Consider the following 144179-nt stretch of genomic DNA (forward strand, 5'->3'; position numbering starts at 1 on the left):
AAGATAGGTTCCACTCTCATCAAAAGCAGATACCAGGCATAGGAGGGAAAAAGAAAAACAGATCGAATGCTTTCCGTATGGGTGAATCAACAGGGAGTTTATTAAAATAGGGTACTCACAAACAAACACTTGTACACGTGCATATATGATAACAGCTCCGCACAGCTGAGAGGATGCAGCGTCCGGCAGGATTGGCTCTGCCCCCTATACGCGTTACATCGTCACCAATTCGGGACTGACTTCCACAGTAGAGGTGGATATCGCATACAGACATGTAGGCTATAAGGCCGAGCTGGCCCGCGGCAGTACCTCCTAATTGGTGGATAGACCGATCTTCCTGCCCCACCAAGAGTTTGTTGCACTGCGAGAACATTATTTAATTGCATGATTTAATTTGTATTTATCACTATTGCGCTGATAGTTTTACACTGTGTTACACAGTAGAGGATCGTCTTGTTATATTTCTAAGTATTGAAAGTTTGCTGAACAACATTGTGAAAGTCTGCCAATCTAATCAAAAACTATCCTTAAAATATGATTAATGAAGTGGTTTCACCGCAGCTGAAGTCATCTCTGTTGGAATGTCCTGTTCCCTGCATTCTTATCTTGTCTATAGAGCACTATGTTGGCTGTTTGCATACTCAGAATGGACTTGGAAAGTGTTTCTAGTATAAAAGGCACACTGAGAAAGATTAACAATCGCCTCATTTGCTGAGATTTGCATGAAATATAGTTACTGCTCTCCGCACACTGCCTTGAAATGTTGCTGTTCTGTTTTTACTGTGAATCACATCAGTTCTTTATCTCAAAAACAAAGCAGTCATGTGGAGGTTACACATAATTATATGAATGATCAATCACTCATTGTTAAATAAGTAACACGAATATAATGGACGTCATTTAGGGAGCAGCCTCACTTAGCGAGATATATTGAGCTTGCAATACAGTGAAATCGCTCAACCATGGAATACCATCTCTAGCGTGCAGAATGCTTGTTTCTTGGTATAGAATGACTAAAAGAGTTCCTAAAGGCAAATTATGCTTGTATGATTTTTACTGTAGAAAAATTTAATCTTTAATATCCATAAACAGTAATATTTCTAGAGAGCAGTATTACCATGTAGACTAGGATTATCAAAGGGATCATATATTATGTGTTATTAAATGTAGACCTTTTCTACTATTATTCCGGGAATAAAGAAGAAATTATTATTAAAAATAATTGTGTTATGTGTGTGGGGTATGAAATCATAGGTATCTACCATTCCTGTGTAGTTCTTAGTTTTGACTATGAGAAAAACCAATATGGCATATATGATGCAGCCTGTCAATAGCATTATCAAATTTATTTTTTTTTGAGCCCCCTCTAATGTAATTTTACTGTTGATCCTGATAGCTGATCTGTAATTGTTTCTATTTCCTTTAAAGCACTGCCCTCGCGAGGGCCACTGGAATTTTGGGTCCTCCCTCACATGCAAAGCCAGGCAACAAGATTTTTTCAGCAATTACTCATACTTCAAGAACCAGTCCAGGGTGTATTGTTTTGTTTTTAGTTTACTAGAGGATGAACTTGGACAGGTAAGGGAAAGCATGGCGTGCCCAGAACTGTAACTTGAATGCAAACTGAGGACTTAAAACTGTCTCCGGCTACTAAAAGTCACTATGGTGTCCTTCCAAAGGATAACAGATCAGCTCAACTAGTAGCAAAATGTTCCCAACACTGAATGCAGATGCTCTCCCTGTAGAAAAACACTACTGCACCTGCCTGTTCCTTAGATCCTAAAGCAAGAGGTGTAGAGTAGCTTTACAGGCTTGAATAGACTTTAAGCTGTCCCTCTATAGTGAACCAGCAGGGTATTGCACCTTGCTGATTCTCCTCTATCAGGCTCTGGGGTGTAGTGATTAAAGCTACTCACTCAGTCCCCCTGTGAACCCTGAAGCTCAAGTGACTGCCTCCTGCTGAACGGGTTTCGACTTTGGCTCCCAGGATGGCGTCAGCTAAGCCTAGCTGAGGCTGAAAAGGTGTCTTCAGCTGCTTCTGGTCTATCTCTCTCTGACTCCTTCCTTCTGCCCAGGGGCAGAGTCCACCAGCAAAGGAGTTCGTTCCAGGCAACTGGACCCTGGACTCTGCTCACATGCTGCCAGGCTCCAGAATATTTATGGCCTATCTCCTCACCTTCTGAGCCGTCCCCACCCAGGGATTGGAGGAGACTCCATAAATATTCAGGCTTAATTTCTGCTCCTCCGCCCTTTCAGTTCTAGACCTCTCCAGCAGGTCTAGAAGCCAGAGGGAGGGATCTCTGACCTGCACAACAACAATTAAACCTAGCTCCTCTGCTTACAGAAGAGCTAAAATGAAATGTTCCTATTGTACACTGAGGGTGCTACACCTTTAACAATCCAAGCAATCCAGCAAAAGTTTCAGTGACAGTAGATAGGATAAAAGTATTTAACACTGACTTGGTGCTTCCAACGGTTAGCTTTTATTCATGTGGCCTAAACCTTTTCTCCAAATAAAAAAACTGTTTCTACAATGTGTTAGCTGGAGTTAGAGCTGTAACTAGAGAAGACAGCGGGTATAGAATACTGCAAAAAGTCTAGGCACAAAGTTTCAGAGGACAATTTTCTAATGTGACAGCAACATAGTCTTTCACTCCTGGCTATGGACCAAGAGAACATTGAGCACAGGATTACTAGAGACACCTCTCCACTAGGTAGTAGCATTGGTCTTTCCCTCCTAGCTGTTAGACATGTGCAAGGCGGAAAAATTTGTTTAGTTTTGGATAGATTTGTTACGTTACAAATTTTTTTTTCTTTATGGAATTAGTTAAGTTTGGTTTTGGAATTTGTTTAATTTAGTTATCCTTAAATTTAGTTTTGTTTTCGTTAAAATTAGTTTCAATTATTCATTTTCTAATTTCAGAATGATTAGAATTTGGAAAACCGATCGACCTATTCGTATTCTGTGTGTAGAAATAGCTGGTTGTTAAGCAGCGGGCCGGGAAGCCGGCCACCTGCGTCATTAACAACCATGGCTTATCATCTGTAAGCAAGCTTTCCCACTGACAGATGAATGTAAAGAAAAGAATGCAGGTATTTTCCGGCAATAGAGAAATGTTAAAAAAAAAAGGCATAGGGTCCCCCCCCCCCAGTCCATACCACGCCAAAAAAAACAAAAACAAAATCCATACCAAACCCTTATCTGAGCATTCAGCCCCGGCAGGTCAGCAAATGGGGGGGAGGAGCGAGCGCACCACCTCCTGAACCATACCAGGCTGAATGCCCTCAACATGGGGGGGTATCAGAATTTGGAAGCCCCCTTTAAGAAGGGGGCCCCAAGATCCCCCCCCCATGTGGGTATCGGGTATCATAGTACCCGTACCAATTCCCTAGAAAAGTATAAAAAAAGAAAAAAAAAAGAACACAGACAGTTTTTGACAAATCCTTTATTAAAAAAAAAAACTGAGGAAAAAAACATATTTTGCCAGCACAGAGGCTCTATGCCTACTGCAGGCTCCTCTGTTTGATAGTTATTTTATAGGTGGCACCACCCCCTTCTGACGTCACATCCAAATCCCGGAATAACCAAAAATTTGTCTGAATTTAAATGCGGACCGCAATGAGTTGCACATGTCTACTACCTGTAGACCAGGAGAATGTTAAATCATGGGTAGGACATGAAAGTAGACTGGAACAGTTTAAGTTTCCTGCAGCTGATGACCACAACATAGGTTTGGCCAGTTATTAGGAGCATATAGGAGCAGTCTGGGTTTTTGCAGTTGAGGACCACAAGATAGGATAGCACACTAGGCACACAGCAGTTTTTAAAATCCACAGCTTGGGACCATAAATAAACTGCACCTTAGGAGATTGGGTATACTTTTGAATCCCAGTAGAGGCAAGGCAATGGGCTGGATCCAGGAGTAGTAGTCCAGCAGCCGGCCAGGAAGACTTCAGGGCTTAGCAGCCCCCTGAAGCACATGGTCCCTTTTCCTCCAGAGGAAGAACACATAAATCTAGGCTCCTGGCTATTCCCCTGCCTCCTCACACTATCTGGGCACACCTCCCTAGGGATTGGCTGCAGCATGGTAAGAGCCCAGCCTGGACATTTGAATTTCCTCACACCGAGCTCTAGAAAGTTCTAAACAGGCTCAGGGGTAATCAATCAATTACACAGACTGTGGAGCTAGAACAGATCAAAGCAGCAGATCAGAGCTCATCTGGCTATAGAGCAAGCCACACTAAATTTACCTTGCAACCTTTGCCTAGGAGGGTGCTACATCCTATTACTTTAAAACTACATTTCCACCTAAGATTACCCTGTACACATAGTGATGCTATGCCATTTTACTGCTGAACAAACAATGTTCTTTTTAATTTTGCATTTTAACTATCAAGCAACTACATATACAAGTAGTGCTTCCTTGATGTGGGTTGTTAAGCCAGTTACAGCACACAGGCCTGGATTTTAAATGTTTTAAAAGTTTTTGTGGGTCTAAAACTCTAAAACTATCTGGTTGAGCTACTTCTTCAAGTTTCACACTCATTGTCAGGAATCATACTCTACATGTGTCCCAGTGGTACCAGGCATAATCTGCAGTGGTCCTACTTAACTCCCAAGGATCATGAGTAATGGGGGCCCAGGTTACTTTCCTACCACCTCCCCCAACTTTTTGCTTGTTTATTATGTATTCGGCCTGACCAGACTTCTGAGGTTGAGCAAACCCAACCCCCAACCCCCCCAATCACCTGTACTCTATCAGTGTCCACTATCAAGTAGATATTGGAGGAGTCCCTTGTAGTGCATTAGCACATCTCTCCCAGCAAGGAGTGTTGTCTTCAAGGGTTAGAGAGGCTGGATTCATCCCTTTTTTATGGATAGTGTATGACCCACTGACAATGGGGTACTTTGACGTAGTGGTGGGCTTGAGCACGATATGGCCATATGGTGGGACCAAATCCCCATTTTTATGTAAACCATTACCTTACAACCATTACCCTACAGCGATATGAAGTTTCTTACCAAGCCAAGCTTTGCTTACTTATGTTGATATGCTCCACAGGACACATCACAATGATACTTGTTGACCTAAAAATCTTATTTTGGCTAGCTAACACATTAAAACAGTAAATTGCATCCGTAGTCTTTTATTTCAATTATATGGTAAAGGACTGAATGTAAATTAGAGTTCAAATATAGCTTGTACATGTGTTACAGGAGAGGTGCTACAATACTCAAAGCACGGATATGGACACTTCCTGTTGTAACATTCCACTTCATTCCTATCTAATATTCCAACCTTTCCCCAAAGGAGAAACCTTTCATTCACTCTCCATGTCCTACATCCATCTCTCCAATCTCCCTTTTTCCTATCCCCCTCTCCTTATGGTTGCATCAGTTTTCTTTTCTTTGGCTTTTTTCCCTTTATTTTTCTCTGGTGATTAGCCCAATAACATATTCCCTTTATTATACAGACACCACTCTGGATGAATGAGAACAGGAGGCACAGCAGTATTTTAAGTCTGGGGGGAAGGGAGTGTATTAACAGATTTAGATACAACAACAAATTGAAACCAAACTCCAGTTCACACTTTATTTTCAGTTACAGCAAACAGTTTTTTCCTTTTGGTATAAAAGTTTTACATGGATCAGCAGATGAAAATAGAAGAAAGAAAGAATAAAACAAAATGAATGCAGCCACCGTATCTAAGAATTGGTAAGCTGCAATAAAGTGTTTTCTTTTGGGTTTCATACCGCTTAAAATTCCATCCTGCCTATCATGCATTCGATAGATAGAGGCTATACCACAATGGTTGAGAAATTATAACTACCAGGGAACTTTACTTTGCTACTCTCCCTCCCACTTAAACTATGACATGCACTTGTACCATGCGTGAACACTGCGCACACCCCCAATTCAGAAGATAACACAAGCTTATTAGCACATACAGTGTACATACAACAATAAAATCTTGTTTAACCACTGTGTGTTCAGTCATTTAGTTGTGTCCGACTCTTCGTGACCTCATGGACCATAGCGCGCCAGGCTTTCCTGTCCTCCACTGCCTCCCGGAGCTTGCTTACTCTATTAAATTAATCAATTTAAAACAGCAACTGACAACAAAGTACTTGCAAATTCATTTAAAACCATTTGATGCCCAAGTCAATTCGGACGCTTCTCACAAACATGTCCTTTTTTTTAGATGCCCTCTAAAGCATCTGATCAAACAAACAAAATCCCGAGGTGATGGAATCCTTGTTGCTTCCAGTTTCTCACCAAGGATAACTCAACCTCAGGCTCCGAGGCACCCAAGCATTCAGATTTTGCTGCCATGAATCTGGTGCTTTTTGAAACCTCTGAAGACCCCGAACTTAAAGAGCTACATCTACTTGGGGAGGGCTAGCACAGCTGGTATGACAAGGCAGATTGACATTGTTAACTGTCCTGCTTACTTATGCTGATAGTTCCCACAAACACATCACAGAGGCATGATGTAAAACATTTACTAATCTCTTGTGCATAGCTTAACAAACAGTCAAATGCTTCCATAATGTTTATTTTGAAAATATGGTGAAGTACTGAATGTTCCCTTAAGTGGAGTTCCAACCTGGGGGAAAAAAAATAAAAGTCAGAAGCTACAAATACTGTAGCTACTGACTTTTAATATAAGGACACTTACCTGTGCAGGGAGCCTGCAATGTCGGCACCCCAAGCGAATCTGTCCATCGGCTTTAAATGCAGGCACCGGCATTCCAAGTAAGGCTTCACTTCCGGTTTCCTACTCTGCATGTGCAAGTCGCATTGCACTTTCTGATTGGTCTTGTAGTCTTCTGGGACACACAAATGTCCCAGAAGGCAGCAGGGGGAAGGAGGAGGACCAGGTGCAATTGCGGAAGTGATGTACCTCACCGTGACGACATAGGACAGAAGCCCAAAAATAATAATGCAGAAAAGTTACAAAAAAATATATATATCAAAAACAAGGAGGGGGGGGGGGTAAGGTGTGGTTAATTGTTTAAGAAAGTTGTCTTTTTGCCTGGAACTCCACTTTAAGTATAGTTTGTCCCATTGCCAATTGTTACAGGAGGGGTGCTGTGGTACTCCCAAAATTGTTCTGGACATTTTCTGCTGTCATTTTTTACTTCATTCAGGTCTATAAGTCCAGCAGAATCCAAGCTGTCTCCCAAAGGGAAAAGTGTATGTGCACCCTCTGCAACCTACTTTATTTTCTCCACATCCTATTTCTTATCCTTCCCAACCTAGTGTTTCAGAGACAGGGGCCATACCACAAATATTTGGAAATCATAACTAACAGGAGACACACAACTCTGCCACAAAAAAGTGCCCAAGCTTTGGTTGCCGTCGTAATTCTTCTGTTCTCTGAACTGCAGCATACCTAAACTGACCCTGTCACCATTGAAAAAAAAAGGAAACAGGCTGGCCTATTAAAGAAGAAGTTTAATATATATGGTACTTTTGCTATTCCACACTTTTGGGAGTGTCAGATAGCATCCACTACGCTGCAATAGAAACATAGAAACATAGAATGTGTCGGCAGATAAGAACCATTTGGCCCATCTAGTCTGCCCAATATATCTGAATCCTATGAATAGTCCCTGGCCCTATCTTATATGAAGGATAGCCTTATGCCTATCCCATGCATGCTTAAACTCCTTCACTGTATTTGCAGCTACCACTTCTGCAGGAAGGTTATTCCATGCATCCACTACTCTCTCAGTAAAGTAATACTTCCTCATATTACTTTTAAACCTTTGCCCCTCTAATTTAAAACTGTGTCCTCTTGTGGTAGTTTTTCTTCTTTTAAATATGCTCTCCTCCTTTACCGAGTTGATTCCCTTTATGTATTTAAAAGTTTCTATCATATCCCCTCTGTCTCTTCTTTCTTGCAAGCTATACATGTTAAGGTCCTTTAACCTTTCCTGGTAAGTTTTTTCCTGCAATCCATGTACTAGTTTAGTAGCTCTTCTCTGAACTCTCTCTAGAGTATCTATATCCTTCTGGAGATATGGCCTCCAGTACTGCGCACAATACTCCAAGTGAGGTCTCACCAGTGTTCTGTACAGCGGCATAAGCACTTCTCTCTTTCTACTGCTTATACCTCTCCCTATACATCCAAGCATTCTGCTGGCATTTCGTGCTGCTCTATTACATTGTCTTCCCGCCTTTAAGTCTTCTGAAATAATTACTCCTAAATCCCTTTCCTCAGATACTGAGGTCAGGACTGTGTCAAATATTCTATATTCTGCCCTTGGGTTTTTACGTCCCAGGTGCATTATCTTGCACTTATCCACATTAAATTTCAGTTGCCAGAGTTCTGACCATTTTTCTAGTTTTCCTAAATCCTTTTCCATTTGGCGTTTCCCTCCAGGAACATCAACCCTGTTACATATCTTTGTGTCATCAGCAAAAAGACAAACCTTACCATCGAGGCCTTTTGCAATATCACTTATGAAGATATTAAACAAAATTGGTCCCAGTACAGATCCCTGAGGTACCCCACTGGTAACATGACCTTGTTCTGAATGTTCTCCATTGACTACAACCCTCTGTTGTCTGTCACTCAGCCACTGCCTAATCCACTCAACAATATGGGAGTCCATGCTCAATGACTGCAGTTTATTGATAAGTCTTCAATGTGGGACAGTGTCAAAAGCCTTACTAAAATCTAGATATGCAATGTCTACTGCACCTCCACCGTCTATTATTTTAGTCACCCAGTCAAAAAAGTCTATAAGATTTGTTTGACATGATCTCCCTGAAGTAAACCCATGTTGTTTTTCATCTTGCAATCCATGGGATTTAAGATGTTCCAAAGCTTTGGTTGCAATCTGTGGTTCCTCTCTCGGACTGTTATTTATGTAAAAGACAGTGGCCAATCGGAGGATACACAGCAAAGATGAATTAACCACCTGCCAACCAGGCCAATTCTGACATTTCTCTCCTACATGTAAAATTCAGTGTGGTTTTTTTTCACACGGTATTTGCGCAGCAATTTTTCAAATGCGTGTTTTTGTGAAAAAAACAAAACACAATATTTTCCCCAATGTTTTCTATAATGTGAAAAACGATGTTCTGCCAAGTAAATAGATATCTAACCTGTCACGCTTTAAAATAATTTTTGCATGCTTGTAAAATGGGGACAAACTACGATACTCAAAAATCTCCATAGGCAAAGATTTAAAAATGTTTACAGGTTACCAGAGGAGAATCATTGATCTCCCTCAAACGTTCACAGCAATACCTTACATGTGTGGTTTGAACGCCATTTACATATGTGGGCGCGACCTACGTATTCATTCACTTCTGCGTGCCTGCATGAGGAGATGGGGTGCTTTAAAATTTTTTTTTTTTAATCACTTTTATTCCTATTACAAGGAATGTACACATCCTAATACATAACATTGTAATAGGAATAGGGCATGACAGGTCCTCTCTACAGAGAAATCTGGGGTCTATAAGTCCCCAGATCTCTCTTCTATGCTGGAAAGCTTGAAATAAAAAAATTGATCTCAGCTTTTCCAGCAAAAAAAAAAAAAAAAAACAATAAATGGCATTGTTTACATGTGTCCATGCCAGAAGTGACGCCATGACATCGCTTCCTGCCTCTGAGTGACATAGAGATGGGCCCCGGCGGTTTAATTCTCCGGTTCCCTGATCGCATGGGAGAGACTGGCGAAGCACCGGAGGGAGGGGGGGGGAGTGACCCCACCCGCCCTCTGTAAAAGCAACTAAGTGGTTAAACAGCCGCTATGATGGCTTTTAGATTACAGGAAATCGCCAGTTGAAAAAAAAGATATCCTCGCTTAAATTCCAGGGGGGTCATATGACGGCCTACGGTTGGTAGGCAAGTGGTTAATCTTCATTTTTTACTATAGTGACAGTCACTTTAACCCCTTGATGAGTAAACCTTTTTTTGACACGTGTTGCTTGCAAGTTACACTCAGTATTTTTTGCTAGAACCCCTAAACATTATCTATATTTATTTGGCAGAGACCCTAGAGCAGTGATGGCGAACCTTTGCACCCCAGATGTTTTGGAACTACTTTTCCCATGATGCTCATGCACTCTGCAGTGTAGTTGAGCATCATGGAAAAGTTTGTTCCAAAACATCTGGGGTATCAAGGTTCACCATCACTACCCTAGAGAATAAAATGAAGGTTGTTGCAATATTTTATGTCACACTGTATTTGCACAGTGGTCTTTCAAGCGCAATTGTTTTGGAAAAAAAACAAAACAGTAAAGTTAGGGAAATTTTTTTGTATAACGTGAAATATGATGTTATGCTGAGTAAATGGATACTCAACATGTCATGCTTCAAACTTGTGCAAACTCGTGGAATAGTGACAAACTACGGTACTTAAAAATCTCAATAGGTGACGCTTTAGAAAATTTTAACGGTTATCAGTTCAGATTTACAGAGAAAGTTCAGTGCTAGAATTATTGCTCTATGGATCACGGCAATACCTCGCATGTGTGGTTTGAACACTGTTTACATCTACGGGTGCGACTTACGTATGCGTTCGCTTCTGCGTGCAAGCACAGAGGGATGGGACGCATACATTTTTTTTTCTTATTTATTTTCTTATTTTTTTAAATTTTACACAGTCCCTTGAAATTTATTTATTTTTTATCACTTTTAATGCTGTCACAAGGAATGTAAACATCCCTTGTGACAGCAATAGTCATGTGTCAGGTATTTTTTTGGAGGGATCTGGGGTCTATAAGACCCTCAATCCCTCCTTTGCACTTAAAAGCATTAACAATGCCAAGTTTGGCTGTTTTGAATACTGACATTTATTTTTAAATCTGGCACCTTTAAGGCTCAAGTAAACCCAAAATGATGTTATGATCTTCCGGGTTACTAGATCCGAGACCCGATCAAAGCCGATTTCGGCTTTGTTCGTGTCTCCGGCCAGCTGACAGGAGAGCCGCGGAAGGTGGCAGGGGTGAGGGAATGTCCCCTCCCACTGCTTGTAATAACAGCCAAGCAGCTGATTAGCCACATTGGTTGTTATCACAAGAAAGCCGACCATCGGATTCCCCCTGGTACAACCCCTTGAAGCAGAAGGCCGCATAACTGCGTTATGTCGATGTGAAGGGGTTAAAGCCCAACTCCAGTCAACATATTGTTTTCTTCGATACAGAAATGAAAGGCTATATCTTCTGTTAGGTTTTTTTTTTTTTTTTTTTTTTTATGGCCATCTGTATCCCTATTGAGGAGAAATTTGGTAGTGCAAGATGAATGATGAATCTAAATTTGACTAGATTACCTAATTTATATATCTTACAATTAAAAGACATTGTTGGAGATCAGATAAGCTCTTGTAGCAATAATAATAATACTTTACTTTCATTGTACATTTACATTTTTTTTTTCATCTTGTTCTATTATACTTGTACGGACCATAAAGCATTCACTGGCCCCCAATGAAATGCTTAGAATTTGTTGAGAATGCAAAAAGTTCAGAGATATGTCAGTCTAAACATTACATTATCAGTTAACAACTGAAGGCAAAGAACATGACTTTCGGTAAATACCTGAATACAATAAATGCATCTGCAAGCTGTACAGACATAACAGAACAGAAGATACATTAGGTAACATTTACCTTTTGCAAAGCACAAAGCTTTGCTGACCTCCAACAATATCAAAATAGTTGCAAATGTGAAAGATGGAATCCACAAAGTAGAGTGGGGCATGCCAGGTTATGCTTAAAGCGTAACTCCACTTTTGTTGGAAAAAAAAAAAAAAACATTCCCCTCTGGGTGATCTCTGTACATTGCAGGGATTTTAACAAATTTTGGTGCAGATTCCTACCTTTTGTTATTCTGAAGAAATCATTGTTTGTTCCTCTGTGCTGAGTGGGTCAAATGGGAATGGTTTCATAATTATCTATCAGCTGTGGCAGCTGCAGGGCTCTAATGAGGAACGCTGTTGGGCCTGCATCCCTTTAGTTGTGTTCCTATTAGGAGTATCTCACCAAAAATGGCATTTTTGTTGCAGGGGATGCCAGAAATCTGACTTGTATCTTAGGCAGACTTCTGGGAAAATCCCTGAGCCAATCACACAAGCAGGAAATTATGTTTCTGGGGTGTGGTCAGTACACATTCTGTGTAGAGAACACCTCCAGGCAGCCATATTGAATTGCATTTTCTGAAAATTACAACAGCTGCAGATTGAAAAGGAAAGGTCATTTTTAATAATATTCAATTACAATATGATTTGTGTCGCAATTGTATACGCTATTTTGTTTTTCTTTATTTGCTGATTTTTTTTCCCCACGAAAGTAGAGTTACCCTTTAAAGCATTCACTGGCCCCCAATAAAATGCTTAGAATTTGTTGAGAATGCGAAAAGTTCAGAGATATGTCAGTCCTAATATTACATCATCAGTTAACAACTGAAGGCAAAGAACATGACTTTCGGTAAATACCTGAATACAATAAATGCATCTGCAAGCTGCACAGACATAACAGAACGGAAGATACATTAGGTAATATTTACCTTTTGCAAAGCACAAAGCTTTGCTGACCTCCAACAATATCAAAATAGTCGCAAATGTGAAAGATGGAATTCACAAAGTAGAGTGGGGCATGCCAGGTTATGCTTAAGTGTGTAGATTTTACAATAAAGACAATATCTCAAAACTAATAGAAAGGGAAAAAAATACTGAGTACCTGAACAGTAGTGCCCTCTGTAGTCAGCATATTACATCTTTCATACTGTATCTGATGTGTTTTTTATCCATGATTACAAAAGCCAGGCACTTGCAGATCAATGCTCACATTTAAAGTAACAACAATGGTAATAAAGTTACCTGATGCGAGAACACCTATTTGCAAAGCACTGCAATGTAAGTGCAGATAGGGAGTCCAAATAAAAGTCCCTAGAATAAAGTCTTTTAAACACTTACCGACCACCGGCCGCCTATTTACTGCGGCAAGGTGGCTCTCCTGTGCAAACCGACGTAGGTCTACGTCGGTCATGCGCTGGAAGCTAGGGAGTGAGCGTGCGCCACCGCCGCCGGCGTGCTCCCGCCCCCATTCAGCAGCGGGGAAACCGATGCATGGGTCAGGCGGCTCCGATTGCTGCCTGACACCCTCGATCCTTCCCCGCTGAGAGAGAAGAATGGTCAGCTGTTGTAAACACAGCCGACCGCTCTTCTCCCTGAAATGATCATAGAGCCCATGTAATCCTTCTATATAGGATCACATGTCTCTATGGTCATTTCACAAGCCATGCCCCCCCACAGTTAGAATCACTCCCCTAGGCTCACATTTAACCCATTGATCACCCATAGGGTTAACCCCTTCCCTGCCAGTGTCATTATTACAGTAACAGTGCATATTTTTAGCACTGACTACTGTAGTAATGTCACTGGTACCCCCAAAAGTGTAAAAAATGTCAGTTAAGGGTCTGATCTGTCCGCTGCACTGTCGCAGTTCCGCAAAAAATCGCAGATCGCCGCCATTACTAGTAAAAAACAAAAAACAATAAAAATTACGTAAATCTTTCCCATAGTTAGTAGACGCGATAACTTTTGCACAAACCAATCACAAACCAATCAAAATACCCTTATTGGGATTTTTTTACCAAAAATATGTAGCAGAAAACAAATTGGCCTAAAATGTTAAAAAATTTAGATTTTTCCTTTTTTTTTTTTGAGAATGTCATGAGAATGTCATATAGCAGAATGTGAAAAATATTGTTTTTTTTTCAAAATTGTCGCTTTTTTTTTTGTTTATAGTGCAAAAAATAAAAATCACACAGGTGATCAAATACCACCAAAAGAAAGCTCTATTTGTGGGAAAAAAAGGACATCAATTTTATTTGGGTACAGCATCACATGACCATGCAATTGTCTGTTAAAGTAACGCAGTGCTGAATCATAAAATAGGGCCTGGTCATTAAGGGGGCAAGTCCTTCTGGTCTTAAAGTGGTTAAATGTCCCGGACAAAGGTGAGGTAGGTGCCCTTCAAGGGGGGAAGTGGAAGCAACTTCTCCAAACATGTTAAAAGAGAACAAACAAAAGGCGTCTCTAAATGTAGACTTATGCCCCATACACACGTGCAGATTGTCTTCAGATTTACCTTTTCTATGTAGTGCAAGGGCCTGCCGGATTGCATACAAATTGAAAGTGTTTAGGTTTGACCTCATATTATATGGTTTTGGTAAGTCTGCAGACAAAAGTCTTCAGATAATCTGCACGTGTGTACGGGGCATTAATGACAAGATTTATTTCAATACATAGACTCCCATTATCAATTCCCTGTGACAAGCCTGTAGAGTAGAGATGTAGTGAAGGACATCTGGAGGAGTAGGATCGGAGAAGCCCATCCGGACGTTGTCCAGGACACAGCACACAGCGTTGGGACTGGCTTCTCTGATCCTACTCCTCCAGATGTCCTTCACTACATCTCTACTCTACAGGCTTGTCACAGAGAATTGATAATGTGAGTCTATGTATTGAAATAAATCTTGTCATTAAGTCAACAAGTAACAGACAGGTAGAACTCACAACATGAAAGGAGCCATGTCAAGTTATTTTTTTTTTTGGATTGTCAAAAATAACTTATATTTGTGTTGCTATTACAATGCTGATGTTAAAGCGGAGTTCCAGGCACAAAATCGACCTAATCGATTTTGTGCCCATCCGCTTGCTTTGCTTCACCTGAAAAGGAATTGGATAGTTAGGATTATTATTTTTTTTTACTTACCTTGTAATTGTAGAAAGAAATACTCACCTTTCGTCACTTCCTCCCTCTGCGGCCTCGGCCCGCGCCATCTCTTCCGGCTTGCAATGATTCCTGGGAGCTGAACGTCATCGCTCCCAGGAATCAATGCGCCTGCACCGGCCCCGCTCGTCACTTCCGGTGCGATGCCGCATTCCCTGCTAAACAGCTTCTGGGCATGCCCAGAAGCTGTGTAGGAATGCGGCGCCGCGCCGGAAGTGACGAGAGGGGCCGGTGAAGGCGCATTCTGGGAGAAGAAGACGCGGAAGAGGACGCAGAAGAGGATCGCGCTGGCTTCAGCTGCCCACAACAGAGATGGCAACGCTGTGGAAGAAATTTTATAAGTGAGTATTTCTTCTTGCAGGTAAGTGCGAACCGGGACAGATCAGAGACTAGCCATTGTGGAATGTACTAGCCCTGACTGTCCCGGGGGTATGTTCACTGAAAAAATGTTTCTGTGCCCGGAATTCCGCTTTAAAGAAATAAAGTGTATGCTGTGATCATAGTTTTACTTTACAAATATAGTAACTGGCCAGCCTCGCAGACCTTAACTATAAACCTCTGCTACAAACAATTCAGACCTGTCTTAACTACTTTCTGCTCTGTCATAGTAGATTTACTGCAACCAAGCTGCAGCTACAGGCTCAGGAAACGCTTGCAGCGTGCTTCCGGATTAGGGGTGCGCATGCGTGTTCCCCCTGCTGACAGCTGACCCGCGCTGTGACCAAGCAAGTGCCAGTTAAAATAGCGCAGTGGCAAAAAAATGCTCTGGTCATGAAGGGGGTGAAACCTTCCAAAAGTCAAGTGGTTAAATCTCATGACAAACTGAACATGTTGTGCTTTGGCCGCATTAATGTCCTTAAAAATGTTGTGCTTTGGCCGCATTAATGTCCTTAAAATGATTATATTACTGTAATTGTTTTATTCTTTTCAAGCAGTCCTTGTACCTCCACCCTTGGGCTTTTTTTTTCCTTCTTACATAAAGCAATACTGTGCTTTTTATGCTGACACAACAAATCTAGGATTACACAAACAGTCTTTTCTCCCAGATTTTGATTTGTTTCTATGCAGCATCCCTGATCAGGGTATTGGACCTGTACCATAGCATATTTGCTACCTGTGAACCTCATTAGAATATGACCTTGTCCCTGCAGACCTCCCCTCTCTATTTTGGATCAATACTAGTAGCAGACATGTAAAGGACTCTCTACCTTTGCTTACCTCTGTTACCTTAGAAATCTCTGGGACACTTACCAGAGCAAGGGCCTACTCTCCTCTAAGCCAAGTCACCTGATTACATTATTTGGTAGCACTGCCTTTCCCACAATACTTTACCAAACACAATCTTTCTCCTGGAAATACAGTGCATCCGGAAAGTATTCACAGTGCTTTACCTTTTCCACATTTTGTTACACACGAGGACATTCACAGAGTTGTCCATAAGCCACTCATTTGTTATCTTGGCTGTGTGCTTAGGGTCGTTGTCCTGTTGGAAGATGAACCTTCACCCCAGTCTAGAGAAAACAATGAATTTAATCAATTTTGGAATAGGGCTGTAACATGACAAAATGTGTAAAAAGTGAAGTGCTGTGAATACTTTCCGAATGCACTGTATGTCACTCACTGCACAGAATAAAGCTAGTTCCTCTTTCTCGGATACTCTTGACTTGCAATATCCCTGTGAGAGCCTGGATTAAATATATTCAACTACAGCACTACCTCCGTACCCTATTTTCTCTCTGACAAGACCTTATACGGACTATGAATCATGACTTTCCCAGTGTACCAGACCTGAACATTCACAATCTCTGGTATATCAGATCTTGCTAAAAGAATCCTATAAGCATCCTCCCCACTTTATATCGAAGTGGGAATAGAAATTAGATATGTCCTCTGATAATGTAGACTGGGACAAAATACTGGCACTGGCTTATAAAACAACTGCTTCATCATAGACTCAGGAACGCACTTACAAGGTTTTCTCCAGACGGTACCGCTACCCTGTAACTTTACGTAAGTTAGATCCATCCAATCCTGACACGTGCTGGAGGTGTTTACAGGTGCCTGGTAAAATGACTCACATGTGGAGCACTTATCCTCAGATCATTCCTTTATGGGACAAAATTTCACAACTGGATGATAAACGCTTGCGTGTTCCCAAATACTCCTCAAATTACCATGCTGTCTATGCTGCCAAGCGCCTAAAAAGGAGTTTAATTTGACACTTCTTAACAGCTGCACCATCAGTGACAGCCAGACATTGGCAAAAAAACAGAGATTTTCCATCTGTGGCAGAATGGGCATGTGAGATGGAGAGATTGCATCCTGTGGATCATATGATCACCTGGGAAGAGACTGGCTGAGTAATACAAATATATGTGGATGAAGTGCACCCATTTCCAATACTCCTCAAACGTTGAACAATTGATATCGGAAAATTCTAGATGGTTTGGCCATTTATGAGATTGCTCATACCTGGATATAAAAAAGGGAGTCTTCTTCTCCCTCCCCCCCCCCCCAATACTCACCATATTCTTTTCACACAATCTCTCACAGAGTATCAGTATTTACCTACCTTTAACATATGGGGCTTTTCCACTGCATGGAACCGAACGGTTCGGCTCGCTTTTGTGCTTTTGCACTGCTGGTACCGCATGGAATGGTGTTGGAACGGTTCGGTACGGTACGGTACGGTGGCGCTTTTCCACTACATGGAACCGAATGGTACGGCTCTCTAAAACAGTACCACCTCGATTGTGGTTCCAAGAGGTACCATACCGGTACCATATCCCACAATCCTTTGCATGCAGTCACTACTAGCCACTGATTGGTCAGATAATCGTTGGTATCCAACCCACTTACTTAGTACTACTTTAGTGGAAAAGCAAACCATACCAAACCGTACCAAACCGTTCCAACCCCGTACCATGCGGTACCATGCAGTGGAAAACCAAACCGGGCCGAGTAGAGCCGAGCCGGTACTTGCAGTGGAAAAGTGCCATTAGAGTGATGAGTACCACATTAACATATTCCTTTTGGGTGTGTGTACTGTTGATCAGCTGGCTACTCATCATTGATGCTCATGACATTCCAGTCCTTTGGCAGTGTTAACAACATTGCATTTATTATTCTTTCATATACAGCCATGGACAAAAGTTTTGAGAATGACACAAATATTATTTTCACAATGTCTGCTGCCTCTGTTTTGTGATGGCAATTTGCAATATACTCCAGAATGTTATGAAGAGGGATCAAATGAATTGCAATTAATTGCAAAGTTCCCCTTTGCCATGAAAATTAACTTAATCTCATAAAAGAAAATTCCACTGCATTTATGAGGAAGACTTAAGGGGGCCCAAGGTCCAGCAAGTGCCAGAACCGTCTCCTACAGTTGATTCAGCTGCAGGATAGGGGCAACACCAGTGCAGAGCTTGCTCAGGAATGGAAGCAGGCAGGTGCGAGTGCATCTGCATGCACAGTTAGGCGAAGACTATTGGATGATGGCCTGGTGTCAAGAAGTGCAGCAAAGAAGCCACTTCTCCCCAGGAATAACATCAGGGACAGACTGATATTCTGTAAAAGGTACAGGGATTGGACTGCTGAGGACTGGGGTAAAGTCATTTTCTCTGATGAATACCCTTTCTGATTGTTTGGGACATCTGGAAAAAACCTTGTCTGGAGAAAATAAGGTGAGGGCTACCATCAGTCCTGTGTCTTCCCAACAGTAAAGCATCCTGAGACCATCAAAGCAAGGGGTTGCTTCTCAGCCAAGGGAGTGGGCTCACTCACAATTTTGCCTACAAACACAGCCATGAATAAAGAATGGTACAAAAACATCCTCCGACAGCAACTTCTCCCAAACCATCCAAGAACAATTTGGTGAGGGACAATGCCTTTTCCAGCATGAAGGAGCACCTTGCCATAAGGCAAAAGTGATAACTAAGTGGCTTGGGGAACAAAACATCAACATTTTGAGTCTATGGCTAGGAAACTTCCCAGACCATAATCCCATTGAGAACTTGTGGTCAATCCTCAAGAGACAGGTGAACAAAAAAACCCTACAAATTCTGACAAACTCCAAGCATTGATTATGCAAGAATAGGCTGCCATCAGTCAGGATGTGACCCAGAAGTTGATTGACTGCATGCCAAGGTGAATTGCAGAGGTCTTGAAAAAGAAGGGTCAACACTGCAAATATTGACTCTTTACTTGAATGTAATGTAATTGCCAATAAAAGCCTTTGGCATGCTTGTAATTATAATTCAGTTTACCATAGTAACATCTGACAAAAAGATCTAAAAACATCAAAGCAGCAGACTTTGTGAAAATTCATTGTTAGTTCACAGACACTTCCTTTATATGTATTTGGTATTGACCCTGTAATTCCCTTTATATATGGTACTTGGACCCTTGTAATTTTGATATTACATTCTATGTACCTTTTTTCTCTGCATTTTTTTATTGAAAATCTTAATAAAATAGATTACACATTAAATATACAGTATAATACAACATTGAATATATTTCCCGACTTTTCTGCAATATTCACAAAGAAGATACATAATCACTTTACCATATAACTTTAAACCTATAGTGTTCACATAGCACTTCCATCAGTGTGATGAAGTGTCATGAACTAAATGTATAAAGCAAATAACTCATTCTGCAAGAAACAAATCATACAATGGTGTAATAAAATGTATCTGTCTTTTGCCAAAGAAAATATCCCAAAAGTATAGGTTTATATAGAGGTTCTAGCCAATATATATGTATGTTTATAAAGATTTGAATTTATTTGAACTAATATTAGCTAAAAAATCATGCTGTTTATTTTCTAGGAGATTAATTTTCTTTCTTTTATCTGATCTGCTCCAGTGTTAAATAGAATATCAAAAGTTTTTTCCACCATAGTGAGTCTGTTATTGTAGGAACAAAGGGAATACTTTAAATCAAATAAAAGCACAGGCAGGTTTTTCCAATTTTAATTTTATTCTCTTTAGGTTTGAAGTTGTCACTTCATAAATATCCATATTTACTGACAAAACAGTAAAAGACAGCTGAATGCAAAACAGTCATGCTTTATTTTTACAGAGAAGAAAGAAACAAAAAGCTCAAATGGAATTTGAGTTCTACCTCATTTCACAACGGATTCTAATAAAAAAAAAAAAAACCTAAAAAAGACCACAAAAGCCTCAATCTAGAATATAAGGTTAAATGTATTTACATTGTATTATGAATAACACATCTAAATATGATCTTAAAGTGTAGGTGCCCTTTTATTGGGCTCTTATGCCATATACCTACCTGTTCTCACTCCACTGAGGTCTTTGCCATGTAGCCTTCTTCACACAGTGTCTCCCAGGAAACTTTCATTGTTGGAGCAATGTTTATGCATGCATATCCCAATCTTCTTTCATTTCAGTGGAAAGTCCATACTCCACATGCCCAGGTGGAGTATAAACTCTCCATTGGAATTAATAGAGATTGCTGTGCGCAGTCCATGCACAGGAGCAGTATGGGAGGAATAAGGCGATCAGAGGCTAGTGGAGATGGGCACGGGAGCCCAATTTTATACAATTAGGGCATCAAAAATGCACTTAAAATTAAAAGTAAGATTGAATGCAGACTTAAAGTACCCACATCTAAAGTGTACAGTATTTATGGAACAAAATCCCTGTCAATTTTTTTTTACTGTCCGTATCTGATTGGCTAGAATTCTCTTAATTTCCTGTCCAGGAGGTGATTTGGAATGTGAAAAGGTGAAAGGAAATCTTTTAGACAGTTGACAGTCACACAGGTGTCCCATTGTAATATGTATCCACACCTCGTGTTCTGCTGACAACCCTAAAATTTAGGCTTTGCAATTACTCGTAAAAATGGTCAGCATGACAAATGGAGAAGGTGAATCTACCTAGTGGGGCAAACTCTAATTTACTAACCAGATCTGGAAATATGTTTTGATTATAAATTCACTTTAACCTAGTTTTGAATTTGTCATAAAAAAAACCCTTTAACCACTTTGCCACCGGAGGATTTTGCTGTCTTACGTCTGGGCCACTTTTTGCGATTCAGCACTGTGCGACTTTAACTGACAATTGCGCGGTCATACAACGCCGTACCCAAACGAAAGAAATTTATGTCCTTTTTTTCCCACAAACAGAGCTTTCTTTTGGTGGTATTTGATCACCTGTGCGATTTTTACTTTTTGCGCTATAGACAAAAAAATAGCGACAATTTTGAAAAAATAACAATATTTTTCACATTTTTTTATATGAAATTCCCCCTAAAATAAATGTAAAAAATCGAAATTTTTTATCATTTTAGGCTAATTTGTTTTCTGCTACATATTTTTGGTAAAAAAAATCTCAATAAGCGTATTTTGATTGGTTTGCGCAAAAGTTATTGCGTTTACTAACTAAGGGAAAGATTTCTGTAATTTTTGGTGGGTTTTTTTTAACGAGTAATGGCGGCGATCTGCGATTTTTTTTTTGCGGGACTGCGACATTGCGGCGGACAGATCGGACCCCTGACTGACATTTTTGACACTTTTGGGGCTATAAATATGCACTGTTACTGTAAAAATGACACTGGCAGGGAAGGGGTTAATTTTATTGGAGAGGGAGGGGTTAATGTATGCCTGGTGCTTACTGACGTGTGTGGGGGGAGGTGACTGAGTGACACAAGGACAGATTGCAGGTTCAGCTATGCTGAACCCTGCAATCTGACCCTGTCTGTCACTTAGGAGAGCCGCCCGCTTGTGTTTACACAAGCGGGCGGATCTCCACACTCGATTCCCCGACGATCGGGGAAGAGCGGCGGTAATCACCGCCGCTCCTCCCCTGGCCCGCTGTAACTACGTCGCCAGACGATAACGAACCACTTTGCCGCAGTACAGTCAACGTGACTGGTCAGCAAGTGGTTAATCTACTGAAACAGTGCCTTGACAATTTTTGTGATTTTCTGTACAAGGGCTTGCAATGTTAGATAACTTGTCACACTGAAATTCAGTGGCTTTACTACATTGTACAGCATATAGGGACAGAAACAACGGTGTCAACCTTGTCAGTGTATTGCTATAAAATAAAAGCACCTGAACAAACATCACCAATGCATTACAACTGACATGTTTAAGGTACCGCAATATACAGATCTGAACCAAGAAAAAAATTCTGCTTTTGTGCTTTGGTGGAAATCTGGTATAAATTTCTCTCCTCTCGGCCTGTCTATTTTACTGAGGGAATCTGAATTAAATAGTCTGCCTCTGCGCTAAGATGAAAAGAGATTTATATTTTTGTGGTAAAGCATGTTGTCTGAAACAATCTTTTTCTGTCATATACAACATATCTTGCAAATACAGCTTAAAGTGTAACTCCACTTTTGTTGAGAAAAAAAACATTCCCCTCTGGGTGGTCTCTGTACATTACAAGGATTTTAAGAAACTTTGTTGCAGATTCCTATCTTTTGTTATTCTGAAGAAATCATTGTTTTTTCCTCTGTGCCCCAGTGCTGAGTGGGTCAAATGGTAGTGGTTTCATTATTATCTATCAGCTGTCCAGCTGCAAAGCTCTAATGGAAGCTCTAGGAAAGCTGCTGGGCCTGCATCCCTTTAGATGTTTCCTATTGGGATTATCTCACCAAAATTGACATTTTTGTTGCAGGGGATGCCAGAAATCTGACTTGTATCTTAGGCAGACTTCTGGGAAAATTGGCGAGCCAATCACACAAGCAGGAAATGATGTTTCTGGGGTGTGGTCAGTACACATTCTGTGTACAGAACAGCTCCAGGTAGCCATATTGCATTGCATTTCCAGAAAATTACAACAGCTGCAGATTGAAAAGGAAAGGTAATTTTTAATAACATTCAACTACAATATGATTTGTGTCGCAATTGTATACACTATATTGTTTTTTTCTTTATTTGCTATTTTTTTCGCCACAAAAGTAGAGTTACCCTTTAACAATAATGGTGTGAGAGCTTCTAGTTTGTAGGTTATAGGTTTGTTAAAATTCTGAAAGTCTATATTTCATAAAGTGCTATTCAATGCATGTTGAAAATGCACAATAACACATGTTAATGAACATCAACATGTCGTAGTGCACTTCCATTAAATTCAATGGAAAACAAATTGGGGGAAAATTCATAATGTGTGCATTCAGCCTTAGTTTTTGCATCTGTTCATATTTTAAACTGCATTGCAAATTCTACACTTATATATCCTCAGATCATGAGACAATAGTTTGTGTAAATGTCCATTTCAGCACAGAGCATAAGCTTTTTTCAAAAATACAGTTCAGGTGATACCGACATCAAAGTTCCTTTAAGAGGAGATCGAGCCCACCCACAAAAAAATTAAGGTCAGCAGCTACATATACTGTAGCTGATGACTTTTAATATCAGGACACTTACCTGTCCTAGAAACCAGCGATGTCGGCACCGCAGTCGTTGTTTCCATTGGCTCTCTGGTGCTGCCCCCGCCATTGCCTATAAAGGGAAACTGGCAGTGAAGCCTTGCGGCTTCACAACTGGTTCCCAACTGCGAACGCGCAAAGCGCACTGCGCTTTGTGAATGGTGGGGAAAGAGGAGGAGGGCTGAACTTCCAGGGGACCTCGTCACATCTCGCTGCAGCCAGGTCTTTGGGAAGCGGGAACGGGTTCCTGTCAAAAACAGGTGCCAGTTCCCCCCTGGAAGGTGCCAAATGTGGCACCAGAGGGGGGGGGGGGAGAAAGCAGATAAGTGAAGCTTCCACTTTTGGGTGGAAATCTGCTTTAAGCTGCCCCTAGATGGATCGAAATTTAGATGGTTTGGCAGGGACTGGCCAAAGTTCGATTCATCTTATGGCTGTGCCTACTTGACTGAAGTTGATCCAACAATCAACTTCTATAGAATGGGACTGTTGGAAAATTATTCTTGATCAGCTGACTGCCGCCAATCACTTGGAGCTGCTGATCAATGTATTCTGACAGCAGGGGAGTCCTACTGTCAGAATACAATGGCACAGTGGAGAGGATTTCTCCATCCACCTTGCTCTGGCTGATTGAAAAACAAAAAACAAAACAGGCATCTATAGCAAGCTTAATATTTAAGTGGTGGGCTTGAGCACGATATGGCCATATGGTGGAACCAAATCCCCATTTTTATTTATGGATTGTCTCCATATTTGATAGTCATTTCTTTTGCATGGTTGCGCTATTCTTTTTTAATATACATGTTGCTTGGTCCATAGCTGCACCGGCTTTAGATATACATGTTCAGGGTTTGCTCCCCCAATTTTTTGCTTGTTTATATAGCAAGCTTAAGACTGCAAAAACTATGCCTGATAACCTTGACAAATCTATGGAGATGTAGTTTCTGGTTAGCCAGGGAAAATAAAAATTCTGGAACTGTGACTTGCAGTTAACTTCCTTACTGAAAATTTCACAACAGAACATAGATTAAGCTGCATCCAAAAAAAAAAAAAAAAACATGAAAAGGCATTCCAGGCCCCAACAACACAACAATGTAACTTTTACATTCCATGTAATGTAGAATTGTCTAGATCGCAAAGTGACTCTGCTAAAATCCAAAACATTAAAAAACAACTTGCATCCAAAAAAGAATCTAAAGAGCTACCTCTCTTGCAAGCATCAAGTACTAATTTACTCTCTTGCATGGATAAAGAGAAATGTTTAGCATTGGACATATCAGGGTATGCATACATTACTCTAGGGCACAGGTGTCAAACACAAGGCCCGTGGGCCGAATGCGGCCCCCCAGGCCATTTCATGTGGCCCTCGCACCTCTCCTGCAGCTGCGGCACCCCCCTTGTCTCTGCCCCCTCCTTGTCTCTGTAGTTGACAACAGAGAGGACAAAACTCCTTTGCCAGATCCTGTACTCCTCTGTGCATCTGTAGAAAGGCTCCTCTTTGCCCCCCCCCCCCCAGGACATGGGGTGCTCTGGACATCTAATCCTACAGATATAACCGGCCCTTTAAGGGCAACCATATTGCTGATGCGGCCCGCGATTAAATGGAGTTTGACACCCCTGCTCTAGGGCTTTAGTGATGTAGTGTAAGGCAGTTGGAACCACAGAGCATAGCAGGGGACCAGGCACCTGACATACCCGGACACGTGCCCTTGTGAAGATCAGACTTAAGCCCCGTACGCACGTTCAGATAATCTGACGACTTGTCATTCGCATTTTGTTGCATGATACTAACATCGAATTCAACAATGTGTACTTAGCGTATGATTTTTGTTGTATGATTCGGGAAAAGCTTCCTGGTTGCTTAGCTACATTTTAGATGGTGCAAAACAAAAACAATGGCAGCCAGGCTTTTTCTGTGCTATTTTAGTGTTTCTGATCATGCGCGGTCTTTGGCGATCGATTTTTAGCGGACGCATAGTGTACTAATGAAACGATTGTCGTTTGCGGGGCTATCGTACGACAGAAGTTTTCCTGTTTGTCCCTTTGGGTTTTGTTGGACCAACTGTCGTGATCGGCTGTTGAAAGCTGTGTACTAACGATCAGATTATCGTGCGATCAGGTCGAAACCGAGTTTTATAGTACGATTATTGGAACGTGTGTACGGGGCAATAGTACCTGCTGAAGAGGAAAATATTCTGAAACATATTTTGAATTAAGCTTCTTTGAAGTTTTCAGTTTTGTTTTTGGATAGCGTCAGTCACCATAAAGAGGCAGCTCAATTTAGCACGGTCTGTTAAATTAGGAAGGATGCTTTGATCCAAAATAAGAAAACTGTAATTTATATTTACATTATATAAGTACATTTCACCTAACATTTTAGCTCCGTTATTTTAATTTTGTGATTTTGACATATTAACCACTTTACCACCGGAGGATTTTGCTGTCTTACGTCCAGGCCACTTTTTTGTGATTCGGCACTGTGCGAATTTAACTGACAATTGTGCGACGCTGTACCCAAACGAAATTTACGTCCTTTTTTTCCCACAAACAGAGCTTTCTTTTGGTGGTATTTGATCACCTGTGCGATTTTTACTTTTTGCGCTATAAACAAAAAAATAGCGTAAATTTTGAAAAAATAACAATATTTTTCAAGTTTATTTATATGAAATTCCCCCCCCCAAAAAATGTAAAAATCTAAATTTTTCATTTTTGGCCGATTTATTTTCTGCTACATATTTTTGGTAAAAAAAAATCGCAATAAGTGTATTTTGATTGGTTTGCGCAAAAGTTATTGCGTTTACTAACTAAGGGAAAGATTTCTGTAATTTTTGGTGTTTTATTTTTTTAACGAGTAATGGCGGCGATCTGCAATTTTTTTTGCGGGACTGCGACATTGCGGCGGACAGATCGGACCCTTGACTGACATTTTTGACACTTTTGGGGGCTATGCTGAACCCTGCAATCTGTCATTGCCTGTCACTTAGGAGATCTGCCCGCTTTGTTTACACAAGCGGGTGGATCTCCACACTCGATTCCCCGAGGTTCGGGGAAGAGCAGCGGCGATCGCCGCTGCTTCTCCTCTGGCCCAACTCCCGCTGTGACTGAACACAGCGGGAGCGAGCCTCCGGCGGCGCGCGCGCGCCGCCCATAAGGTGAGGAGTCTACGTCGCTGGACGATAACGAGCCACATCGCTGCAGTAGCAGCAATGTGAGCAGACGTAAAGTGGTTAAGTTTATAGATTTTTTTTAAATAGAGCTAGGTGTGGCTATTTATGTGTATTTCTGCAGCCACATTTGTTACTTTTACTATTCCTCAAGAACAATCTTATGTCAGTGGCACTAATTAACCTCATAGCTTTATAGTTTGTTAGATTAGAATAAAAGTATCATTAATAGAGAAAGGAGACAGTTATTACTGTTGCGCTAAACACTCAAAGCATTCAAAACTCCATTATTTAAGTGAGCATGAGAAGCATGCTTTGTGTAAGATGAAGTTCAGCATGGCCCAATAAATAGCACTGTACACAAAGAATTAACATGAAATAGGAAAAAAGACAATCAACTATGCCTATCAAAATAAACTGAAAAATATGTTGGCTCTAAATGTATTTTTTTCCTTCATTTCTATCATTGTTACGAAATGCTGCAGAAATCTGCAATAGGGCACTGCTTGGTTGTTGTTAGATGTTCCATTACACTCTGTTCAGTTTAAAAGATAATCAATTAAAAGCATATGTGAATCATTCCCAACATCCAAAACCACAGACTGCTGAGTTTGGCCAAAACATTGGTTTTAGAACTAATAGCCCAGAAAAAGTGCAGTACATTGAATATGCCCCCCATCCATGGAGTATGTGGAAGTCTTATTGTAGTCTGTGGTATCATGGAATGATGGTCTTAACAGTACACCATTGTTTTTTTTTTTTTTTGACGTGCTTTATACATTTAAGGCATCTTGAATCATGTTTGGAAAGAAAAAACATATTCATAGATGACTAATTTCTGTACAGAATTGCTAACATTTGGACTTTAGAGTATTGGTTTTGAATAACAATTTTTTTCTTAGAAGCAGGGAAAAATATACAGGAAATTTTACATATTAGGTAACAGATAATCTCTAAGACCATCATTAATAACAGTTTTTATAACAAAATGATATATACACAAAAAACAATGCTGGACTTTTTATAGCAATGGCCTTGGTTTACTAAAGGTTTGTAAACCTTGCAAAAAAAAAGTCATTAAACATTTCCGTTAAAGAGAAATGGAATGGTGCTGATAATTCCTACCCACATAACATTATTGGCCTAATAAAAAAGCATTATTTTACTTTGTTTGTTGATAGACCTATAAGGACGTATAAAGCTTCCCAATTAAAACATAAAGGTGGAAGAGAGGCCTTCATCATTGTTTCCTCCAGGGAGTGAACTTGTGTATTTCCATAGAAATTTGTAGCATAGTACACACAATAGTTGTGGATTACTGAAGGAGTAGAGAATGTTCATTTAGTATAGTGAATGGGGCAAGCTATACCCAATCATGTGCAAAAAATGTTGTTTGCACATCATGATCCGATAATGGAACATGGCACAGTGTCACCTCATTCACTTAGCTAGCTTCTCTATACTCCTTTTAGTAAATCAACTCCAATGTTTGCAAAAGCTCAAATAAAAACACTGCGCTGACCTCACTTGGGTAAATGGAGGATGTTTCTGTGACTTTGGGCCTAATTCATTGTACCGCTATTTGGCTAACGCCGGGATTTTTGCGAACTGGCGAATTTGAACATATGAAATTGGTATTCAACGTACCGCCGGCGGCCAACAACGTATAGTGTTAGATTCATTAAGATGCTACAACGTCAGGGCGCGACTTAAAAACAGGTCAGCTAAAAGCTGGACTAATGTTTTGCCAAATTTTTTTGGGTACCCCCAAAAATCCCAAAACACTGGGGAAGGTTTGGGAGATCATTTGGAGATTAATGGCTTTTAAACTGTGTCAAAAACTGACCTAGAAAGAGAGATTTCTGCAAAAGTGTAGAAAGTAAAAATAGCTCCTCAAGTCCCAAGCTGCAAGAGAGCTCATGTACGCATGCGCAACGCCAACTAAGTTCAAAAAGTTACGTTTTCACAAACTTGAGCATGCGGTATGTTGAATGCAAACGTAAAATCCACTGTATCGCCCATGTAAAATGGAATGAACTGGCGGATTTGAAAAACATGCACATAGTTCATACTTCTAGCAAGTGATTCCTTAGTAAACACCATCACATTACAACGTTCTAGACACCTTTCCTGCTCAATCATATTTCACTAGAACAATCTTATATATAGTTTTTATATAGAACCTCAACATTATCTAGGGTATCCCACAAAATATTTAATCAGGAAAGACGTATGGCCAAGCTTTTGCATTTTATAACACATTTTACTGCAGGTATATCCCCCTACTTGGCTAATTAGCAAAATATGGTAAACAAACAAATATAGCTCTATCTCTCAATATTGCAAGATATTGACTTTATGTGGCATATTTTTTATTTAGGTAATGTGTTTATATTAAGAGTTTGGTGATACACATGCCTATGTCAAACAATAGCAAAAGTATTGATGCTAACATTTGGAGGGTTGGAGACCTCCAATTGTTGCCCATACAGAGGGCTCATTCTGGATTCAAACTCACAAACCTAGAGCAGGAAGGCAGACTCCCTAATCATTGTGCTATTTCTCAGTCCTTACAACTCCAAACTTATTAGGCTATGTTCACATGTAGGCGTTTTGGGCCGTTTTGGGGGCGTTTTTCTGCTCTAGGATCAGCTCTCAAAACGCCCAACAAGACAAATCCTATTCATTTCAATGGCCCCTCTTCACATCTGAGCGTTTTGACGCCATGAGCAAAACGCCCAACGCTCAAAAAAGTACATGATCTTCTTTTTGGGCAGATTACAGGCGTTTTCCATTGGTCTCTAGTCAATCTAAAAACGCCTGCACAAAAAACGCCAGTTAAAACGCCTGTAAAACGCCTGCAAAAACGCCCATAAAAATGCCTGAAAAAAACGCCCATAAAAACGCCTGTAATAGCAACGCCAAGATTATTAAGGATGTTTATGAGTGATGAGCATGATTATTGGCTTAGCTATATGTTCAATCTTCATTGAAACAACAACCTGAACTCCAAAAGAAATGCTCCCCCCTCCCCAAAATAATTTCAAAGCCCAAATTTGGTTTTCAACTTTAAACAAAAAATATATAAATATATATATATATATAATATATGTCTCTCTCTCTCTGGGCATGCTCGAACACTTAGATGATTTAGTGTGTGTTTGGATAAACCACGCATGCTCCAAAGCTTGGCAAATCCTCCCTCTTACATCCTCCTCGAAATAGCATTTGCACTTATGTTGTTTTGCTTCCAGGACACACACAGTTAAATTTTCTCCTGGGCGTTACCATTACTGGGTGTGTGGTTTTTAGTATCTTATAAAAAACACTCAGACATGAGAAAAGATTTGGCCTGGCAACAGGTCCAATATATTGTGCGTGGGACATACTTTATGTTAAAAATTTGGGGGCCTTTGCTATTTTTAGGTGGGAGGTGGGATTTGGCTGTGTTGTCTGTTATGTCTAAAGACACATAGCCCAGGCCTGTATTTGTGGGAATGAATACTTGACTCTCTGTAAGTATTTGTTTGTTTTAACATAATTGTGTATTGGTTAGTCAATCTGCACATGTGTCTGAAATTTCTGGCATCTTTGTTGATGTATATGGTGTAAATTTTGTAAGAAGTTAATGTTATAAAATATCAAAAATTTGTGTGGCTTCAGGCTTTGATACTGTGAAATGTTTGAGCTGTGTATTCTGTTTAATAAACATTGATGGTGGTGGGCGGGCATGTTTCAAATGTCTTCTCAAAACATTGATTATGTGTATAAATAAAAATGTATTTTGGTCTCCACAAATGTTTGTTATATTATTATTTGCAATGTTTGTTAGACATGCTGATTGTGTATAGGCAATGTTTACTGTTCTTCGCGAATTCGCTAACATTTTAAAATGCGTGCTCACATTTCCAAAATCAACCGGAAGTTCCTTTCGCAGTTGTGGTGTTTATTTATTATTATACACAAAAGAAGTTAGGTGGAGATGGTCAGCCTTGAACCTACGGCAGAGGGAGATGCATTGACCAGAGGATATGTGCACAAACTCACTAGACCACAGTGCTCTATGAGACTATGCTGTGCACTTAGATATAAGTATGAGAATTTGAGAAGCCACGCTATAAATGAGAGGAATTAAAAGTAGTGATCGATCTATATCATTTTTTTAATGCCGATACCGATATTTTGGTTATCGGATATTGGTATCGGCCGATATTTTCGGACATGTATTTACCAGGTACTCTTTGTGAAGGGATCTGGGGGTGAAACCCCTCCTCAGCATTTTGAATGCTATCAGTTTTTTTTTTTTTCAAAATTTTACGTTGCTTTTTGTTTATAGCGCAAAAAATAAAAACCGCAAAGGTGATAAAATACCACCAAAAAAAGGTTTATTTGTGTGAAAAAAAAAGACATAAATTGTATTTTGGGTACAGAGTCACACGACCACGCAATTGTCAGTTAAAGTAACGTAGTGCTGTATCGCAAAATATGGCCTACTCAGGAAGGGGGTTAAATCTTCAGGAGGTGAAGTGGTTAATATAATGTACGCTAGAGTGCGTGTGTTAATGAACAGTGCAAGTGAGAACCCAGCCTAAGCATTTGTTTTGAGATAGAGATAGAGTAAGGCAGAATAAGGACATGTTGTAGTACCCCAATGCATGCATAAAAAAAATATTTGTTTTAATCCAATACGTATGACACATGGAGGTGTTATATTGTTCAGCCTTTATGGAAGGTCCCATTCCCAGTGTACACTTTGAGAGTATGCTGTGGCACTGAAAGTGGCAGTATTGCTACTATATATTATTATATAATGTATTTATGTGGTGCCACTGCTATAGTTTATAGGGCACATTGACACTAAGATTTATTACGATCGCTGGTTGAAGACCAATAATGGAAATGGCAAGGCACACTACAGTAAATTGTACGACACAATTGAGGGAGATTTACTAAAGTTGAAGCACACAGAATCTGATGCTGCTGTGCATGGTAGTCAATCAGCTTCCAACTTCAGCCTGTTCAGTTAAGCCTTGACAATAAAACCTTGAAGGTTTCTGTGCAGAGCTGAACCAGATTTCACACGCTTCAGTAAATCTCCCCCATTGGGTGCTGAAGTTGTTTGGGGAGCTGAAATTATTGTTATGCAACATGTCTTTCAATGAATTCACTGGACAAAAATTCATCCAAGCGTAGAAATTAATTTCCCCTAAAATAATCCCTTCAAGCTTTTTCAAAGTGATTGGTACAAGCCACAGCACGTAGATAAGAATCCATTTTTCTGATCTCAATAATGTAAATTCTCATTTATTGATCTGGGTTTCTTCACTTTGCTTTATTTGCTTTTTATGGAATAAGTCAGTGTAGCTCACACAGCTATACTTTGGATAAAATGGCCTTACCCCTCTGTGTTTATGATCTTGCTCTTTGCACTGCTTTTTTAAAAAAAACTATGGCACGCTATAAATGAGAGGGATTTAAAGTAGTGATCGATCTATATCATTTTTTTAATGCCGATACCGATATTTTGGTCATCGGATGCCGATATCGGCCGATATTTTTGGACATGTATTTTCTAGGTACTCTTTGTGAAGGGATCTGGGGGTCTAAAAGACCCCAAACCCCCTTTAGCATTTTGAATGCTATCAGTTTTTTTAATGTGACGCCGAGTACCCAGAAGTGATGTCATGACATCACTTCCAGGTTTTTTACATGGAGACCTGATCAGAGCTGAATGCGGCTTCGATCAGGTCTTCTGTCCGGCGCCCTTGCAGGTAGGTTGGGAGACCCGAGCGAGCCGCAGAAGGTGCCGGGAGGGGGGAGGACATCCCCTCCCGCTCCTTGTAATGACAGCCGAGCGGCGTCTCAGCCGCATCGGTTGTCATTACAAGACAGCCGACCATCGGCTATGGACACCGGTACTGGGTGATGCCTCTAGTTGCAGGCATCACTCCGGTACAGCACTTTCCCGAAATATCGACAATATCGGTAACCTCAGGGGCCGATTCCGATATATCAGGGAAAGTGCATATTGGCCCCCAATATATCGGTGGTGCCGATAATCGGTTGATCCCTAATTTAAAGAAGCTGATCACTGTTTTTTAATTGCCAGTGTCATTATCCTCTAATGGATGGCAGTATAACCAAAATGTCTATGAATCCTTTGACCCTCAAGATTCTTGGTGAGTACAAGAATCCCATGATACAACTTCAAACTTTGTACTTACTTTACCAGATATACTAATCACATTTCTCAAATGAATGGCTTTCCGATTACTTCATATAGTCATATTTTAGTGATGAGTGCTATAATGAAGAGGAGGCAGTATGTTATGCCAGGTGAAAAGTTGAAAATCATTGCAGATGTTGCTTGACAGCCATGCCAAGAATTGTCCATACCTGAATTAAACATTTACTAATTGTTCTATAGCACAATAAATGGGTCCGTACTCCGTAGATAGCTATGCGCCACCTAGGTTTCCAAGTATATACCATAAACCCTAGCCAAGGCAAACAGGTTTCTTCTACAGATGTGACATTAAAGATCATAAAACTCTCAACACTGTTTTGTAACCATAGAAATATTAGGAGAGGAAAATGGTACAAGGTAAAGAAATTAACACTGTACGGTTATACCACAAAATATATGATCAGCGCTTCTTCTTTTTTTTTTCCTTTTGAGTAATGAATGTGACCAGTTTGGGCACATTCAACCATACATTCCTTCCATGTTACCTGTAACTTAACCTTCTACAGAAAAGTTGTACAAAAGCAACAGAACTTAGGCCATTCGAAATCTTATTAGCAGTGATGGTGGGGAGGCCTCATGTTGACATATGTTTATGGTCACATCTAGCTATAATCTCTTTACTTAAAATGTCTCTTGCCACTGGGTTATGAGTTGATTAGGTTACCATAATTACTAAATTATCAGACTCTTTTCATCATCTTGCTCATGTGCACAGAGAAGTTATTCATAAGTCTGATCTGAATTACTTTAATCTTGACGCATGTTGATTATTTCGGCCATCAGTTTATATGCACAGAATGACAGCAAGTACAGCTACACTAACAACGCACACAGAGCTATAGTTGTTAAGGTCTTACTATTTTGCATCAGTACTGTGATGCATGTCAGTTCAAATTGTAAAAACGGCACTAAAGTACATTGATGTGTCTGCTGATAACTTATGCAGTACTTTTCCTTTGTTTTTACATAGCATTTCTGCCATTACCACAATTCTTGTCCTAGGTGACAAATCTCACTCACCATACCTTATCTATAAAGAAACAGTGTTGTCACCATAGGAAATTAAACCTCCACTTCTTCTCTTCTGTAGTCCTCAGAAAAAACTTTAACTGATAAAAGTGCAGCACAGGATGAGAGTACAAGGCACTATCAGCTGACAATTCTAGTAGGAACATTTTCTTTTTTTTTTTTGCACTTATCAAACAGAAACAGCAAAATGCTAATGCTAAGAGAAGTTCATTGGTAGGGTTTGCATACCCTTAAAGATGTTAACAAATGGAAAAAACAGTAAACAGTTTGTAGTGTTACCTCTGTAGGAAGCGCTGTATTTACCAGGTTCTTTCCCCAAGCAGTGCAGAGGCCGCCAGGCAAACAGCAACAGTCCATACACTCCAGATCAATAAAAAGTGGTTTGGGGATCCATTTTTTGTATTTATTGCTGAATAAACTTTCGGGAAACACTACATAAAAACAGGAGAACATACTTCAGTAAGCTACGTCAGGAATAAAAAAAAGGTAGCCAGACTGGATCTTTGCAAAGCTGCATTTGCCAGAATCACCAATGGCGCTCTCACCCACAGAATACGAGCACTCAGTCACTAGGGCCTAAAGTTTAGGTCTGTATTCCCAATGTCACAAGATAGTCAGATGCCTCCTTCCAGTATCCACCGGACGCTCTTCAGTGAGGTAGAGATTAATGCTCACAATGGCACAGGACAACGATACACCCTTCAGCTTCCACCGGGCACTCTTCAGTGAGTTACCTAGACCAGATCCTTAGCTCCAGAAAATTTTGAAATAGTCCGACTAGGGAAGGCAAAAATAAATGGGTGTTTAGCGATGACCTCATGGTTTATCTAATGTCATCAAGCATACAAAATTTTTAAAAAGTCATATCTTTATTACGAAACGCATTTTACATCAGATGGGCAATGTAAAACCCCCATACATAAAATCAGGTAAAAGGTAGCAGTCAGACTGAGGATAAGTTTATTCTTACCTAGTGTCACACCGTGTCTGGGATTTGATCCTATTGCCTGTGCCACTGGGGAACTTCCTTTTGAGCAACACCTTGAGTTTGGATGCTGGCCCCACCCTGTGTCCAGCTGTTGACTGTCATCTAATCTATTGATCCTATAAATCTTCACTTCCCCTTCCTGTCTTCGCCCTAGTTTAGATCTTGTTCCTGGGTGTTGGTGGAAAACTTTGATTTTGTTGATTGCTGTTGCCGACTCTGCCTGTTCCCGACCTTGCCTTTTGGACTACTCTTTTGGATTTCATTGATTGCTGTTTCGGACTCTGCCTGTTCCTGACCTTGCCTTGTGGACTACTCCTTTGGATTTTTGCTGATCTTGGTTCGCTGACTTCTCTCTTTACTAACCGTGAGTGCTTGTTTGGTGATCCTTGATATAGCCTGTGTGCACTGTCTATTGAGGTCCCATATTTCTGGCTGTAGGATCTGAACCGCCCTTCCACCTGATACTGGGATAAGAAGACTACCGGTCAGGAAACCGGGGGGACAGTTGGAGTCTCCTGACAGACCTGACACCTAGGTGGATGCAGCATTGGTCCCCAGCACCTCTACAGTGAGAACTGAGCGATCGAACACCGCCGATTGCTCCGCTCTGAAAGCTCCCCGAGCATAGAGCTGTTGACTATCAGTCAGCAGCTCTCTGCTCTCCCCCTCCTCGCTCATTGGTGTGCTGAGCTGTGGAGGGGTGGGGAGTGGCTGGCTCAGGCTCTTAGCGGCTCACTGAGAGACTGAGCTGGGTGTTGGTCCAGGCACCTGGTGAATCCCGACTCCATGTTCATGATGATGCGGTGTCTGGACTGACATCTGTGACGTCAGCAGAGAGGGGATTTCCGTCTGCTCTCTGCTGAAAATGGGTCACAGGAGGGCAGAACAAACTATGATCCATGAGATGTACAGCCAAACGAGCTTTGGCTTTACATCTCCTTCAAAGCTCACACTATTTACATGCCTCCAACTACCTGCAGGGACTGGCTAAAGCACAATAAATATTTAGACTGCTCATTTCACTTTCCAGCCCACTATGTTTTAGAAACATATAGAATGCAAGGGAAAATAATACAACCTGCAGCCTAAGAGACACAGAACAGCCCAAAGCAATCAACAGCTGCTCCAATGATCACAGAGGAGCCAAAAATAATTACATTTGCCTAAAATTCTAACAGACAATCTAGGAGGGCACAGCAAGTTCTACATTATTTATATAACTAACATGATTGTGTTTGTGTAAGGAATCGTTCCACAAGGTTTGGGTCAACAAACAGGACAGCAATCAATTGACTTGCTTGGAAATCTTCAACCGATTTTACATAGTAAGCACTTTCACGTGGTGAAAGGGAAATCAGGTATCATGTCAAGTTGAAGTCAGAGCAATATTTTTCATCTGCTACAATCTTTATCCCAATAAATATGCCTAATCTTTTATATAATCAATCTATAGCCAGCATTCCTTAAATATTAGCCACTGTATTTTATTCTCAGTATGAGTAAAAGTTTCAATGGGCTATAGTGATGGCACCACAATTAAATTAGCGGTGGTTCTGCCATTTCCAGTGCCACCATGGCTTAAAGTATGATTTGGAGAAAGAACAAGGGACGGAGAAAGCAGAAAGGTGACAGGAAACAAGACAGCCAGATATTTGACAATTGTATGGCATTTTATCAACACAATATTATGGATGAAAGTTATCGATAAATGGAAAAGGTGTTTTTCTTATTAATTAAGTGTGTTGATCCTGGTGCCTTGATTTCCACTTCAATCTCTTTTATCGGAAGATATTTATCCTAGACAGCCTAAATTTTCCCAATTTAAAGTGATTGTCTCATTTTTTAAAAAAAATAACAAACATGTTATACTTACCTCCCCTGTGCTGTTGGTTTTGTAGAGAGCAGCCTGGATCCTTCTTTTCTCAGGTCCCTCGTTACTGCTCCTATCGAGTGCCCCCACAGCAAGCAGCTTGCTTTGGGGGCACCTTAGCCGAGCTGCAGCTTCGTGTGTCCATTTAGACACGAAGCTGCCGTTCGGCCCCACCCCCTCTCTCTCCTGATTGGCTCATTGACTTTGATTGACAGCTGTGGGAGCCAATGGCACCAATGGCGCTGTGGCTGTATCTCAGCCATGCTACACTGTACCCAAATGAAATTTGAATCATTTTGTTCACAGAAATAGAGCTTTCTTTTGGTGCTATTTATTTACCACTGGTTTTTTATTTTTTGCGAAATAAGCAAAAAAAGAGCGACAATTTTGAAAAGAAACAATATTTTCTACTTTCTGTTTTAAAAGAAATCCAATAAAATCGAATTTCATCATAAAATTAAGGCCAGAATGTATTCTGCTACATGTCTTTGGTAAAAAAAAAATTCTGATAAGTGTATGATATTAGGTTTGTGTGAAAGTTATAGAGCCTACAAGCTAGGCTACGTATCATTTAAAATTGATCAGTCCTGATGTACTGACTACCTATCTCATTTCTTGAGGCCCTAAAATGTCAGGACAGTACAAATGCCCCCCCCCAAATTACCCCTTTTTGTAAAGATGTCAGTCTAAGGTACTTAGTAAGAGGCCTAGTGAGTTTTTAAAGTTGCAATTTGTTGCCCACATTAGGTTAGGTAATGAAGAATTTATTTTTTTTCCACAAAATTGACATATTAACAAGTTATTTCTTACACATGGCATAGATAAACTTGATATTACACCCCAAAATATATTCTGCTACTCCTCCTGAGTATGGCAATACCACATGTGAGACTTTTCCACAGCCTGGCCACATACAGAGGCTCAACACCTAAGTAGCACCGTCAGGCATTCTAAAGGCATAAATTACACATTTCATTTCCTGAGTACCTATCACACTTTTAAAGGCCCTGGAGCACCAGGACAATAAAATGACCCACAAAATGACCCAATTTTGTAAAGAAAACCCCCCAATGTATGTTCTACGAGGCATAATGAGTCTTTTGAACATGTCATTTTTTTTCCACAAGTTTTTGAAAAATGTGGAAAGAAAATGAAAACTTATTTTTTTTTTTTTACACAAAGTTGCTAATTTATAAGATATTTTTAAAACATAGCATGTACATAGTAAAAATTACACCCCCATAATACATTCTACTACTCGTCCTGAGTATGGCGATACTATATGTGTGAGACTTTTCCACAGCCTGGCCACATACAGAGGCCCAACATCCAACTAGCACCATCAGCCAATCAAGGAACATAAATTACACATTTAATTTCCTGAGTACCTATCACATTTTTGAAGGCCCTGGATAATTTTTTAGTCATGTGGACAGATGTGCGCAGATGATTCCTGGGACAGATGTTGATCACTGGGATGTGACAGATGTTTACTGGGACAGATGTGGAAGATGTTAACTGGGACAGATGTGGCAGATGTTCACTGGGACAGATGTGACAGATGATTACAGACAGATGTGACAGATGTTCACTGGAACAGATGTGGCAGATCACGGACAGATGTGGCAGATGATTACAGACAGATGTGGCAGATGCTTACAGCCAGGTGATTACAGACAGATGTGGCAGATTATTACTGACAGATGTGGCAGATGATGTGAGCCAGATGATTACAGACAGATGTGGCAGATGATGCGCACCAGATGATCATGGACAGACGTGCCAGATGGTCACGTGCAGATTTGGCAGACGATCCCAGGCAGACATGGCAGATGATGTGTGCCAGATGATCTCCGACAGATGTGGCAGATGATCACAGACAGATGTGGCAGATGATCACAGACAGATGTAGGAGATGTTCACCGGGACAGATTATTTTACTGGGACAGATGTGTGACAGGTGTTTTCACTGTGTTGGGGACACAAGTTGGGTGATCAGTGAGTAAAAAGCAGTAAAAGTGCTGTAAACTCACTGATTCCCGGCTGGCAGCACAGATCCGCTCTCCTCCTCACTGACAGGCTTTATGCGAGGAGAAGCAGAGCTGATTGCCATTACAATGGCTGTGTTTACATTACATGATGGCTGTGATTGGACACAGCCGTCATGTAATCAGGAGGGCCAATCACAGAGCCTTCCCGATGAGCGGTGTTGCACTGTGTCTAGGGGACACAGGCATACCGGGATCATGCAGCTGTGCGGGCAGACAGCCGCGCTAGCTTCCTACTTCTGAAGGACGTTTAGGAACATCCACACAGAAGGAGGAAGCACCCACCCGGCCATATATGTGCATTGGCCGGGTGGGAGGGGGCTAAAGTGATTATAAAGCCTATACATTTTTTTACCCTAATGCACTCTTTGCATTAAGGTAAAACATGTTTAGGCATCAGTATCACCCCTCACCTCCCCTTTTACTTACCTGAGCCCTCATTCGATCCAGCTTTGTGCTCGTCTGCAGCTCTTCTCTCCCCTCACTTCTTGGTCTCACTGGCTTTGCTGAGACAGTAAGAGCAATTTGCATCCCAAGGATCTTTCTATGGAGGCACTCGCCAGAGAGGAGGAGCAAGGAGTGCTGGTGTGGGACCTGAGAAGAGGAGGCCCAGGGCTGCTATGTGCAATTCCAGAGCAGGTAAGTATAAACCTGTTTTTTATTTTAAAAAAAAATGCATTTGCGATCAGTTTCAGAAATCTTCTTTTCACCATTCCACGCTGTATAAGTTAAATCTGATTAATGTAGTGCAGTACATACTTACAGATGTGATTTCTCAGTCAGACACTTTGATATAAGCCCAGACTTTCATAGTGTTCAACGTTTTAAAATAATTCCAAGGGGAATTTTGCTACTGAAAGGGCATTGATAGGCTAATAAATCATTATACTGTATCGGGGGGCCATGATGTGTACTACAGTCCTATCACCAAAAATAAACTACAAAAAATAAAATAAATATATATATATTTGCCTCTTTACAAATGTTTGCTTAAAAAGCCAAGGTTACTGTACATCAATAAATAGTTTAGCATAGCTGACCACTACTGAAAACAGGGACATTCCTAAGTGCCTCCTGGGCATTTAATGCTTTCTTTGATGGCTGATCATGTTAATGATTGACCAAAGTTGCCTATATATGGTACACACTGATTGGACCATTTGTGAATTTTCTTTTTAATCCAGCTTTCTCTGCCATCTATAGACTGATTTGTGGAAAACATTAGATACTGATGCTATGTGCACAATAGGGGTTATTAGTGCAGATGGCGTAAAATCCAAATAAAAGAATAAATCAGATTTTCTAAAAACAGCCTCTTGCAGTATGATTTACTCTATCTAGTCCTCTTTCTTGGCTAGTTCACCTTGGATAGTGAACAAGGCCATAATAAATTAGCATGTGCATGTTCCTGTATTGCCTCTCATAATTTAGCTAAAGGTTACAGCCTGCATCACTGGATATGCTTCACAACATTGGTTGTTATTATAGCACCTAATGATTTACAGATATTTTACCCCAGTTTACTAGCATCCAGTCATGGACAAAGTGACAGATTGAGCCATTTGTGTATACAGTTTTTCAGACAGTAAGAAGGTCACACATTTTTAAGATCAGGACAATGCAAATGTTCAAATCTGGTTATTTGAAATACAAAAGGAATGAATCAGCATTAGCCTTTTAAATAAAGGCTCATGCTAACCTTCTGCTAATAATGTGATTTTTCGTGACTGTCTTTGAAATCAATGCTTTCTGAGTCACTCACCAAGGCAAAAATTTCCAGAAATTAAAGTCAGAACTCCAGAAATGCTTACTTTACCAGTGATTTAGAAAGTACTGAAGCCCAGAGCCTGGACAAGGTCATCTAGAGCCCAGGACAAACATGCCAATCTGCGACACCCCATCCCAAGATGTATGATTATGTGTCAGCAAAAATCTCCCACCCCAAAAAACCAAGCACTAATTTGCATGCTTACCTCCTCCCTCCCAGTACAAATCCTCTACCCTTCAAGTTTCCCCTCTGAGCACAAATCTGATTAGTTGCTATGCCCCCATTTGTGTTTTTGTCTCGTTCTTTGCATCAAAAGCAGGGGTCTCAAACTGGTGACCCTCCGGCTGTTGCAGAACTACAATTCCCATGAGGCATTGCAAGGTTAACAGTTGCAAGCATGACTCCCATAGGCAGAAGCATGATGGGACTTGTGGTTCAGCAGGATAGAGGACAGAAGTCAGTAGGGCAAGGTACATGGTGTCAAATCCCCCCCAGTACAAATCCCCCCTCCTCCTAGCACACATTCCACATTCCTCCTCCTAGCAAACCCCCCCTTCCCCCAGTCTATCCCCCCTTTGCCCTTACACCCCCCAATCTTTCCCCCTTTACTCACTACACTCCCCAATGACTGCCCCCCCCGTCACATGGGACCCCCCATCTAGGTCCCTCTAGGCTGACAGCAGGTAGCTCCAGTGATCAGTGGACAGGCTCATGGACAAGGAGGTGGGAGGGAAGAGAGCAAAGGAGCTGGCCGGTCACGTGAGCCAAGGCGGTCCTGTCCAAAGCTTCACAGGTGTTTGGGGGGGCATGTCTGTGGCCTCTTTTGGGCATCAGAACGGCCAGGGGCCGATTGCCACCCTGCCCCCAGACCCAGTCCGCTCCTGACATTACTCCTCCCCGCCACCCTCTCCTTTCTGTGTGCAGGAAAGCATTACAATCAAGGAGAAGGAGGAGGCAGGTTTAGCAGCAAGTCACTGTGAGCTGTGTATGTGTGAGGCAGCCAGCATCTTTCACCACTGGCTGCCTCTCACATTTACACAGCTATGCTTGCAGCGTGCAGGACACCAGACACCCCGCACAAGCCGCAGCTTGTGCATGCTTGCGGGCAAGCCACTTAAGCCAAGTGCTGGAACTTGTTCCAGCACTTGGCTCAACTCTGGGACAAAGCCTTCATTCGCAGGGATGCTGGGACTTGCATCAAGTCCCAGGACAGTCCCTGCGAATCCGGGACGTTTGGGAGGTATGTGATGTAGTCCTTGTCTCACAGCTACATTCTGGGAAGGCTACATTACCAGTGCCCTCCCCCTCAGATGATGTGGAGGCAGAATTACAGGAAGTAAAAGGTAGATGGATTCATCTGCCTTAGTGAAAATGACCAGCATGACAGGAATTGGAAGGAAAGTAAAATAAGATATAAAAAAATTAATTAAAAGCATGCAATTGTCTATCTATTTGTGGATTGTCATTACTGTCATTGTCATTAAAGGTGCCTAAGGTGTATTTGATTAGGATTAAGGTAAAGTTCTTCTTTAAAGTGCAAAGTGTCCTCAATGCTACATTAGCAAAAAATATATCTGATGTAATTTCTTTGCCAAGATTAGTTAATATGCTAAAATTATACTAATTTCAGCAGAACAAGTTCTACTAAAGTTTACACTTTCAGCTTTTAATAATGGGAGATAGTAGAGCACAGTACAAATAAGGCTATGTTAGCTTCAAAATGACTTTTGGCTGGTTGTGTCTGTGAAGTTACCTATACACTAAAAGTAATCCAGCAGGTCAGACACGTTTGACCTAATCTGTAAGTAATCAGCCAGTGTATGGGGTGTGGACATCCCTACCAAATGAGCAACATCTGCTTGAAATATTGTGTGGTTGGGTTAAAAAACTATAAGATGACTGAATCTATCCATGCTAAATCTGCTGTGTACAAACAGGTAGTAGCCATAGCAACAACTGCAGGGACCATCCTTGAATGTGATTCAAGAATAGTTGTTTTCTCTCGTCATCACGTGAAAAATATCTTTGGGTTTCTGAAGAGGAATTTATATTTACCATGTACATGTGTCAAAGTTAATTTCTACCCTCTGTCACTAGTAGGACTATAAATCCTCCTAAACTAGCCCATGGACACCTCCTCAATGGAATCTGCAAACAGTTTTAAGTGATTTTAACTTAATCAAGCACACATCTCTATACTACAGCTCCCATCCATCCTTTGCAAACAGTGTGTTAGTATTTTAGGCATGTGCTAGCCTGATCTGTGACATTACCTGTAAGGCCAGCAAACATAGGCGTGCACACAGGGTGTGCCTGGGCACACCCGATCACCTTGTGCGCATTATCACTCTGTGTGCAGGCAGGGAGATAGGAAAGATCTCCCACTTACCGTTTCTGCCACTTACCAGAGCTTGCAGTGTTGATGAGTGTTGGGCTGGCAGAGGAGTGCGGAGCATACTTGTGCAACAGGCGATTGTAAGGTGGATCCTTCAGGAGGGCTCAGACACACTCTGGATTTTGAATATTGTGTACAACTCTGCTTGCATTGACCCCCTATAATTAAGCGGTCGGTGCTTTCTGGTAAGCATTCCCACACATTGGGTGTCCATGTGGTGAAGGGATCGAAGAGCTTATTTATGTGGAAAAGTCATCCTTTAGAGACTGCACCATTTCAGTTTTCTTGTCGGTGTATGGGACTTTATTCACCAATTTATTATTCACTTATATATTATTTGTTGATGCACTTTGTATTTTGATATTTGATTATGTTGTATATGGACTCACATTACATTTATATTTTATTTAATTTTACATGTAGTGCACTTTAGGTGAGCGCAGCTTTGTACACTTTAGGTGTCGTTTATATCACTCATACGTTTTCACGATTTTGTTGCAGCCCCCTTTTTTGTTTTTTTACCAACATATAATTGTGCCACCTATGCACCTTTATACAGTGGTGTATTTAGGTTTTGTGCTGCCCTAGGCCTGACTAAGTTTGTGCACCCCCTAATTTAAATATGACCCACCCCTTCCTGTAAAGGCCACACCCTTCCTGTTTATGAACCATCCTGACATCTGTACACCGCAGACCACAACCACAGTCTATCTGTGCCTATCAGCATAGCCTTATCAGTTCCCATACGTAAGTTCAGCCTCATCAATGGTCATCACAGTACAGCCCCATCAGTGGCCACCAGTGTAGCCTATCAGTGCCCATTAGTGCAGCCTATCATACCGGCAGGTATCAGTGTGACTGCTTTATGGGTGTGCCAGACTGATTTGCCTCCTGGACCCTGTCCTCTGGCTCAATTAGACCCATGATACTGGCACTAAACCAACAGTGTAGCGGAAGTGGGTGGGGACCCTTTTCGTGCGGGAGCCGGGAGGAGGCTGTTTTTTTCATGATGTGTGCAGCTTTTTTGCTGCCCCCCCGCAAAGTGCCGCCCTAGGCCTGGGCCTTGTTGGCCTAGGCCAAGATACAGCACTGCCTTTATATGCTGCACTGTATAGATTCATTCAATAAAAACCAAAAAGTGCAGCGCTTAAATCAGTATACAATTATATAGCTGAAAAGCTCATATAAAGGAAACAAAAAAGGAGAGGGGATAGTGTCCAAATGAATAGTCCCAATATTAAGTGCAGAGATGTGAATCCACGTGCAAAATAACTTTCTTCCAGTGACACCAGGGAAAAGTGTAGGAAGGGGACACCCTTGTGCTCAGGTATAACAAGCAGCTTACCGAAATTCCGCGGCTGCTCAATTTAATGAGACAGCCTCTCCCAGCTAGTAATAAACCAGTAGGTCAACCGATATCAAGCTCAGGTGCTTCCAAAGACTCCAAAAGCCAAAAGCCGAAAGACTTCTTCTGGCCCAGAAGAAGTCTTTCTTATGACGAAACGTTGGCGATCCCAGACGTAAACGTCCACACGCCCCCCAACGAAGCCGGCTGTTTATCCATATGCTGATCTGGAGACTTGCGGGACGCCGCGGTTAGATCCATGACCGGCACATACTACATGCCTGTTTTTGTCTTTTAAATTGTAAGTAGTTTTTTTAATAAATTTACCTATTGGTTTACGGGATTATGCTATGGGCCTCTGTTTCTTTCTACATATGGCTTTACGTTCAATGGAGTATATGAGAAGTTCCAAGTGTGCCACATACTAATGTGATCGGTTTAACAACACACCAGAAACGGCTTTCGGCTTTTGGAGTCTTTAGAAGCACCTGAGCTTGATATCGGTTGACCTACTGGTTTATTACTAGCTGGGAGAGGCTGTCTCATTAAATTGAGCAGCCACGGAATTTCGGTAAGCTGCTTGTTATACCTGAGCACAAGGGTGTCCCCTTCCTACACTTTTCCCTGGTGTCACTGGAAGAAAGTTATTTTGCACGTGGATTCACATCTCTGCACTTAATATTGGGACTATTCATTTGGACATTATCCCCTCTCCTTTTTTGTTTCCTTTATATGAGCTTTTCAGCTATATAATTGTATACTGATTTCAGCGCTGCACTTTTTGGTTTTTATTGTATTTTTTGAATCACTGTTAGTTGATTTTGTGCCAGCTGCTCACTATTGTTCTCAATCATTTGGTTTTCTGTCACATTTAGCGCGGAAATTTCTCTTCTTTTTATATTACATAGATTCATTCAACACATATTTTTGAGTATTGACCACTCTTTATCCATTTGCGCAGGTACTATTGGCGATTAGCGCCAATTTTTATATCATTCAACTTGCAGGCAGTTCACACTGCCATATGTGAATCACTGGGGGTGTCAATACAAAGTTACGACACCCCCAGATCAGTTAGCATACCTCAGTGCGAACTGTCAGTTCAGACATGAATTGGATCGCATAGGTGAGAACACCCATGCGATCTGATTCTGGTGTGGACCCAAAAAAGGGTCCTTTGCATCGGATTCGGACACAACTCGCAAATTTAGCCATACAATCTGTAAAGGGCTGAATTCGCATCGCATGTGATTTGCAGAGCAGTGCGCTGCGAATCACATACAATGTCTGTCATCCCATATATGTGAACCGGTGCTAACAGTTGCCTGATCTTGACACTAATTACTCTTGCTTGTACAGGTACTACTGCAACACTAAAGGCCCGTACACACGTACCGATCGTCGGCATACAAACGTCGGCGGACGAAAGATCTGCCGATTGTACGCGTGTTAGTATGGTGCCTCCGACAGATGTCTGCGCACAATCCGCGGACAAAAGTCTTTCTTGCAAACATGAAAATTTTTGTCTGCGGACACCAGAACGGACGATTGTTCGCCTGTCAGTACAGAATTCGGCCGACAGACCGCAGATTTGCAAGACTGGGCATGCTCAGAAAATTAAAAACACAGGGAAAGTTAACCATTACATGACATCACTTCTGCAGTCAGCTGAAGTCTGCAGACAAAATTCTTGTGCTGTCCTTGTGCTGTCTTTGCACTTTTCAACAGACACCGACATCCCGGGGAGAAAAGACGAACATTTGTATGCCGACCATCGGTACGTGTGTACGGGGCTTTACAGCCAATAAACTTTTTTTAGAATTAGATTAGAAAGTGCTGCTACTTGCCAAAAACATTATGTTCTAGTATAAAAAACATTTTAAAACTGATTGTAATTTAATTTAGACTTTTTCTGTAGTGCTGATAAAAGGTGTAGTACAAATAAAAAGTATTAGGCCTTGCAAAAAATGTAACAACATAAATATAATCAACATTACTATACATTTATTTCTCTTTAATACAACTATAATTATCCCTGAACAAAATCCACATCTGTCACATAGAAGCATGGCACAATGTAGTCCTTTTTTTCTTTTTTTAGTCTAACGATGCTGGCTACATATAAATGTATTGGCAAAGAAGCTTTACTTTTCCATGAACGTTCACATTTGCCAGTGCATCTGGCTGGTTTTCCACCACTACCCATCAATCTTGTTTGAATGCAGACATATGCAACAAGTTTATGGAAAAAAAGAAAGCTTTATTAACGCTGATTTTTTGACTCCTGGAGCACAATGTACTCTATTAAATATACATATCATGTTTTATGTATTAAGATGCCAGAATTCATAATAAGACCAAAAAAGTAATGAAACTTTAATGCTACATTTCCAATAAGTATATAATACTGTTTAATAACATAAAACTGTCTTAAGGCGTACACGCTTTCATATACTAAAATGGCTACAACTGCCTTTATGTATTGCACTGTGTGATTTCATGTATTTTAAAGTGACAGTTCATTTTTAAACTAGTAACAAAGGAAATATTTTTTATATTAGTATTATGATTTCAAAGGCGACCAGCAATAAACTTACAATTTTTTTTTGTTGTTTTGGAAGATACAGACTTATTAAAAGCGAGATTAAGACAATGCAGTGTTGCTGCATAAAACCAGATTCTGTAATTTTATGGAGAAGGCAATTAATTGGTTGCTGTAGACCAGTGGTCCCCAACCTTTTTGAAGGAAGAAAATTGTGCCAAGGCCCAGGTGAGGGGTGTTTTTTTGCGGGCAATTTGTCAGAGAAATGGCTGGTGTTAGCGCTTCAAACATCACAACACCATGGTTAATATGGTGTCAGGATGTTTGAAGCTTATTATTTCTATTATTACATAGTAATATAAAATGAAATATTTCAACTCATCAACCTATAATGCAGAATCTGTTTCCACAATTGCCACTTCGCCTGCCACCAGATGCAGCGTGTCACTTGCCATGTCTCCTGCCTTCAGATGCAGGTTGTCACTAGTCACATCGTTTGCCACCAGATGCAGCTTGTCACTTGCCACGTCTCCTACCACCAGATGCGGATTTTCACTTGTCACCGTCGCCTGCCACCAGATGCGAATTGTCACTTGCCACTGTTGCCTGCCACCAGATGCAGGTTGTCACTTGTCACGTTGCTTGCCACCAGATGCAGATTGTCACTTGCCATGTTGCCTGCCACCAGATGTGGATTATCACTTGCCACGTCGCCTGCCACCAGATGCAGATTGTCACTTGACATGTCGCCTGCCACCAGAAGTGGATTGTCACTTGCCATGTCGCCTGCCACCAGATGTGGATTGTCACTTGTCACGTTTGCTGCCACCAGATGCAGCTTGTCACTTGCCACGTCGCCTACCACCAGATGTGGATTTTCACTTGCCACCGTGGTCTGCCACCAGATGCGGATTGTCACTTGTCACCGTCGCCTGACACCAGATTGTAACTTGCCACGTCGCCTGCCACAAGATGCAGATTATCACTTGCCAAGTCACTTTCCATGTCCCTTGCCACCATATGCGGATTGTCACTTGCCACCGTCGCCTGCCACCAGATTGTCACTTGCTACGTCGCCTGCCACCAGATGCGGATTGCCACGTCGCTTGCTGCCAGATGCGGATTGTCATTGGCCACATTGCCAGCCACCAGATTTGGATTGTCATTTGCAACGTCGCCTGCCACCAGATGCAGATTGTCCCTTGCCATGTCGCCTGCCCCCAGATGTTGATTGTCACTTGCCACTGTTGCCTGCAACAAGATTGTCACTTGCCACATTGTCTGCGCCCAGATGCAGCTTGTCACTTTCCATGTCGCCTGCCTCAAGATGTGGATTGTCACTTGCCATGTCGCCTGCCACCAGATGCGGATTGTAACTTGCCACGTCGCCTGCCATCGGATGCATATTATCACTTGCCACGCCGCCTGCCACCAGATACAGATTGTCACTTGCCACACCACCTGCCACCAGATGTGGATTGTCACTTGCAACATCGCCTGCCACCAGATGTGGACTGTCACTTGCCACGTCGCCTGCCACCAGTTGCAGTTAGTCACCTGCCACCAGATGCAGATTGTCACTGCATTCGTGGCAGCACAGGCATGCGCATTAGTCCACAGAACACAGAGGCAGGCTTGGAGTGGTGGGTTTCGAGTGAGGGAGAACTGTGATGATGTGGGTCGGGTGGGGAGAGATGATCTTATCTCTCTGCTTGCCCGCCTGACCTTCAACAGTGTAGCAGCCTGGCTGTGAGGGCAAAACAGCGGTGATGCGGGCGGATATCATCTCTGTTTGCCCGCCGCCGCACCTCAGACAGTGCAGCATTTGCAGCCCAGCTGCAAACAGGCTTCAGCCTGGCACCGGGACCCCCGCTGTAGAGAACACCTTTTTTTTTTTTTTTTTTTTATCTATTGTCGAGTGTTATGGTATTTAAGAGAATAAAGTATAACCTACATCTATAGCTAAACACAGAATGATAAAGAGATCCCTAGAGTATGTCTTTAAATGCTAAATATAAAACATTTTTGGGCGATAATACTACCAATTAGTTGTTTTAAGTAAAAAGAAAGTCATTATTAGGCCCAGGCAGAAAGGAAAAAAAAACAATTATTGTTAATATACAGTAGGTAAAGAGTGCAATTTGTTTATGCTTTTTCTCTGTTTATAATGACACTATTTGTACATGGTGAGGTCATTTACAAATTAAAAAAAGGTTTTGGAAGTATATAATGCAGTGCTAAGAAAACACACTAAACTAAATAAATAGAAAACATTTTTTAGTATTATTGGTAATAATAAAAAAAATTAAAAAAACAAAAAAGTCCACAGAAAATTGTTAGCTAAGGAGAGAAGGAGAAAAAGGAGTTAATTGGGACGGATTAAAGTTAACTAAGGATCTATAAGACTTATAAGATTTACTTTTGGTCAAAAATTCCGGTGTGTGTGTGTGTGTGTGTGTGTGTGTGTGTGTGTATGTATATATGTATGTATGTATATATATATATATATATATTTTTTTTTTTTTCTTTTTACTGGTTGCTTTAACCGACATTATGTGCAAATAGTATAAAAATAGTGTAATAATAATATTATTACAGTGTATTTTATGAACAAAGCCTGTATTTGGTGCAGACTGTGCTCCTGCAACACAGACAATGACAGATAACTCCTGCAACAAGATGGAGCAACAGCAAGCCTGAGCAGAGAAAAACAAATAACTGAATTGTAGCTTGTATATATTCAGCACCTGAGCTCTATGATGATATGCAAATGACAATGGAGCTAATGGACCAATATTATTGCTCCTTCGGGGTCGGAAGAGTTTAGGAAGTATGCAGTCCTGTGTACTTTATATAGGTCAGTGACATTTTGGTTTCTAATCTACATCTGAGTGGAAGTCTATCTACCACTGATTGCTTCATAACTAAGAGGCATATTTAGAAAACGCAGAAGTAGAAAAGAGGAAGTCTGAACAAGTAACTACTTCTTCTCATTGTTGGTCTAAAATCCTAAATTGACAGATAAACAAAACATTCCTTCGATACCAGTCATTTCTGAGAAAAAAAAACAGCTCAGCCTAAGATCATAGCTACCATGAATGATGAAAATGAACTGTCACTGGTGGATTTGTATCACGTTCACCAGGCTAAGGGAAAATAACATTGCAAAGTGAACAGCCTATTTGCCATTAGTAAATCAACCCCTATATCATTATTTGTCTTTACTGAATATTCATTTTCTTTAGCTAAAAAAAAAAAAAGAATTTTGCAATCCTGATCAGGCTATACAGCAGTTACTATCATAGATTGTTTATTACATTGTGCAATTAGTACCTAGTTTTTTCTTAATTATATTTATTTATGTTACCCATTGTCAATGTGCACAAGCTGTGTCATTATTCAAGCACCTGCAACTACTTCTTTTGTATGACTCTTTTCTATGAAAGGTTTTTCTAGAGCTTCTTTTCTAAGGTCTTTTGACCTTCATAATATATATTTTTTTTATTGCTTACAATTTGTACGAGACGTGCTGACATGTGTGGAGTCTAATTTTCTGGTGGTAAAAAATGACATAATCATTTTGTGCTGGTTTATAAGTATGAAAATATCTAATCACTAAAATGTCACAATCATAAAGTTTGTTCCACTGTCTGTGTTTCACCTAAATTACTGTTAATTCTGACTTCTTAAATATGTTAAATACTAGAATATAAAGAAACATTAACTCTGAGGCCAATTCTGAGGGTACAACACACCGGGACATCCTAAATAATTGAACTATTTAGACTCTGGGGCTGATTTGCCATGACTAATGCAAAAAAAACCCCCCAAAAAATCCCCAGAAAAAATGGAACAATTATGCAGAACAGCGTTCTCTTTCCCATTTCCAAGTTATAAATCTGGTTTTACATTGAAGTGAACTGCAGTCAGCTTGGGGTCTAATTTAGTCTAGGGATATAACAAATGAGAATAATTACCTAATTTACCACTCTCACAGGCTTCCTCCCCTTCCTAGTCTATTCATGCTCCACCCCACAAAGCCACTACACTTCTCTGGTCATACAGCAACTCCTTTGCTAATGAATTGATGTACATCAGTGGTTCTATGTTGTATGTGAGGACGTCAAAAGCCTGCCAGGGCTCAAGCAGGAGTAGGAGCAGGGAAGAGCTCTTAAGGCTGCTAGAGAATGGGGAATAAAGTTAATTTGCCTCCGTTATATAAGATCCATTAGACCCTTAAGAGGCTTTTCCACTGCATGGTACGGCTCAGTTTGGCGCTTTTCCACTGCATGGTACCGCATAGTACGTGTTAGAACGGTTCGCTATGTTTTGGTACAGCGGCGCTTTTCCACTACATGGTACGGCTCGCTTAACTACTTAAGCCCCGGAAGATTTTACCCCCTTCCTGACCAGGGCCTATTTTGCGATTCGGCACTGCGTGACTTTAACGGACAATTGCGTGGTCGTGCGACGCTGTACCTAAACGAATTTGGCATCCTTTTTTTCCCACAAACAGAGCTTTCTTTTGGTGGTATTTGATCACCTGTGTGATTTTTTGATCATGTGCTATAAACAAAAAAAGAGCGTCAATTTTGCAAAAATAACAATATTTTTCACATTTTTTTATATGAAATTCCCCCCCCCCAAAAAAATGTAAAAATCAAAATTTTTTAACATTTTAGGCCAATTTTTTTTTTACCATATGTTTGGTAAAAAAAATCTCAAAAAGCGTATTTTGATTGGTTTGCGCAAAAGGTATTGCGTTTACTAACAAAGGGAAAGATTTTTTGTCATTTTTGTTGTTTTTTTTAACGCGTAATGGCGGCGATCTGCGATTTTTTTTTTTTTTTTTTTTGGAGACTGCGACATTGGGGCGGACAGATTGGACCCTTGACTGACATTTTTGACACTTTTGGGGTTACCAGTGACATTACTACAGTAATCAGTGCTATACATATGCACTGTTTCTGTAAAAATGACACTGGCAGTGAAGGAGTTAACTGTATTGGAGAGGGAGGGGTTAAGTGTGTCCTAGGGGCGTGTTTCTAACTGTGATTGGCTGTGGCTTGATGTGTAAGAACAATGATCAACGGTCCTACATAGTAGAACCGTTTGATCACCATTCTTACACAGGGAGAACTGACAGGCGGCTTTGTTTACACTAGCCGCCTGCCTTTCTCCCGCTGTCACGGACGATCGTGAGTGCCCGGCGGACATCGAGTCCACCGGGCAGACACGCGGGGGGGTCCGTGACCGAGCGGGAGCGCGCATTCCGGCGGCGCGCGCTCGCTCCCATAACTCTTACAGGCTAGCGACGTAGCCCTACATCGCTTTGCCTGTGAGGGGCTGACTGCCGACGTAAATAGTCGTGCGGCAGTCGGCAAGTGGTTAAACAGTACCATCTCGGTTGGGGTTCCAAGCGGGCCATACCTATACCATATACCACAATCCTTTGCATGCAGCCTTGATTGGTTGTCACTACTAGCCACTGATTGGTCAGAGAATCGTTGTAATCCCACCCACTTACTACTTTAGTGGAAAAGCAAACCGAGCCGAGTAGAGCCTATACAATGCTGAAATGTGCCGACATGTACCACGCAGTGGAAAAGCAAACTGAGTTGAACAGGGCCAAGCATTGCCGAGCCGGTACTTGCAGTGGAAAAGTGCCATTAGTATCCAGGACCAGGGACATGAGGGGAGAAACCAAATGTGACTTTTAGAAGCCATCCATATTCGAGCCTTGGACCCTTAGTATGCAAGGCAAGGGAAAATAAGTGTACAACACAATAATACATTTCCAGGACATACAATATGCAAATATACAAATTTTATTTATTTATTTTATTTCAGGTACTTATATAGCGCTGTCAATTTAGGCAGCGCTTTACATATACATTGTACATTCACATCAGTCCCTGCCCTCAAGGAGCTTACAATCTAAGGTCCCTAACTCACATACATACACAGTAGGGCCAATTTTCTTATACAGGATCCAATTAACCTACCAGCATGTCTTTGGAGTGTGGGAGGAAACCGGAGTATTACAGCACATCATGTATCAGAACGTTGAAAAAGCATCAACACTGCACATACCACAGCCAATATATCCAAAGCAGAATTTCAGTTCAAATCCACCTTGGTGGGCAAAGTCTATCATAAGGGTAATATGTACTAACTTATGCCCCCCGCCAATCAACTTACACTGGTTTAAGCCTAACTGACTAGAAAAATCTTGAGAAACAAAATACCGTATATTTTTCTAAGCGAAGCATATCATCCATTTAGGCCATCTATTCCCTGCAAGTGGGTAAGTTATCAGATTTCCAGTAAACTAGGATTAATTTACGCGCCTGAAACAGTCCTGTGTCCCCGCTATAGCTTCCTCACTGCAAATGCAGAATATCTAGGATGTCTAAGATGCATTGTTTAAAGTCAGGCTGGATGGACACCTGAAATACAGTATTAAGGCAGGTGAATAACCTCCCACCAGTAGAGGTGAAGTCTCAGGCATTGCCATAATAGGTGAATTAAGTCTACTTGATCTCTGCAGCATTTGGTACAAAGGGGGTCTTGTAGAACACCCATTTAAACAGTTTGGATGAGTGTAGTAGACTCTGAGCAGAATGAACAGTTGCATACACCTACAAGGCCTTTTTTTGACAACCTGTCAGAGCCACAGCCTGTTACAGATTTTAAACTTGTCCCTAAAGCGATTCAGTAAAGGGGAAAGAGTCAATCTACTAAAATTAGTAGGTGCTGGGGTAACCATAATGCCAAGATATTTAAAGCTGGTCACTGCTGGTATAGATAGGCCCAGCGGCAGCTGGTGTGAAGAGGCTGTGTCAAGAAACATCAGGGCGACCAATTTAAAGAAAGGCCAGAGTAACTACCAAACATATGGATGGTGTCCTTGGCTTCAGTAAGAGAGTTCAACACATCGCCTATCCTTAACATGGTGTTGTCCCTATAGCATGACCTTTTCGTGTAGGTCTCCATAATGAAAATGAGAGTGATGGCCCTATTTGGAGCTGCTAGTACTTCAATTTCTATAGCGAATAATAAGAGAATAAGAAAGGGGGAGTTTGGGACTTTAGATGAGGCATATGACACACAGCTAGGAGAAATGTATTGACATGATTATTGATGTGGACATAAGGCATGACATGTTGCAATTTGTACACACAAAGATGTTGTTTATTTTTTTATATATATATTTATATACAGAAGTAACATAAAAGCAATTGTAGCACTGCCCCCTAGAGGACTGCTAGTGATTGACTCTTTTGGATTCCCCTGGGTTACCCGTAGCAACTGCATGCAGAATTCTCAGCACTTTATGTTCTTGGCTTAGTCAATGATCAGTCTAGGGATAGATGTTTTTGTTGTTTTTATTTTATATTGGGATGGGAGAAGGGATGAGTGGGATACTCCAACCTTGAACTATTCACAAATTTTGAGGACTCCAACTTGAGGATGCGGCAAAGCCACTACTTCATCCTGCCACTTGAATGAAGCTGAAGCAAATGTTCCTGCTTGTATTTCTCTTCAGGATACTCCCCAGTACCCTCTTTCTCTGTACTAGCTGACACCCGTACACTGACTGCACTACTCGGAGTGGTCCCCTTCCTGGGCAGACCCCTGGGCAAGATCCTCTGTACTCACGATACTGCTTTCCAGATGGAATGGAAAGCTTCACGAATTTGCATGTCATCCTTGCGCAGGGGCCATGCTAATCTTCTTTGTATTGTTCCAATTTTAGTATATGTCCTTCTGAAGCAAGGGCCGAAATGTAATTTTTAGAAACCTACTGGGTTTGAGCATTAAAGCGGAGTTCCATCCAGGGGATACTTTTTTTAATAAAAATACCCCCGGGACAGTCAGGGCTAGTACATTCCACAATGGCTAGCCTCTGATCTGTCCCGGGTTGCACTTACCTTTTAGGAGAAATACTTACCTTGAAAAAGTATTCTCCAGTGCTGCCATCTCAGGTGTGGGCAGCTTGAAGCCAGCGCGATCCTCTTCTGCGTCCTCTTCCTTCTTCTTCGGTCCCACGATGCACTGCACCGGCCCCGCCGTCATTTCCGGTGCGCGCGCAGAAGCTGTTTAGAAGGGAATGACGCGCGCGCACCGGAACTGACGTCGGGGCCGGTGCAGGCGCATTGATTCCTGGGAGCGATGACGTTCAGCTCCCAGGAATCATTGCAAAAGCCAGGAAGTGACGAATCGCTGTGGCCGCCGAGGGGAGGAAGAAGGAAGTAAGGTAAGTATATTTTCTCTACAAGGTAAGTAAAAAAAAAAAAAAAAATTGCGATTATCCATTTGTTTTTCAGGTGACCCGGAGCGAGAAGATGGAAGTAAGTATAAATTTAGGGTGGAACTCCACTTTAAGCAGCAGCAAGCACTTGCAAGGCATTCCTTTAGGCATCAAACAGCTTTCTTGAAGCCTTTTTATAAGTGTCATTTTAAGAAAAACTCTAATGTTTTGGGAGTCTCTCAGATCATTTTGCATTATTTGGCTTGGCTTTTTGTAAAAAAATCTTTGGAGTAGGCCATGTAAATACAGCAGGAAGAAATACTGCTCTGACTCATTCACTTGCGTATAGTTTATATATGATCTTAGCTTGCTGTTGTTGTTTGAAGAGCAACACATGCAGAAAGAATGTAAGCGTGAAGTCCTTTGTGGAAACCTTTTAGCCCTCATTTACACTTGTGTTGCTTTTTGAAGAGCAATCCACATTCAGAGTGCTCTTTAGAGAGCATCTGACATGCAGTAGGGAGGCGTTGTATCAACTCCTCATCGCTTGTTATAACTCCCCTAATTGTGCGAAGTTGCAGTGTGTTCTCATTTACTTGAATAGGTCACAGTCAGCAGGCTGCAGTGCTTGCTGAACGCAACATGGGCTATAACTTCTGCTGCAACTGCAAAGCAAAGTATTGTGGTCGCAGCATGTTTACACCCCTGGCTGCTGCCTTTCCAGCTAAAGGGGGAGTGGTTGAAAGGTGGCAAAAATGTGGCTCAACCACATGGTTTCTCCATCCCCAAACCAATATTGTAAATTAAACTTAAAACAGCTTCAGAAAGCAAATGTTGGTTACAGACATTTACTTTCAATTTGCTAGATATCTGCCGAATTTGCTTGTTTAAAGAGAACTTGCTAGCAGAAATAAGTAGGCTGTCATTACTGACCCTCATATGAAAACTATAGTTGCCTGGCTTTATTACTTTCTCTGACCTCAGTGATTTATGAGCCCAAAACCAATATACTGTATTCCAAGTGAAGTGGCAGCAAAGTCAGAAATCCTTATCCCCATACTAGTCCTTGGTCAGCAGCTCAGAAGGAATTAAGCTATTAGGTTACAGACTTAGTACTGTGTTTCCCCGAAAATAAGACCAGGTCTTATAATAATTTTGGCTACAAAAAACACGTCAGCCAGGAGGAGAGCTCCAGTGGGTCACGTGAGCGCCCAGCGGTGCTGTAAATAAGGTATTTTCCACAAATTTGTTACATGAAGACACACACTGGACATTTATACAATCCTATTACAGCGTGGATTACATGATTTTACAAGGACTTTAACTACGGCTTATTTTTGGGGGTAGGGCTTATATTGCAGCCATCCTAGAAAAGCACAATAGGTCTTATTTTCGGGGTAGGTCTTTGTTTGGAGGGAGGTAAACAACTTACATATTTCTTTCATTACAAGTTTACTGTATAACTACAGCCCAGGACTAATTTTAACCTTCTTAGCGGTATTCCCGAGCGTGGCTAGGGGTTAAATTTCAGAGCCAAAAGCGGTAACCCCGAGCCACACCTGGTACCGCCAGAAGCATCGCTGGATCCTGAAAGCGGGGTTACTTACCTTGTCACCGGGATCCAGCAATGTATCCTAATGGTGTCTAGCGGCAGATCATCCTCCCGATCCTCTCCGTGCCCCGGCTTCCGTCTCCTGCGACGTGATGTTCGCAGGGGGGTGGAACCGGCGGCAAATTCAAATGTAAAACACACAAAACACACTGATACAATGCAAAATAAAAAAAAAATCACATTAGTTTGACCCCCAGTGCCCTTTCCTGCAGTTTTACTGTACTTTTTAATGTGTATATATATATATATATATATATATATATATATATATACTGTATATATATATATATATATATATATATGTATACATACATACATACTTTAACTTTTTTATAGTTTTTTATTATATTATAATTTGTGATTTTGTGTTTCAAACTTTATCATACCCGAGATGTTATAAAGAAGAACGCACAATAAAAAAAAATCATATGTAAATAGTTGGTTTGGGCTGCTCATTCTTAAGAATTACATGCAAAATAATGGTACCGCTTTCAGCACCTAAAATCCGAAAGAATCATACCGCCAGGGAGGTTAATATATACTGTATATTCAAAACCTTAGTTAAAAGATGATTTAAAGGCAAACTAGACATTGTATGGACTATTTCCAAATACCCTCTACTCTGCCTCAGTAGTAATTTTCCCAACAGCATGCCACACCATTAAAGTGGAAGTAACAGTTTAACAAAATAGTTACATTACCAGTATGTGCCAGAAATGTAACACTCCCATTGGTTGTGCTCTCAACCAAATTGTCATACCATCCAATGGCTGGTGTCAGAAAACTGGTCATATGTGCAGCATCATAGCAGTTGATGATCAAACAGAGACCAAGATGGCAGCTTCCTTGGCTGAAAACAATACAAGGGTTTACTTCCACTTTAATGTATGCATTGTCTACCCACTGTCACCTCCATTCTGCTTCTGCAGATTTTTAAGCATAGTTGATGCAGGCACTGGGATGATGGATAAATACTATAAAGTGTAATTGCAGTACCCATCTGCACCTTGATGCATGTGCAAGTGAACTATTTTTCTTAATGAAAGTTATTCTCACCCTGGCACATACACTGACCGTTCAATTGGAATTTTGCAGATATTAAGTGAATAGTGTGGTTGCTGGGGGTTAGCTCCTAAGGAGAAAGAATAATCTAAGAAACATCATTGATATAGCAAGCTATTATTATAATACTGTTGAGGATAGGACTCATCATTTTAAGTAAATGCTCAAGCAACACAGTGTTGTTTAATTAGTGCTATGTATATGGTGCATTAAGGATATCTCTTCAAAGTATTACTATGTACCATCAAAAAAAAAAAAAATAGGTTGTCAAGGGCTTTGGAAGAGAAAGTGTGCCCCTTCTCCACCCATAAAACAGTACTTGGTGTCTTAGTGATCTATCACTAAGTTCAAGCACTGTTTTAAAGGTTTTTTTGAGAACAGTTGTACCCTAAAGTGGAAGTAATCCACCAGAGCAAATGGGTTTAGAGCAGGCATGTCCAACCTGCTGCCCGGGGGCCACATGAGGCCCAGAACCCCAGGCACTACGGCCCACTGCCCCCTGACAATTGTTTATTGTGCTGGGGAGGAACAAAGTTGGGTCGGAGGCACGGCCACAGCGGCTTCCAACTAACGGTAGGCAGAGGATGCCTTGGAGGGGAGGGGGGAGAGGCGAGCATGTGCAGTGTTTCTGACTCCTACCACCATGACCACTTCAAATCACTGAAGTGGTCATGGTGGTTGGAGTGTTCCTTTAATATCTCTCAGAAGAAGTAAACCTCTGTATACTGATTCCATTTCATTTGATCATCCTCTAGTTGTGTTAAATTAGTGCGGGGGGTGCGGCAGCATTTTAATACTTATAAACCTTAACTATAGAAAATTTTTATATGCGGCCCGAGAAAATATCTCTACACTCAATGTGGCCCAGAGAAGCCAAAAGGTTGGACACCCATGGTTTAGAGTGTTTGGTCATCGTATTTGAGCTAGGATGAAGTACCTTTCATGCATGCACATAGGAGTTACTTACTCCTGGCACAGAATTGGTATGTAGAAGCTTCTATGATAGAAGAGACATCCAGTCTTTTCTGTCAAAAACGTCTGCACTTTTAGAAAACAGGCTTCAGTTCTGCTTTTAGGGTTTTTGGCAAACTGCTTAAACCTTTTCAAATGCTCTGTAAATATTTGCTGCAAGTAATGTGCTCTGGACTAGCTTTTATATGCTATGATTGAAAATGCCAATGTGTACTGAGTCCAAAAATGAGCTTCCAGTTTGGGAATGCTCAATACCGAGGGAACTGACCCAAAATCATCATGCACCCAGTACAACCCACAGTTTTGTACATTTAGGAATTAGTTGTGTCAGTTAAGGGTCAGTTAAGGGTATTGTTAGCTATTCAATTAGCCAGCTTTACATTTTAGTTTGCTAAATCCTGCTACAAATTTTCGTTAGTGGCAGATTCGTGAAGTGGTGGTAGTTTGAAGAATATAAGTTTCATACTCTCATAATTTCAAAGTAAGTTGGATGGGTGAATAGTTTATTTGGGACCGCTGTTTTGAATGACATGCCGGGGAATTCAGTAAAGCCTCAATTGCACCTTTTCTAGTGGTAGTTTCTTTTAAAACTACCTGTGCCCAATTCAGGCAAGCATTTTTACCAGTTTCAATAACATTACCAACACAGGCAATGCATTTAGATCATTCTAAGTGGAAGACTGAGAGATCTGTAAATCCATTTATGTGCAGCTAAAACCAGGAAGAAAAGCAATCTGTTCATCATAGCACAGCACATTGATATATTGCAATATATAGTTACATAGTTGGTGAAAAAAGACACCAGTCCATCCAATTCAACCTATAATGTGTGTGTTTGCTGTTAACCGTACATTGTATACCCCTGAATGTTGTGGTCTTTAAGGTGCCCATCTAATAGTTGTTTGAAACTATCGATGCTCCCTGATGATACTACTGCTTGTGGAAGAGAGTTCCACATTCTTACCGCTCTGACAGTAAAGAACCTCTTACCCAGTTTAAGGTTAAACCCCTTTTCTTCTAGTTTTAGTTAGTCACCACATGTTTTATTGAATTCCCTTTCTCTGAAAAGTTTGTTCCCTATGCTACCGTCACCAGTATGGTATTTGTACATTGATACCAAATCCCCTCTTAAGTGTCTCTTCATATGATCAATCTTCAAACACATAAAACCCCTGTAAATATGGTTTGGGCAGTGTGGCTTGTCTTTTTTGGACCTTGACAATTAATTCTTTGCACCAGGGATTGTTAAAGTGGTTGCAAATTTCGGACATGGAAAATGAACAAGGTTCTATATATATATATATATATATATATATATATATATATAGTGTGTACTTGTCTCAAATAGGAGCAGTAAGTGTTACTTGTCTTCTACCTCCTACTATCAGCTTGAGTTACTTCTGACAAGTTTTCCTGACACTAAGGCTCCATGTACACGGGACGCTGGAAATGGCCGTTTAGGAGCAGTTGGGCGTTTTTTTTTAGAAGCCCCTGAACCCATCTACATTTTATCTTATCTGTCCATGTACACCAGGTCGTTTACAGTCATTTGCAGGCAGTTGCGTTCAGGGACTGTTTTTAGAACGCAATTATTTGCGTTCGAACGTGTGTTTCCCGGCGTTTCAAACGCACAAACGCGTCTGAACGCGTCCGAACGCGTCTGAACGCGATGACCCGCGTTTAGCGTTCGCGTTTTTCCATTTTAAAAGGGAATAATTTTTTTGACCTCTAGGAACGCTTCTAAACGCAAACGCCCGCAAACGCCGCTAAACGCCCGCGGGTACAAACGCGACCGAACGGACGTTTCAAACGTCCTAAAAATTTCAGCATTCAAAGGGACTTTTAACAACGTCCCGTGTACATGGAGCCTTAGAGAAAAATGATGACAGGGAGGGATCTCCAGCTAATTGACAGCCTCAGCTCTGTTCCTGTGTGCTGTATGAAGGGGGGTGCCTCCCTTTCCTCCAATCAGATCTCAAAGCTCTCCCTACCAAGCTCTGCAGTGTGTAACTTCAGATCTCTGTCCACTTTTTTATAAACTCTCTATAATTCAGCACTTAAAATGGATGTAATAAAGACAGCGCTGCAGATTGACAGATACAACTTATGTAGGAGGATCTGTTTATCACGTGATGACAGTCACTTCACTGGGTATATGTAAGAGTTTACAACTGCTCAAGGGGAACAACTCTGAGAGCTCCAATACTTGATGAAGTTTGATGCAATTGTTGTCTGCCAAACTTATTGACTGTTTTTCCTGAGAAAACAATGAGGGGCTCTGGGATTCTAGAATGCCCTTAAAGCTGTTCTCAGGTGACTCCTAAAACAGTTTGAAGGGGTATACTTGGCCTAAGTACCCCTATAAAATGTTTATACCCCAATAAAATCCTACTTAAATGTATAAATGTGTGTATCTTGTGCCTTAACCAAACACTTATATTTATTAAAACATGTTGTAAAGCCACAGCTAGAAATATCTGAAAGCCTTCCTTCCGTGTTTTTTTTTTTTTTCATCGACCTCACACCTCTGCTTTATGTTAATGTCTGTTATTATATGCATTATTATGGTAGTGGATAGATTCATTTTGCTGCAGATATTCCTGTTAAAAGGAAAACAAAGAAGAATAATCAGAAAATGCATTTGTAAGTCTCCACAAGGATTTTTACAGTATAAATAATACATGACTTATTTTCCTTTCACAGCATTAACTTAAACAAACTACACAAGCAAATGGAATAAATGCTAACTACACAGTCCTCAGCTATGATTTCCAATAACTTACACTAATAATTATGTAATACTAATGTACTAAGCTGCTATCACATAGCACAGAATGTGATATCAGACATTCACAAAGAATGAATTCATTAGAATTATCATGCAATAAATTGCTTCCCTTTGAAAAATGTTTGTTACACACAGCGAAAAAAATGTGTCAGCTCTGAATGCGATGATCTCATTCTCTGTGTCTAGCACACTTTCAATAGTCTCAATCAAATTAATTCTGCAGGCAGCTGATAACAACTGCTAAGGCAAAAGGAGAGATATATGTGCAGAAATGAAAAGGAAATGAGGCAGTACACACACAATATGAGAAATAAATGTTTAGCTACTGGGCACCTTTTTTTCTTTTATTATTTAAAGGTGATGAATCCAAAACAGCAACAGACTGAATACAACATTAGCAGTTTAGCATGGTGCTTATTTTGTATTATATACAGTATCTCACAAAAGTGAGTACACCCCTCACATCTTTGTAAATATTTTATTATATCTTTTCATGTGACAACACTGAAGAAATTACACTTTGCTATAATGAAAATTAGTCAGTGTACAGCTTGTGTAAATTTGCTGTCCCCTCAATATAACTCAACACACAGCCATTAATGTCTAAACCGCTGGCAACAAAAGTGAGTACATCCCTAAGTGAATCCAAGAAAAGGGAAGAGAATACCGTGTGCCGATCTAAGTGTAGCAATGCAAATTTTTTTAATAACAATTAAAAGAGTATTACTCACAAGAGTACGATAAAAACAGGCATCTCAAAGTAGTGGAGGATCTGGGCAGTGTTCATCCAGGGGGTCCTTCCAGAATCCTGACGGAGCTGGTGCTGTGGAGGATGAGCTGCAATCTCCGGTGGAATGGCAGGGGACGTGCTGATCACTCGGCGGTGGTAGAGCAGCGTGGGTCTGCAGGTAGAAGGGCCATGATGTCACTTCCTGGAGACACTGTGTAATAGAACGGCGACGCGTTGCGGAGCATGCGCTCCTTCTTCACGGCCTTCTTCATGGCCTGATTGTGCCAATTTCTCCCCCTCTCCTTACAGCCCTAAGTGAACATGTCCAAATTGGGCCCAATTAGCCATTTTCCCTCCCCGATGTCATGTGACTCAGTGTTACAAGGTCTCAGTTGTGAATGGGAAGCAGGTGTGTTAAATTTGGTGTTATCGCCCTCACTCTCTCATACTGGTCACTGGAAGTTCAACATGGCACCTCATGGCAAAGAACTCTGTAAGGATCTGGAAAAAAGAATTGTTACTCTACATAAAGATGGCCTAGGCCAGTGATGGCGAACCTTTTCGAACCTGAGTGCCCAAACTGCAACACAAAACCAACTTATCTATTTCAAAGTGCCAGTGGGTTAATACCAGTGGTGAGAAGAAAGAACTCTCTGAGGTTTAGGAGTGTGTCTATGGGAATGTTTGACCATTCTTACAGAAGCGCATTGGTGAGGTCAGGCACTAATGTTGGAGAGAAGGCCTGGCTCCCATTTTCCACTCTATTTAATCCCAAAGGTGTTCTATCGGGTTGAGGTCAGGACTTTGTACAGGCCAGTCAAGTTCCCCCACCCCAAACTCGCTCATCCATGTCTTTATGGACTTTGCTTTGTGCACTGGTCCAAATCATTTGGTGGAGGGGGGATTATGGTGTGGGGTTGTTTCTCAGGGGTTGGGCTTGGCCCCTTAGTTCCAGTGAAGAGAAATCTTAAGGCGTGAGCATACCAAGACATTTTGGACAATTTCATGCTCCTAACTTTGTGGGAACAATTTGGGAATGGCTCTTCCTATTCCAACATGACTGCACACCACTGCACAAAGCAAGGTCCATAAAGACATAAAGCCAGGCCTTCTAACCCAACATCAGTGCCTAACCTCACAAATGCTCTTTTGGAAGAATGGTCAAACATTCCCATAGACACACTCCTAAACCTTGTGGAAAGCCTTCTCAGAAGAGTTAAAGCTGTTATAGCTGCAAAGGATGGGCAAACTCAATATTGTACTCTACAGACTAAGACTGGGATGCCATTAAAGTTCATGTGTGTGTAAAGGCAGTGTCCCAATACTTTTGACAATATAGTGTATGCAAATGGAAGTTTATTCCTTTAATTTACAGATGAATACAAACAGTGTAGATAAAAAAGTAGCAATGTTACTTTGTATTTTTATAACTTGCCTCTGAACAGTGTTTATCCTGTTTTTCATCCTGTTTTCAGTTCATTATTTGGCTGCAGAATCTTCTACGGCTGCTGTATTTACACAGCAACTCCTGCCTATTATTTTGATAGTCAGGAATAGTCGGCAAATGTGAGTCAGGAGACAGCAGGGTGGAAGGACAGGGCATACTTGTGAGCTTGTGTATAACTCAAAGTTTCTGTAACTGGTTAGGCAACAATCTCCTGTGACTGCGTCTTAGTGTACTTGTGAGAAAAAAGTTGTGAACCCTGAACAACCTTATATATTTCTTCATTTATAGCTCCAAAAAAGTAAATTGTTGCTACACTGATAGCAGTGTCATATAGTAGAGACCTGTATAAGCGCATAGAGTAAAAAAGCAGAGACTGTGAGCCAGGCCTTCTCGTCCAACATCAGTGCCTGACCTCACAAATGCGCTTTTGGAAGAATGGTCAAACATTCCCATAGACACACTCCTAAACTTTGTGGACAGCCTTCCCAGAAGAGTTGAAGCTGTTCTAGCTGCAAAGGATGGGCCAACTCAATATTGAACCCTACGGACTAAGACTGGGATGCCATTAAAGTTCATGTGCGTTTAAAGGCAGGCATCCCAATACTTTTGACAATATAGTGTATATTAAAATAGCTTAATTAGCAAATATTCCTTCTCCGCTCTAACCCCTGTACATAACCTTCACAAATATTATTCCTAGGAAGGCAGGCAGTAGGATCAATAAATGCTGTCAAAGTACCAACAACTTGTATGGATTATTTGTTTAAACCACTGTTGCGGAAAGGGGATGCTCGGGATCTTTTAGTACTTGGGATTAGTAGTCTGTGGATTATCAGAGGTGCAAGGAAAGAGGATCTTTATGATTACCAATATAATTCTTTAAGGTTCTTAAACGTTGACGAGGATTAGCAATGGAGTTGTGACAAATAGTCAACAGAAGCTTTCATCCAAAGGTAATTATTACATACGCACAGGACCATTCTGGTTGTATAGTATTGATATTCGGCCTGTATCACTGTCAGTCAAGTTTCCTTACTGATAATCTTTGCTTGTATGAGTAACCTGTGGTTAGAAATGATTGCTTGCTAAGCTAAAGTGAATGTTACCCACTTAAGGACCAGGCCTATTTCTGTTTACAAGGTAAAATCAGTATTTTTTGCTAGAAAATTACTTAGAAACAATTATATATATTTTTTTAGCAGAGACCCTAGAAAATAAAATAGAGATTGTTGCAATACTTTATGTCACATCGTATTTGCGCAGCGAATAGGACAATCATTTTGAGTGTGCATTACCAGGGGTGGCAAACTGAATGCACAAGATAAAAGTTGTTTAGTGAAAATTGTTTGGAAGTATATGTGGGAAAACATGGACTTCATAGGCACGTATATAGAAAAAAAAAATACCAGAATTTATTGATACAAAAGGGACATAACATTTTTTTAAAAGATTGAATCATAAATTGTCACATGAACACAATAATGAAACACATAAGCCTTGATAATAGCCACGGTCATATAACCAATTCCCCTATGGGATAGTGATAAATACCAGAAGCCCCTCAGGGGATATCGGCATGACCGTGGTACTAGGTGGTGGTAGATCAGGTGTTAACTCAACATGTTTCGCGATGCCGCTTCTTCGGGAGCATTTCTCAGCACTATGGATAATTAAAAAATTCAATCAATGTAATGAAACAAAACACAACATAAATACTAAAACATCTGATATCTCATAACGGTAACAGGTACCACAAAGTATATTGGGCTGCCAGTACATTGGGCTAGGTAACAAATGAATCGGGCAGGCCACGAGTGTGGGAGTTGTGGGGACACACATGATAAAGCTGTATGTAAAAAACTACTATAAAATCTGAAATCGATGTTAATACTGATGTTAAATATGCGGATAACCCCAAGCGAATTTGAAAAAAAGATTATATTCAAATGATAAAAAGAGGAAGAATTGGTACATAGCATACCTGAAATTGTAAAAGGCTGGTATATGGAAATGATCGGTGCATTGAATGTGGATCCAGCAGGATAGGGATATGGCAAAGTGTAATATTAGGTGTATCATAATAAACTGAATACACATGCTACGGTACAGGGGCGTTGCGCAGCGGTCTTACAAACGCAATTTGTTTTGGAAAAAATTCACTTTTTTTAATTAAAAAAGAAGAAAACAGTAAAGTTAGTAAATTTTTTTACATAATGTGAAAGATAATGTTACGCCAAGTAAATAGATATCCAACATATCATGCTTCAAAATTGCGCATGCTTGTGGAATGGCGACAAACATTGCTCCTTAAAAATCTCCATAGGCGGTGCTTTAAAAATGTATACAGGTTACCACTTTAGAGTTACAGAGGAGCTCTGGGGCTAGAATTATTGCTCTCGCTCTAACGATCCCAGGAATACCTCACATGTGTGGTTTGAACACCGTGTACATATGTGGGCGCGACTTCTGCACACAAGCTCAGAATCTCACTTCTACACTAAAAAGCAAAAAAAAAATAATATTTTTATTCATCATGAAAAAAAATGGGGCCTTTGAGGGGTCATTTGCAAGGTTATAGATTTGAGTGGGGGCCAGCTTGTCCTCACTCGACTTCCTGCCTATGAGGGAAATGGACTGGACCATTTTTCACGCTACCGACGGCTCCGGTAAGCCGGGATAATCACCAGGAAGCGGCGGGAAGGGGGCACCTCTCCCGCCGCCCATAAAAGTGATCCCACGGCAAATCCACCACTGGGACCACTTTTATGTAAAAGAGGACCACCCGTCCAGTAAAAAAAATACTGGGGTTATGGTAGCTATCTGCTGCCATAACACTGGTATTTAACATCAAATTAGCGACGTAAAACTGCGGCGGGCAGGTCCGTAAGTAGTTAAAGTGTGTTTAAAATTATAATTCTTTTTTTTTTTTAATTCCTACAATGTATTGCTTCTGCTCTTTGGAGTCTATTAGTAAATGTTTTCACCCAACATGCAACTTTCTCACATTTTTACATTGAATTGCATTGAAGATACAATTGTGAAATGTGTAAAAATGTGTGAATCTTGAGAAAAAGTTATGTGAATTGTGGGTGAAAACATTGCTAAGTAAATCCCTATGTGTCCCGTTGGGGAGGTTTCACTTTCTGCCCTGCAGACACAACAGGAAATATCTTTGTAGACAGCTGTCACCAGAACATGTGTCCCCATTGGAAGAATTTCTCTATAGTCCTGTTCCAGTGACAACTGTGCAGTTTTAGCTTTCCCATCAGTTTCTGTCCCAGTGACAATGGCCATCAGGAAAAATACAGAGAAGGAATTTCCACATTGGTGCTGATATGGACAGCAAAAAAATACCTGCCAGGGGTTCTAACATTTCCCAATTGATCCAAAACTTTAACCACTTGCTGCACAATAATGTATATATATATTTATATACGTAATTGTGTTCAAGTAGTTATACTGGGGCCATGGCTGCAGCCATAACCCTGGTATTAAAATTTCCACCCGCGATTCCCCTTCTGCTAAAAGCAATCAGAGTGACTGATAAGCCACTGGATAGCTTTTAGAAGCAGCTTTTGGTTGATAATCTGTCTCTATCATTTAAAATACACCTATGATAGAAATTATAGACCCTTCATTTCTTTGTAAGTGGGCAAACTTACAAAATCTGCAGGGGATCAAATAATTATTTCTCCCACTGTATCTGCTCAGTGTAACATCAAATTCTATATTTTACCAAACAATTGTGTTAAATATTGTGTTTTTTTTTAAGTTAAAATTAATTAAAGTGTATTTTTGTTAAAAACAAATTGCATTAACAAAAAAGCTGTGCAAATACCGTATAACATAAAAAATGAAATGAAAAAAATATATAAACATATATATATATATATATATATATATATATATATATATATATATATATATATATATATATATATATATATATAAAATATACACATGTTAAATTGCCCATGTAAGGCCTAAGGATTATTTAAACTCCCCAAAGCATTATATATTTTCTGAAAACAAAGTTCCTGGAGAATAAAATAGTGTTTTTTTTAATGTCACACAATATTAGTGCGACATCTCTTAAAATGAATACAACTTCTCACAGTAAGAAAATGGGACATTATAGGCATGCCAACTAAGTACTTTAAAAATCCATATCATTTTTTTTTTTTAATCCATAAAGTTTTTATTCAAGAATTTCCAAGAAATAACATATTACAGAAAGTAGCCATATTATTTATTGTTCAACCTAAAACATTCTGTTACAAAATTGCTGGCTGATGCATATTTATGTAATATCTATATACTTTACTACCACTCCATATAACAACAATTAGTGATACAACTGTTACAGCAAAAGCTTTCTAAATTCTTGTGTGGTCGTACGTGTTTCAAAATATTTTCTTCTTGGGGATTGGATGTAGGTTCTGTAGAAGAGGAAAAAAGATACAATGCAGTTACAATATCTCCATATGTCTGCTTTTTCAATACTGTGAAAATTAAAACCACATTACGACCACCACAAACAGTGGTCAGACACAGTAGAGTCTCCTACAAGGAGCACACAAAGATGGATGGACCACTGTAATGATAAAGAATATAAGTAAACGATGATGCCTGTATCTTCATGTATTTGCTCAAAACCAGTGGCGGCTGGTGCTCCATGGGCTGGGGGGCGTCAGATGGACCGCACCATACACCCCCCCCCGACCACACCAGGCCGCACACCATACCCCCCCCCCCCAGGACCACAGCAGGACCCCGACCCCCCCCTGGTCACTCACCACAGCAGGACCCCGCCCCCCCAGGCTCACTCACCCTGCCTGGACATCTTGACATGTGCAGCAGCAAACGGCGGTGGGTTCGGCTTCTTCCCCCTCAATCTTCTGCGTCTCCTCCCTCCTCCTCCATGCCCAATGGCATGACTTCTCCTTTTGGCCATTCAGGAAACTGGTCTCAGGATCCGTTTCCTGATTGGCCAGGAGGAGGATCCGTGTGACGAATATTCATTTGCTATTGTCACACAACTGGGTGGGCTCAGGGCGCAGTGCTCTGTGCCCCGGGCCCACCCTTTTTTTAGCCTATTAGAGCTTCTGGCTCTAATCACATGGTTAAAAAAAAAAAAGCCCCATTGAACTCCATTCGTCCAGTGCCCCGCATGTAGATTAGGGGGCCGGATGCATGGATGGGGGGGCGGCGCCCCTGCGCCCCCAATGCACCTACCGCCACTGCTCAAAACAAACAACCACTATATAGTCGCAATATAACTAGAGATGTTTAAAGTGGGTCCAAAGGCTAAGGAATTTTTACCTTCATGCATTATGCATGAAGGTAAAAACCTTCAGTGTGCAGCTCCCCCCTCAGCCCCCCAAATACTTACCTAAGCCAAGGCTCTCCCCTGGGTCAAGCCCTGCTCATTGGCTGAGATGCAGCAGCAGGAGCCATTGGCTCTCACTGCTGTCAATCACAGCCAGTGAGGAGGGAGCGAGGGGCGGGGCTGAGCCGCACTCTCTGTATGTTATGGACACAGAGCAAAGCTCGGGAACGACCATGCATGAGTGGCCCCCATAGCAGGCAGCTTGCTATGGGGACACTCGGCAGGGGGAAAGGACACCGGCCTTAGGTCGCCAGTAGGGGACCCGAGAAGAGGAGGATTCAGGCTGCTCTTTGCAAAACCATTACTCAGAGCAGGTAAGTGTGACATGTTTGTTGTTTAAAAAAAATGTAATTTGAGGAAAACTCCTAATATTTATCAGTAGGAGAACAAATGCATTAACTGTCAGCATATGCAGATTATAATATTGTCTTCATGCAACAGCCCAAAACCACACAGCTTGTATTACTAGATGAAATAAAGAAACTTAATAAAAGTTCAAATTTGAATACATTCAATAGTTTGAACCCTAATATTTCAGCTAAAGAGATCACCTCTGGCCATCCTAACCTTACAGGTTACCAACTGTTTGGGTTTTTACCTGAGGCCTTGCCTGTAAAGTTATATAAATGTTCCTTTTCTCCCATGTTTGTCCTTCAGTTCATTATCTACATTCTCATTCTGAGTCAATTAACACCTCAGCTAACTTGTAGTAAGGTCTTACTGTAATTGCTTTACAGTAACCTTGAGAGTGATTCTCTGCTGGAGAAACAAGCCTAGTGGAAGTGTAGGTGGAGATCTAATTAAGATCCATTGAATGAATTCAGTTTTACACAGGGATTTTGTATTAAAACTGATATAACAATCTAAGAATCAGATATAAAAACTGTATTTTTTTCTTCTTCTAGTACTTGTGTCCCTTTAAATCAAAGGTAAACTATTCCACAATCTAAAACAGATATGTTATCTGAATAACAAAGGGTGTTGCCAAGTGTAAAGGCCCGTATACACAATAAGAAAATCTGTAGGGAAAATTCGTCCGACGACCGATCTGCCGATTTTCGGATTGTTAGTATGGTGCTTTCGACAGCCAACTCCGACTTTTCGGCTGACAAAATCCTGATGTGCAGGCTATAAAACTTTTGTCGTCCGTAATACAATGTCCGATTTTTGTCTCATTAGTACAGATTTCGACGGAAAAAAATCTTAATAGCAAGACTAGGCATGCTCAGAGACATAAGAACACATACAAAGCAATCCAACACATGACATCACTTCTGAAGTAGAATTCTGTCGTACGGGAAAATTCGTATGAAAATATCCTCTTCACTTTCCACATCAGACTAGCATGCCACAAAAAAACGGACGTTCGATGATCTGATCGCGTGTACGGGGCTATAAAGTTTACTGAATTGGCCAAATGTTGTCCTGATTATGAATTACATTAGATGCCTCAAACATTTATGCAGTATTTCAATGGCATGTTTACCCCATAATTATTTATAGGTATTTATAATTATTCAACAAAAACTATATCACTATAAGCTTCAAAATAAATTGAGCGCAATAGCTGTGAAAATAACAATAAAGAATATAATGTTTTAAGATTATATGCAATGTCTGTTTTCTCTCCTCCTTTAATGGTTTTGTTAAATGGCACATATGATTAATCAAGATTATTATAGGTATTATATAGCACATTACATACAATATATAGTAAATCCAGGGCTGTATTTAGACATCATACTCTCTTAGGCATATTACTCTTTTGTAAAAGCTCCACCTTTTGTCTAATAGGGATATCTGATTTATACACAGGATTACTTTTCATCTCTACAGACCACAATTCAAGGGATGGCAAAGATGGGTTTACAGTGCAACTATAAGGCTAGGTTTCCACTAGTGCGGCTACGAAGTCGTGCTACTTCTAGCACGACTTCGTAGCGAAAGTAAACTGCGGCTTCAGTGAGACTTGTCCCTCATATATAGAGGGAAGTCGCACTGAAGACGGCTCAAAAGTAACCTTTTGACTCTTATTAATATTCTTCTTTCCACAGTGACTCTCTTGCTGAACCTAAAGTCCAGCTCCAGGACCAAAGCAAAAAGAACTTGTGCAGTGGCGCCCCCCACACTGCAAGTGTTAAATGCTTGTTAAGTATAGGGGTAGAGAAACAGGCTGTGATATTTGCCCTATTCCTTGCTCAAGCGGGTTACCTTTATCTGTATGACCAATCCCCCACAACCTTCTCTCTAAGGTGGTCTGGCCTGTGATTGCACTCTTATGTCTTAACTTAGAGTGCAGGACCAATAATCCTGCATTGTGTGGGATGACACTGAGGGATGGTCCACAGTCCTAGGCATCAGGGAGGGAAGGAGTGACTGAGCCTTGGGAGCTAAGTAACAGAGCTCCTTCCTCTACCTTCCTAGAGCAGCCTTTTTCAACCAGGGTGCCTTGAGGTTTCTTCGGGGACGCCTTGGCGAAATGCCTAAAAATTGCCCCAAAATTGTATACAAACTGGTGGGTGGATGAAACCTGCCTTTTAGTTACACAAAACCACAGGTTTTCATTGTACAACAATACAAACTTCTTCCTGCCAACCTCCTAATGACCAATGACATCATAAGTTGATACCAAAGATGTCAGTTGCCTGCATATCATCTTTGTTTAACCCTTCCTTGCCTCTCTCCATCAGCTTTGGGGTCTCATTTGCTAAGTGATGGAGAAAAACTGAGGGAGAAGAGAAACATTGGAATGCTAATCAGTACCAGTTTACAAAAGTGTATTTGCTTTGAAAGAATAAATCACCTTTAACGCTGGGTGTCCTAAGGTTATTGATGTTGCTGCATTATGTAAAACTATCATAATAGTTTTTACATTTTAAAATGGAGCGCCTCATGACTGTCCATAATTTTAGAAAGTGTCTTGAGATCGTCGGGACGGCATGCATAGACGTCCTCCCGTTCTTGCGCCACCATTCCTTGGGACTCAGCTGCTTACAGAGCAGGGTAAAGGGCCAATCACAGTGGGCCTTTACCACGTGATTAGCTGTCAGCCAATGACAGCTGATCATGGAAGTAAACAGAAGTCGGTTTCCTCTTTTTTTTTTTTTTTTAGGATGTCAGCGTGAAGAAAAGAAGCAAGCCGTTAACTGACTTCTGTTAGAAGGACATCGGTCCCCTTAGTGATCACCAGTGTTGTAAAACAGTGCCCCCTATCAGTGTCCATCAGTACTGCTAATCAGTGCCCTTTAGTGCCTCATCATCAGTGCCCACCAGTGGCACCTATCAGTGCCACCTCTGTGCCACCTATCAGTGCCTATCAGTGAAGCCTCATCAGTGCCTCCTTATCCGTGCCCACCAGTGCTGCCTCATCAGTGCTCATCATTGCCACCTATCAGTGCTGCCTCATCTGTGCCTATCAGAGCCCATCAGTGCCACCTCATCAATGAAGGAGAAAAATTACCTGTTCGCAAAATTTTATAACAAAATATGAAACGTGTTTGGTTTTTGTTTTTCAAAATTTACGGTCTTTTTTGTTTGTTTAGCAAAAAATAAAAAATCCAGTGGTGATTAAATGCCACCAAAAGAAAGCTCTATTTGTGAGAAAAATGATAAAAATGTCATTTGGGTACAGTGTGCATTGACCGGGCAATTGCCATTCAAAGTGTGAGAGTGCTAAAAGCTGAAAATTGGCCTGGGCAGGAAGGGGGTATAAGTGCCCAGTAAGCAAGTGGTTAAAGGGTGCCTTGACTGGAAAAAGGTTGAGAAACACTGTCCTAGAGTTAGCAAGCATATAATCCTTGCATTGCAGTCCCACTGCAAGGATTTTTTTCTTTTGTCTATCCTGGAGTTGGGCTTTAACAGTAATATCCAGAGGTGACAAGATATGAATATATTTTGACAGGTTTAACTGCCTTCTCTAATCTTGCTGCCCTTGGCACTGGCCTTCCAGTGCCTTAGAGCAAATACATTCCTGATTACAACAGCTCTGTTATTATAAAGTTTCGAGTGATGATAGAGATAACAATGCTTGTCAGGGATAATATAATAATGGAGATAAATCATCTCATAAGAAGAAAAGATAAAAGATGTGTATATTAGGGCGAATTTTTACACAGCATCATATGTGGTATAAATTGATAAACCATCACATTGTATTTCTTTGACTTATCCAAGTTACGTGAAAGATTCCCAACATATAGTAAATTGCCATGAGCCCTGATGCTGATTATGGTCCATGACCCCAAGTGCATCCTCCAATTAGCACAACATCTGCATCACCCTCCACCCGAAATTCCCTTGCAACTCCTCTTCTTCCTATCGCAAATAATCCATGAAGGCCAAGAACATGGGTCAAGAGAGCAATATATGAGCTGTTATTTCTGACCACCTACTTAAAAAATGTTGTTTGCCTGGCTGTTATGCCAATTTTGCTGATGCCAATACTTTCTGGGTCACTGACTTAGTAAAAGTATGCAGCAAGTGAAGTACGAGCATGCAGCATGCCTATTTGTTCGGAGTGAGTGTTTTTGAAATGGCTGAAGTCAGAGGACCAGCATGATCTAATCTTTTCACAAAGTTGACAGCATTGACAGTTCACACATTTTCCTCCACTCTCTATCTCTTTCTCCCATCTTTGACACCGGGTCCTATGCCACTAAGCTGACAATATTATAGAGGTACCCATGTATTTTATGGTACCTGTTTCTATGTATTAAAATACAACTAGTCATTAGAGAGTATTACCAAACTGGACACCCTAACCGTCAAGGCAACAAATTTATCATAGGTCTGAAAACAACATTGTCATTTTTAAATGAATATATTAAAGTGTGATTTATATCCATTGGACTGTTTATCATTCTGTAAAGGCAGCAACGTTACCATCACTTCATAGCTAACAATATGACCTCATCTAATGCACATTTACAGAGTCATGACATTTGCAAATGCTAGTGTTGTAATAGCATTACCGGTAACGTTATTTACTTACAGTTATCAATCTAGTACATAATACCTTCTATCTGACAATTTATTTAAGGGATGCACTCACACTGATGGTTTTCTATGCAGCTGTGCTATTCAGTTACAGTAAAGTCCCCCAAGGCTTCTTCCTTACCGTCAATAAAGCTGACCATGCCTTTCACCAGTCACCTTCTCTGTTTCATCAGAATTTTATTCCTCCATTATTAATCTGAATTGAAACAAAAATACAGTTTAATAAGGAAATTACTGTATCACATATTATTTTAAACTTTAAAACTAGACTCAGGACACGTAAAGCCTATTTTCAAAAGGCCTTTAAAAATCGTTATCCACAGCAGCCATTTAAACTTTAAACAAAGTTTAAACAAGGATTCTGTCTGGTTGGTATTGGCAATAGGAAAAGGTTCTTCAATAGCAAAAGGTTCTTCTCATAATAGCCATACTTAAAGATTTAGATGTACTTCTGATGCAGCATTTACACATAATAAGGTCAATACTCCCATTCTGTGCTTGGAGTGATAAGTGAATCTGGAACATTCCTACGCTGGAATTCCCATGGTGATTTGTAATTATGGCGAAGAGCACTCCAACATTGAAATGTCTTCTCACTATGACAAATGGCACTAGAGGTAAGACAGTAGGAAAGAGAAAAAGAGAAAGATCTGTAGGGTGGAGCTTCTTTCTATTTTGACATAACTTTCTTCCTAGCATTTGTAAACCCTAAGTGGAGAATGTTAATGGGCCTATTTAATAAGGCAAAATAGTAATCTTTTAGTCTACTGACAGCTCAGTGAAAAGTGAATTCTAGTTGCTATTGGTTACTACATTTACTCATTATCTGTGCTTTTTGTAAGTGATCCTTGATATTTTTTATAATATTTCATCTAACTGTACCTGCATATAGACACTTTTGTAAGCTCTTAATACTCCCTCTCTTATAATACAGCTTTTTAGCTATGAAGCTCCATAGAGTATCACTATAGACATTTCCTTATTGGCTAGAATTAATTGTTTTTTTTATTTTTTATTTTTGATTAACAGCTCACTGGTATAGCATAACATGGTGAGCTGTCTGTTAATAGAAAAACATTACAGAAAATTGTGAAAGGAGGGATGTTGTCACTGAATATGGGCGGAAATACTGCACATTCTGTGCATATGACTTCTGAAGGTAAAGTCATTTTTTTTACACTGAGTTTCACAGCTGCTATGTAGGTATTGTGAGAGAGAGAGCTGTGATTTAAGAATGGAAACAGTAAAGAGCTTAGAACAACCTCTATGCTTTGCCAGGTACCCCCCCCCCCCCATAAAGAAATATCTTCCACCCTGCCTCAACTAAAATATGAATGCAATAATTTTTTTTTTTTTTAAATAAATCAAAAAGCCCCTTTAACTTAAGTAAATCTGTGGTCATGTGACACACACATTTAGGTCTTCTAGATCCCAAAGGTAACCCAATAAAAAAAAATTGTGACTGGGTAGGTAGGAGGGTGGGATAAGTGGGGGATTCATATTTGCCTACTGATGGGTTTTCAATTGGATGCCAGAAGGAAAGTCAAGGGTAACTTTATTAGGCCCATGAATATATAAACAAAAGTTAGCATATCGAGTCCTGCCTTGTCCAGGGCGTGTAAGGTTCCTGTTCCATGAGAGCTGCGGATCTCATTCCAGCATCTTGGTTCTGTCTGAGCTACAAAGTCCCTGTCTGCCTGTCCACCTGCAAGGTGATTAATGCAGCCAGCCTCAGGGTGGAGACCAATCCTGTTTTAAACTTACCAAACACTCAGTGTTTTTCTTGTTATAGTGTTTGTAACATGTGCTTCAAGCTATACTAAAAAATAACCGCGCTAGACACACTCTGAATTAAAGTAAATAAGTGCTAAACAGTGAATGAAGTGTACACAAATTGTAAATAGTACAAAAAGCTGCAGCTGAAGTGGGAACACACCAAATACAAAATATAAAAATAAAGCCGCGCTAACTTGAAACATAAATGATCAAACCAAGTGCTTAAATGAGGCAATAAATATCACATCCAGATAACATAAGTTCATAAAGTATAGTCCAAATAAGAAGTGCAGGGTGTAGAAACAGAAACTCCTCCACCGGAATATTGTAACTTCTCAATCCATGCTAAATTGAGGACCACGCTATGCGCTTACCACAAATTAGATGAAAGAAAGCCCAACAATAAATACATATGATGTGCAAAGTGTAGAAACAGAACTCCTCCACCGCAGTATTATAATTTCTCAATCCATGATAAAGTGAGGGTCACGCTATGTACTTACCACAAAATGAATGAATAAGAGCCCAGCAATATATAGATGATACAGCTCCTGTCCGGTCCAATGGGAAACAGAATGACCCCTCCAGCTGGTTCAGCCTCTTCGGCATAAACCACAAAAAGACGGAGGCCACAATAGTGAAGTATGTAGGCACAATATTTAATAGAAAAAAAAGGTTAACAACTCACATGGAGACAGAATACAAAGCGCTTATAATTGGCAGGATCCGAAGATGCAGCCGCCCGACATCCGGGTGTGGCGTGCTGACGTCACCACGTAAAAACCCGGAAGCCGGGCGGCTGCATCTTCGGATCCTGCCGATTATAAGTGCTTTGTATTCTGTCTCCATGTGAGTTGTTTACCTTTTTTTCTATTAAATATTGTGCCTACATACTTCACTATTGTGGCCTCCATCTTTTTGTGGTTTATGCCGGAGAGTGTTAGATCTGGACTGTCCGTGCTGTAGCATTGTTCCGGATTGGTGCTTCCGCCAGGCTGAACCAGCTGGAGGGGTCATTCTGTTTCCCATTGGACCGGACAGGAGCTGTATCATCTATATATTGCTGGGCTCTTATTCATTCATTTTGTGGTAAGCACATAGCGTGACCCTCACTTTATCATGGATTGAGAAGTTATAATACTGCGGTGGAGGAGTTCTGTTTCTACACTTTGCATATCATATGTATTTATTGTTGGGCTTTCTTTCATCTAATTTGTGGTAAGCGCATAGCGTGGTCCTCAATTTATCACGGATTGAGAAGTCACAATATTCCGGTGGAGGAGTTTCTGTTTCTACACCCTGCACTTCTTATTTGGACTATACTTTATGAACTTATGTTATCTGGATGTGATATCTATTGCCTCATTTAAGCACTTGGTTTGATCATTTATGTTTCAAGTTAGCGCGGCTTTATTTTTATTTTTATAATATGTGCTTCAAGCTCCCTGTTCTAGACCTGCATTTTAATACTGCCCTGCCAGCTTGTTTGGATTCCCTTGTTGATGACTTTGGATCTGATTCAGACTACGCTCAGAGCTCTGCCTGTCTGCTATCTGCAAGTACCTGTTTGCTGTGCTTAATTCGCTCTGGAGTAGTAGCCAGGAATTATAGTATTGTGTATAAGACCTGCGGGCAACCAAGTATCAGTAGACCTGCTTGCCTTATGGGAAAGGGGGCTGCTATACGTGAAGAACACAGTGGCCAGCTATAGTGCCTGACCACCTACGCTAGGGGTAGGCATGACACTTGTTCATTTTAAAGTACATTACTTAGTCCATATGCATTTAGCCACTGAATGTCTGGAAGACTTACTATATAATATAAAGGTGTCCTTTGTTTCTAGGAATTTTCAAATAACCAAGATATTTAGCTTAAAAAAATCAATTTATGCTGAATATTATGTTTCCATTGAGTTAAAGGCAAAAATGGATATGTTGTTCAGATATTCCCTCTATCAAATCCCATCTCGGATGTGGGCAGCTGAAGCCAGCGCGTCCTATTCTGCGTCCTCTTCCATGTCCTCTTCTCCCAGAATGCACCTGAACCGGCCCAGCTCGTCACTCCCGGCATGCCCAGAAGTTGTTTAGCAGGGAATGACGTGCCCGCACCGGAACTGACGAGCGGGGCCGGTGCATTGATTCCTGGGAGCTATGACGTTCAGCTCCCAGGAATCAATGCAAAGAGGAAGTGACGGCGCGGGCCGCGGCTGCAGAGGGAGGAAGTGGAAGAAAGGTGAGTATATTTTTCTTCAATAACAAGGTAAGTAAACAAAAAAAAAAATCGTAACTATCCATTTATTTTTCAGGTGACCATAAGCAAGCGGATGGCCCAAAATCGACTATGTCGATTTTGTGGCTGGAACTCCGCTTTAAAAAGACAAAATCAGAAAGCGCTTACATGGTGCAGTATGCCAGAGACTTGTGGCGTTCCTATGGGCTTCCCTCCAGGCTCACACAAACACCGACCAATCCGATTAAGATCACGTGATGACATCATTGTCGTAATCCCTACCCAAAGCATTTTGTCACAAAGTACGTTGTCTGGGGATAGGCTGAGAGCGCTGATTGGGAGCCGGTCAGCTGCTGGTTTTCCAGCATGCTCATCCAACAGAAGTCGTCCTGACTGCCATACACACAGGCTGAATGTCCGATGGTTTTTATTGAAACAGTCGATGTCTCCTGACATTCGGCCCCTGTGTACGGGGCTTTATGGTAAGGTTGTAATTGTGGTTTAACATTTTGCTGTAGGACTACTCCCTGATTGTGATTCCTGAATGCTGAAACTGGAGTTGGGCTTTAAGAATTATACATCTTTTTCAATAAAGTTGTTAGTGCATTTCAATTCCATAATAACTCCTTCCAGATAGCAAGCAATTGAGCTGCTATGAGTTGCCCTAGATTTAATAGGCCTAATTTTAAAGATAAACAAAGAAAAAAAATATTCCCTCTCCTTTTGATGCATGAATCAGATGCCTTACCTAACCATTGATTTTTGCTAATTCATCAAATCACAGCTTCACAAAAATGACCATGAACAGAAACCTTTGCAGAAATGAGCTTCCCAAATAACTTTTACTCTATACAGGTTTTTACTATATGACACTGCTATCAGTTTAGCATAAATTTACTTTTTTGGAGCTATAAATGCAGAAATAAATAAGGTTTCTAAGGTTTCACAATTTTATTCTCATAAGTACACTAAAAGCATTTACAGGAGTTTGCAGAAACTTTGAGTAATATCCAAGTTCACAGGTATAAAGTATGCCCTTTCCTTCCACCCGGCTGTCACTCCCCACACTTTTGACGACTATTCATGACTACCAAAATAACAGGCAGGAGTTGCTGTGTAATACAGCAGCTGTAGAAGCTTCTGCAGCCAAAAAAATGGACTGCCTGACACAGTATTTACTGTATAAACATCGTTCAGAGGCAAGTTATAGAGATACAAAGTAACATTGCTTCTTTTGTATCTACCCTGTTTTAATCGTCTGCAAATAAAAGGGATAAGCCTCCAACTGCATATGTCATTTAAAGCAACCTGACAAATAAAAAAAGTTTTTCTTTCAAATTAAATTTGTTCCTATTCATTATCTCTTATGCCTCGTACACACGCAACGATTATCGGCCGACTGATCGTCCGACTTTTGTCCAGAGTTGTGTTTTGTTGGTTGGAATGTGCCTAGACTGCACACAAATTTTCTCGGCCAACAAAAATCTACTTCAGAAGTGATATCATGTGCTGGTTTACTTTCCGTGTGTTTTTTCTTCTCTGAGCATGCCCAGTCTTGCTCATCAGATTTTTGTCTGCCGAAATCTGTACTGACTGACAGAAAATCGGCCGATCGGACGTTGGCCGAAAATTCCCGGCCAATAATCGATGCGTGTGTACGAGGCATTAGTTTACCCCTATTCAGCCATAATTAACTCCTTTTTCCCTCTCTCCCGTAAACTATTTTCCCGCTGACATTTTTTATTATTATTTTTGTAATCTTTTGTTTTATGTTTTTGTCTATGAATTGCTCAAGAAGTGAAATAATTTCTGCAAGACAATATCACCAAAAAAGGGTCTTATTTGTCCAAAAATCACAGAAAGAAAGCATTGTTTGTCTTTAAACAAACACTTTGTTATCCTATGTAATAACAAAGTTATTGTCAACTAGGCCTTTAGGGGAAATCTAAAAATTGCTCTGGTCCATAGGGGGTGTGCAGGTATGAAAACTGAAGTGTTTTTTTTGGCAGGCAAATGTTACATTTATTTCGTAGTGCTACATTGTTGCTACTGATGGAAATAATACAGTTAATGGCTGTCAATGAAGTTAAGTCATTTTCCATAATGATACCTTCAAAGAACATGTCTACCCCCCACTGACCTTTGTTTTTCTACGTTAAGAAAGTCAGTAACATATGGTGTGTGTGAGACTATTTATTATTTAGATTACTGTATATGTTCTCTAAACATGTCTTCTTTTTGTACACAACATCAATTTTTATTTTTTTATTTTTTTTAGAATGATTTATTATTTGCTAAAAAGTGCACATACTCCAGGCACTGATATAACCTAATGTCAGGTCACCTGTGGCCAGGTGACGACTGCACCCTGTTGGAGGCAGGGGTGCAGCGCAAGGTAGTGAACCCGATAGCAGACTGCTGCGGATGGACCGGAACGTGAGCCCAAGATTTCCCAGGGTGCGGAGTCTAAGACCCAGCAGGTGTTCACCAGAGCCTCTAGTGGTGAGGATGGACTTGGCTGCAGCTGGGCCCAGGTCGCGCCCCTGGGGTCCCCCGGGTCACGCTCCGTAGGGAGAGAAGGGAAGCAGCCACTCAGGACACACAGAATGGTGATGGGTAAGCCGAGGTCGGGGTAACAGGCAGATGAGGGTAACTAAGGGACAGGCCAAAGGTCAGGGTAATAGGCAAACAGGAATAGTCAGAGACAAGCCAAAGTCTGTACACAGAAAGGTAGATCAAGCACACGGCAAACAGGAAACAAACACTATTGAACAGCAAAGCAGACCTGCAGTTCACTGGTTAATATAGACTTCCTGTGATGACATGGGTGGGGCAGGAACAGGAAGGAGAGGTGATAAAAAGGAACCAGAAGTGAAGTCTGACCAGGTAAGCTGCCAAACACTATTGCAAATCCATGACACCTAACCTGCAAGGGGAGCTTTGTGTGACTAGTGCTATTTCCAAAACTCATTGTAAATAATAAATGGTCATGGAAAGTCTTTAAATGCCAGCAAAATGTGTTTAAGAATCTGTTGAAGGTATGCTATGTTTTCAAAAGTATTGGGACACCTGCCTTTACACGCACAAAAACTTTAATAGCATCCAAGTCTAAAGCTGGATGAACACTGTACAACTTTTGTTGTTTGATTTCCTTTATATTTACCTTGAACTATGTAGTGCGAGAGCCTGCCTGCTTGCATACAAGTTGAAAGTGTTTTGGTCTGACCTCATATATGGTTTTGGTAAATCTAAAGGAAATTGCATAGTGTGTATCCAGCTTTAGTCCATAGGGTTCATTATTGAGTTGGCCAAACTTTATCAGCTATAACAGCTTCAACTCTTCTGGGAAGGCTGTCCACAGGGTTTAGGAGTATGTCTATGGGAATGTTTGACCATTCTTCCAGAAAACTATTTGTGAGGTCAGGCACTGATGTTTGACCAGTGGTTCTCAACTCACTAAAGGGACCCACTAACAGGACAGAGTTTAAGTATTACCTTGGGGAGATGCAGACTAGAGTACTGCAATCACTGAGCAGCAAATTAGATCGCCTGTGATGTATTTCAGTTATCTTGCAAACCTGGCCTGTTAGTGGGTCCTGAGGACCGGAGTTGAGAACCACTGTGTTAGACGATAAGACCTGGCTCGGAGTCTCCACTCAAATTCATCCCAAAGGTGTTCTATCGGGTTGAGGTCAGGACCCTATGCAGGCCAGTCAAAATCCTCCACCGAAAACTCGCTCATCCATGTCTTTATGGACCTTGCTTTGTGCACTGGTGCGCAGTCATGTTAGAACAGGAAGGGGTCATCCCCAAACTGTTCCCACAAAGTTGGGAGCATAAAATTGTCCAAAATGTCTTGGTATGCCGACGCCCTACAGACTAAGACTGGGATGCCATTAAAAATATTGTGCATGTAAAGGCAGGCGTCCCAATACTTTTGACAATATATTGTAAAAGTGTATTACCTTGTAGCCTGGGTGTGCCTCCAAGCAAGGCTGCACAGGTAAGATACCAGATGGCCTGTTTGTGCTGTAGTAAGATTTAATTCATTTTGTCCAGCTGTTGCAACTATAGGGCGTGTTATGTAATTAAAAAGAGTAAAAAAGCTTGTTTTAAAGATCATTTATTGGACAACCCAAACAGACTTGCTAGAGGATATAACACATCCAATGCTCATCCGTGACAATGCTCTTTTATCACAGATCAACACTGATGGACTTTATGATTGTGATTATGTATCATATAAACAACACATGTTTACTTTTAATTATAGAACATGCTTTTTGTGGCAGAATAGAAGTAAGCCTTTATCTAAAGCCATTTTATATGCATTTACACAGTTAATATAATTACACAGGTAGGATTTATATTTTAATGATGCAAAAACATTACTTGATTTTGGCCTCTTTCACACGGGCGTTCCGTATGTCCGTATATCACCCCATCCGTTTGCGGGTGATATACGGAAATAATGCATGTCAATGGGATTGCGGATGTCAGCGGATGACTATCCGCTGACATCCGATTTGCGTCCTTTCAGTTCTGTTCCGTTTTTTTGGAACAGAACCCTATTTTTCTTCCGTTCAAAAAATCCGCTGACATCCGCAATCCCATAGACATACATTATTTCCGTATATCATCCGCAAACAAATGGAATGATATGCGAACATACGGACCGGATGACACAAGTGTCATCCGTGTCCGTAAAAAAAAAAAAAGTGACTGAACGGACTACAAAAACGGAGCGTCCGTGTAAAGAGGCCTTTATTTTGTAGCTTTTTTTGTTAGAATTGGTCTAAAATACTATTTTGGTTATCCCGTAAAGTCCCTTTAACCACTTGCCGATCGCCTACTGCAGATATACTGCGGCAGGCTGGCTCGGCTGCGCGAACCACAGGATCGGCGGCCGCGATTGCCGACAGGCACCCGCGATCGCTCCTCGCTGAGAGAGAATGACGGTCTGCTGTTGTAAACACAGCTGACCGTTCTCTCTGGAATGAACACAGAGCCCCTGTGATCCTCCTATTTAGGATCACAGGTCTCTGTGTTGATTCCAGATGTCCCTCCCCCATACAGTTATAACACACCCCCTAGATACCACACTTAACCCTTTGATCACTCCTGGGTTAAAAACTTCCCTTCCAGTGTCATTATTACAGTACCAGTGCATATTTTAGTACTGATGACTGTAATAATGTCACTGGTCCCTCCAAAAGTGTCAAAAATGTCAGTTAGGGGTCTGATCTGTCCGCCGCAATGTCACTGTCCCGCTAAAAATCGCAGAATGCCGCCATTACTAGTAAAAAAAAATAAATAAATAAAAATGACATAAATCTTTCCCCTAGTTTGTAGACACGATAACTTTTGTGCAAACCAATCAAAATACACCTATTGGTATTTTTTTTTTTTTTACCAAAAATATGTAGCAGAATACAAATTGGCCTAAAAAGTTGATTTTTACATTTTTTTTATTTTGAATGTTATATATGAGATTGTGAAAAATATATATATATTTTTTTCAGAATTGTAGCTTTTTTTTTGGTTTATAGCGCAAAAAAATAAATATCGCACAGGTTATGAAATACCACCAAAAGAAAGAGCCATTTGCGGGAAAAAAAGGACATTAATTTTATTTGGGTACAGCGTCACACGACCGTGCAATAATCCGTTAAAGTAAGGCAGTGTGAATCACAAAAAATGGACTGGTTATTAAGGGGTATTCCAGGAGTGGTTAAAACAACCTATCCTTGTTTAAATGGAGATACCCACTTGTCTTCATAGCTAATATTCATTCATAGGCAATAACAAGATTGACCAATGGAATTATGAATGCATCATACTTGTGGGATCCCTGTGGAAGCTAGAAATCACTGTAGTAGGCACCACTACTACAGGGATTGTTGCTGACTTCTGGGTCCCATGTAAAGTGTCTGTCCCGCTATTTATTCACCAGAGCAGGCTGCAGGCTCGGCAAAGGCACCATTTAGAGAACACTTTGCAGTTTCTCTATAAATGAAAAGTGCTTTCTGATTGGACGAGGTGGGATTTTGCTGTCACCCCTCCCCACCTCATCATCTATGATTTAATCACTGGTTTCTTCATCTCATTCATTCAAAAGGTACAGGCATTCCCTGTTGGAAGGTTGTAAACCTTTCAGCTCATGAGTCTATAAAGTGGCTCTAAAGGCAGAATCGTAATACACTTTAGGATAAAAAAAACCTTCTGTGTTCAGCAGCCCCCCCTAATATTTACCTGAGCCCCATCTTGATCCAGCGATGTTGCACGAGAAAAACCTGCCTGTCCGGGACTCTCCCTCCTCATTGGCTGAAACACAGCTGCTGTCAAACAATGTCAGTGAGCCAATGAGGAGAGAAGGGGGGGGGTGGAGCCACAGCTCCGTGTCTGAATGGACACACAAAGTAGCGGCTCAGGTCAAGTGCCCCCTTAGCAAGCTGCTTAACAAGACTTTAAAGCTTTTTTAGCTGTACTTTTCCTATAGATCGACTGTCGGTTTTACATCACTGCTGCTTCACAGTCAGGATCCACCCAAATGCCTGGACTGGCAGCTGGCTCAGCCTCTCAGCCCCTCCACAGCCCAGCACTCCAGTGAGTGCTGGAGGGGCAGAGCAGAGAGCCAGTCACAGACAGTCACAGCTCTCCGTTCAGAGCAGAGGGGGAGAACTGAGTGATCAGAGGTATTTGATCTCTCAGATTTTGGGGTAGAGACGGCAACGGACAGCCGACGCTGGAATAGGTGCTTTAGCTATCTACTGTAGGTGAGTAGGATTTGTTTTTTGTTTTTTGTTCCAAAACTTCTCTTTTAATATATCCTGACTATATGGCTCTGAGATTTTGTATGCACTTGTATGCTGGCTGAACATTTCACCCTTTACATTGACAAAACAATATGTCAACACATCAAATTCATTGTTTGAGGAATTCTTTGAAAGAAAAAGTTCACTTTATATACTATTTAAGCATAAAAAAGTCATTTTCAAACAATCTCATGAAAGTATAACAGACAAACCAAAAAAAAAAATCTAAAGATAAAAGTGATGAACAGTGACCATCTGTCATTACTCTTCAAAGAAAGAAGTTCATGCGGTTTCAAATAAGATAACCAACCAAAACAAGGCCACATTTAATAATAGGAGTACAGTTTTTGCATTTACATTTTATACTGTCTGTAGTCTTATTCAGACCTTTAGTGGCTTAAATCATCTTGCCATCTGTTTCATGACATTCATGTCACAGTCAATTAAGATCCCCTATTTTCAAGCTGTCTTCATTGTTTAATGTGCAACTTCTATCTAGTTACTTTGCAAGCACCACACGGGAAAAGCTTGCTATCCCTGCTGGAGACCAGCACATATGAGACAGAAGAGAATAATGACAGCGAGCTTTGCTAAGAGTTCTAGCATGACAAACGCACGCAGTTACTGATTCCAATTATGAAAGTGGATGGAGAAAAAAGGTGCTGCCTTTGGGAGGCTCCTGTCAAATTGACAAGCTAAAGAAGTCACTCATCTCTCTTTAGCAGTGTTAACACTGCTTGAAAGTCTATTTCTAAGGCAACAATATGTTCTAACAAGCATTTCTCGGCTGCGGAAGATGTAATGTGTACATTCTGGCTATTCGTGTTAGTACAAAATTTACTAATGGAAAAAAAATGACTGGGAAAGGCTACAAATATGTCTGTTAATTGTATTGTTAGCAACGACAGATCTTGATTTAAACATGTAGACATTTTAATAATAACCTTTACCAGAGCCTTTTTAACAAAGGTCAGGCCTAAGGTGAGTATAGAATGTGGAGCATTTATCTGATATTTACTGCGCATAGATCTTGGAACACTACTATTGTAAAAATACACTACCAGCTTCTGAATGTATTAATTGGACCAGTCATCAAAGGCAAATACCAACTATACACAGTAAATATAAAGATACTGACACCCAAATTGCAATTTTCTTTTTATAAAAAATGGGGGGAAGTACCGCGCTTCAAGGGATATCTATAAGGTGTGCGTTTATCTTAGTGATAATAAATAGTATAAAATTATAGTTGATAACGTATTGTGCAATTGATAATAAATAATATTGATGTTCAATGTGTTGTGTCAAAATATAAAACAAATAAACAAACTATTAACCACTTTCGCACTGCTCACTAGAGCTGTACTGCGGCAAAGTGGCTCGATAACGTCTGGCGACGTAGACCTACGTCACCAGACATTCCCCTCTCTCAGCGGTGCGCTCCCGCTGTAATCAGTCACAGCGGGAGTCAGGCCAGGGGAGGAGGGGCGGCGATCGCCGCTGCTCTTCCCCGATCGTCGGGGAATCGAGTGTGGAGATCCGCCCGCTTGTGTAAACACAAGCGGGCGGATCTCCTAAGTGACAGGCAGGGTCAGATTGCAGGATTCAGCATAGCTGAACCTGCGATCTGTCCTTGTGTCACTCAGTCCCCTCCCCCCACACACGTCAGTAAGCACCAGGCATACATTAACCCCTTGATCACCAATAAAAATTGACCCCTTCCCTGCCAGTGTCATTTTTACAGTAACAGTGCATATTTATAGCACTGATTACTGTAGTAATGTCACTGGTACCCCCAAAAGTGTCAAAAATGTCAGTCACGGGTCCGATCTGTCCCGCAAATAAAATCGCAGATCGCCGCCATTACTCGTTAAAAAAAAAAACACCAAAAATGACATAAATCTTTCCCTTAGTTAGTAAACGCAATAACTTTTGCAGAAACCAATCAAAATACGCTTATTGCGATTTTTTTTTTTACCAAACATAGGTAGCAGAAAACAAATTAGCCAAAATTTAAAAAAAATTTGATTTTTACATTTTGGGGGGGGGGATTTCATATAAAAAATTTGAGAAATATTGTTATTTTTTCAAAATTTACGCTCTTTTTTTGTTTATAGCGCAAAAAGTAAAAATCGCACAGGTGATCAAATACCACCAAAAGAAAGCTCTGTTTGTGGGAAAAAAAGGACGTAAACTTCGTTTGGGTACGGCGTCGCGCGACCGCGCAATTGTCGGTTAAAGTCGCACAGTGCCGAATCGCAAAAAGTGGCCCAGACGTAAGACAGCAAAATCCTCCGGTGGTAAAGTGGTTAACCACTTAAGCCCCGGAGGATTTGGCTGCTAAACGACCAGGGGGTATTTTGCGATTCGGCACTGCGTGATTTTAACGGACAATTGCGCAGTCATGCGATGCTGTATCTAAACGAATTTGGCGTCCTTTTTTTCTCACAAGCAGAGCTTTCTTTTGGTGGTATTTGATCACCTGTGCGATTTTTTGATCATGCGCTATAAACAAAAAAAGAGCGTCAATTTTGCAAAAATGACAATATTTTTTAAATTTTTTTATATGCAATTCCCCCCCAAAAAAATGTAAAAATCAACATTTTTTAACATTTTCGGCCAATTTGTTTTATGCTACCTATGTTTGGTAAAAAAAATCGCAAAAAGCGTATTTTGATTGGTTTGCGCAAAAGTTATCGCGTTTACTAACAAAGGGAAAGATTTTTGTCATTTTTGTTGTTTTTTTTTTTAGCGCGTAATGGCGGCGATCTGCGATTTTTTTGCGGTACTGTGACATTGCGGCGGACAGATCGGACCCTTGACTGACATTTTTGACACTTTTGGGGTTACCAGTGACATTTCTACAGTAATCAGTGCTATACATATGCACTGTTACTGTAAAAATACACTGGCAGTGAAGGGGTTAACTTTTTTTGAAAGGGAGGGGCTATGTGTGTCCCTAGGGGCGTGCTTTCTACTGTGATTGGCTGTGGCTTCAGATGTATGAAGAGTGATCAACGGTTCTACATAGTAGAACCGTATGATCATCCTTCATACACAGGGGAGAATGACAGGCAGCTTGTTTACACAAGCCGCCTGACTTTCTCCCTCTCCCCCGCCGATCGCAGTGACCGGTGGACATCGGGTCCTCCGGTCACACGCGCGGGGGGGGTCCGTGACCACGCGGGAGTGGGAGCGCGCCTCCGGGGGCGCGCGCTCGCTCCCTAGACCCTCACAAGCTAGTGACGTAGCCCTACGTCACTTTGCCTGTGAGGGGCTGACTGCCGACGTAGATCGGCGTTAGGCAGTCGGCAAGTGGTTAATATATGATGATGAAAAAATTATTTTTTCATCATCATATATTAATAGTTTGTTTATTTGTTTTATATTTTGACACAACACATTGAACATCAATATTATTTATTATCAATTGCACAATACGTTATCAACTATAATTTTATTATTTTATACTATTTATTATCACTAAGATAAACGCACACCTTATAGATATCCCTTGAAGCGCGGTACTTCCCCCCATTTTTTATGTCTTCTAACTGTGTGGTTAACAGTAACAAGTACAAGCGGAATTAAGGGTATTCACACCTAGGTCTCTCAGGACAGCGCGAGATTCACACCCACACACATGCAATTTCTTTTTGCTATGTAATACAGAATAGGCTGCGCTAGGTTAAAAGCAAATTACAAAATACAGTAGCTGCTAGCACATATATGCTGGAATAACAACATCAGTAATAAGAAGAAATAACAAAGGTGCAGTGCTATAAAATAAAAAATCAGATTATCCATCCAATTTGAATAATCATAGTCAGTCCATATAAGAACACTGAATAGTGGTGATTATTAAGACAAAAAAGGAAAGGAGTATCCAGAGAGGAGCCCTCACCATCACCCATCCACACTGCCTCTTACCCCTCAATGTGGACCCCCACCAAGGAAGGTCAATCATGCCTATTCATAGAATTTCTGGGATGGTGTCACTGGATTGTGTCCCTGGCTTCTCCTTAATAGGATATTCCTTCACTACCCACAGTATCTTTGCCAATTTGGTAAAATAAAAGTATATACAGGCATCAATATAGAGAAACCAAATGTTTCCAATCATCATAATGGCGGCTACGTCCTGGGACGTGATGTACATGTCACGACTCCTCTTTACAGGGAGTGCAGAATTATTAGGCAAATGAGTATTTTGACCACATCATCCTCTTTATGCATGTTGTCTTACTCCAAGCTGTATAGGCTCGAAAGCCTACTACCAATTAAGCATATTAGGTGATGTGCATCTCTGTAATGAGAAGGAGTGTGGTCTAATGACATCAACACCCTATATCAGGTGTGCATAATTATTAGGCAACTTCCTTTCCTTGGGCAAAATGGGTCAAAAGAAGGACTTGACAGGCTCAGAAAAGTCAAAAATTGTGAGATATCTTGCAGAGGGATGCAGCACAAGCTTCTGAAGCGTGATCATCGAACAATCAAGCATTTCATTCAAAATAGTCAACAGGGTCGCAAGAAGCGTGTGGAAAAACCAAGGCGCAAAATAACAGCCCATGAACTGAGAAAAGTCAAGCGTGCAGCTGCCAAGATGCCACTTGCCACCAGTTTGGCCATATTTCAGAGCTGCAACATCACTGGAGTGCCCAAAAGCACAAGGTGTGCAATACTCAGAGACATGGCCAAGGTAAGAAAGGCTGAAAGACGACCACCACTGAACAAGACACACAAGCTGAAACGTCAAGACTGGGCCAAGAAATATCTCAAGACTGATTTTTCAAAGGTTTTATGGACTGATGAAATGAGAGTGAGTCTTGATGGGCCAGATGAATGGGCCAGTGGCTGGATTGGTAAAGGGCAGAGAGCTCCAGTCCGACTCAGACGCCAGCAAGGTGGAGGTGGAGTACTGGTTTGGGCTGGTATCATCAAAGATGAGCTTGTGGGGCCTTTTTGGGTTGAGGATGGAGTCAAGCTCAACTCCCAGTCCTACTGCCAGTTTCTGGAAGACACCTTCTTCAAGCAGTGGTACAGGAAGAAGTCTGCATCCTTCAAGAAAAACATGATTTTCATGCAGGACAATGCTCCATCACACGCGTCCAAGTACTCCACAGCGTGGCTGGCAAGAAAGAGTATGAAAGAAGAAAAGCTAATGACATTACCTCCTTGTTCACCTGATCTGAACCCCATTGAGAACCTGTGGTCCATCATCAAATGTGAGATTTACAAGGAGGGAAAACAGTACACCTCTCTGAACAGTGTCTGGGAGGCTGTGGTTGCTGCTGCACGCAATGTTGATGGTGAACAGATCAAAACACTGACAGAATCCATGGATGGCAGGCTTTTGAGTGTCCTTGCAAAGAAAGGTGGCTATATTGCTCACTGATTTGTTTTTGTTTTGTTTTTGAATGTCAGAAATGTATATTTGTGAATGTTGAGATGTTATATTGGTTTCACTGGTAAAAAAAATAATTGAAATGGGTATACTGTATATTTGATTTTTGTTAAGTTGCCTAATAATTATGCACAGTAATAGTCACCTGCACACACAGATATCCCCCTAAAATAGCTAAAACTAAAAACTACTTCCAAAAATAGTCAGCTTTGATATTAATGAGTTTTTTGGGTTCATTGAGAACATGGTTGTTGTTCAATAATAAAATTAATCCTCAAAAATACTAATTTGCCTAATAATTCTGCACTCCCTGTATGTGTTTCATTATCAACGATGTCGTCACCATACTCCTGACTACGTCATTGATGATGAAACGTGAAGGGAGGAGTCGTAAAGTGTGACGTCATCGTGTACCGGGATGAAGCAGCCACCTTGTTGGTTGGAAACAATCGTTTTCTCTGTATTAATACCTATATAGATTTTTATTTTTTTTTACCAAATTGGCAAAGATACTGTGGGCAGTGGAGGAATATCCCATTAAGGAGAAGTCGGGGACACAATCCAGTGACGCCATCCCAGGATTACTGTGAACAGGCTTGATTGACCTTCCTTGGTGGGGGTCTACAAATGGGGGTAGGAGGCAGTGTGAACAGATGATGGTGACGGCTCCTCTCTGGATACTCCTTACTTTCTTTGTCTTAGTAATAACCACTATTCAGCATTCTTATATGGACTGACTATGATTATGCAAATTGGACTGATAATCTGATTTCTTTATTTTTAAGCGCTGCACCTTTGTTATTTTTTTTGTAATTTTTTTTGCTGCCTGTCTGTGGAGGAGCAAAGCAGGCCAATTAATCTCCTGACACAAAGAAGCAAGTACTATCTTAGAAAACTTAAAGCGGTGCTCCAGGCTCTTTCAGAAAAAAATAAAAGTCAGCAGCTTCAAATAGTGTAGCTGCTGACTTTTAAAATTAGGACATTTATCTGTCCACTAATCCAATCTATATTCACCCGAGCCAATTTCCTAATTGGCTCTCTGGTCCTGCCGTTGCCATCTCGAGTAAGGAAAACCGGCAGTGAAGCTTTGCAGCTTCAGAGCCGATTCCCTACTGTGCATATGCGAAACGCCCTGCAGTTTGTGAATGGCCCGGCAGCGGGGGAAGGAGGAGGAGGGCTGAACTTCCGGATGACTTTGTCGTGGAGAAGTCAGCCAGAAGTGGGAGCAGGTACCTGTCAAAACCAGGTACCCACTCTCCCCTAAAGGTGCTAAATGTGGCAGCGGAGAGGGGGGGGGGAGGGGAGGAGGCAAATAAGATAGAAAAGTACAAATTAATGCAGATTTCTGTTTAGTTAAAACTGTGTTGTGGATACCAGGGACGTAATTTACCTCTACAGAAGGGTATCTCAAGTGCTGCTGGCTACTGCTTACCATATAAATCTTCCATCCACTGATACCAGATACTCAGACAGATGTGGTCTTCTTTTGCTGCAAGGGTTAATATTAGCAGTTGCAACTAGGCAGCATTGGTGCTCACCTCCTCCCTCACCCATTCACAGAACTCGTAGTATTCTTTTCTAGAATGCAAAGTGTTCTGTGAACAGGAGAAGATGAATGCAAGGATTCACTTCCTCCAATCACAGAGCACATTTCATTCTGGTAAAATATACTACTAGTTCTTTAGTGGGCAAGAGAAAGGAAGGGGGAGAGTGGCACTGATGGTTCAAACATCTTAAAGAGGGGTCTGATCTGCTGAGTTGCCCTTAGCGTGTTCGGCTGCCCAGGTAATGTTAGTGCCTAGAGAGTCGCATACTTGGACCACATAAAGCTCCTAATGTCTGCTACCCTTATATCGGTGCACCCAGTTACAATTGTTTTTCACGTGCTTGACAATTTTTTTTTTTTTCTTGATTGACTATCCTGCCATTTTGCTGGTGGTTGTTGTTTTTTGTTTTTTGGGGGTGGGTGGGTTGGGGGGAGTTTGGTTAGTGAGTTGTCTCATGTCTAGTTAGTTCCCCATTAAGGGGCACTCCCTGGACTAGGTTCGGGGAGCGGTACCTATCTTTGAACACTGTAAAACTGTGATTTAATTTTGGTGTAATTTGGTTTTTGTGTTTGTATCTTTTGCTTAAAAAACTCAATAAAAAAAATAATAATAATAATGAAAAAAAAAGATCTTAAAGAGGAGCTCTAGTCTGGAAAAAAACAAATCAAAGTCAGCAGCTACAAAACTGTAGCTGGCTGCCGACTTTTAATTTAAGGACACTTACCTGTCCAGGGATATCATGATGTCGGCACCCTGAGCCGATTTGTCATTCGGTTTTGGGTGCAGGTGCCAGGATTGTAAGTAATGAAAACCAGCAGTGAAGCCTTCAGGCATCACAGCTGGTTTCCTACTACACATGCATTAATTGTGCTGCACTTTCTGAATGGTCCCGCCGACTTCTGGGACCTGCGTGTGACCCGGAAGGCAGCGGGGGGGAAGGAGGAAGGGCCGGAAATGCATGTAGACCTGCAATCTTACCCAGAAGTGGGAGCGGGAACCTGTCAAAACCAGGTACCCACTACCACCCCAAAAAGTGCCAAATGTAGTGGGGGGGGGGGGTGTGTGAACAAGTAAAGCTACCCCTTATTGGGTGAAGCTCCGCTCTAACCCCTGCATCGCTGGAAGATCACCACTGTGGAAAATATCAAGCGTCAGAGTAGAGAAGATTTCTACAGTAGGCAGCAGCCAGCAGGGTCATGTATTTCACTTGTGTATTTAACTGTTTACCTGGCATTCAGCCTCATTTCTCCTTCTGTCAAAATGTACCCATGATAAGAAAATTCCACATATGCACAGTACAGAGACACATGGATTGATCTTCCATGAAGGGAATTACACCATTTCTAGCCACATGCTAATTCTTTTATTTCTATTTTTCTGAGACAAAGTCCCATGCTGAGCTAGTACATTTTTAACAGCTACGTCTCAAGCTTGAGAGTGACTCTTCAGCTTCAGGATAAACAATATTGCAGTCTATGAATATGGAAAGACGAGCTGCCATTTATCCATTTTAATATATACTGGTAACTACTATATTTCCGTTTTCAATATACACTGCTCAAAAAAATTGAAGTAACACAGTGAAAGCAGATCAGATCTCAATGGGGAAAAATCTCATACTGGATATCTATACTGATATGAACTGAGAGGGTGGCACAGTGGTGTAGTGGTTAGCACTTTCACCTAGCAGCAAGAGGGTCACTGGTTCGAATCCCAACCATGACACTACCTGCCTGGAGTTTGCATGTTCTCCCTGTGCCTCCGTGGGTTTCCTCCGGTTTCCCCTCACACTCCAAAGACATGCTGGTAGGTTAATTGGATCCTGTATAAAAAAAAATTTGCCCTACTGTGTATGTATGTGAGTTAGGGACCTTAGATTGTAAGCTTCTTTAGGGCAGGGAGTGATGTAAATGTACAATGTATATGTAAAGCGCTGCGTAAATTGACAGCGCTATATAAGTACCTGAAATAAATAATGTGTTAGGTACGAAAGGATGCCACATCGTTTGAAAGAAATGTAAATTATCAACCTACAGAGGGCTGAATTGAAAAATCAAAGTGAAAAAGGCTAGTCCATTTTGCTGAAATTTCATTGCAGCAACTCAAAATAGAACTTAGTAGTTTGTATGGCCCCCACATGCTTGTATGCATGCCATACAAGGCCAGGGCATGCTCCTAATGAGGCGACGGATGGTGTCCTAGGGTATTTCCTCCCAGATCTGGAGGCGTCAGATGGACCGAAACATAATGTCCCAAAGGTGTTCTATTAGAATTAGGTCAGGCGAGATTGGGGACCATTCAATGTTATCAACTCCTTCATTCTCCAGGAACTGGCTGCATACTCTTCCTACTCTTCCTTGAAATCCTTGGACCCACTGCATCAGCGTAGGGTTTGACAATGGGTCCAAGGATTTCATCCCGATTCCTAATGGCAGTCAGGGTGCCATTGTCTAGCCTGTAGAGTTCTGTGCGTCCCTCCATTGATATGCCTCCCCAGACTATAACTGACCCCCCACCAAACCAGTCATGCTGAACGATGTTACAGGCAGCATAACATTCTCCACTGCTTCTCCAGACCCTTTCATATCTGTCACATGTGCTCAGGGTGAACCTGCTGTCATCTGTAAAAAGCACAGGGCGCTAGTGGAAGACCTGCCAATTCTGGTGTTCAACGGCAAATGCCAATCGATCTCCACGGTGGCGGGCAGTGATTACAGGGCCCACTAGAGGATGTTGGGCCCTCAGGCCACCCTCATGTAGTCTGTTTCTGATTGTTTGGTCAAAGACATTCACACCAGTGGCCTGCCGGAGGTAATTTTGTAGGGCTCTGGCAGTGCTCATCCTGTACCTCTTTGCACAAAGCAACAGATACTAGTCCTACCCAGCTCTCCTAGAGTAACTGCCTGTCTCCTGGAATCTCCTCCATGCTCTTGAGACTGTGCTGGGAGACACAGCATACTTTCTGGCAATGGCACATATTGATGCCATCCTGAAGGAGTTGGACTGCCTGTGCAACCTCTAAAGAGTCCAGATATTGCCTCATGCTATCAGTGACACTGACCCTAGCCAAATGCAAAACTAGTGAAAAAGAGTCAGAAAAATGAGTAGGGAAAAAGAATTTCAGTGGCCTCCACCTGTAAAACCATTCCTGTTTTGGGGGTTTTTCATTGTTGCCCAGCTAGTGCACCTGTTTTTGATTTCATTAACATTAAAGCAGCTTAAGCTGATTAACAACCCCCTTCACTACTTAACTGACCAGATCAATATCCCAGGAGTTTAATTGATTAAAAAGTGTACCTTTAATTTATATATATATATATATATATATATATATATATATATATATATATATATATATGCCATCAGCTTCCATTTTTCTTCCAGAAGAGTTTTATTGTTTTTTTAGAAATATACAAAATGCACAGTGAAAACACTCCACCAGCCTCCATTATTTACTGTTGCCAGTGTTTCAAAGTTTTGAAAACATAAATGCCAGCCTCTGGAGCCAGTATAAACTATAAGTTGGAATGAACTGGGCAAAGTGCAGTTCATAGGAGGTTCAGCAAACCCTGAACATAGTGCCAAATGCTATTGAAGGCTTTGGGATCCCAGTTTTTCAAGATTAATTTCCATGCTATTGTTAAAAAGGGGCCTAGGCAGCTCTGCACTGTCTTGGGGACATGCATGTAATACAAAGCTTAAAGGATAATTTTAACTCGCTGCCCAATTATGTTTTTCTCCTGCCATGATGACCTGCTGCCCAAAGATGTTGCCTTGCCTACCACCACTGAATGACAAATCCATGGCTGCTAGAATGTAAGCAAACAATCTGGGGATCCTGGGTGGTGTCATTGACTAAGAAAGATTCATGACCATTTGTATGTAATTTAGTGGCAATAGTGCCATTGGTCAGGTGGTGGTGCAGAAACATTGTTGGGCATGCATGTGGTCATGATTGATGATGGACTAAAGGACTAAAATTGCTGGACAAAGTGCTTAACACTGAATTTACAGTGGGGGGGCATTATTTTTTAAATTTTTTATTGTAAAGGACTTTGTCTATGATGTTGGATTGTTTATGACTGGCTGATTTGCTTACATTTAAGCAGCCGGGCATCCAATCAGGTGAACAGTATCCACCAGCAAAGAAAATCTATGGAGATCTCCCCAATAGAGACACAGTCAGAAATGAACCCAGAGATCAGTTAGAAGCTACAGTATGCTGTGCTTTTTTTTTCTCATTGTTGTCATAATGAATGCGTAGCAGGTTTTCCAGGCCTGTGGCCTGATGTGGGTCTGCCATCGGTACCGGTTACCCCTCCAGCCCTTGTGAGCTGCAGCCCTGGGTGTGAGCATTGAGACATGGACACCTCCGGCATCTTTGTTTTGTGGTTTTATTGTATTTTAGGGGATGGGAGAAGGGAATGAGTGGGTTACTCCTTAAGGCGCAAATAGATACAATTGTGGGACTTTTCTGGCAAAAATGCCTATTAGCACTGTCTTGACACCAGCCGACGCTAGCCAACGCTTTCTGATGCTTGAACACTGTGTAATTACTGAAACTATGCTGGATCCTCGACTTTAGTCCAGAAGATCTAGGACTGTAGAACTGCTTGACTTGTAACACTACAATAGCTCAGAGTCACTGAATGGCTCCCTCCAGCACTGCATTGGCTGAGAAACTCCTTGTAAGTTCCTGTACTGCTGCAACTCTAAACTAGCACACTTCACACTGTGCACTGACACTTCAGGGCCCAAACCGCAGGTGCCCCCTTTACACTTTAAGCTCTTCAGGGTCAACTGTCTATGTATCCCCTCTGTCACTTCAGGGTCCTCAACCTAGGTACCCCCTTTCCTTGCTAGCTGGCACTGGATCCCCGAACCTCTTCCGGAGTGTTCCCCTCTAATTTCAGGCAGACCCCCAGGGGCAATCCTCAGTACTCACGACCTGTGTAGGCTTTCCTGGGACTGGACCCCTCTGACTCTTCGCAGGTTCTCGGCACACCAGATCCCCTCAGCTTAGCTCAGCACTCTCTGGATCTTCAGGCAGCACCCTCTTCCTCAGACAGGAGGAGAGACAGCCGTTCTCTTCCTCCTGGGACTCTGCTCCCGCCAAAGACATTGTGTCATGCGCCACCCTCAAACTTATACCCACTCCCAGAATCCTTTGCAGCACAATCTGCCTACTGGGGTAGTTACAAGCCTGGATGTGTCCCCTGATTGGGTTTCCTCCACCGCCCTATGAGAAGCCTCTCACAGGAGTCAGTGGAGAGACTCCCTCTTCAGCAGGCACACCTGGAAACCATGACACCCTGACTAATGAATGACAGCCCTGCTGTTAGGCAGACAAGGCCCACTATACCTTTACCTACCACCTACCTGTAGGGTGCTACAAATGGATCACCTTTTTTCTTGCCAATATGTTCCTTTTTAGCGAATGTGCATCCAACACACAGGATTAACTTTTACTGCTGCCCCTCTTTTCCCAGTCTGTATGATATTGTACGGAGAGTATAGGTCAAATTTAGATCCCTAAACTAGTTGCATTTAAAAATACATTTATTGATTACACAATGAGCACTAGACAAGAATAACTGGTATTTTTATATCTAGAGTGTAGATGTAATTCCTATGTCCCTGTAAAGCAAGTCAAAAGCAGAGGGATTGGATTGGGGATAGTTTTTATTACTGAGATTGGCCAATTTATTGCTTAAGCAAGTTAGGGAAATCTATAAACGGGCAGATGCCTCATCAGCAACAATAGACAATAAGAGATCTGTCTATCCCCAGAACCGCCATCATGATTTGGTGAATAAATATGAAAAGGGAAGGACTGGCAGCTGTAGCGTACCCATTTTCTACGTTGAAAAATGTTTATCTACACTAAAGAGACCAGAAGTGTATTATTAAATAATGAAAAGCCCAAAACGATGCAATCTTTACCCTATTATCAAGTTCAGATTTTAATGTATATGACCAGTCTTAAGCGGCTGAATGAAAAAAAAATGAATTGATTTCCACATCCACACATTCAATGTAAATGGGGGAAACCTCCCTGCTGATCTAGTGCATTCTGACAGCAGGGAAACTTCCTAGCCACCAGAATACACTGATCAGCGCTGCCAGCTATAGTAGGCATAATCGGCTATTATCAGTAGACTGAATTCTGTACAACAAGTCTGCTTATAAATGGATTGAAATTTGGTTGATCCCTACTGAACTGTCCACATTTCTATCCATGTATACCTGGCTTTATCGATATACTAATATAGCAGAGGATATAAATCAGCTTTTTTAAAATAAATGTATCAGGAAGCTTTACCTGCAGTGAATATCACATAACAGCTTTATAAGTATTGTATGCCCTATTTCATGGCTAGCTACATTTAAAAAATAAAAAAAATAAAGCATTTTTAAATATACATATCTAATTCCTAAAGTTTTCCTATATTTCTAAAATGCATCTCAAATGGTCTAGGAATATGTCTATCAGTTCATATTCATATTCCAACAGCACACTTTTTATACTAGTGTCCTGGGGTCTGTAAACTATCTCCATGATCACAATAAAAAGAAAAGTCGCCCTGCAGGTGCTTTTTCTTTTAATACCTACATAATTTAGTGCACACACCTCCTATATCGAGAGGTGGATTTGCTTAGTGTTACTTGACAAGCTGATCCTCGCTCAATAAACTGGTGCACTGATTAGCGGGTCTCACTGTTACATAACAAGGCTTGGCACTGAGAAAACTCACTGTGAGTCTGCATAACACTGCATATATTAAAAGTCCATTTTTTTTTTTTTTTTTTTACAGAAGGATGATTTTGTTAAAAATACTGTTTCTTTTCTCTTCACACATATATTTCTGTTGGTGCAGGGCTAAGAATGAAATCAAAACCTGCCCTGAACTCTACTAAATATTACTGCTGGCAACACAGATAGTACTGTCCCGCTGAATGTCAAATATCTAGTGTTACTGAAGACCCCTTAATGGTGATGGTGATATTAATGCTACTATATTAGAGTTTCCCTGCACCTCAAGGGAAGTCCCACATCAGCAGCAGGTTCATAATTAGTTGGCTGATGTGTCCTTTGTTCTACCCTTTAGAAGAACTTGGGATTTGGAACTTTGAATTTGAGGCAAAGTCTAATTGGTTGTCCTCTCAGTCTAGTCTACCTATTTAATTTCTTATCAAAGCCTTGGGCTAAAAATATACCTGCCTGCCTAGGGTAGGAACACCTTTCCACCAGTGATGAATTTATCAAGGAATTGCCTAAAAAGGCGTTCACTGTCAAATGGCATGCATAGAAAATGCTTCTTACAAGCAGGTTCAGCAGAACAAGCTACAATATAGATAAGGGACATTCTCTAGAGCAGTGGTCTCTAAACTGCAGCCCAGGGTCTGGATGCGGCCCTTTGTGTGCCTTTACCAGGCCCTTGGGGCACTTTTCCTCCCACTGATGCAAGACACTTTACCTTACATTGACACCAGTGATGTGGCATAATTCCTGTTACTGACATCAAAAACAGGGCACTATTTCTCCAATTGACACCAACAGTGGGGCACTATTCAACTCCCTAATGCTAAAGTTGAACTGTTTACTTCCACTGACTCCAGGACAATTTCTACACCTAATGGCCACAGTCAAGCCCCCCTTAATTCTGAAGGACAGTAAACCGGCCCTTTGTTTAGAAAGTTTGGAGACTCCTGCTCTAGAGCATCAACACGCAACAAATAAAACTGAGGGTATCAGCTGCAAAACAGAAGGGTCATCAAGGACAGATTTCTGATCACTGTTTATTTGTCTTGTCCAGTTATCAATTTGTCTGCTAAATAGACATGGCTGCAGGGCTGGCCCTTCAAGGGCAAAGGAGGCCCATGGGCTTCAAAACATCTATCAACAGAATCCTTATAAGGGGGAACATCCTCAATAGGAACCCTAAGTTGTTTACTGAGAACTGAAATAGCAGCAGGGCCAGTGCTTCCACTAGGCAAACTAGGCAGCCGCCTAGGGCGCATTGCCACCTAGGGGCGCAGCCATGAGTCGGCACTCTCTCCCCATCATTAATGATCCTTGTGAGCTTAGGGGAGAGGTCGGCAGTGGGCGAGGAAGAAGGGACAGAGGAAGATGATAGGTGTCTGGGGCAGTGGCAGAACTACCAGGCCTTGGCTTTCCACCGCTGTTTGGGGGGGGCCCCAATAGGCAGGAAGGGAGCCCACCGGAGTGCTGCCTGCATGATGATCCTCTTCGGCTGGAGCTGAGTGGCCTAAACCCCGAGCAGGAAGTGATAATCTGCACTGAGCTGGTGGGCAGCCATTCACGTCCCTGGGTCGATACTAAGCAGGGAGCGGAGGAGAGCTGAACCTGAGCTCGGCACTGACTGCTGCTTCTCCATCCACCACAAGCTGGTTGGAGCCGTGGTGAGCACTGTGGTCCAGGAGAGGAGCGTCCTGGGAAAAGGAATCACGGTGAAGGAGGGCAGAGTGCGGACCACTCTCTTCATACTGCCCAGTAGGTGTCCCCAGAACAGGGGATCGGGGTCCCGGGGTGTGACATGGAGGATCCCTGGTGTGAAAGGGAATCGGGGTCACCAGGTTTGCCATGGTGAATCGGAGTCACCAGGTGTGACATGGGGGATAGGGGTCACTGGGTGTAACAGGGGTTCGGGGTCACCATGTGTGCCCTGAGAAATTGGGGTCCCTTCGTGTGCCATGGGGGATTGATGTCCCCAGGTGTGACATGTAAAAACATCAGGGTCTCTCCGAGTATGACATGGAGGAACATCAGGGGCCCCTGGTGTGACATAGAGGAACATTGGGGTCACTGGGTATGACAGCATGTCATTGAGGAATATTGGGGACCCAGGATGTGACATGGAAAAACATCAGGGTCCCTGGGTGTGACATAGAGGTACGTAAGGACATGAAGGAATATGGGGGTCACTGGGTATGACAGCATAACATGGAGGAACCATCAGATCAGGTTCACTGGGTATTACATAGAGGAGTTTTTAACACTTTCACTTTTTATTTTTTATTTTTTGGGGGGCGCAAGTAGCTGGTCTTGTCTAGGGCGTAAAATAGTCTAGCACCGGCCCTGAATAGCAGGTTTCACTACTGGAATAGTCTGTTTTCCTAAAGTGGAACTTTAGCTAAAAAAGAAAATGGCCAAACAGACAGGATTTTTTAATGCAGAAGAGACATGCTTTGTGTCTTCTGCATAAAGGTTACTTACCTTGCCTGTCCACTCCTTTACAGTGAACTATGATCATTTAAAGAATAAGTCAGGTTTTTTTTTCTAAATTCCAGCTACCCTATGTACCAATATACCAATAACGTACCTCGGTTGCAGAAAAATAAAAGCTTCCTTTGATTTTTAGATCGAGGCCTTACCTTAGCCCTTGCTGTATTTCTTAGAAAGCTTCAGAGACTTCCTGGTATATAGATTTGGGATGGAGAAACCAGTAAGACACAGGAAGAAAGCTTACCAGCTGACCTCATTAGCACGCACCTTTCACCCATCAACTATATTTCCACAGCATTCCCGTCATCCCTCAGCGTGTGAATTTGCCTGGCCTGTCAAAGTAGGCTGCCACAGCTGCTATGTTTGCTATTTCTGCATGCTAAACTCTCTGAGGCTGCAGGTTGAACACTGCTCATGTAGTGCAAGCGGCCTGCCTGATTGGATACAGAGTGATTGGATAGATGGTGTGATCTCCTGTTATATAGTTTTGGTAAATCTAAAGGAGATTGTACAGTGATTGTACAATCAGATTGTATATTGTATGGCCACCTTTATACAGCTAAAACTATCTAGTTGCGCTTTTAGTGCCATTCATTGTTAACGGCACAGCAAACACACATTTTGCAACATGAAAAAACAGGTAACAAAAGCAGCAAAACGCACAGTAAAAATTGTGCAACTTGCACTATGCCAAAATGTCCCATGAGTAACTTTGCCTCGTGTAGCGCACCCCATTGAAATCAATGGGCTGTCCTACGTGTGTCAAGGGAAAAACGGGACAAAAAATGTGCGCTCTCACTACGCTAGGTGTAAATGGGGCCTGAAAGTGAAATTGGTGTGTTTACACAAGAAAAATTAGGATTCATTCACATCTAAGTGCACAGAAAATGCGCACATAGCAGGGCATTTCAATTACAGGCTGCAAACGCACCAAAAAGCACGGTAAAAAACACACCATGTTCCGCTCTAAAAAAAAACTTTAGCAGCTTCTTTGGGGAGATTGTTGGGCATAGGGTAGCCCATTCAAGTGAACTGCTTGCCCTATGCGTGAAAACGCTTCAAAAGACCCCCCCCCCAAAAAAGTGTGCCGGAACATGAGTTCCCGCTATGTGAAGATGTGAATGGAGCTTGGCAACTGAGTGTCTCCATTCATTCCCTCCTATGTATTTGTATAAAGCTGGCAATGCATTTGTATAAAGCTGGTCATATGCTATACAATCTGATTGTATAATCTCTGTACAATTTCTCTTTGATTTACTAGAATTATAGAACTGGAGAACCCACCTGAACAATCTATCAATTTGTATCAAATCAGACAGGTGCTACATAGCTGATAGGAGATTTAAAGGAGACTATACAATCACATTGTAATGTGTATGGTCACCTTAAAGCGTAGTTCAGGCCTTAAAGCGGAGATGAAATTTAGATAAAAATACCCCCGGGACAGTCAGGGCTAGTTCATTCCATAATGGATAGCCTCTGAACTGTCCCGGGTCGCACTTACCTTTTAGAAGAAATACTTACCTTGAAAATTTCATCTCCAGCGTTGCCATCTCGGGTGTGGGCAGCTGAAGCCAGCACGTCCTCTTCTGCATCCTCTTCCGTGTCCTCTTCGTCCCAGAATGCGCCTGCACCGGCCCCGCCATCACTTCCGGGGCCGGCGCGTCATCCCTGCACAGCTTCTTGCTGTTTAGCAGGAAATGACGCGCCTGCACCAGAACTGACGAGCGGGGCCGGTGCAGGCGCATTGACTCCTGGGAGTGATGACGTTCAGCTCCCAGGAGTCATTGCAAGCAGGAAGAGATGGCCGAAGAGGGAGGAAATAGAAGGAAGGTAAGTATACTTTCTTAAAAAACAAGGTAAGTAAAGAAATAAAAAATTGGGAATATCCATTTGATTTTTAGGGCATTCACAGTAAGCGGATGGGCCAAAGTTGTGTTTGAGCCCGGAACTCCGCTTTAAGGAAAGAAGTAGGTGGTGGTATAGTAGTGAGGGAAGTGTGGTCCAGACTGGTAATACACATCCTATCACACCCTTTTCTGTGATGCAAAAACACAGACAATGATGAGAGCTGACCTACAGGAAGTGATGGAACCAGAAAGAATGTTTTAAGACAGAAACATGAAATTTCAAACCTTTTTTTGGATAAGGTAAGTGCGAGATAAGAACATTGGAAATGCTGGGCCAGAAATTATATAACAAAAGGATTCTATTTAATATGAAAATGAAATTCTGCCCAAAAAGATGAACTGAGCCTTTAAACCAGCAGACAGAAAATAAATGGCTGCTGCAGAATTATTGTAAAAGTAGTATGAGAGGAACGAAGTGGGAGGTAATTTAGTAAGTGCATTATACAATACAACATTTCCAGGCACTCAGTCCTACTAGGCAGATGAAGATTTCTCATCTGAACACACCAGATGCAACAATTAGAATAAATACAGCTAAGTTTGTTGCATCTGGTATATGCACATGGCAGGTTTCCAGATTTTGCCTCTCATGGACCCCAGGTGCTACTCCCCACTGGTACCCTCTCTGAGATTTGCACCATGCTTCTGGATGCTCCCCACCATGCCACTTATACCAGCAGATCTCTTCCTTAATGCATAAAGGGCACAGTAAGTGGGAAATATAGGATGTCAAAGCAGAGGATCACTTTTTTCAATCCCTAAGGGCTGGTTCACACTGGTGCGATGCGGGAAGCCTACGAATCCACTGTGGGTTCCCACATTGCCCCCGACTCGCAGGCAGTTCACACTGCCATATGGAAACTGCTGGGAGTGTCAATACAAAGTTATTGACAGCCCCAGATTAATTTGCATACTGCAGTGCAAACTGTCAATTCGCACGATTCTGGTGCGGATCAACAAAAGGGTCCTGCACAACTTTGGTCCAAATGCGATGCAAATTCAGCCATACAATCTGTATGGCTAAATTTGCATCGCAAAGACATCACAGCAATGCGGTGTGAAACACATGCAATGTCTTTCATGGCACTAGTGTGAACTGGCCCTCAAACATGCAATGCACATAGAACTGTCCACCATTGCAGCATCTACCAGCTATTCTGGGTAACTTGTAAAATGTGTACTGAATTGGGAGGGGGTGGGGTTGATAAAATTAAGGGATCCTGCGTAGGTGCTGCTCTGGGGGAAGATTTAGAGCCACAAGACGGACAGAGGGAGGTTGACTTACTACAGCTGTAGAGACTACTCACCCAGCAAAGTGAATACTCACCTAGTGAATAACATGAAAGTGTGTTCAATCTTCCAGACACGTGTAATCAAAAATCCATTTTTTTTCCCTCGCACATAATTGGGCATTCTAAATGAGCATGGCTTCACTATATTTACTTTTGCAAACAGAAAAAAGTCTGTGCTTCTACCCATACAATGTTTTGTTAATAGAGCTCATGGTTGCTTGATCCACAGTTGCTTATCTGAGAAAGGTAATCCATTAAGATGATCTGCGCAACCATATGTTGGTCTTAAAAAAATCTTCATATTTATAAAAAACCACAGTGTACAAACACAGATAAGATCAATTGGTCCATTTCATTTCTATTGTTATGGCCAAGGCCTTGTAGGCTGAAACGCGTCAACTGATCTTATCTGTGTTTGTACACTGTGGTTTTTGAATAAGTATGAAGATTTTTTAAGAGCAACATTTAGTTGTGTGGATCATCTTAATGGACTATATTTACTATATCTCTTTTGCCATTTACTGTGTACTATGGAAAAAAATAAAATAAAGCTTTTCATTTGTTGATGCAAGTCAAGTAAAATATATCTCAGTTTTATACTAATTTTTACTAATTTACAATAGGTATCTGGGACGTCTTTACTTTAGACCATGGGTGTCCAACCTTTTGGCTTCTCTGGGCCACATTGAGTGTGGAGAAATTTTCTTGGGCCGCATATAAAATATATACTATAGTTAAGGTATATAAGTAATAAAACGCTGCAGCGCCCTTCCTGTGCTGAAGCGCCCCCCCCCCCCAGCACTAATTTAACACAACTAGTGGATGATCCTCTCCAAGGCTGCCTCTGTGGCCGTGCCCCCGACGCAACTTCCTTCCTCCCCAGCAAAAAAAAATTGTCAGGGGGCAGTGGGCCGCATTGCCTGCGATTCTGGGCCGCATGCGCCCCCCCGGGCCGCAGGTTGGACATGCCTGCTTTAGACCAAGCTGAATTTGTATACAAGCCACAAACCGTAAGTAGTATCCTACAGTGTCCTGATTTCAGGGGTCAGTAGAACCTCCCTTGTTTGATTATATTGTTTTAAAAAATTTTTTTGAAACACAACCCTGGGCTATTTATTTTTAAAATCCCCCACAGGTAGTGGTAAAAATACATCTCTGGCTGCTATTTACCTTTAGTCTGTTGCTGTCCTCACAGTATCTCTTCATCATTACAAGTTCTTCTCAGTCTTTTGGGTTCAACCTGTAAGACTGTGAATGTAGCGCACCATGGCTCGGCTCCCTGAACACGGCATCCTGCACTTCCGGTGTCTTGATGCTGAAAGTAGTGTTGATGTCATCACATCAGTACTGATCTCTACGTCATCCAGAACCACCCGCCACTAAAAGAGGGACAAGGAAGAAGAGGTCCCAACATGTCATGTTATCATTCAAAAGACATCTGAAAAAGATAAGTAAAAAAAAGGCATAAATGGGAGCATAGACTTGGATTTCAAGTCTTGTCATCACTTATTTTATTAGACATTTGGGAAAAATGTACCAATTTTACTCTTCAGCAGTTTGATATTCATTGATGTCTGTTTTAGGGTTCAATTTTTGTACAATATCTATATTGTTGTTACTTTCTATTAAAGCAGTAGTAAACTGCACCTTAAAAAAAAAACAACCCTGCAAGGCAATGGCATAATGTACTAGTAAGCATCTTATTCTAGAACATTATAAAAAAACTTACCTTAGAACAAAGGCCTCCAGTGGTGTGTTGCTGACAGGGCTTCCATCTTCACCCGGACTTCCTTCTGGGTTCGTGTGCTGACTTGCCGAGCTGCGATGACATCACTAAAATTGAAAGAGAAGCGGTTTAACCTTAAAGTGGAGTTCCGGCCACAAAATCGACATAGTCGATTTTGGGCCATCCGCTTGCTTTTCATCACCTGAAAAGTAAATGGATAGTTACGATTTTTTTCTGTTTACTTACCTTGTTATTGAAGAAAAATATACTCACCTTTCTTCCACTTCCTCCCTCTGCGGCCGCGGCCCACGCCGTCACTTCCTCTTTGCATTGATTCCTGGGAGCTGAACGTCATCGCTCCCAGGAATCAATGAACCAGCACCGGCCCCGCTCGTCAGTTCCGGTGCGGGCGCGTCATTCCCTTCTAAACAGCTTCTGGGCATGCCCAGAAGCTGTGAAGTGATGACGTGCCCGCACCGGAAGTGACGATCGGGGCTGGTGCAGGCGCATTCTGGGAGAAGAGGACGCAGAAGAGGACGCACTGGCTTCAGCTGCCCACATCCGAGATGGCAGCGGTGGAGAAGAAATTTTCAAGGTAAGTATTTCTTCTAAAAGGTAAGTGCGACCCGGGACAGTACAGAGGCTATCCATTGTGGAATGTACTAGCCCTGACTGTCCCGGGGGTATTTTTATTGAAAAAACTTTTTCGTGGCCGGAACTCCGCTTTAAACTGCATAGAGGGTTCTTTAATGTCAGAGCGGTAAGGATGTGGAATTCTCTTCCGCAAGCAGTGGTATCATCAGGGAGCATAGATAGTTTAAAAAAAATATTAGATGGGCACCTTAAGGACCACAACATACAGGGGTATACAAAGTACTATTGACATAAACATATACACACAATCACATCATAGGTTGAACTGGATGGCCTGGTGTCTTTTTTTATATATACTTAGGCGGTCAGCCCCGGCCAGGCAAAGTGACGTACCGGTACGTCACTAGCCTGGGAGCCAATAGCGGGCGGGGGCGCGCGGCCGGGGGCGCGCGGCGGAGGCGCGCTCCCGCCTTGGCTCGTTCACAAACACCTCCGTGCGTGTGACCGGCGGACCCGATGTCCGCCGGTCACTCGCGATCGTCCGCTGTGAAGGGAGAAAGGCAGGCGGCTAATGTAAACAAAGCCGCCTGTCATTCTTCCCTGTGTAAAAGCACTGATCTAACGGTCCTACTATGTAGGACCGTTGATCTGTGCTGTTACACAGACAGCCACATCCCTGCACAGTTAGAAGCACGCCCCTAGGGACACACTTAACCCCTCCCTCTCCAATAAAGTTAACCCCTTCCCTGCCAATGTCATTTTTACAGTAACAGTGCATATGTATAGCACTGATTACTGTAGTAATGTCACTGGTACCCCTAAAAGTGTCAAAAATATCAGTCAAGGGTCCGATCTGTCCGCCGCAATGTCGCAGTTCCGCAAACAAAATCGCAGATCGCCGCCATTACTCGTTAAAAAAAAAAACAACAAAAATGACAAAAATCTTTCCCTTAGTTAGTAAACGCAATAACTTTTGCGCAAACCAATCAAAATACGCTTATTGTGATTTTTTTTTTACCAAACATAGGTAGCAGAAAACAAATTGGCCAAAAATGTAAAAAAATTTAGATTTTTACATTTTTTTTGGGGGGGGGGGAATTTCATATAAAAAAATTTGAAAAATATTGTTATTTTTGCAAAATTGTCGCTCTTTTTTTGATTATAGCGCATGATCAAAAAAATCGCACAGGTGATCAAATACCACCAAAAGAAAGCTCTATTTGTGGGAAAAAAAGTACATCAAATTTGTTTAGGTACAGCGTCGCACGACCGCGCAATTGTTCGTTAAAGTCACACAGTGCCGAATCGCAAAATACCCCCTGGTCAGGAAGGGGGTGAAATCTTACAGGGCTTAAGTGGTTAAGCCAAGTGCAGCTTATGATTTATGTCATTAATACATTTAGGCTAAATACGCCTAGAGAGTTGCCTGATGTTTCACCAAGTTGGAGTATGGGGACAGAAAGTCAGCAATGTGTGGGAAAGAATCTAACCACATGGGGAACTATAATTTTTTAAATAGTTTTCAACTGTTTCCCATTTTTTTCAAAAAGTAAAAATTTGTTTTGTAATTAAATATGTACTGCATGGTGCAGCCTTGACACATGATTTCCAGAACACTATGGGTTTTCCAAACAAGCTGACGCTCTTCATGCATGCTGTATCTAGTTGAACTTTCAAACAGAGCCAACTTTTCCTCTAAAAAGAAAGGGGTATCAAGAGGGCTACATTTCTGCTGTGACCTAGTCACTTTTGAATGCAAATTTTGCCTTAAAATTGGTGGGAGGCTGCCTCCTTTGATGGAAGTGAGTAGGCACCCAGTGGGAACATGGTCAGTTTAGGGTAGTTTCAAAGCTAGGGAGGGTCTGGGGATTTATATAATTAATGAACTTGTTTGTTAAGCTGTTTAGTCCTATAAACAACAATTTTTACAACATTAGGTAGGAAGATCCAAAAAAAATATGAAAAGAAGTCAAAAGCCACACCTGCTGGTTGTATGTGAGATTGCAAAATACTCACATACAATATATTATATTTATCAATATTTGTAAAAATGTGTATTTTAAACATTTTTAAATTTGCGATCCTAAAAAAACAAAGACAGAAATTATTTACACAAACACTATAAATTCTCTTTAAAATCTTTTTATCAGAATATTGCCTGAAAGGTTTACATATAATACACTGCATATTAACATACTGAATTACAATTCATATATTGTTTATCATCTTTTGATTTAGCTTTACAGACCATTTAGGTAAACGTGTCATTTAAATTTATGTATCACATTTAACAGTAAAGCATGTCAGCTTTGCCAAATCATGGTATTTTATTTTAGTTAAAAGCACCTGGTTCTTACCATGAATGAAACAAATACTGTGTGTGAGTTCCCTAGCCTAGACTAAAGATTACATTGGCAACCAGAAGCATAATGGGTGCGCCTTGCTATTAGAGATTGTTTTGGATCACACAATCTTGGTCTGGTAGACTTAAAGTATAACTAAAGGCAAAACTTTTTTTTAGTTTTGGATAAATTGGAGAAGGATTAGAACACCTGTTAGTTTTCATTGCTGTCTGTGCCCCATTAAGAAGATTCACCCTCTTTATTAGTCCTGTTTACCATTATCATTGAAAGAGAAAGTAAAAGAAATCCCAAATTTTGGTTATCCCTAGAAAAGTAATAGGGGGGAATTTTCCAATGGGAACACTAGTTTTGGTGACCTGGGGGTCCCTAAGGAATTCCCTTAATTTGCAGGGCTTTCCTCTCACTTCCTGTTTGTCTATGGGGCAGGAAGTAAAGGGAAATCCCTGCAACGGGGCATAGATAGCAAAAAAAAAAAAAATGACAGGGGTTAAAACTCTCCCTTGCTCTATCCAAAATGAAAAAAAAAAAAAAAAGTTTTGCCTATAGTTCTACTTTAAGCAAGGATCATCAGGAAGCATTGTCTGCATATGTAATGGGTAAAGGTGGCTGTCCTCAGCTACATATTGAATTACTGGCTGACTCAGAAATTGGCTAATGTCAGTAATTGAGTTGCTTGACAACACTGTGAAGGTTCTGTGGATGCCTGGCATGTTATAAATTATTACTTGGAAAGAACACAAAATTTGCGTCGGAAAATAAATAATCTGAAACTAGCAGAATAAAGGATAATTGCAGAGATTATAAGAACTTTGGAAAAATTGTTTTAGCAGGTGTTCCTCAGAATAATATACTTATTACTTCCCAATAATATCAAATTTGCATTCACTTAGATACTACTGTAATACTATATGTACAATTTTTTTCCTACAAGCATCTGCATTCTTCTCTACCAAGAATTAATATAGAGTTGCATTCATTTGCATCCTTTATATCTGCCTGGAGTTAAGCCTTAATGATATAAATTATAGAGAGTCCCATAAATGCCCTCTTTTTGAAAATGTGACATCATTGGCTCTTTCATGACCCACCTAGCTCTAATACTTCCTGTGTTACTGACCCAAAACAAGCATGGAAATCGATGAAGTCAGAGGTCCCTTGCTGTTTACTTGTTTTAAAGCCAGTAAATCAAATTACTGAAGCAAGGGGGTCATCATGAAAGCCAGGAAACTAGCATAATCAGAAGGAGACAAAAGCAATGGCAGCCTCTCTTGACAGGTTTACTTTAAGTATTGCGTTATCTCAGTTTCTCCTGAAGTAATTTGCTTTTCTAATCATTCAGCTTCTGAATTTGTTAATTTAGCTAGATTCATTAATTTATTTTTCGGAACAAAGTCATGTTTCAGCTTAACTGACCCATGAAAGTAATGTAATGTTTTAAGTCTGAGCTGTTGTGCATTTGCATATTCTAGGCAATTTTAAAGAAGCAATATTCATGAGCTCTCTGGTGTATTAATTAATTTCAATCTACTATTTTGTGATTACACAGTCTAATAAATGGCAAGACTTCAGAGAAGACCCTTTTTAAATTAACACAAAAATGGCAGGAACATGCACTGTATGCCCAGCCAAAATCTTGTTTTGAAAAAAGATTAAAACCCTTGTCCCTTGTCAGGTTATAACTATTATTTGGGGTATTTTTATAGAGATTACCCCTCACTTCCTGCCTACTAAAAATGTTTTGCCAAAAAGGAAATAAAGGAAACTCTCCAACAGCAGCCCAGACAGAAAAAAAAATCCCTTTAGTAGAGTAGGGAAAGGCCAGAACCCCTGTTGGTTTTTTTTTATTTCTGTAGGCCCAAAGCTTTCTGGGTCACAAGTTGACGAGCAGCCTTGTTTTCAAAGTCTGCTGCTAAGTGGATGAAGCACTGAGGCCAAGTGAGTTCATGTCTGTTGTCAAGTAAAACGAATTCTGCCCTTTTTCAATCTACTTTTGAACCTGTACATTTTGGAGCAATTCTGCCTGATCATACTGGCTATACCACCCTAGAATAGGGGTCTCTAAACTTTCTAAGCAAAGGGCCAATTTATTGTTCTACAGGCTTTAGGGGGGGCCGGAATGTGGCTAGTGGGTTTAGAAAATGCCCCAGCATCAGAGCCCCATCATTTGTTTTAAAAGGAGAAATAGTGTCCTATTGAGAGTGTCACAATAGGGGGAATGGTGCCCCATTATTGGTGTCAGTTGGTGAAACATTGCCCTAAGGGCCAGATAAAGGCAGGCAAAAGGCCACATCTGGCAACTGGGCCGCAGTTTGGAGACCACTGCCCTAGAAACTGCTAATTTGCTTTCTTTGGTATCCTGCAGCTTCAAGGGCCATACACATGAGCCGAATATTGGGCAGCATCAGCCAGCTCAATAGAAACATTCAGCATGTGTGTACGACAGCTGGTACAACAGAAGCTGGAAATTCAGTCAGCTTCTGTCGTAGAGGCATGACAGAAAATGAACTGCTAATGGGCACCGATCAGCGTTCTCAGCCAATGGCTGAAAGCGCTGACCGGTTTGTTCTGGGGGGGCAGTCCCCCTGTTCTAGCACAATAGCACAGCAGGGGAGATCGCTGTACTAATAAGGTTATATCTTGTTATTAATAAAATGCACACTGAGCTTCACTCAATGACTTTGCCTAGGCTAAGATAATGTCATTTGTCAACTGCATAAGTGCTTTAACAGGGAACAAGTGCAGTGCTCACAATGGGGAACAGATCTGTGAATTGGACATGGAATCCAACAACAGGTGTTCTGGATCATTATAGTTTCCTCAATACACCAGTATCCATATGAATATCTTTATTTCTTGCACAGGAGTAGATAAAATGCTTACATGTTTCAGCGAGTAGCCTTGATCACAGCAAATGAACATATGCTAATGTATAAGTATAATTGCAACACACCTATTCAGACCTGTTCCGACCAGTGCGACGCAACCCAAGGAAACATGTAAGCATTTTAACTACTCCTGTGCATGAAATATAGATATTTATACTGATGTTAGTGTTAACGAGTACTACTTTTAATTAGTGCTTTAATATGATGCCTTATGCCTCGTACACACGCATCGATAGTTGGCCGTGAATTTCCGGCCAACGTCCGATCGGCCGATTTTCAGCTTGTTAGTATGATGCTTTCGACAACCAACTGCGACTTTTCGGCTGAACAAAATCTGGTGTGCATGCTATAAAATTTTTGTTGGCCGTCAACATAACGGCCGATTTTCCGTCAGTCAGTTCAGATTTCAGCAGACAAAAATCAGATGAGCAAGACTGGGCATGCTCAGAGAAGAAAAAACACACGGAAAGTAAACCAGCACATGACATCACTTCTGAAGTTGGTTGTTGTTGGCCGAGAAAATTTGTGTGCAGTCTAGAGCACATTTCAACCAACACAACAACACTGGACAAAAGACGGCCGATCGGTTGGCCGATAATCGTTGCGTGTGTACGAGGCTTAAGTGTAACACATGTTAACACACAAAATTCCACAAGCTGACACATGCGGTAAAGCGCTGCACTGGCCGGGACAGGTCTGAAGAGGTGTGTTGCACTTATACTTTAGCTTGTGTGCACAGGAAAAAATATATATGACTTCTCAGGGATGAATCATGTTTTGAACTTAAGATAACTTGTATTAGGAGAATCAGAACAGTGGGAAGATTTGCAGTAATTTGTGTCTTTAGCTTTGTGCTTCCTAATACTGTATGCTAGAGGCCTAATAATACAAGCAACAAAGTGTAAAGTGCAGTAATCTGCTGAAACCAACCAGCAATCATTACCCTGACTACCCCAAACTAATGAATGGTAAATTCTGATTAACTGCTGGGGATTAGTGCGACAGCATCATTTCTCTTTAAATATCCTGAGAAATAGGCATGTGTATGTAAAATCCACCGCCATGGAAAATGACTTTAGATCTCATCTGGGTAATTTTTGGTGACAGCAGTACAGGCCAGTCTTCTAGCTTGTGTGCCTTTAAATGTATTCAATGAAGCGCCATATGAACATATCAAAACACAATAAATAGGTAATTTAGGTAATCAGCAATGAATAATTGAGTCAAAATGACTTGTAATTATATCAAGGCTTTTTTGTTTCATATCAATAACGTCTAAAGATGAAACCCTAAGTGCTTTATGTTGTAAGCAGAGGCACAGTGCGCAGTTCTAGAAATCTATTTACTGACAATCAGTCCATTACCAGGATAAAACACTAAAAGCATTTACAGTCAGCTTAGTGACTGCACCATGCTGACATGTAAGGGCCTGAGGGGCTGCACCAGCAGTACTCTAGAGAAGTTATGATGTTTCTGACCACACAGATAAAATGGGGCTTCAAAAAATATGTTTTGACTTGTGAAGCATGAAACAGAAGTGCAAGGATGAATTTTGTTGTAATACTGGAGCCACTTCTGATCTAGGCTTAATCAAACACTAACCTTTTTCATATTTTGTAGGAAAAGTTACATGTTTTGACATTTGACAGCCTATAATAAGGCTTACCTGTAGGTAAAATGAACATATCTCCTAAAAGTGCACCGTTAGGAGATATTCACCCTGAATACAGCCAGTTAGGTCACTGGCGCATACGCTCTGAAGGTCCAGCATACCTTGCCGGACCTTTAGAGCTTTGTGCTTGAAAAGCGGGCCGAGGGAGTGACATCATCGCAGCTCCAGCCAATCACATAGCTGGAGCACACAAACCTGGAAGAAAGACCAGGGGAACATGTCAGCGGTGACAGCCCAGCGCTGGAGGGCTTTGTTCCAAGGTAAGTATTCCATAATGTGCTAGTATGTGATGCATTTGCCTTACAGGTGTTTTTTTTTTTTTTTAAACATCCGCGGCTTACAACCACTTTAACACTTAAGTGTTCAAACCCAGTGTTTTATTTCTCAAAGAATAGGTGCAGGTACTCCAACCTTATGAGACCCCCTTGTCTAACCACCTCCAGGTACCTTCTCTTGGTTCCACCCCCTACCCTTACCCTTTTAGAGAATATAGAACCAAGTATCATTTTGTGGTGCTAAGTTATTTGTATAGAATATCCTAATGATGACAAGAAAAGCAGTAAAATAGATCCCCTGCATCCAGCCATAGTTGACTCTCCTAATTTTACACCCCACCCCCACAATAATATGCCCCCCCGCAGCAATAGATCTCCCAGCAGCCAGCATCAATAGAACCTCCATCAGCCAGCAACAGTAGACACCTCCATCAAAAGAAGATCCCTCTCAGCAACCATTGACCTCCCAGCAACAATAGATTCTCCACCAGCAACAATAGACCCCCCTGCAACAAAAAAAATCTCTCCAGTGACAATATATTCCTTGACAGCCAGCATCAATAGATGCTCCAGCATGTCCCAGCCCCCCTTGCTGTTACATACATTCAGTGCTGGAGGTGCCGGAACTGCGTTCCCTCATGTTCCTGCTGAAAAAAGCCTTATTTATACCAATGCATTGAACTGCAGTAACATGTGAACATGTCCTGTATGCTGCATTTTGTTTTAAATGTACTAAAGTGTAATCACACATACCAGGAGGTAGTGGGGGGAATCCTACATGATTCTCACCAAGGCAACAAAACAGGAAGTTCCTGAATATAGCACAGAAAAGAAAATTAACTTTTCTAAAAAAAAATTAAGCATTCTCCAATTATGGAAGAGGGACTGGGGCAAAAGACAGGAGCAAAAAGTAGTTTTAATGAGTGAAGGTCTGTTTTAAATAATTTTTTAGATGAGAAAATGTTTCAAATATTTCATATCTATAATTTTGACATCTCAAATTCACTTCCCTTATATGTTTAAAACTTCTAAAGTAAAGGGATTATTGCACTGAATTGCCTGAACTTGGGTGCAAAACAGATCAGGAACATTCACAAAACTGCAAAACGTAAGAATGTAGAACTCCAGTACTTGAGACATTCATTAAGGCCCGGGTTCTAGAGTCAACAGTCTTGCTTATTGAATTATTTATTTAAAGTTAAAATTCAGACAGTTATATTAAAAAAAAAACTATTAATACAGTTATGTCTTAACTAAAAAATGTTTTTGCAGTTAGTAAGTAATGCAGTATATCTGTACTTGAATTTGACTTGACATCAGCCTCTTGTCTTTCTTTGTAAATAATTATGAGAGAAGGAAAGGCAGCACTAGAAGCCTATCAAATTTGCTGCATGCACATGTGCATATAAGGAACAAGCTGAGATGGTTAGAAAGCAGTGGGAGCAGAAGGACAACCTTATCAGTTTCCTGTCATTGGCTGGGGGTGGAGCAAAGAACTTTTATAAACTTCATGCACATGACTGAACAGGGACTGTACAACGTGCAGAGCTGGGACCCACAACCTCCACAGGCTGGCATCCATTGAGATGAATTAGGAAGGTTGTGTAAAGCACATATACCGGTGCATGCTCCAAATTATGCTTCTCTTGTTAGCAGCAGACTGATGACATCATCTCAGTCATGGTATAGTCACTGACTGGAACCCAATAATTTCTTCTTAATGATAAAAGATACAGCTTATCAGAAAACGATACTATTTTCAATATATTAAGATATTAGAATTGTTTTTACTTGTATAAAATGAGAAAAATGTGTTTGTGTTAACTGCACCTTTATTTTTCTATCACAGCCAGTTATATACCTTACATACTTTGAAAAAAGACCCATGCTGATTAAGTTCAACAAAAAATGCAAAATGCAAAACCAACTTACACACTCCGGGGGAGGAGGGGTGGGTGCTGCCTGGGGGAAGGATCGGCATGTGCAGCATGCCACCTCCCTTGTGTAAGCACCGCCTGTCACCTCCAGGGGGAAGGTGTGTGTGCAGCCTGTCACCTCCGGAGGGTGTGGGCGCATGCGAGAGCCAGGGCATGGCTCTTGTCCCACCTCTTCTTCTTCTCCCCCTTCCTCTCCATAGGTAAGATGACCACAGAGAGGGAAGGGAGTAGTGGTGCTAGGAAAAGTGAAGCAGGTGCCCTCTGGTGGGGTGGGGGGCAGTGCAGGTTGTGTTGGCTAGCTCACCTGCTGCCCTGGCTGCATGGCACCGGTCTACGACCCAGGGTTGAGGTCCCCTGCATTAGAGTACAAAAAAGAACCAGGGAGGCTTGATAAACTAGGGGAATCATGAATATGTCAGGATTTGGCATCTTCGTAGTATTACATACAGAATGGGTTAGTGGTTCACAACTTTTTTTTTTTTTTTTTTTGTAGGAGGGGCCAAGGACTGATTTTTAATATCTTTGAAGAGGTAAAGGTCAGTGATTGAGGATCAATGGCCCAGATGGCTTTTTGTTTTTATGGTTATTTTACTCTATATTGCAAAGATAGGAGGTATTTTTTGTGTGTAAAATTCTGTAATAGATTAAATAGAGTATATTAGGAAATGAATAGCATATCCTTCCAATGATGTAATGTTTCTCTGGATAAGTAATTGTTTTTGGAACCCAAACACTTAGTTTAATCTAATATTTTTTATTGCAAAAATGTTTTTTTTATGTTTTATAGAGACAAGTTAGGGGACATTTAGTGCAAAGCAAAGTTGGGGCAAAATAAAAATAGTTGCCATTTTGTTTTGCTTAAAATGATTTGTCCTAGTCTATTCATGAATCGTTTAACTGTCCTCAATCAGCTTTTCGCTGTCTCTATGCTCTTGCCTGAAGGCTGGCTTAAGTGCCTGTTTGCTTTTTATTAAACATGCTTTGACAGCTGGGGGAAGGTTCTTTTTAGAATACACTATTACAGCAAGGCAGACTGAACTGATTGATGGATTGTTGCAGTGGGGATTGTTCATAAATGTTTAAAATTATTTCAGGAAAATCTTGGGGGATGTTTTTGATAGAAAATCTTTGAATCATAGCAATGTGGGCCTTTTTTTGATCTGTGCTTGTCTAAAGCTTAAGCATTTCATAGCAGAATTGTCATACACTAGATGAAAATGCTATGGGGACATACCTTTCAGTAATGATCAAGATAAGGAAAATAACATATGATCATTAATTACATTATATACTAGCTCCTAACTACTTCAACTACTCAGGTTCACGCAAATGTAGATGGGTTTAGACTAATTAGCTAGAACTCTTAACATATCATGTTTCCTGCAAGTATGTAAGGTACAACAGAACACTGAGGCTAAATAAAAATGGAAATGGGGCTTAAGGCCGTACAGATGATCAGAAAATCTTACAAAAAATACGGATTTCGAAGCGATCATACGATAATCTGATCATTAGTACACAGCTTTCATCCAAAAGTTTTTGAAGGGACAAACATGAAAACGTTTCTAATACGATACCAGAACGTATGATTTTTTTATAATCAGTACAGTTTTCATACAAAAATACAATACAACACAACACATCACATCACTTCCGAATTTTAATTCTGTCCTATGAGAATTTTCGTACTTTAGTAACCTATTCGTTTTTGATATGGAGACTAGAATGCCAAAAAACGGACGATCATTCGTCTGATAATCTCATCATGTGTACTAGGCTTTACACTCCATGGCTTCCTAACTCCCAACACACTAATAGATATACTAAATTTATCTAGATGCTAGTCTAAGAAGTCTAAAAAGCTAATTTGAAGCAAAATATATTGTTTATTTCTAGGTTTGCTGTTAAATGAGTTGTAAAGGCAGAAGTTTTTTATCTCTAATGCATTCTATGCAATAATATAAAAAGCTTTCTGTGTGTAGCAGCTGCCCCAGCACCCCCTAATACTTACCTGAGCCCCATCTCTATCCAGCGATGTCTACGAGTCCCTTGCCCATCCGGGACTTCCACTTCTGATTGGCTAAGACACAGCAGTGGCGCCATTTGGCTCCCGCTTCTGTCAATCAAAGTTAGCCAATCAGGAGAGGGAGGGGGCAGGGCCAAACAGCAGCTCCTTGTCTGAATAGACACACGGATCTGCAGCTCAGCTCAGGTGCCCCCCATAGCAAGCTGCTTGCTGTGGGGGCACTCGACAGAAGGGAGGGGCCAGGAGCAGTGAAGAGGGACCCGAGAAGAGGAGAATCCAGGCTGCTCTGTGCAAAACCAGTGCAGGAGGTAGGTATACCATGTTTGTTATTTAACCACTTGCCGACCGCCGCATGACTATTTACTGCGGCAGTCTGGCTCTCCTGGGCAAACCGACGTAGGGCTACGTAGCTCGCCCAGGAGCCTCGAGGGGGCGAGCTTGCGCCGCCGGAGGCGCGCTCCCACCCCCGCTCGTTCCCGCACATCCCCGCGCAAGTGACTGGTGGCTCCGATGTCATCTGGATTTATGATTAAAATTTACAGGTTTTATTTGCCCTTATTGGGCAATAAATAAATTGTGTGTGATTTTTTTTCTCACTGTTGTCATGTGGCTTATTTTAGTACTTTTTAGTACTTTGTGTTCCTAACATAGGCATACCTGTTTACTATACAGTATATGCCTGTTTTTTTTTTTTTGTTTAATGCAGAAGCTTGAGTCTTTTACCTTATTACACACATAGGATAGTTTATTTTTCTTAACTAGGCTAGATGTATACATTTCCTACCTCTTTCCCATATACACTGCTCAAAAAAATTAAAGGAACACTTTGAAAACACATCAGATCTCAATGTGAATAAATATCATGCTGGATATCTATACTGATATGGACTGGGTAATGTGTTAGAAACTAAAGGATGCCACATCGTTGGATGGAAATTAAAACGATCAACCTACAGAGGGCTGAATTCAAAGACACGCCAAAAATCGAAGTGAAAAAATTATGCCTCAGGCTAGTCCATTTTGCTGATATTTTATTGCAGCAACTCAAATTGGTACTCAGTAGTTTGTATGGCCCCCACGTGCTTGTATGCATGCCTGACAATGTCAGGGCATGTTCCTAATAAGACAACAGATGGTGTCCATGGGTATTTCCTCTCAGAGGTGGACCAGGGCATCACTGAGCTCTTGAACAGACTGAGGTGCAACCTGGCGGCATTGAATGGACCAAAACATAATTTCCAATGTTCTATTGGATTAAGGTCACGCAAGCGTGGGGGCCATTCAGTGGTATTATACCTTCATCCTCCAGGAACTGGCTGCATACTCTCGCCACAAGAGGTCGGACATTGTCGTGCACCAGGAGGAACCCAGGACCCACTGCACCAGCATCCAAGGATTTCATCCTAATACCTAATGGCAGTGGGGATGCCATTGTCTAGCCTGCAGAGGTCTGTGCATCCTTCATGGATATGCCTCCCCAGCCCATCACTGACCCATCACCAAACCTGTCTTGCTGAACGATGCTACAGGCAGCATAACATTCTCCACAGCTTCTCCAGACACTTTCACATCTGTCACGTGCTCAGGATGAACCTGCTCTCATCTGTGAAAAGCAGAGGGTGTCAGTGGTGGATCTGCCAATTCTGGTGTTCAATGGAAAATACCAATCAAGCTCTCTGGCGCCAGGCAGTGAGCATAGGGCCTACTATAGGATGTCGGGCCCTCAGGCAACCCTCATGAAATCTGTTTCTGATTGTTTGGTCAGCGTTATTTACACCAGTGGCCTGCTGGAGGTCATTTTGTAGGGCTCTGGTAGTGCTCATCCTGTTCCTCCTTGCATAAAGGTGCAGATACCAGTCCTGCTGATGGGTTAAGGACCCTCTACGGCCCTGTCCAGCTCTCCTAGAGTAACTGCCTGTCTCCTGGAATCTCCTCCATGCTCATGAGACTGTGCTGGGAAACACAGCAAACCTTTTGGCAATGGCACATATTGATGCGCTACGCACTGCCTGTGCAACCTCTAAAGAGTCCAGGTATTATCTCATGCTACCAGTAGTTATGCTGACCCTAGCCAAATGCAAAACAAGTGAAAAACAGTCAGAAAAGAAGAGTAGATAAAAAATGTTAGAGGCCTCCACCTGTAAAACCATTCCTGTTTTGGAAGTTGTCTCATTGTTGTCCATCTAGTGCACCTGTTGTTAATTTAATTAACACCAAAGCAGCTGAAACGGATTACCAACCCCCTCTGCTACTTAACTGACCAGATCATTATTCCAGGAGTTTAACTGACTTGATGCTATACTCCGATTAAAGTGTTCCTTTAATTTTTTTGAGCAGTATATTAATAGTAATTAGCCATATATATAGTGATTTCAACATCTCATCATGTAAAGCACACCAGAATTCAAAGCTCAGCATACCAATATCTATATCTGTTATCTTCTATGTTTTAGAGAAAGTCTGATCCAACCACCACTAGGGGGCACAATAGGAAGGCAGGCTAGGGGATCTGGTCTAGGGCGAAAGGAAGCACACCTTAGGAGGTTGTAGGCCATGATGAATTAAAATTATGATCCAGACAAGAAGGTTATGCAATGATGTTTCCTTTTTACATCATGCTAGTGGAGCAAGAAGTCTGATTTGTTAAGCTCTAATCATAATTGTTAGCCAGAATGATTTTCAGAAAAGAGGGCTAAAAATAACAATAACATAGCTGAAAATAATTGTTGTGGCAAATAACACGCTGTAGCTTAGTGAATTTAGCCTAAAGTGATTGTAAATGCATATTTTTTTAAAAATAACAAATATATTAAACGTACTTGTTCTGTATGGTCAATAGTTTTGCACAGAGCTGCTCCAATCCTCCTCTTCTGAGTGCTCCTGGCTCCTCCCTCCCACCAAGTGCCCACCATAGCAATCTGCTTGCTATGGGGGCCCTGTGCGGGCTCACTCCTGAGCTAGCTCTGTGTGTCCATAGACACACAGTGTGCAGTTTAGCCCCACACCCTGCTCCCTAGCTATAATTGACTACTGTGTCTGAGCCAACGAAGAGGGAGAGAAGGAAGAGACTCACACATCACTGGATCGACATCGGGCTCAGGTAGGTATAAGGAAGGGCTAAGGGGGGAGGGGGGCTGCACAGAGAAGGTTATTTACCTTAATACAGAGAATGCATTAAGTTAAAAAAAAAACCCCACCAGCCCTTACAACCACTTTAAAGGCACTTAAGGGACATGGACACATACCTCCCAACTTTTTGAGATGGGAACGAGGGACACCTATTACCAAATGTATGTAGGCATAAGACACACCCCCTGCCACGCCTCTGTAAAGGAGAATAAAACAGAAAAAAAAATATTAGTTAAGCCCACAAGTGCTTTTTTTAACACTACAGTTTCTTTATATTGGCTTTTAACATTTACCATTGCAGTCATTTAGAAATTGGATGAAAGGTTTAGCACTGGGAAACACTTTTTGAAAGATAAAAGGTGCATTTTATATACAACTATATAGCTCAGACCAAAATGAGAGACAAATGAGGAGGGCAGAGGGACAGAGGGACTTTGTTCTGATTCAAGGACAGCCCCTTGAAATCAGGGACAGTTGGGAGCTATGTGGACAGTAAGCTCAGTTATCCTTAAAGAAACTTTATCCTGTTTTTTTCTTTTTATAATACCCCCACTTAAGTGTCATACACTGAATAGACATGGAGGTATAGTAAGTATCATTGTTATTAAAGTTTCATTCATCATAATATATCTTTAGTATTTTTTTGCAAATACTAGACTGGCTGTTGCTAGGATACTTGTTCCGAAACCCTGACTTGTACTGTACTGACAATTTGTAGTTCATTCATTGTCAAGCAGAGCTCTATGGTGCACTGTGAGTTTGACTGACAGCCACTGCCCCCTATCCACTCTTGAACACATAATTGCAAGATGATGTTTACCAAAGAAAGTCCACTTGTTGGAGTGTTATTGTTCTGTCATTGAATGTCAGCTGCTGGCAGCCAAAGAGTTAACATAGCAATTGATACCTAGGGTCATGGCTGTAGTATGTGATTAAATATGTATTCACTTTCAATGAGATCATGCCACGGGGAAGATAATATTAGAACTATACCGGAGCATGGAAGTACAGTCAGGTCCATAAATATTGGGACATCGACACAATTCTAATCTTTTTGGCTCTATACACCACCACAATGGATTTGAAATGAAACAAACAAGATGCGCTTTAACTGCAGACTTTCAGCTTTAATTTGAGGGTATTTACATCCAAATCAGGTGAGCGGTGTAGGAATTACAACAGTTTGTATATGTGCCTCCCACTTTTTAAGGGGCCAAAAGTAATGGGACAATTGGGTGCTCAGCTGTTCCCTAGCCAGGTGTGTGTTATTCCCTCACTATCCCATTTACAATGAGAAGATAAAAGGTCCAGAGTTCATTTCAAGTGTGCTATTTGCATTTGGAATCTGTTGCTGTCAACTCTAAATATGAGATCCAAAGAGCTGTCACTATCAGTGACATCATTAGGCTGAAAAAACAAAACAAACCCATTAGAGAGATAGCAAAAACCTTAGGTGTGGCCAAATCAACTGTTTGGAACATCCTTAAAAAGAAAGAACGCACCGGTGAGCTCAGCAACACCAAAAGACCTGATTCTCATTTGCTCTGACATGCATTGTGATCTGGAAGGTCTTATATAGACAGGTGTGTGGCTTTCCTAATCAAGTCCAATCAGTATAATCAAACACAGCTGGACTCAAATGAAGGTGTAGAACCATCTCAAGGATGATCAGAAGAAATGGAAAGCACCTGAGTTAAATATATGAGTGTCACAGCAAAGGGTCTGAATACTTAGGACCATGTGATATTTCAGTTTTTCTTTTTTAATAAATCTGCAACAATGTCAACAAGTCTGTGTTTTTCTGTCAGTATGGGGTGCTATGTGTACATTCATGAGGAAGAAGAATGAACTTAAATGATTTTAGCAAATGGCTGCAATATAACAAAGAGTGAAAAATTTAAGGGGGTCTGAATACTTTCCGTACCCACTGTATACATTATCCAACCAAGTCAACTGGCAAAGTGGGGAAACAAACCTGCAAGCCAATTCTTATCAAACTTGCAGTTACATTTTATGTAGAAAGGAGGGAGTGGAGAGAAAAGGGAGTTGAAAAGCAGGAGCTGGTGCAGGCTTATCCATGAGGACACAATATTGCTCAGGACAGGTATTCTTAACCACCCAAATTAGTGCTCCCTGGGACGAAGGCAGCCAGAAAATTTGGGGCCACCCATAAATTTGGGAATATCACCCAATCTGACTGGATGACCTAAAGCAGTTTTGCTACTCCTTTATAAAAATATTGTTGTCCAAAAACACAAAATGCATAAGCAACTGTTAGTAACCTAATACTTTAAGTTCATGATTAATACTTTTATGACCCCCCCCCCCCCACCCAAACAGTAAATTATCCTCTTCCCAGCAAATTCCCAGTGCCAGGAGGCTGTTAGTTAAGGTTGTGTCAGTTTCAACTACAGCAGGCTTCACAGATTGCTTACCCATTTGTAGTCCACTGTGAGTGATGACAAATCATGTAATAATCCTGATTAACCACTTCTGGACCGGAAGGATTTGCCCCCTTAATGACCAGGCCGTTTTTTGAGATTCGGCACTGCATTATTTAACGGACAATTGCGCGGTTGTGCGACGCTGTATCCAAATAAAATTAATGTCCATTTTCCCCACAAATAGAGCTTTCTTTTGGTGGTATTTGATCACCTGTGCGATTTTTATTTTTTGCGCTATAAACAAAAAAAGAGCAACAATTTTGAAAAAAAAAAAAAAAAAAAACTATTTTTCACATTCTGCTATATAACATTCCCAAAAAAAATTTAAAATCAAAATTTTTTAACATTTTAGGCCAATTTGTTTTCAGCTACATATCTGTCGTAAAAAAATTGCAATAAGCGTATTTTGATTGGTTTGCGCAAAAGTTATTGCGACTAACTACGGGAAAGATTTATGTCATTTTTATTTTTTTGGGGTTTTTTTTTTTGCGATTTTTAGCGGGACTGTGACATTGCGGCAGACAGATCGGACCCCTAACTGAAATTTTTGACACTTTTGCAGGGACCAGTGACATTACTACAGTAATCAGTGCTAAAAATATGCACTGTTACTGTAATAATGAAACTGGCAGGGAAGGGGTTATCAAGGGGTTAAATGTGAGCCTAGGAGAGTGATTCTAACTGTATGGGGGTGGGGCTTGTGAAGGATCACAGGCACACTGTGATCATTCCAGAGAGAAGAACAGTCAGCTGTGTTTACAACAGCTGACCATTCTTCTCTCTCAGCGGGGAATGATCGCGGGTTTCAGATGGCAATCGGAGCAGCCTGCCCCGTGTATTGAAGTCCCCGCTGCTGAGAGGGGGTGGTAGCGCAGCTGGCGGTGCGCGCTCACCCCCTAGCTGCAGGCGCGCAACCAACGTATAGCTACGGCGGTTCTCGCAGGAGGGCCAGCCTGCCGCAGTATTTCTGCGGCGGGCGGTCCGAAAGCGGTTAACAAATCATGGTATTTAAAAGAGAAGTATGGGCTTCTAGAAAAAAAACATTTATACTTACCTAGATGAGAGGCTGAGCCAGGTGCCAGTCCAGGCATGTGGGCGGATCCCGACTTCATGGTTGCAATCTTGCCTGAACCTGGACCGGCTCTGTGACATCAGTCGACAGCGGGCTTCAGCCCGCTGTCAGCTGAAAATGGGTCAAAGAAGAGAAGAACTGCACTCCTGTGATCCCCAGAAGAAGTATAGCCAACATTACTTTGGCTATACTGAAAGTTTGTAAACACCTGCTTCCTGTTATATTTCAGCAGCTTCCCTTGGAAGACAGACAGATCTATAAGTCATCAGTAAAATATTTCTATTGCACACTGCTAAATACCTAAGATCTTAAAATCTGTAGCATACATACAATAAATGCTTTTCGACATACAAATCTAAAATATGAAAACCTACACATACAGTATTTGGTATCTCTGCATTCAGGATAAATAGGAGAAAGCTAGTATGTTTCAAATAATAATATACTCTAGATACAAAAAAGTTTGTTGAGTTATCCAGAGTATACCAAAATTTCAAAATTTGGTCTGGTCACAAGAGTTTTGAATCTCACGGACTTGAAAGTCTCCAGCAAGGACTCCAAAATATTGACTAAGTGGTCAATTTGATAAACTGTATGACTTATTTTAACCACTTCTGGATCGGAAGGTTTTACCGCCTTAATGACCAGGCCATTTTTTGCGATACGACTCTGCGTTACTTTTTTTGACAATTGCATGGTCGTGCGAGGCTGTACCCAAATAAAAGAGGTCTTTTTTCTTACAAAAATAGAGCTTTCTTTTGGTGGTATTTGATCACCTCTGCGGTTTTTATTTTTTGCGCTATAAACAACAAAAAAAAAAAAGTAACAATTTTGAAAAAAAAAAACAATATTTTTTTTTGTACTTTTTGTTATAAAACACAGCCAATAAAAAAAAATTAAATAAAATAAAATGTTTTCATCATTTTAGGTCAATATGTATTCTGCTACATGACTTACCACAGTATATGTACTGCTGGCGGTAGGCAAGTGGTTAACTGCGTTTGTTAAATATTAAAATTATTTTTCAGAAAAATGGTAATAAATAAATATTACATAGTTGTAAAATAGTTATTTTATCATATGAATCGCATTAAATGCAATTCAAACATGTCTTCCTTCACCAAAAACGAGCACAAAGTGGGCTAAACTTCATTACTTCTATGCAAACTTCAACTTTTAGACAAAAGTCAACAACTAAGACCTCATCTCCATATCCAACCTCACCTCCTAATTGTTGACACGACTATCAGAGGAATGACCATAGTTGTCTCACTTCCATCACAGATTCAAATCAGATTTTAATTGATCTATGACTCTCACACTTAGGTTATAGTGTCAATCTCAGATAAAATACTGTAGGTAAAGATGGAAAGGGGAGCAGATATAGATCTGTTGTAAGTAATATGAAACACTAAATTAAGAGTAAATAATGGGACTCTTGCCTAAGCACAGGTATGACTGGTTCTCTTTATGGTCCCAAAGAGGGTGAAAGTTTGAAAATGTTTTCACGGGATACCTAATCTAAGTGAGGCACTCAAGGCAAAATGGACATACAGATCACTACTTAGGCCCCTTGTACAACTTGTCATGCAACTTTGTACATCAGAGTTGCAGGACATGTCCTTTCCCATGTATTCCAATGATACCCATTCATATATGTGCAACTTAAAGTTGCAGCAACTTCAAAGTAGTTCATGCTCTACTTTGGTCCGACTGTCATGCAATTTGAGGGCCATAGACTTCAATGTTAACACCCAGAAGTTGCATGAAAGTCATACCTGAATGTTATACAATGCAACTTGTGTGCAACAGTTGTCCATTAAAACTGGTCAAAGCCAAAGTCGTATCCAAGTTGCACCCATCCAAAGTTGCGTCAAAGTTGCACCAAAGTTTCACTCCAAAGTCGGTGCAACTTTGGAGTCGTACAAGTGTGAATTTATGAAAATATAGACATTAATATGTCTCAGCCGACATAATTTCCTGAGGCTCAACGCTGCTACTGCTACTGTTACTAGTCCTTTTTTGAAAATTGCTGTATACTGTAGCTGTTGCTAGACGTCCCTGAAACACTACAAATGGTGTAAAATGAACAATTATGATGAACAGTGAATACTGCTTTCAATGAACAAAGTCTTACCTAACCTTTCTGCATTACCCATTTCAGAAGATTCTTGTCTCTGCACACACCTAAAAAAAAAAAAAATATGGATTATCATTAAAAACAATTCATTAATAAAACAAATTGTCAAAACATTTAGCAAATAAAAATCTCCTATGCACTTTCTCTAAGTACCTTTAAACACTTTTAGGAGTCAGAATTGCATTGCAAAACATAAGGTACAACATAACTGAACACACTGGACATCATTTATAAATAAGATCAGTAGGAACTATTATACTTGTTTACTTGCTTTTGTGACCACCTTGAGAATAATATAATATTATTGACTAATAATAGTAATTTTAACCACTTACCGACTGCTCACCGTAATCCTACTGCGGCAGTGCGGCTCCCCTGGGTCCAGCGACGTAGACCTACGTCGCTGGACTCCTAGTGATTTCGGTGGCGCACATTCGCTGCCGGAGTCTCGCTCCCACTGTGTTTAGACACAGCGGGAGTCGGGCCGGAGGAGGAGAAGCGGCAATTGCCAATCGCCCGATCGTCGGGGAAAGTGTGAGAAGACCCGCCTGCTTATGTAAACAAAGTGTGACAGACAGGAGGAGATCCCAGGATTCAGCATAGCTGAACCTGTGATCTCTGTCTATGTCACAGAACCAACCCCCCCCCCCCCCACACACACACACACACACACATCAGTAAGCATGAGGCTCACATTTAACCCTTTGATCACCCGTAGGGTTAACCCCTTCCCTGCCACTGTCATTATTACAGTAACAGTGCATATTTTTAGCACTGATTACTGTAGTAATGTCACTGGTCCCCCCAAAAGTGTAAAAAATGTCAGTTAGGGGTCCGATCTGTCCTCCGCAATCTTGTAGTCCCGCAAAAAAATCGCAGATCGCCGCCCCTTACTAGTAAAAAAAAAAAAAAAAACAATAACAATGACATAAATCTTTCCCGTAGTTAGTAAACACGATAACTTTTGCGCAAACCAATTAAAATACGCTTGTTGCAGTTTTTTTTTTTTTTACCAAAAATATGTAGCAGAAAACAAATTGGCCTAAAATGTTAAAAAATTTAGATTTTTACATTTTTTTTTTTTGGGAATGTTATATCAGAATGTGAAAAATATTGTTTTTTTGTTTTTTTCAAAATTGATCGCATAGGTGATCAAATACCATCAAAAGAAAGCTCTATTTGTGGGAAAAAAAGGACGTCAATTTTATTTGAGTACAGCATTGCACGACTGCACAATTATCCGTTAAAGTAACGCAGTGCCGAATCGCAAAATAGGGCCTGATCAGGTAGGGGGTCAAATCTTCCGGTCTTAAAGTGGTTAAAGCTTTGTTTAAGATAAATGCATATAAATATATTCAGCGGTGGATATTTGCAGAAGTTGCAATCTTATTCTGACTTTACCGAGCTATGTGTGTGCTCTGAACTTTCACTTTAAGGGCCCTTTCACACTTGTGCGACTTGTCCTGCGACTTGGGACTGCAAAGTTGCATGACAAGTCGTACCCCATGATTTCCAATAAGTACTATTCATATCTGTGTGACTTCAAAGTAGTCCCTGCACTACTTAGGTCTGACTTAGAGGCGACTTACGGTCCATTGACCTCAAGATTACACAGGCATTGCTTCAAGTCATGTTATAGTCGCGTCAAAGTCACACTGCAAAGTCTTGTCAAAGTCGTGCGACTTTCAGGTCATACAAGTTTGAAAGGGGCCTTGAGCTCCATTCACACTTGTACAACTTCAAAGTTGCACAACTTTGATGCAATTTTAGATAAGTTTGACTGTGACTTTGACCAATGATAATGGACAACTGTTGCATGTAAAACATTCAGGCACAACTTTCATGAAACTTTTGAGGGTTAACATTGAAGTCTATGGCTCTCAAGTTGCATAAAAGTCGGACCAAAGTATTGCATGACCTACTTTGAAATCGCTGCAATGTTAAGTCACACTTAAATGAATGGTTATCATTGGAAAACATTGGGAACGACTTTTCATCCGACTTTAATTTCCAAAGTTGCATGATAAGTCATACAAGTGTGAATGGACTCTAAACTGTTTGTTTGGGTCAGCTTGTCTAGGAAAGTAGTGAACCCAGAAACATTACAAACATTACTTTGAGAGAAAATAGATACTTCCAATACAGCTGGATGAATTTTTAGCACAACCTATAAATATTTTATTTTTAGAGAAAGCTCGAAAAAGTTTCAGCAAATGAAACCATTTAGTAACACTGGAAAAAAAAATATGTTTATCCACAACGGTATCCTCATTTTTATTAAGGCAGTGTGCAAAAACGAAAAATACCATATAAACCAAAAAAAGTGCAATTGAACACACACAAAAAAGTGCATCCCTGGTCCCCTCCCAAAAGAGAAAGGACCTCCCTCATCCCCCCTCCCCCAGGGCGCAAGGCTCCTGAAAGGGACAAGGCACTCTGGTCCATCTACCCAAAAGGGCTGGTGGAACCCTATTCTTGTGGCTGGCAACCACTGAGTACTAGGTTAGGGGCTCACCCGAAGAGAGGCCCCTGGGCAAGGAAGGAAGGAACCCAAGGTCCACACATGCAGTTATTTTTCATCTAGTGGGAGAACAGACAAGTGGTTTCAGGTGTTAGATTCTGTAACTCCTTGTCTGGACTAAACATTCTCCCTGGAAATGATAAAGACTGGTGCAGACAGATTTTCCAGACGTGTCTCACGTGTGTCCTAAAAGTGGCGCAGCATGTACCAAATTTATGTACACTTTTAGAACGCACATGAGACACTTTTACAAATCTGTTTGCTCCAGGGTCTCATTCTGTATGGCAAAAGAAAGTGGGTCTTAATTAGCGGCACTTTCGCAAGATACAAACTGTTGGTATTTTATTTTGAGTTTGGCACATTAATTGCCCCACAATGTAAAAGTGGCGCATTTTAGAACTACCTGAATGTGGCGCACGAGCCGCTTTCAGAACCAAAAGTGTCAGATACTTCATGAACTTGGCGCAACATTATAACAAGAGGGATTAACACCAGAAAAGTTGTGCAGCAGCATTACTGAATTCCCTCCTGTGTTTTCTGTTTGGCAACGAATCAACAAAGAATGCAAGCCCATGTTGCCAGCAGGTTTGTCGTAATTAAAAGAGGTATGCACATATTTTTATAAAATTAATTATTTTAATTGAATCTTTCCACAGGGGGCTGGAATGATTTTAAATTGTGTAATTATATGAGCAGATAGATAGCTAGATGGAGTTGCCAGATGTTACTTGCTTTGCTGTGGAGGATAAGTTCATCTCCTTTCTGAAAAAGGTGTTTTTTGTTTGGAAATGTAAGCCTCCGAATTACCTCCCCAGATAGCAAGCAATTGTGCTGCAAGTTTGAAAATGAATCAATAAGCTATTGGTAGACTTGCCAGGCTTCACAAGTTTGTTGCACAATTGCAGTAAGTCCGCATTGCATGACTCCAGATCAACTTTCTTTGCAAACATTCTGCAAGTCTGCTGCAAGTTCTGGTTCAGTTATGTTGTGCTACAGTCATCCCACCACAGGGGTCACTGTTATATGAATAAAGCCGGCACACAAAAAAGCTTCTTCCAAGTAAAATTCTTTATTCCAGCATGGATAGCGGTGACAACATGACAAATTCTGACGCGTTTCGGCTTTACGCCTTCATCATAGCATCTGTGGCTGAATTTTCATACTGTACACTTGCAGAGCTCTTGCTGTAGACTCACTGATACATTTTTGCTGTTGCTAAAGATTTGCCACGCAAATTTGCTACAAAAAGTGTCAACTAGAACTTGTGCTTCAAATGTTCTGCAAGTGTACAATTTTCCAGTGAAAATGTGCAGCAAGTTAACAGACTTACAATTCAACACTGCCACAAATTTGTGTCAAGTTATTCTTGCTATCTGGGTCATTGGTGCTGACAGCAATCACATATGCAGCCACTTGGGGGATGGGCCTTGGCGCCATAATTGCGTGCAATATTGCAAAAACAGCTGTGCCGAGAGGGTGCACCCTTCGGGCTACCGGCCCAGTTACCGACAACTTACAGAAAGCTCCAGATCCCTGCTTGGGATCGGGTGCTTTCCAATCATGTGACTGCTGTGACAGCCAATCATGGCAGTTACATGATCATAAGCCCTGCCTCCCGGCATCCTAAACCCCTTAAAGGGCCGGGAGGCGCTGGCACCAAGGGGTTTAAGATTATATTTACAATTATATGATAACATGTTCAAGTATATGACAGAAATTAACCACAAGGAGTACTCTTACCAAATTTAATTGTTAATGATTTCATAACTTTGAACATGGACTGATTTAATAAGATCCTTGTCTTTACCATATGTTTTAAGATTACAGATAGTATTTACAACCCAGACATTGTGGCTTTTGATGAGATCAGAATCTTGTTAGGCTTCTAGCTTTCTAATGTAAGCAACCATCAGGTATTTTAGTCTTCATGCACACTGCAGCTGTCAAACATCCATTTTGCGTGCATTTGATTTTTTTTTTTCTGCCCTTAAATGCTTTGCCAATGTTAGCCTATGTGTACATGCACATATAGGATTTTAGACGAGTTTAGAAGCAAAGGGGTTTAGGGTCATAAATCTGAAGGCATTTAGGAGAGGAATGTTTGGGCAGAAAAAACACCCAATGTACAGTATCTCACAAATGTGAGTACACCCCTTACATTTTTTGTAAATATTTTATTATACCTTTTCATGTGACAACACTGAAGAAATGACACTTTGCTACAATGTAAAGTAGTGAGTGTACAATTTGTGTAACAGTGTAAATTTTCTGTCCACCCAAAATAACTCAACACACAGCCATTAATGTGTAAACCACTGGCAACAAAAGTGAGTACACCTCTAAGTGAAAATGTCAAAATTGGGCCCAATTAGCTATTTTCCCTCCCTAGTGTCAGGTGACTCGTTATTGTTACAAGGTCTCAAATGTGAATGGGGAGCAGGTGTGTTAAATTTGGTGTTTTTGTTCTCAATCCCTCATACTGGTCACTGCCATTGCCAACCAAAGAAGTTGAGTGCACGTGCTCAGCGTCATATCCAGAGGTTGTAAAATAGTAGGAAATAGACGTATGAGTGCTGCCAGGATTGCTGCAGAGGTTGAAGGGGTGGGGGGGTTAGCCTGTCAGTGCTCAGACCATACACCGCACACTGCATCAAATTGGTCTGCATGGCTGTTGTCCCAGAAGGAAGCCTCTTCTAAAGATGATGCACAAGAAAACGCAAAACAGCTTTCTGAAGACGAGCAGACTAAGGACATGGATTACTGGAACCATTTAATTTGGTCTGATGAGACCAATATAAACGTATTTTCTTCAGATGGTTTCAAGCGTGTGTGGCGGCAACCAGGTGAGGAGTACAAAGACAAGTGTGTCTTGCCTACAGTCAAGCATGGTGGTGGGAGTGTCATGGTCTGGGGCTGCATGAGTGATGCTGGCACTGGGGAGCTACATTTCATTGAAGGAACCATGAATGCCAACATGTACTGTGACATACTGAAGCAGAGCATGATCCCCTCCCTTTGGAGACTGGGCCGCAGGGCAGTGACCCCAAACACACCTTCAAGGCGACCACTGTCTTGCTAAAGAAGCTGAAGGTGATGGACTAGCTAAGCATGTCTCCAGACCTAAACCCTATTGAGCATCTGTTGGGCATCTTCAAACGGAAGGTGGAGGAACGCAAGGTCTCTAACATCCACCAGCTACGTGATGTCATCATAGAGGAGTTGAAGGGGACTCCAGTGGCAACCTGTGAAGCTCTGGTGAACTCCATGCCCAAGAGGGTTAGGGGGGTTCTGGAAAATAATGGTGGTCACACAAAATATTGACACTTTGGACATTTTAACTTAGGGGTGTACTCACTTTTGTTGCCAGCGGTTTAGACATTAATGGCTGTGTGTTATTTTGAGGGGGCAGCAAATTTACACTGTTATACAATCTGTACACTCATTACTTTACATTGTAGCAAAGTGTCATTTTGTCAGTGTTGTCATATGAAAAGATATAATAAAACATTTACAAAAATGTGAGGGGTGTACTCACTTGTGAGATACTGTACCTAAAGGCATCTAAATGCACCTAAACGCTTGTGTGTTTAGCGTTTGAGTGTTTATTTATTTCAATAGGCAGAATAAATTAAAATTCTACACAATGAAATGAATAAACGCCCGAAATTGGGCTTTATGTGCATTTTTAACACTGGTTTTCTCTTGTCAGGAGAAGTGCGTTCAGAAGAGCCTAGTGTGCATGAGGCCTTCGAAACTGAAATTTTACTCTGGAGCCATTGTTGTGATCTTTGAGGACCTTTGAGAATTAATAACTTAACATTAAATACAGTCTAAGAGACCAGAGATGGCTTGTTTTATAGCTGAACTAAATAAATAACTTGGACTGTCTACTTTCCAAAAAAGGGTAATTTAGGGGGCATGTGTACTGTCCTGGCATTTTAGGGAAATGAGGCGGCTGTCAGTACATCAGGATTGCTCAATTTTCAAATATATACACTGACCAAAAAAAAATTAGTGGAACACTTTTTAATCAGAGTATAGCATCAAGTCATCTAAACCCCATGGAATATTGATTTGGTCAGTTAAGTAGCAGAGGGGGTTGTAAATCAATTTCAGCTGCTTTGGCGTTAATGAAATTAACAGCTGGCAACAATGCAGGTGCAGGCCACCAACGTTTTTTTTCCCCTAATATGTGCCATTGCCAGAAGGTTTGCCGTGTCTCTCAGCAGAGTCTCAAGAGCATGGAGGAGATTCCAGGGGACAGGCAGTTACTCTAGGAGAGATGGACAGGGCCGTAAAAGGTCCCTAACCCAACAGCAGGATCAGTATCTGCTCTTTTCTGCATGGAGGAACAGGATGAGCACTGTCAGAGCCTTACAAAATGACCTCCAGCAGGCTACTGGTGTGAATTTCTCTGACCAAACAATCAGAAACAGACTTCATGAGGGTGTCCTGAGGGTCCGACATCCTCTACTGGGCCCTGTGCTCACTGCCCAGCCCCGTGGAGCTCAATTAGCATTTGCCATTAAAAACCAGAATTGGCATGTCTGCCACTGGCATCCTGTGGTTTTCAACAGTGAGAGCAGGTTCACCCTGAGCACATGTGACAGACATGAAAGGGAGAAGCTGTGGAGAACGTTATGCTGCCTGTAACATCGTTCAGCATGACGTTCTCAGGTTTGGTGATGGGTCAGTGATGGTCTGAGGAGGCATATCCATGGAGGGACACACAGACCTCTACAAGCTAGACATTGGTACCCTGACTGCCATATAGGTATTGCTATGCTTGTGCAGTGGGTCCTGGGTTCCTCCTGGTGCATGACAATGCCCAGCCTCGTGTGGCATGGGTATGCAGCCAGTTCCTGGAGGATGGAGGAATTGATACCATTGAATGGCCTCCACACTCGCCTGACCTACACCTTGTCAGATACCAAACTTGAATCAATACTAACACATGCATTTCCTATAGAGCGCATATAAAGAAATAAATATCATACATGTTTTCTGTGCATTCCTGGGATATTGCTTATAGGTCTATTATTCTTTGTATTAAATGGGTAAATGTGAACATAGTTGTTTGTAAAAATAAGTAAACAGCAAGCAGTTTCAGTACAACGTAAATCACAGTAAATCAAGTCATAATATAAATACACTGCATTAATAAAAAAATAGAGCAGTTAAAAAAACCCCATAATAGTAGAGTTTAAAGCAGTCCATAAACTTAAAGTGTTAATATACCCACAACAGTAAAATCAGTCTATATATGCAGTAAAGCATGCTTGTTATACTCATTGTGGAACCTAAGGGGTTAATCCTCTGCATTGTGTAATAAGGCTGTGTGATCCTGTCTCTCTGATCCTCCTCTTCTTTAACTGACTTCAAATCATCTTGTGATAGAACACAGCATTAGGAGTCAGGCTGCACATGCTCAGTTTTCTGTGTATTGCTAGAAAGATTTTTTTTTTCTCTTTGCAGAATGCAAGTGATCAGCACAGGGCCAATCAGCACTGTCCAGCCAGAGGGTCAGGGGAGAATGAAAACTTCTCCTACAAGCTTTAAGCAGATACTTATGCAAGTCACAAGACTGTTATATACTGCTGATGAGAAAAGGTATTTAGCAGTTTATATTTACTAAAATAATTGCATTTCCATGTTCTGTGTACTGTGGGAGACCAGATACAGTGAATGCAAGTTCTGGGTTTAGTAACACTTTAATGATATGATTGTTCGGTTTAAAAATTATTTTGATGAAAGAATTGTATCTTGTAGAATTAACAGGTGGTTCACTTAATATTATAGTTAAAGTGGAAGTAAACTTCCATCGATTGTTTGTACCTATAGGTAAGCCTATAATAAGGCTTACCTATAGGTACCTTAATATCTCCTAAACATGCCCTGTTTAGGAGATATTTACTGTATAAGCAGCCGATGACTTTATTAGTGCATGCACTCTGAAGGTACGGCCATCTGTGCCGTTTCTTCAGAGCCCTGTGCCGTGACTGGCGGCTCCCACACGCATGCACGGGATTGACATCACACGGCTCCGGCAAGTCACACAGCTGGGCTCTGTGGACCCGGAAGGAAGCTGAGCTAAGATGGATGTGGCCTCCAGCGGCAACAACGAGGGCTTCGTTTGCAGGTAAATTTCAGATAATGTGCTAGGATGTGATGTATACTAGCACATTATACCTTTACTTTGCAGGTGAGAAAGAAAAAAAAAAGGCAATCCTTTAATTCCTCCTTTAATTGCTTTCATTGAAAAGAAATTATTGGCCATGATCGAAAATCCAATTAAAGTCAACCAAGCCAATCAATTTCTGTAGTTCATGTTTTCTTGGATCATTTATCCTTATGTTTATGGACTGCCTAACATTTTATTCAATTCTATTGCTGGGATTGTGATAGAATGTTTAAAACATGCAGCCAGGCGGACAATTTCAATGTAAAGTTTGTGATGAGTCAGAACTTTATGCAGCAAGTATTATGCGCTACCTAGCGGTAGTCCGTTACCAAGCTCTAGAGGAAAAGTCTGGTCTATTGCATGATGCGTAGAAGCCTTATCTATTCCTTTAAATGCAAACCCTACTTTATATAGTACTCCAGCAAATTTAAAAGTGCCATACACGCATGTAACATCAGTTATTAGCAATATTAGCAGTTATTAGCATTAATACCTGTCTGTATTCTAATATTAGTGTTAATAATAACTACTAAGCACTTGATAGTAACATATGCTTAATATGTTGTAAATACGAGATATCATTATATGGTGACTGACACCTGTGCATGTTAACACGTCATTTTAATCCATGTAACATGGTGGCATCCTATCAATGTCATACTCCTTTTTTGGGTGATAGTTTCATGGTAATTACATATAAAAAGTGCTCTTCCCCTAAAGGACACAACTGTCCTTACCCAGAATAACCCAAGGCTTACATGATATTTCTATCTGAAATGTGCATTTTTGCAGCGAGTTTAATCCATCCATTTTTCATGGCTAGACGGAATGTAAGCACTTGGGGGGGGGGGGGGGGGGAGCAAGGTTGTGAACAATTGCCAGACAACAAAAATATAAGAGCTACGTACTGGACTGGAAGAATAATCCATCGGAGAATATATCTAAGCTACGTTGCTCACGCTGGTTCTCACAGGAATGCTGTATACATCCACAAAACCTTCATCTTTATTAAAATGGCTGTTTATATGTCTCAAATGTTATTGTTATGGGTAACCTTTGTGCTAAAAGCTAGGTGGAATGTATTCATGTACTGAAAGAAAGATGGCTAAGTCACCGTTTATGCTACGTGAACCTGAAAACACACAACATTATGAATATAGCCCATGGGAAGGAGAGCAGTCTGACTGTATCAAAATGAATGACTGTCTGAGTGTGACATTTTCCAGGGGGATTAAAGGAAACGCAAGGCATATCTAGGTCAACATGAAAAACACTGCTATTCCTGCATCAAGTTACTATTTGAATCTTAACTACACGACAGCATTTTTCTATATGATTTCATGACATCGTTGGTTTATTTTCACCCTACTGTACAGCTTAAAAATGTATATAGCCCTGGAAATTGACAAACTAATATTTTTTTTTTTTTGCTTTATTAATCTGGAGATGGCACTCATCGCTAAGAAATCTTTTTATGCTTAGACATTCAAAATGTCAAAACTCATGTTCATTTAACCCTCTCTCTGCTTGCAGGAAACTCAACTTACTGCGCTGATTTATTTTTCCAGGTAATACAAAAGCTAAAAAACATAAAATTCTGTATTTTATGTACATGCAAAGGTTTTTTTTTTGTTGTTGTTTTCTAGTTTTTCACTGTAAATTTATTATAATATTTTTCATTGGGATTCAAAGATGAACAGAGCCAAAAAAATGTTTTAAAAGGTATTAACGGGAATGAACAAAAACCCAAGTATGAACAAACAGTATATATTTTGCCAAGGTAATTTATATTATATAATAGCATAGCGGTAACTGCAGATTACCTTTTATAATAACATATTATGAGCTTCATAACTTTTTGTTGTATGTTTAGATGGAAAAATGTCTGAACCATCTTCAGGTAAAACATGCTGATAAAAGATTAAATATGAAAGTGACACATTGTTCTATATTTGACGAAGATATGTTTTGTACAACATGTTTTAACAGATTTCAAGAACATCTTAAAAGTTATTCAATTCAAGATGATACTCAAAACAAAGAAAATCTTCTACGGTAGTATTTAGATTCAAATTCTGAAGAATTTTAAGAACAAATGTATTCAAGTGCTATACATCATAATAAAAGTAACATTTTTTAATAGGCTTAAAATTATGCATAATCACAAATGTCATGTATTAATATGCAAATAGGACTCAAACATGCATGTCATGTATCACTTAAGCTGCCCCCCCCCCCCCTCCTTTCCCACTGAAAGCTATAACATTTTCTTACATTGCAATCCTACGTTATTCTGTTCGCATACTTACATGGTCAGATTCTGTGCTGTTCCGAAAGCTGCGTGTCTGGCTCCTTCGAGCAAAAAGTACATTAAAGTTGTGGAAAAGTATAGCTTGACAGGCTTCATATGTATCTTTTCTGCAGCAGGTGCTCAGATCCTGCACAACTGATGCGACTCACTGTAATTTACTCCACAAAGAAACAAAAAAAAGCGCACAGATCACATTGTACAGACAATAAACGCATACACACACAGAGCACAGTGGCCATTGTGTGGGCCGGCATAATCAAATTGACATTCACCTGTATAGCACTGTAATGATAGCAAAGTGTGAAGCAACATGACGATAGAATGGCACACGCTAACTGGGAAAAAAGCAGTGAGTGAAAACAAAGGTAGGCAGTATCAGATCTGTTTTACGTTGTGCACAAATGAGAATTATTATTATTTTTAAGCATTTAACAATAGGTTATAGCAGGATATCGATCCGCGGTTGCCAGACTTTGTGTCGCAGTAGCCATTCAAGTAAGCTCATCATTCGTTCAAAATTAGGCAAATTAGAGATCATTTGATGGCATTCTATTGACGCTATTGTAATCACAGTAATTTTCCTCGGTAAAGCTGCTTCGTGATGAAGGGGAATTCTCACCGGATAATTGTGAAAGATATCGAAAGGTTCAGGATTCAGCATCTGGTTTCGAAAGCACTTCAGATTCAAATTGCCATTTTACTATATCCTGAAAATTTATTAGCGATTCAGATCATGTCGCTTTAAATGGAAAGGTGAAAGCAGGGTAATTTCAATCTATGAATTATTCAGCTTCAGACTGGAGGAACCCATGAACTGAGTCTCTGACAGTGTCTCTTCCACAGCCTCCATTACGCTTGTCATTTTTATTTCTTTATCTACGATCTCTTTCTAAGCTACTGAGCTTGTCCCTAAGGGCTCAGCTTCAACAAACCAAGTATTTCAAATTGGCAATAACCTAAAATGTGCTGCGGTCTCCATAGGTTGTATTTTTTTTTCCCCCAAATCATTAAAAAAAAAAAAGAAAAAAACCACACACACATCCATGACGATATCTGTTAGGTTCTTCGATTAGATGAATTAGAAACAAAAGGAAGAAATGAAGGAAAAGGAGGAGGCATGATATCGGAGAAGAGTTATGCTCCTGTAACAACCCTGAAGATAAAGTGATGCTTTGTGCTTCCTCCTTTGTTGTCAGCGTGCAAGGCTTCCTAGCTGCATAGCATCACGCAAAACAACTGTTAAAGCAGGCTGACTTAGTGTCCTGGTTTCCAGCAGGAGCAAATGAGGACTGCATTTCAGACAGACTAATCCACACGAATGTGCACTTAGACCAGGCACAACTCAATGCTGCAAAGAGAGAAAATGCAATCAGGCAGAAGCAGCAGCAGGTAGACAAAGATCCAAAAGCAAAATAATAAAACAAGAAGAAAAAGTATTGTGTTTCAATCAGGAAAGCTCCATCCAACAGGCATTGCAATCCTAGATATTCTCCACATGATGGCTGGTTGTGTCACTGCTAGACGGCTCCTGCCCTGTATCCAGACAAGGATTGGGATTGATTTAGGTCAGCAAGTCTGGACACTCTTCCTTTTTTTTTTTTTAACCATTTTTCCTCATCATGTGAAAAATAAATAGCATCCTACTGTCTTTCCAGCATTATAGGTAAATCCGGACGTATAGGAAAGCTTCATCTGTAGAATGGCTGGAAAGGCCCCAGACAGAGACACCAGTAAGCATCGGATCCTTTGTCTTAAGGATCCTACTCCTTGCAGGTATACTAGCGTGGCACAGAAAACTATCATGCAAGGTGAGAAAACAGATGTTTCTTCATTCTTCGGAAGCATTTTGGAATCCAGACTCTGAACAAGGCTGGTAAACGTAGCAAGTTCGATGCCAGCGTTTATGTACAAGCCACTTCCTTGCTCTTATCCAAAAATACAGCAATCCTTTTGTATCCGAAACAGACAGAAGGGTAACTCCCCGGACCAAAAAAAATATAATGGCGTTCCGTATCCCGTCCTGTGCGTCTGTATTGCCGCACTGCGACCAGAAAACTGCAGTAGAAAGAGCTCTTGCAGTTGTGGAAATGTAGAAAGCAGCAGCTCTGTGACACAGCAGTCAGCTGACTTGTAGTGTTATCATTCAATGTCCTCTATCCAAAAAAAGGCCAATTTTTCGGAGAAAAAAAGAAGCACTGCGGAGAGGACCTGGCGATCCAAATTTGAAAAAAACATTGTAAGAGCAGGTCTGGCTGGTCTGTTGGCACACCTGAAAGTCACTTCTAGTGCAATGCGTGCAGTTTTGCTCCCAGGAACTCTGGCCACACGAAGCTAGCTGACTGTCTGAAATCTCAGACATGCTGACGTAAGATTAGGCATCTTCCTTTTTTTTTTTTTTTTTTGGGTAACAAAAAAGCTTTTGTTGCTGCATGATGATAACTGTGAAACTGTTTATTTAACTGAATATGCAAGACTGGCTTCAGGTTACTGTTTCAGTCAAAAGCAAAATCAACATACGATGATTAGTTAATGTACACACATAGATAAACACGAAAAATGCCCCTGTGTCTAGTTTTATATGCTCAACGCCTCGAATCGTGACACGCAATAAGGATTTGCTTGGTAGTGTTCGTTTCCGAGGCTGTTTACACATCATCTGTACATTATTTTAGCATGCACAACATCCTAAAAAAATAAATTCACTTACAAATTGGTGACGGAGCTGTATAAAAAATTTACACCGATTTAATGGAACGACAAGCTTACGATTGTTATAAAAGCATCCTGCCCTTTCATCGTGTAAGTGCCTTTGGTTGGCAGTAAATGTATAAGGCTGAAAATTTATATAGTTCAAGAGCCAGACGCGCTCATCTGAAACCATGGTTGAACCTGAAGGGGTCGCCAGGCTCTGTCTGGAACTCAACTTCAATTCCACATCACATTTTAACTGTGTTTGTTTTGTTAATTGGGAGACTTTCCCTTGTTTTTCGCTGTCTCCACTGCTGTCTGTGATTTGCTGCTGCCTCCGGCAGACCTTTTATGCTGCTCAATCACGTTATCCTCAGTTAACATGTCTTGTGCTGAGCTGATCTAAATATAATGATCAGTGATGTTGTCCAATTCAGCTTATGTATGAATGACTATGGAATGAAACAGCCTTATATTTATATCTATGGTTGTTACTGTATGTTCCTATGTCTGTAGTAAAGGTAAGCCAATCTCTGACAGATTAATGTAAAATATGTTTATTCCAGACATGCATAATTCAAATAAGCAGAACAGATGACTGGGTCTTATGTTTATATTATTCCTATACTTTATTAGGCCAACTCCATCAAAAAATAATAATTTCATTTTGGGTGGAGTTGGGTAAGCTCAAATATTTGAAAAGCTATTCGCTTCCAAAGCCTTCCATAGATAGAAATTTCAATTGAATGTATCTAGACCAGATAACTGATGAATGGGCCTTATGTTTATATTATTCTATACTTTAGTAGGCCCACTCCATCAAAAAATAATAATTTCATTTTGGGTGGAGATGGGTAAGCTCTAAGATTTTAAAAGCTATTCGCTTCCAAAGCCTTCCATAGATATAATTTCATTTTGTGTGGAGATGGGTAAGCGCTAAGATTTGAAAAGCTATTCACTTCCAAAGCCTTCCATAGATATCCTTTCCTTTCTGATTGCCTTGCCAGTGAAATTTCAATTGAATGTATCTAGACCAGATAACTGATGAATGGGTCTTATGTTTATATTATTCCTATACTTTAGTAGACCAACTCCATAAAAAAAGAATAATTTCATTTTGGGCGGAGATGGGTAAGCTCTAAGATTTGAAAAGCTATTCACTTCCAAAGCCTTCCATAGATATCCTTTCCTTTCTGATTGCCTTGCCAGTGAAATTTCAATTGAATGTATCTAGACCAGATAACTGATGAATGGGTCTTATGTTTATATTATTGCAATACTTTAGTAGGCCAACTCAATCAAAAAATAATAATTTCATTTTGGGTGGAGATGGGTAAGCTCTAAGATTTGAAAAGCTATTCGCTTCGAAAGCCTTCCTTAGATATCCTTTCCTTTTTGGTTACCTTACCAGTGAAATTTCAATGAAATGTATTTATACCAGATAACTGATGAATGGGTTTTATGTTTATATTATTCCTATACTTTAGTAGGCCAACTCCATCATAAAATAATAATTTCATTTTGGGTGGAAACGGGTAAGCTCATAGATTTGAAAAGCTATTCTTGCTATTTTTTCCTATCTGATTGCGTTGCCAGTGAATTCTCAATTGAATGTATTCATATCTGAAATAGTATTTACTGAACAGGAAGCAGAAGCAGAGGCTGAAGGAGTTAGATGGTAAGTCTACAGGGATGGAGCTGAAAAGGTAAGTATCATTCTGCCAGTTTGTTAAAACATTATACCTGTTCAGCTCGATCAACCAGGCTTCCATTGAACCCTAGGTTCCTTCTGAGGTTGCTAGGGATTCCTTGAGCAGTATACAGCAGTGAATTGATCTACCACCTACACCGACCACCAATACATGAGGCAATTTTACATTGACTACCAATGTAAGGAGCCACTACTACACTGAATGCTAATGTTGGGGACACCACAAATTACATAAATGTCTTCATGTCTTTGCTGTTAATAGTATTGATTATATGTTAAGATTATTACTGAAAAACGTTTTCCTGTACAGCAGGTGGATGTTCAATTATCTCTTAAAATACTCTAGGTACACCACTATTTTAATTGTCTTGTTTCAAACTTTCTACAACTTACTGAAAATGCTAATCCACTGTAACCTCTAGGTATAATCAGCAAGGGTTCCCTGAGACCTGGAAATTATTTATGTGGCTTAGAATTTTAGAAAGATCTTCTTAATTTTTTAATCTTTGTACAAATTTAGAGTTTTAGCATGTGCTAAAGAACCTGTTTTGTACAATGAATATTAGTTACTTCTCAGTATCTAAAACTGTCATCTAGGTACTGCTAGAGAAAGTGCGGGAGGAAGTGTGGATAATTGATAAATCACAATGTGTTTCCTCCTGCACTTTCCTCCAAGCTTTTATCAGACATAACATCTGCACAATTGGGAAAGCATATCATACCAGTTAGGATATAGTCAAGATAGCCTTAGTGTTGGACTCCACAGTGGATTCATTGGCATGTGACTAACTAACAAGATTAAATTCATCCTGCAATGATAAGTCAAGTAACTACTTGCTAACTGAATAAGGCTCCTTGCACACTTGTGCGACTTAGGATCTGACTTGTGAGACCCAAAGTCACAGGACATGTGAAATACCATGTATCTCCAAAGGAGCCGTTCCAATTGACACTACTGATATTGCTGCGACTTCAGAAAAGGCTCCTGCACTACTTTGACCTGACTTTGACACGACTTTAATGCCAGAGAGTGTAAAAGTCGTATCAAAGTCACTTCAAAGTTGTATCAAAGTCGTACTCCAAAGTTGAATTGAAAGTTGTGAAACTTTGGAGTCGGCTAGTGTGAAAAGAGCCTAAAAGTATATTACAAAGGAAAACATATTTCTGAGATAGATAGACACAAGATCCATGCAGTACACTAAGCCATGCCAAAAACTGAAAAAAATAGGATTGAGATAGAGTTGCATCTGTAGGACAAGTGTGTGTGTGGGAGGGTTATCCAAAAAATGTGAAATGTTTAAAAACTGGGATATACAGTGCAAAATATTCAGAATGAGATAGGCCCGGCCTTTCGTATTCCAACATGTAAGTGGTGAATAGGGATTAGCAGAATGCAGTGCAGTAAAGAACTTACAATGCTAAAACTGAGCTTTTCCTATACTCACTCGAACTAACTAAATATTTTAACTGCTTAGTAAGTGCAGTTATCCTTTAAAAAAGCATAACCCCCAAAACTGACAATGGGGACTAAAACAGGGTACCAGGTCTTACAGTTCTCATTGCTGATATTGGAGATTCAAGACCACCAAACTGCCCTTTAAAGCTTTTATAAAACCAAAACTTTTTTTTTTCTTTTTTTTAGTCTTAGGTAGTAGTAAAGTCTTAGACCAATAGTCAAGATTCACTCTCTGTGTTTGTATTCTGAGACCATTGTCACTGGTACAAGTGGTTGAATATCCAATATTTTGAGAAAAATGAAAGTCAGAAAATCTTCCAATGGAGATGTGTTGCTGTGAAAACCCTCCAAGAAAAGATATCCCCCACTCTCGAGAAATTTTCTCCCCCTTCCTGTTGTGTTTATGGGCCAGGAAGTGAAGAGAATTTTTCCCAGTGGGATAGAGGCAGAAAAAAAAACTCAACAGAGGTTTTTAATGTTCCCTACTCTTTGCAAAAAAAAAAACTTTTGGCTTTTGATACACTTTGAGTTCTTATCTAGGTAATCTGAGAATTTAGGGTTTGAATACTCACCTGGAGGTTTCTTAAAGATTCTCAAAGGCATACAGTTTCCAAAAGTAATAAACCTATATACTTAACTTGAATGTATGATGGCTTTGTAAATATTTCCATTCTTTATCATGGTCAGGACTAAAAAAAAATAACGCTTTTAATACATTATTTCTTTTTTTTGTCAGATAAATATGAAATATTGCATATTCATTTGTTGTGTTCTCTTTTTAACAAGCATATAAAGCTAAAGTTTCCCTTTCCTGTGGTAATCTCTATCTATTTAACCATGTGTTAAAAAAGAATTGTTTACAAAACCCAGTAGCTCAATTTGACATTTAAAGTGACCCATGCCACTCCTTTTGCTATTATATCAAACAGTACCTGTACTTTTACATGCCTTTTATGTTCCCTCTTGAAAGCAGCTGTGAAATCTCTGAATAATCATAACTCCAGCCAACTGGGAGAGGA

The sequence above is a fragment of the Pelophylax lessonae genome (genome assembly GCF_965119305.1).
Source record: "Pelophylax lessonae genome assembly, chromosome: 5".
Lineage (NCBI taxonomy): Eukaryota > Metazoa > Chordata > Amphibia > Anura > Ranidae > Pelophylax > Pelophylax lessonae.